The sequence below is a fragment of the Arachis stenosperma genome, chromosome 1 (genome assembly GCF_014773155.1).
Source record: "Arachis stenosperma cultivar V10309 chromosome 1, arast.V10309.gnm1.PFL2, whole genome shotgun sequence".
NCBI classification, from domain to species: Eukaryota; Viridiplantae; Streptophyta; class Magnoliopsida; order Fabales; family Fabaceae; genus Arachis; species Arachis stenosperma.
Window position 1 is genome coordinate 125,348,943 of NC_080377.1, and position 143,232 is coordinate 125,492,174.

General features: G+C 34.1%; 16 protein-coding genes and 1 non-coding gene across 28 annotated transcripts; 9 read left to right on the forward strand and 8 right to left on the reverse strand.

Annotated features, from left to right (window-relative positions):
• Positions 1–19,182: 19,182 nt before the first annotated feature.
• Positions 19,183–20,004, forward strand: LOC130934028 (uncharacterized). The gene has a single exon (XM_057863619.1). It carries the CDS (start codon positions 19,183–19,185, stop codon positions 20,002–20,004), a length of 822 nt encoding a protein of 273 aa, XP_057719602.1.
• Positions 20,005–23,244: 3,240 nt separating this feature from the next.
• On the forward strand, positions 23,245–28,532 carry LOC130970862 (arogenate dehydratase/prephenate dehydratase 1, chloroplastic). Its single transcript, XM_057897069.1, has 11 exons — positions 23,245–23,878; positions 24,956–25,023; positions 25,105–25,197; positions 25,305–25,505; positions 25,656–25,736; positions 25,819–25,914; positions 26,460–26,537; positions 26,610–26,699; positions 26,778–26,845; positions 27,220–27,301; positions 28,071–28,532. The coding sequence occupies exons 1-11, from the start codon at positions 23,584–23,586 to the stop codon at positions 28,125–28,127; spliced, it is 1,209 nt and encodes a 402-aa protein (XP_057753052.1). The 5' UTR covers positions 23,245–23,583; the 3' UTR covers positions 28,128–28,532.
• A 287-nt stretch (positions 28,533–28,819) lies between these two features.
• LOC130970874 (lactoylglutathione lyase GLX1-like) lies at positions 28,820–30,788 on the reverse strand. Its single transcript, XM_057897073.1, has 7 exons — positions 30,534–30,788; positions 30,328–30,452; positions 30,183–30,247; positions 29,881–30,093; positions 29,753–29,800; positions 29,256–29,516; positions 28,820–29,090 (listed from the first exon to the last, which is right to left on the reverse strand). The coding sequence occupies exons 1-7, from the start codon at positions 30,620–30,622 to the stop codon at positions 29,049–29,051; spliced, it is 843 nt and encodes a 280-aa protein (XP_057753056.1). The 5' UTR covers positions 30,623–30,788; the 3' UTR covers positions 28,820–29,048.
• A 1,353-nt stretch (positions 30,789–32,141) lies between these two features.
• On the forward strand, positions 32,142–34,523 carry LOC130970855 (5'-adenylylsulfate reductase 3, chloroplastic-like). The gene is made up of 5 exons (XM_057897058.1): positions 32,142–32,366; positions 32,452–32,610; positions 32,710–32,833; positions 33,014–33,815; positions 33,933–34,523. Exons 1-5 carry the CDS (start codon positions 32,285–32,287, stop codon positions 34,161–34,163), a joined length of 1,398 nt encoding a protein of 465 aa, XP_057753041.1. The 5' UTR covers positions 32,142–32,284; the 3' UTR covers positions 34,164–34,523.
• Positions 34,524–41,585: 7,062 nt separating this feature from the next.
• On the forward strand, positions 41,586–44,847 carry LOC130960946 (glucan endo-1,3-beta-glucosidase 1-like). Its single transcript, XM_057886504.1, has 4 exons — positions 41,586–41,977; positions 42,058–43,332; positions 44,040–44,067; positions 44,242–44,847. The coding sequence occupies exons 1-4, from the start codon at positions 41,887–41,889 to the stop codon at positions 44,414–44,416; spliced, it is 1,569 nt and encodes a 522-aa protein (XP_057742487.1). The 5' UTR covers positions 41,586–41,886; the 3' UTR covers positions 44,417–44,847.
• Positions 44,848–53,405: 8,558 nt separating this feature from the next.
• Positions 53,406–58,388, forward strand: LOC130934033 (uncharacterized). Its single transcript, XM_057863626.1, has one exon. It carries the CDS (start codon positions 53,406–53,408, stop codon positions 58,386–58,388), a length of 4,983 nt encoding a protein of 1,660 aa, XP_057719609.1.
• Positions 58,389–61,828: 3,440 nt separating this feature from the next.
• Positions 61,829–63,854, forward strand: LOC130944894 (uncharacterized). Its single transcript, XM_057873480.1, has 3 exons — positions 61,829–62,395; positions 62,513–62,623; positions 63,012–63,854. Exons 1-3 carry the CDS (start codon positions 61,829–61,831, stop codon positions 63,594–63,596), a joined length of 1,263 nt encoding a protein of 420 aa, XP_057729463.1. The 3' UTR covers positions 63,597–63,854.
• A 3,840-nt stretch (positions 63,855–67,694) lies between these two features.
• On the reverse strand, positions 67,695–67,767 carry TRNAF-GAA (transfer RNA phenylalanine (anticodon GAA)). The gene has a single exon. It is a non-coding gene; the product is annotated as a tRNA-Phe (tRNA).
• A 5,353-nt stretch (positions 67,768–73,120) lies between these two features.
• Positions 73,121–76,605, forward strand: LOC130970358 (L-ascorbate oxidase homolog). Its single transcript, XM_057896429.1, has 6 exons — positions 73,121–73,348; positions 73,423–73,532; positions 74,706–74,976; positions 75,056–75,504; positions 75,597–75,962; positions 76,049–76,605. Exons 1-6 carry the CDS (start codon positions 73,211–73,213, stop codon positions 76,338–76,340), a joined length of 1,626 nt encoding a protein of 541 aa, XP_057752412.1. The 5' UTR covers positions 73,121–73,210; the 3' UTR covers positions 76,341–76,605.
• A 661-nt stretch (positions 76,606–77,266) lies between these two features.
• On the forward strand, positions 77,267–80,286 carry LOC130970890 (uncharacterized). Its single transcript, XM_057897074.1, has 6 exons — positions 77,267–77,803; positions 78,008–78,664; positions 78,849–79,289; positions 79,408–79,580; positions 79,698–79,881; positions 79,966–80,286. Exons 1-6 carry the CDS (start codon positions 77,399–77,401, stop codon positions 80,059–80,061), a joined length of 1,956 nt encoding a protein of 651 aa, XP_057753057.1. The 5' UTR covers positions 77,267–77,398; the 3' UTR covers positions 80,062–80,286.
• A 153-nt stretch (positions 80,287–80,439) lies between these two features.
• Positions 80,440–82,516, reverse strand: LOC130970906 (uncharacterized). 2 transcript variants are annotated; one of them, XM_057897075.1, is made up of 6 exons: positions 82,260–82,516; positions 81,772–82,150; positions 81,538–81,696; positions 81,282–81,454; positions 81,046–81,151; positions 80,440–80,739 (listed from the first exon to the last, which is right to left on the reverse strand). In XM_057897075.1, the coding sequence occupies exons 2-6, from the start codon at positions 82,123–82,125 to the stop codon at positions 80,710–80,712; spliced, it is 822 nt and encodes a 273-aa protein (XP_057753058.1). In that variant the 5' UTR covers positions 82,126–82,150; positions 82,260–82,516; the 3' UTR covers positions 80,440–80,709. The 2 variants fall into 2 exon arrangements, with proteins under 2 accessions (XP_057753058.1, XP_057753059.1); XM_057897076.1 differs by lacking the exon at positions 82,260–82,516 and having other exon boundaries at positions 81,772–82,251.
• Positions 82,517–83,721: 1,205 nt separating this feature from the next.
• LOC130941542 (probable F-box protein At4g22030) lies at positions 83,722–85,204 on the reverse strand. The gene has a single exon (XM_057870097.1). It carries the CDS (start codon positions 85,166–85,168, stop codon positions 83,882–83,884), a length of 1,287 nt encoding a protein of 428 aa, XP_057726080.1. The 5' UTR covers positions 85,169–85,204; the 3' UTR covers positions 83,722–83,881.
• A 5,441-nt stretch (positions 85,205–90,645) lies between these two features.
• On the reverse strand, positions 90,646–92,074 carry LOC130943932 (probable F-box protein At4g22030). Its single transcript, XM_057872063.1, has one exon. It carries the CDS (start codon positions 92,065–92,067, stop codon positions 90,796–90,798), a length of 1,272 nt encoding a protein of 423 aa, XP_057728046.1. The 5' UTR covers positions 92,068–92,074; the 3' UTR covers positions 90,646–90,795.
• A 7,214-nt stretch (positions 92,075–99,288) lies between these two features.
• Positions 99,289–104,423, reverse strand: LOC130972575 (uncharacterized). Of its 9 annotated transcripts, none has more exons than XR_009083941.1 (7): positions 103,946–104,419; positions 103,534–103,576; positions 101,381–101,482; positions 100,656–101,246; positions 100,482–100,573; positions 99,763–99,846; positions 99,289–99,545 (listed from the first exon to the last, which is right to left on the reverse strand). XR_009083941.1 is itself a non-coding variant. In XM_057897187.1 (6 exons), exons 1-4 carry the CDS (start codon positions 104,012–104,014, stop codon positions 100,661–100,663), a joined length of 357 nt encoding a protein of 118 aa, XP_057753170.1. In that variant the 5' UTR covers positions 104,015–104,423; the 3' UTR covers positions 99,289–99,545; positions 100,482–100,573; positions 100,656–100,660. The 9 variants fall into 9 exon arrangements, 1 of the variants encoding a protein (XP_057753170.1); XR_009083940.1 differs by having other exon boundaries at positions 103,503–103,576; XR_009083939.1 differs by having other exon boundaries at positions 101,381–103,576; positions 103,946–104,423.
• Positions 104,424–113,757: 9,334 nt separating this feature from the next.
• Positions 113,758–114,936, reverse strand: LOC130934040 (uncharacterized). The gene has a single exon (XM_057863633.1). The coding sequence runs from the start codon at positions 114,934–114,936 to the stop codon at positions 113,758–113,760; it is 1,179 nt and encodes a 392-aa protein (XP_057719616.1).
• A 6,347-nt stretch (positions 114,937–121,283) lies between these two features.
• Positions 121,284–121,766, reverse strand: LOC130934046 (mitogen-activated protein kinase kinase kinase 17-like). The gene has a single exon (XM_057863638.1). The coding sequence runs from the start codon at positions 121,764–121,766 to the stop codon at positions 121,284–121,286; it is 483 nt and encodes a 160-aa protein (XP_057719621.1).
• A 13,768-nt stretch (positions 121,767–135,534) lies between these two features.
• On the forward strand, positions 135,535–136,798 carry LOC130936673 (uncharacterized). Of its 3 annotated transcripts, none has more exons than XM_057866798.1 (2): positions 135,535–136,057; positions 136,211–136,798. In XM_057866798.1, the coding sequence occupies exons 1-2, from the start codon at positions 135,748–135,750 to the stop codon at positions 136,534–136,536; spliced, it is 636 nt and encodes a 211-aa protein (XP_057722781.1). In that variant the 5' UTR covers positions 135,535–135,747; the 3' UTR covers positions 136,537–136,798. The 3 variants fall into 3 exon arrangements, with proteins under 3 accessions (XP_057722781.1, XP_057722790.1, XP_057722775.1); XM_057866807.1 differs by having other exon boundaries at positions 135,536–136,039; XM_057866792.1 differs by having other exon boundaries at positions 135,541–136,039; positions 136,190–136,798.
• Positions 136,799–143,232: the final 6,434 nt, after the last annotated feature.

The following is a 143,232-nucleotide window of genomic DNA, read 5'->3' on the forward strand; positions in this document are numbered from 1 at the left end:
TAGTAATGTTCAAAAGGGAGGGGTGTAGCATTTTAATATTGTTCAAACCCTCAAACGACGTCGTTTAGTTCCTTCTTTAGCGTTAAAACGTGTATGACGTCATTTTAATATGTCTAGCATGGCAAGGTTTGAGCCACGCCACTAACAGCGTTGAGTTCCAACAACTGAAAATACACGAGGGACTACATTAGTGTACTTTTTTTAATATGGGGGGGGGGGATCAAATTGTGGCAATTAGAAAGTCAAGGACTAAATCAGTGTAACTCGCAAATCTCAGCGATCAGAGTAGGGCTTAACTCTGGTCTCTCCAAATTTCCCAAATTCTCTCCTAGCCCCTTCCTCCCTCTCTCAAGCCACAATTTTCTCTCTCAAATCAAATGTTTCTTTTCTCTACTAAATGAAGAATCCATTGCTGGTTATCGCAGTTTTATAGCCAAGCTATATGTAAACTGCAGCACCCTCTAGTAAATTAGGGTAGCCGTTATTTCTACATAAACCACTAAACTCTATAGCCATATAGCGGTTTATGCATTGTGGAATTTCTTCAGAAATCGCAATACCTTTTTAGCATTTTTTATATGACACGAATTTTGATGTAATTCATGCTATCCTATAGTGGATTACGTGTAAACTACAAACTGCTACAACATAAAATTAAAACATGATAAAAATATAATATGATTCAAAAAGTTGTAATTACTAATATCCGAAATCAATTTAATTTATTTAGGTAACTTGTCCAAAAAAAATATATTATTTACTATATTTAAATTTTTATTGAATCTCGGATAAACCTGATCTCACCAACTCAATGAGCGATTGGACTGTTTCTTGTGTTATTTTAGAGCATGGAAATTTGGTCCAAAGCTAAGTTTGATGATCTCAATGCAAACATCACAACTTGCAATTTGCTTATTGTGTGTGCTTGAACTGAGAGAGTTTAATGAATGGGACCCTTCTCGATCCACATGTTTCCATTCCACCAAACACAGACGCCATTTCCCATTGCCTTTCGTCTCCAAGCTGCTGAAAGTGACTACGTAAAACCCTTTCATGGGTGGGTCGCTGGGTCCCAATGTTCCAAGCAATCATAATTATTATCACTCAAATTAGCCTTCTCTATTTTTGTATTGTAATTTAGGAGCTATCACGGACCATATATACTTTCAAGTAATGCTACGGTGTTTGAATGCTACAAGTGCAAGATGGTGCTAAAGAAACCGTTATATGCCACTGAATGAATGAAATATGTCTGTTACTTTCTTCCTTACTTTTATCCTTTGGGTAATTTAATGGGGTGGGGAAGAAAGAGATACAATAAAAGGCATGGGGATCAAAACATAAACTTTAATTGGGAGAGCTGTTGTTGAGTTATTTTTTGTTTTGTTTTCGTTACCTTTGGTGGCCAGGCTGACATGGTAAAAATGATCAAAGGGAAGAAAGGTTGTTGGGGAAGTGTGCTATTTCTAGCTCCCATAATCCCTGCTTTTTTTAAAGGTTGTTGGTGAAGAAAGGTTCCACTCACTCACAAGGCACACATTTTTTTTTTTACTGTTATCCATTCATGGCTAATTTTTTTAAATATAAAAAAGATTGTGTGTAATTTATTGTAACGGTTAATTGGTAGGTTTTTATATTGATACAATTTTTTTAAAATAACAAATCAAATTTTTATATTAAAAATAATAAATTTTATAGAAAAATTTGAGAGTCAAATTTCATAGAATACAATTTAAAAATTAGAGAGTCTGATTTATATATTTTAAAAAATATTAATACTAAAATACAAATCTAAAAATCATATTTAAAATACAAAAATAAATAAATCTTACCCTCAAATTTATAATTTCTACATAAAAAACACATCAAATTTCAACTTATTAAAATACACCTCTGAAAATACAACCCCAAAATTAAAAAGCGTCCATTCATCCATTGTCTCTATTACACGTGCATATACAAAATATTGAATAGTTTCATGTCCAAATTTTTATATTAAAATATACTTCTTTCTTTATTCTTTCTTGAATAACATATTTTTATACATAAAAAACCTACCTACGACCTAAATATTCTATTATTGTTACAATTCTTATCTCCATCTTAACCCAAAACATCATATAGACCCAGACACACCATTTTAAGGATATAATTTGGTCATAAAATATTTAAATAAGAGATGTATTGTATTTTACAATATAAATTAAAATTGTATAAAGAGAATATAAATTTTTTTTGTAATTAATTTTTATTATACAAAAAGTTTTTTTTCTAAAAATTAAACTTATTAATAATATTATTTAATTTCATAAAAAAATTATCTATAAACTTACATTTTTATTATATAATTTACCAAAATAAAATTGTATTTCCTAAATTCAATAAAAATTTAGTATAGATAATTTTCTGAATTTATAACAGATATACTATAAATACTAAGTGAAGTACTAATCTTATTAGTATGTTATCTATTCTAATTTTAACATCACTTAAATAATAATTAACTTGATCATTGAAGTCCTTTACAAGTCTCATTTTTTATTCGGTTTAAAAATTGCAGCTAATTAAAAGTCTTTGTTCATCCAAAATTCAACCCAAACAATTATTATTGAATAATTATATAATTGTTTTTCGAATAAATAATTAAATTTATTTTTAAAATATCATTCATTTTTTAAATTAATTCTTAAAAAATTAAATTAATCATATTAGTTCTTAAAAAATAAATCGTAAGTCAAATTAATCTTTTATCAAGTAAATAATAATATGCCACGTTAAATAACATGTGACAAGTTAATATCATATGTCCTAAGATGATTAGTTAGCTTTTATATTAATGACATGTATCATCTGACATGTCATACATTTATTTAGAATCAAAATAGTCTCTAAAAATATATATGTAAATTATTTTCATTTCAAAAATTTTAAAAATTGATCAAATTAACTTTTATATAAATTTCTCTTATTTTTTTCTAATATTAATTTTTTATTTTTTTAATACTAATAATTTTAATGATCCTGCTATGTATTCAAACTTTTTTGTCAACCAAACCTAATTAAATTGGCCAAAATTCAACAAAAACCACACATGCAACGTGGACATAAATCACATACTTCTTTTTCGTGTTCCTTCTATTTCCTTGTGCGCTTTCCCGTATCACCATTTTTTGTTGCTGCTTTTTTTATTTTTTATTTCTTCTCTTGTTGGTTATTGCATTACTTTTTTTATTTCATATTTTTTTAATTTGATTTTTTTTATTTTCATTATTGTTAAGAGAATGAAACAAGGAGAATTATGAATAGGTAAAACAAAAAAGATAAGATGAAGAAGAAGAAAAAAGAAGAAGACGAAAAAAAGGAATAAGAGGAGGAGAAGGATATAGAGTTTTTAATTGTGCAAAATTTATCCAGAAAAATAGCACTAAAATTTTTTAATTGTAACACCAAATTTTTTTTTTATTTTGACACTGAAATTTTTTAGCAATAACACATGTTTCTTATTAAGAGGGTGAATAAGAAGAATTTGAGAATGTGAAACAATAAGAAAAAGAGAAAAAAGGAAGAGGAGGTTTTAATTGTGTAAAATTTATTAGAAAAATAACATCGAAATTTTTTAAATGTGACACAGAAAATTTCTTTGACATCAAAATTGTATAACCGTAATATAGAATTTTTTTCGTCGTTGAATTAATTGAGTGGTATTTAACTCATATATAAAAAATTTAGTCATTTCTATATTATTTTTAACAAATTGTTGCATTGTTTTTTATTTCAAAACACATTTGAATGTATTTTTACTATTTTATTAATTGAGTGAGCTAAGATTTTGGATATGTGATTCTTTAAAGCAAAGTTGTCAGAACCAAGGTTCTGAAAACCGGTTCAGACCGACTGGTCGAACCGGTTGAACCGTGAACCGTGAAGACAGACGGTTCGAACAAATAACAAAACCGCAAATTTCAAAAACCGGAGTTGGCCCGTTGAACTGGCCGGAAATCGGTCGGTCGAACCGAACCGTGACCCGGCCAGTATTTTGAATGCGCGTCCAAACGCTGTCGTTTCAATCTCTCTCGACAACTCCATATGCCCAGAATCCCAGATCCAGCATCCAGTACTTTGCCCTAACTCCATCCTCCCAATCTCATCGTCCTTCACCTCCGTCCCTCACCTCCATTCAGCACTTCAGCCGCCGCCTTGTGCTGCCGCCGTCGCCGTCGCGACAGGGCTCGCTGTCGAAGCCACTATTGCGTCCGTCTGTCGAGCTCGGTGGCCGTCCGTCCGTGTAGCCACTGCCCCCAAGTCTCCAACTCCCCTGCTCTCTTCTTCCGCGAGCTCGCCCCATCCCCTACTCTTTGCATCTTCTTGCCATCGGCTTCATCTTCTTGCCGTTGTCTGGTCGGTGTCGTCCATCAATCAAGGGTTTGTCGGCGTCCTCTTCGAAGGTCAGTGAATTTCTTGCTCGCTTGTTCTTCAGTTGTTCAGTTGTTCTTCGTTCTTTTTCTACTTTTTTATGCTCTGTTTTTTGTGATTTGCTCTGGTTTTGTGTGTTGCGATTTTATTGATTAATGAATGTTTTGTGATTAGCTCAGGTTCTTTACTGATTATTGGTTTTTTACTGAGGTGATTAAACACCATGGCAGTTAGATTACCTCCAGAAACGGTGCCGAGAATTGGAAATCCCTAATATTATTTTTTATTTAGGATTTAGGATTCAATCAAGAATTTTTGATATTATTTAAGAGAAGATTGCTGTTTTTGGCACCTGGATCACTAGAAAATATTTAAAAAACAATCGTGTATGTGAAGCTGAAAGTGAGTGACATGTTGTTTTCATGGGTAATTCAGTTTGCTGCATTGCATTACTAAGTATCTTTGTTCTAATGAATAAGAAAAAAAATATAAATTGATATGAATCGAACAAGTTCTCCTCTTGTGAATAGGTTTTGCACTTGACTATAGAAATAGGTAACTGTTATTGTTGACATTATTGCTTAAAATGAATTTGTTATGCTGCTGCTACTATAAATTAATTTCTTTCTAGCCCTTGACCTCTAGTTAGGAAGTTTCACATGCCACATACTTAATTCTATGTTGTATGTATTGCAAAGGGTACAATGAAGGTAGGCCGGTTAGCAAAGGAATTAGCAGCCGATGTAAATATTAAACGCAAAGTCAAAGGACTGCTTCCTCATCCAGGGGTTACGTAACAATTAAGTGTCAATTTTAGTTGTGTAATTATTTGGCAAAAGAATTACTCTTATTGCTCAAAAGAATTCCTTTCCTTATCTAATATCTATACATGGAAAACATGATTTAAACTGTATGGGTAGTAATTCTGTACCTCTTTCTCTGTTGCAACATTCTTATAACTCCTAAATGATATAAATATAGTGAAACACATTGTTTGAGTGAAAGTTTGGATCAATAAATTACATAACCAAAATAATTTATCTGATTGCTGTGTATAATCTTTAGGCTATTTCTTGTGTTTTTCATTTTACAAAAATAAGTTTATTTTTCTTTATAAGTTTTACACTAGTTTTCACTCTTTAATACTTTTTTCAAATGAATATAACTAAGTTGAAATGAATTATTCACGTAACTGTATAAAGGTATAGTTAGATACCCTAATATTGGAAGGTCATCATTGATAAACCGTTTACTAAAGTGAAGAATGTGCCCTGCAGCCCCAGACCATGAGTTACCCGAATTGTTCATGTACTTGTATTCTGTTAAAGTTGAAACTAATGGCTTCTAATGTTGAGTACTTAACAAGTTTTTACGAATTTTGATGATTGATGACAAATTTTTATGTTGCCATTTAATATTTAGATATTTCTTTTTATTATTTACCTTTTGAGTTTATATTTTGATAAGATCATATCGTTTTGGTCGATGACATTTCATATAGTGTTTTAAATTTGGAAGATATTTTAAAATTTATATTAGATTATAATTATATTTTAGGATTTTATTTATAATTTATTTATTATTTTATTTAAAACGGTTTTTCCGGTTGAACCACGGTTGGACCGATTGGACCAATAAATCAGTGAACCAGTAACTAAAGCAGTTCGATGACCGGTTCGGTTCTCAGAACCTTGGTCAGAACCGAACCGGTGATCGAACCGGTCAGGCTACTGGATCACTGGGTCACTGGTTCAACCGATGAGTCATTAGTTGAACCGGTTAACCCGGTCCCTCATAAGTAAAATGTATAAAATAGCTAAAAATTAAAAAATTAACAGTTAAAAAATATATCTCCAATAACAGTTTAATAAACATTAAGTCTCAAATCCTAAAAATAAGTAGTAATACGAAAATAAACATAAAATTTAGTACTATTAGTCTATTACATGAACAACTCAATTTAACACAATGAAAATAACAATTCATGGATTATATCCAAGGAGTAACTTCAAAATCTGGATATCTTTCTTCATCTGACAAATCTAGAGCTACATCTTGATTGGTTTCATTCTGATTTGTATTTTTCACATAAGTATTATTAGCTTCACCATCATCTCGATCATCTTCCATATTCAATTCATCTAACATTTCAATAATGTTTCACAAATCATAATCAATAATAAGGCAAAATATTTGGTTAAAGCATTACAAAATTATCCCTAACAACAACATACCAAATCATCTAAAGCTGATTGAAGAGACATATTTGCAAGATCATTCCGTAAAGCATCAACTTTTTCAGGAGTTAAAAATGGTGGTGAATCTTCCATTATCCATTCCGAATGATCCTCAAATGCATCAAGACAAATTGGATCATAACTTTGCTTTCTCATTCAGTTCCTATGTTATCAATTAAGTTGATTATTCTTATTATGACTAAAAATTTTAAATAATGCCTTCAAGAAAGAATAATAAAAAGTACCCATGCAGGATCAGTTTTTCCTCTATTACTATTTTTTTGGGTTCCAATTGTTGGATCAGGAGTTGATCCTTGTTCCTGAGAAGTTGGTGTTGGTGTTTCTGATAGTGCATTTGATGAAGCCATCCTAAATTCCTAATCAACCAGGGTCCAGGACTAAATGACTAATCTCCAAGAATAATACACAATAACAATCCACTAACTACTAAGAATAACATCCAACAGCAACCAACAATGGATAATCAACAAACTGAAGTACTGAACAGAAACAAAAAATAAATCAAGAAACATGAGAGATCAAACAGAAAAACATGTGAAAGTGTTCATATTCTCATCTACTCGCATACCAAAATCAAACAGAAATCAAACATATGTGAAACCACCAATTAAAAAATTAACTTCAAACATATGTAAACTATCAAACACTTTCTCATCTGCCCGTATACCAAAACAGAAATCAAACTATCAAACATATAAAAAAACGTTCAAAAAACAGAAATCAAACTATCAAAAAATTAACTTCAAAATCAAACATATGTAAACTATCAAACATGCTCTCATCTGCCTGCGTACCATAATCATTAATCAATCTACAATAATCAATTAACTTCAAAAAATTAAAAAATTAAAAGTACTTACCTGCACGGCTGCACGGCTGGACCCTGGACCTGGAGGGATGGAGCGACGAGCGTCGAGCAGAGAAGAGGGAGACCTGGAGGGATGGAGTGACGAGCGTCGAGCAGAGAAGAGGGAGACCTGGAAGGAGACCTGGTGAGTGGCGCACTGCTCTGGATGCGGTGGTGAGGTGAGTGCCGCGTGGTTGAAGCTGAACAGGGCGACGAGGTGGCTGAAAGCCTGAAGCTGAAGCAGAGTAGGCGAGTAGCAGGGGAGGGAGTCATGGTGCCATGGTGATGGTGATGGTGGTCTCTCAACTCAAACCGTTTGGAAATGGGAAGGGAAAGTGGGAAACAGGGGAAGGGGATCTGGGGATGGAGGCTAGGGTTAACAGCGATGAAATGAAACGCAGGCGCAGCAGCAGAGCTGCTTTTGTTTCTTTTTTTTAAAGAAACGACGTCGTTTCCATAAAAAAAATTACGAACCGGTCCGGGTTAAACGAAATCCGTCGGTTCACCGGTTTTGATCAAGCCCGGCCGGTTCACTACGGGTCTCGCCAGTTCAACTCCTTGTTCGGTTCTATGTCTCACCTGGACCGGTTATGGCACCGGTTCGCCGATTTTTCGGTCCGACCGACCGGATCGGTTCGATTCTGCCAACTATGCTTTAAAGATGAACACTTTTAATATATAATTAATAATAATTTGATAAAATTATTTATATAAAAAAATTCACTACAAAAAAATTAAAATATAAAATAAAGATACAAATAAAAAATAACTTTGTGATAATTTGATTATTTTTATTATTTTATCTGAAAAAAATTTTATTTGTTAAAGTGTGAAAAATGAGATAAAATTAGTAGCATTAAAAAAATTAATATTATAAAAAAATAAGAGAAATTTATATAAATATTAATTTGATCAAATTTTTTTTAATTTTAGAAATAAAAAATAATTTAGTGTGTATATTTTCGTCGGATAACATGTGGATACGTGGTTCTTTAATGATGAACACTTTTAATATATAATTAATAATAATTTGATAAAATTATTTATATAAAAAAATTTACTTAAAAAACAAAAATTTTAAAATATAAAATAAAAATACAAATAAAAAAATAACTTTGTGATAATTTGATTATTTTTATTATTTTATCTGAAAAAAATTTTATTTGTTAAAATGTGAAAAATGAGATAAATTTAGTAGCATTAAAAAATAAAAAATTTAATATTATAAAAAAATAAGAGAAATTTATATAAGTATTAATTTAATTAATTTTTTAAATTTTATGAATAAAAAATAATTTAGTGTGTATATTTTTATCAGATAATATGTGGTATATATAATATATTATGCGTCATTGATCTAATACGTTAATCAATCATCTTGTGACAAGTGGTATTAACTTACTATGACATCATACTACATGATATTTAATATGATAATTATTTAACTAACAGAAGAATCTATTTAACTTATATTTATGTTTTAATTTAAAAAATAAAAGATCTTTTAACGATGACTTTGACTATTCACCGTGGTAAAAAGACTTTATTTTTTCCTATTGTAACGGGGCTAAAGCTCAAACTCTTTCCATATATATAAGATAGTTGATTAATAAACTAGTAACAACTATATTACTAAAAACAAAAAGAGTAGTAACAACTAAAAGTTGTTCCAAGGCCACAAAGAACAGTTTTTGGGCTCTAAAGCCTACAAGATCTTCAACAGATACAAACCCAGTACAATGTTGTCGAACATACATTGTGGGCCATTAAAAAGGTATGAGCTTGATGGCAGTTTGTAACATAGTACATGATTCAAGACGAAAAAAAAAGGGTGCATACTCGTCCCCAACTCCTGGTAATTTTTTCGAAGACTATGAGACCCTCAGCAAAAAAAATTTCCTGACCTGTGATCTTAAATTTCGTGAGATTGGTTATCTCCTCCATTAGCATGTCTATGTGACAAGTTAATCAATTTATATGTCTGTTAAATACTAACTAAGATTGACATTTTTTTTATTAAATGTCTCGTTGTCTTTATAAATAATTATCAAGGACTATTTATAATTTTTCTTTATTTTTTGTTAACTTTTTTATATACATTAGCTAAATTTATTAAGTAAGAATATACCAAAAAATATTTGTGAGTTTTTTTTAGGATAAAAAATCTTAATAAGCCAAATCAAGAATCATGTAATGTAAATACGCCAAAGTGAAAAGCAATAAGCCAAATCATATTTTTATATAATTCGAACCATGCTGGTTCGAATTTCATTTCTACATAATTCGAACCAACTTGGTTCGAATTATACACAAATACATGCATACACGTGGTTCGAATTATACACAAACACACGCACACACTAATTCGAACCAGCTTGGTTCGAATTACACACAGTAATTCATGGTATAATTCGAATTATGCTGTTAAAAAATTAATAATTTATTTAAAAAAATTTATTAAAAAAAATTAATAATTTAAAAATTAAAAAAATATATATTTTTATTTCATACGTTAAAAAAAGCTAACAAAATATTTAATTACGAGACTTTTTTAAAATATTAATGAGCTATCAATTCGAATTCCATACAATACTTTTCTGTCCATTTTTAATAGTTCATGAATATTTTTTAATAAATTTTTTTAAATTATAGTACAAAAAATATTTTATCCTATGCAAAACAATTTAAAAAAAATGGCTTAAAAAATGTTAGGAGTACTATAAAAATTTGTAATGTTATAATAACTTAGGTAAATACATGCGTGTACTCAAATTTTAAATAAAATACTCTACATAGTCAATAATAATTTAGAAATGAAAGAAAATATTTTATTCCATACAAAATAATTAAAAAATATATTTTATTCTATACAAAATAATTTTAAAAAATGGCTTAAAAGATATTATGAGTACTATAAAAGTTTGTAATATTCTAGTGATTTAGGTAAATACATGATAAAAATATTTTTTCTTTAATTTCTAAATTATTAGTGACTATGTGGAGTATTTCTTTAATGTCTTAAATCATTAGAACATTACAAATTTTTATAGTACTTCTAACATTTTTTAAGCTATTTTTTAAATTATTTTACATAGAATAAAATATTTTTTTATGATATAATTTAAATAAATTTATTTTACATAGAATAAAATATTTTTTAAATTATTTTGCATAGCGTCATACTCTCTTTTAGAATTCGGTCTTACCGTCTTACCATGTTTTGAGATTCAACCCAAAAACAAATGAGTTTAGTCATGGTTTCACTTTCATCCCTGGACTAGATGACGATATCTACAATATGATTAAGAGTGCACGTTCGTAATTTGGACCGCAGAATTAGACAATTAGTAGTTGTTGATACTTGATTACTTGGTTGGTAGGTATTTCCACATCCCTGACCAACTTATTTTCCAAGTGAAAGCAAGCAATTGAGAGTCAAAGCACCATAATTATTTAACATTATCTTAATTGCTAGATGCCATCTTATTATTTCTTTTTCTTTCAAGAGAAGTGAAAAACTTTGCTATGATCTGTGTCAAACAGATAAAAAATGAGAAATTAAAGTAGAATAAAAAACTAACAACATAATACCGATAATTATAGTAAAATAAAAAGTATACAGTAATTTTAAGGAAAAAAAAATTAACATACACGTTTTTATATTTATATAATATGATATGATATATGATTTGCATTAGCAGTTAGATAAAGTTGGCATCAATGTGACACCGACCCCATAAAATATACAAAATATATTATCTTAAATTTTATCCGCCAAAATAATCACAGATACAAACAGTGATATAATAGATAATATCAGTAAAATCTAAAAATACGTTCAAAATGGGGATTATCCACTCTGAAAAACATTATAAGTACACTATAAATTAAATACTAATTTAGTTATTATATATTTATATATTTGAGTAAATCATCAATCACGCATCCAAATTATCAGAACGTTTTTATTTTTATTAACAACAAAAGTATTTTTAAAATATTTTAAAATATAACAAAAATATCTAACATTAACTCGCTAAAAATATATTCTCAAAAAATATTTTAAAAATTATATTTTAATATAATTTTTAACAAGTTAATATACAGTCTGATTATACTCTAAAAGTATGATTGAGATTTATTATCTATTGCTTCTTCAACTAAATATTAATACTTCTGATTAAATTGTTTGGATGCTCATTCAATGTATGTCTTCCCTTTTATGGTTGTTTTATAAGCAACCCTTAAATCTACATCGAGTTTCACTCTTCTAAATTTTAGATCCCATGTTATTTATTTGAAAAATGTTAGGTAAACAATAATTATCTTGAACAATATGAACAACTACTAATTAAATAAAAATACATTATATCCTAATTTAAAATTATTAATTAAATTTAAGATTAATTTACTCTTTTAACTCTATTAATTCACATTATTCATGCATTGTTAAAAAATGTTATTAATTACTTATACTTTTCCTATTTTCAATACATAATAGATTCTCTATAATTTAGCGTGATAAGCAAAATAGAGCTCCAAGTTAACTCTAAATCTAGCAACCTATGCATCTCTCTAAATAATTTTTTTGGTGACTGAAATAAATTAAACAAAAAAAAAACAAAACAAACAAAACAAAGAACTGCTTAAATAGAGGGACAGTCTCGTTTAAAACTACTCTTAAACTCCTCTCAAGGTGAAAGAAGCTCCACATGCGAAAGTTGTAACTTTATCGCCATCTTTGCCATAGTATCTGCCACCGTGTTTGCATCTCTCGTAATCAAATGAAAGTCAACACGCCAATTATAATGCATGATATCTCTTATTTTGAGCACCAATGGATCAATAATATCTCGTTGACCCACATCCCAAGCTAAGAGATATCCTCTCCAAATAGCAAACAATTCTCCTTGAAAAATACTATTACTCTCAATCATTCCCAAATACCCCATTTGTCAGCTCTTATTACAATCTCTAATAACACAAGCAAAACCAACACTATCACCCGAACAAAAATAACTAGTATCACAATTAATCTTAAAAGTACCAATGGATGGAGATTCCAAAAACCATTTAGAGTAGAGGGAAGGGACATACGTTGTAATTTAAAAATATTCCTAAGCTCCTTTTCTGAAGTTAATGCCAGACAAATCACTTTTTTCCAGAGGCCAAGTTTCATGGGGATTAAATATGTCATTATTCCTTGCTTGTCATATTCACCAAAGTCCCGAAAAGAACTTAAACGGATGCTCTTTGCTATGATACAAGAACCAGTTCTTCAAATCCAAAGGATGACAAGAAATATCCAACCTATGCTAGACAAGCTGAGCTTTTGGACAATCCCTAATACAATGTAAAACTGATTCCTGGTTAGAAAGACATCTTGGACACCTATCCGATGACGACATTCCTCTTCTAAAGCGAAAACTTGCAATAGGAAGAGCCTCCTTAAGACACAACTAAGCCAAAAACTTATGCTCTTACAATCCAGATGAACGAGCAGGTCCGGAAGTGGATTGGTATTAGAATAGGTCCACTGCTAAAGTCTATAACTCACGCAATGGTTACTTGTAGTTGTGTAAGCAGCTGTTTGATTGGGAGGAGCGGGAGAATCTCTCTAAATGATTTATTGTCAGTTTGTTGCATCGTGCAATTTCAGAATTTCCATTAGATACATTATCGGAGATAAATTTTATCCAGCTTTTTTTACGGAAGATTCCAAGCAACTTCAATCTCCACTGTTATTCTTCTTTTGACAAAAAAAACTCATCTTTTTTGAAGGCTTCATCTATGGAATCAATCGTCTAAAAAATTGTTGCTGTAACATTAATCGACCGTTTGTAGGATGGTGAGAATATTTTGCAATTATACCACTTCCAAAACTACCAGCAGATAACTGAGAATTTTGTGATTTATGAAATTTGGTTATTATGTCCTAACTCTGATAATAAATTCTACCAGATTCAAATATGGAAGGGACTCTAGAAAAACTTTGAATGTTATAGAGATTAATTACGTAAGTCTATATGCGTGAATCAGTAAGACTGTCTCACAGGACATGATTTTGATCTTTAGTCAAATAATTACAGCAATGACAATCATTTTCCCTTCAAACAGTCTTCTTCTTCTAGCAGCTGTCACCAATTTTTTATGCAAAACTAGCCACATAAAGAGTATACAGTTAATTTTGAGAAACACAATTTTAAAACATTTATATATATATTTATATAATAATATGATATGATATATGATTTGCATTAGTAGCTAGATAAAGTTGGCATGAATGTGATACAGATTATTATCCTATAAAATATACAAAATATACTATCTTAAGTTTTATTCTCCAAAGTAATCACAGATGTAAAGAGTGACATCATAGATAATACTATTAAAGTCTAAAAATATGTTTAAAATAGGATTGTCTACTCCTAAAAACATTATAACTGCGCTAAAAATTAGACATTAATTTAGTTATTATATATTTATATATAATTTTGAGTAAACCACCCATTTCACATATGAATTATAAGAACGTTATTAAAAATAATTTTTACAGTTCTATTTTATTAATGACAAAAATATTCTTAAAATATTTTAAAACATAGTATATATTCTCAAAAAATACTTTAAAAATTATATTTTGATATAATTTTTTATATATATTATTAGTAAAATAAGATAATTTTATTTTTAAAATTTGATAATTTTATTCTAGTTTTTTTTTTATCATTGACTAAGAATATTTTTAAAAAATAAAAAAATTTTAAAAGTTGATTTTTATTTGATTTTTTATATATTCTTTTTAAATAGTTATTCAATTATTTTTATAAAAATATAGATCAAATGCATAAACGATTTATTGAATACAAAAATTATTTGTCACCTATAAAAAAAAGTAATATTAAAAAAATATAAGAATTATTTTTGTTGATATTTTCAAAAATCGAGTACATTTTTAGTAGTTTATCCTATTATTTTATTTACTTATATATTTTATAAAAATAATTAATTAATGACTAATTTTTTACGTATAAATAATAACAAATAATCAATTCTATAATCATTCTTCTACAAATGACACCATCTTCCTTTTCACGCTGTCCTTCTCATCCAACACCATAATACGAAGCCTAGCCTATCATGTGTAGTTATTCAACAAATATTTATATTACAGTTTTGTTATACATTTAAATTTTTTGACAACCAAGTTCAATTAAATTGGTTCAAACCTAGCAAAAATCACTTTTATTATATGCAGCATGTACAGACGCATGCTTTACTAATGCAAACGAAACATCTGCTTCACTGACATTGCTATCTTCGTGCATCTCTTTCTCTTTCTTCTATTGGTGCTGCTGTTATATTGCTGCATTTTATTTTTCTTTCTTTTTCTCCTCCTCTTTTTTATGTTATTGCAGTCGGTTATTCTTTTCTTTTTTTTTCTCTTTTACTTGATTTTATATCTCTCAAGAGAGTAAAACAAGAAGAATTATGAGAAGATGAAATAAAAAAAAGATGAAAAAAAATCAGAAGATGAGAAGGAGGAGGAAGAAGAGTTTTAAATTGTATAGAAAAGGTAAATACCAAATCAGTACCTGAAAAATTCTAACGCTGACAAAATGGTACCTGATCTTTGTTATTAACAAAATGATTCCCGAAAGATTTTAAAATTTGACAAAAGTAACCAAACTTCAATTGAGTTACCTGGAGCTAAAGTTTAAGAGTGACGTGTCAGTTAATAATTTTTATAATTACAAAATTTACTACTTTTGACTTTTATAATTTTAAAAATGCCCCAATTTTAATTTTTAAAAATCCCTAGTCCCCTTTCTTTGAAACTCTCGTCTCTTCTTCTAAATCATCATCATTTTCAAAAAAAAAATCCTAATATCTTTTCTTCTTCTCCTTTTTACCGGAGATATCTCAAGTAAGACAGCTAAGAAGAATACATCAAATATTTTAGGCAAGATGCTTATGAAAATTGGAATAGAGACAAGTTGACAGAAAAAATTTGATTTTTTTAGAGCAGATCAAGAGATTGAACGTGAGTTAAACGACGCTGTCAAAGCGTTAGTTTCCTTGGATGATAATGATAATGAAAATACAAACATTTTGAGTAAAAAATTGATGTTGTTTGGTTACTTTTGCTGCTACTAATTTTGCTAAAAATTTCTTACTGGACATATGTGAAACTGTCTTGATTGACAAAGAAGAAGAAGAAGCATTAAAGTGTGAGGGCTGAGTCTGAGAGAGATGCCACTTCTTGGACGGTGTTCTCTTCAGTCTTGGAAGTGGCGAAGCCACTGCTACTGTTGTTGTTTCTATAACCACCCATCATGAGCTCAACAGCCATTGTAACATCACAACCACTGGGTAAAAATAAAGAGAAATGAAAAAGGAGTTAAGTCTTGAAAAGAAGGAGTTGAGTCTCGAATAAGCATCTTTAATTAGAAGAGAGTAAAGAAGAAGGAAGGAGAAAGGTAGCGCTGTTGTAATAAGCCAGAGCCAGAGGTTGGTTGAAGGAAGGAGGAGGAAGGTAGAAGCGGTGATGAACGAAAATGAAAAGGAGTTTATTGGGAAAGAAGAAGAAAATTGGAGGAGGATGCAGAGGAAGAGGAAGGGACGAGGTTCCAGAAGAGAGGGGATTAGGATTTTAAAAAATTGAAATTGGGGTGTTTTTAAAATTATAAAAATTAAAAGTGGTAAATTTTATAATTATAAAAATTGTTAACTGCGCGTCACTCTTAAACCTTAACTCCAGGTAATTCAATTGAAAGTTGGTCACTTTTGTCAAATTTTAAAATCTTTCGGAGATCATTTTATCAATAACAAAGATCAGGTACCATTTTGTCAGCGTTAAAATCTTTCGGACACCAATTTGGTATTTACCTCTTGTATAGAATTTATCAGAAAGATAACACCAGAATTTCTTAACAATAACACATAAATGTATTAATTTTTATAATAAAATTTTTGCTACAAAACACAAAAATATCTTTTTTAACGCTGCATTTTTTCTTTTTTTAATTCTTCATTCTTTTTTTCTTTTTTGTGTTGTGCATACTTCTTCTTTTAGTAACATTACTTCTTATATTAGACTTGAATGAACATTTTTGTATTGTATTACAATCTTATTTAGTTGAATGAATGTAGATTCACACTTATTGGATTGAATTCTTAGCAAAAATAGACCGAAATTTATTCTTTTTTTTTCTCTTTTTCCTAGTTTTATTCATTTCAAGAAAGTAAAACAAGAATAATTATGAAAAAATAAAATAAGAAGGAGAAGATGAAAAAAATGAAAAAGAAGAAGACAAAGTAGAAGATGAGAAGGAGGAGGAAGAAGAGATTTACATTGTGTGCACTTTATTTAAATTTAGAATGCACCAAAATTTCTTAGTGATGACGAAACATAAACAAACTCAATTTAAAACAAGCTCAAAACAGAATGCGCCGAAATTAAACTCATAATGCACTTTATTTACAAATATGCTAGGTGTCCAAGTCTTTTAAGTAATCAAATTTAACCTAATTGTTAAAAATAAAAACTATTCACGCACCCGCCACTTTTTTTTTAACGATCATTGCTTCTTCTTCTTTTTCTTCTTGATGTTATTGTTGTTTAATTTTTTCTTCTTATTTTTTTTCTCTTCCTTCTTTATCATCATCATTGTCGTCTTCTTCTTCTATAAATATTTAGAAAACTAAAACACAAAAATTTTGTCGCACAACACATAAATTTTGGTGTAACAAAAATTTATGTACTATGTTTTAAAAATTTATGTACTATATAAAAAAATTGTATACTAAACCAATTAAATACGTGTAGTATACAAGATACTGAGATATATATATATATATATATATATATATATATATATATATATATATATATATATATATATATATATATATCACAATAAGTTACAAACTTAAAAATTCAAGAAATTTAAACCGGTTTCTTAGTTTCTTAGGTAGTTAAATTCTATTGAAGTTGTAGTTAGTTCTTTGACTTAATCTTAGATAAACTTGTATATATAAGTGTCCTTAGTTGTAGGGAATACGATAGTTTATTTTCATAACTCAATTTCATTTAATTTTTTTTAGTATAATCCTTCCCTGCATCTAGTGCACAATTTTATTTTCTTCTATAATCTAAATGCACTATTATTCATAGTACAAAATTTTGATTTGTACCTCAGAAATTTTTAGAAGATTATATAACTAGAATATTAACTCATTTAACTAATAAAATACATTTACAGTAAAAATTTGTGTGCTATATGCAAAAACCTATGTGCTATGTTTTGAAAATTTGTGTACTATGTGCAAAAATATTTATGCTATATCGATAAGTTTGTGTTATGTAAAAAATTTTATATGTTATGTTTCAAAAATTTGTGTGTTGTATCAATAAGTTCTTGTGCTATATAACAAAAATTTGTGTGCTGCAGAAAGTGCGAAAAAAAAAGGAGTAGTGATGTATAACATTTTTTTTGCTGGGCTTTACACCAACTTGGTTAAACTTGGTTACAAAAAGACTTGTATACATAGTATCATTCCCTTATTTAAATCTAAAATGCACCAAAATTACTTAATAATGATGACGCACAAGCAAATTCCTTCTCCTCCTCCTCCTTCTTCTTCTTCATCATTATCATCATCTTCTTTTTTGTTAATCTTCTCTTACTTGTTTTACATTCTCATGATTCTTGTTATTTTATTCCCTTAACAAGAATAAATACAAGAAAAAATCAAATAAAGAAGAAGAAGAAATATATAATGCTGCAAAATCACTATGAATCAGAGGAGAAAAAGAAAAAAATACATCAATGTTAGAATATATGATAAATATATTCTGACAGATTTTGTATATCATATTTATTAAGTGTATATTTAATTTTTTGATTTATAGCCTGATTAGGTTTCCTAATTATAGCCTAATTATACTCTTCTATTTGGTGTATATAAAGAGATTATTCTAATGAAATAGGCAAGGGATTAATCTCTTTCATGGTATCAGAGCCCTAGGAAAAGATCCTTACTTTTCTCTGTCTTCCGCAGCACAGCTTTGCTCCCTCCTCCTCCTCCTCCTCCTCCTCCTCCTCCTCCTCCTCCTCCTCCTTCTTCTTCATCTCCATCACCGTACCATGTTTGATTCAAAATCTTCTTTTCATCCTACTCTTGCTGTATCCAATATCAAGAATCATGTTCCTATCACTCTTGAGATGGAGAACATACAATATTCCACATGGGCAAACTCTTTAAGATTCACGCACGATCCGATAGAGTAATTGATCATATTATTCCTCTAAAGCAGGACAAAGAAAAGCTGCCTACAACAAAGGAGGAAAAAGAACTTTGGTCAACTCTTGACGCTATGGTTCTATATTAGATTTACGCCACTATATCTCATGATCTTTTTACATACAATTCTTGAACCCGACACTACGGTGATGGAAGCTTGGAATAGACTGCGTGACATGTTCCAGGATAACAAATTCTTCTTCTTCTTCTTCTTCTTCTTCTTCTTCTTCTTCTTCTTCCTCACTTCTCCATCACCATGTCTGATTCAAAATATTCTTTTCATTCTGCTCTTGCTGTATCCAACATCAAGAACCATGTTCCTATCACTCTTGAGATGAAGAACGTACAATATTCTACATGGACAGACTCTTTAAGATTCACGCACGATCCCATAGAGTAATTGATCATATTATTCCTCCAAAGCAAGACAAAGAAAAGATGCCTACAACAAAGGAGGAGAAAGAACTTTGGTCAACTCTTGACGCTATGGTTCTACAGTGGATTTACGCCACTATATCTCATGATCTTTTATATACAATTCTTGAACCCGACACCACGGCAATGGAAGCTTGGAATAAACTGCGTGACATATTTCAGGATAACAGACACTCTCGTGCCGTCACCCTTGAGTATGACTTTACTCATGTAGACATGGCAGATTTTTCAAATATCTCTGCTTATTGTCAACATCTCAAATCTCTATCGGACCAACTCAAGAATGTTGGCTCTCCCGTCAACAATAATAGACTTGTTCTTCAACTGGTCTTTGGCCTCACCGAGCCCTACAATAGTGTAGTCACTCTTATTAGTCAAAATGATCCTTTACCCCAGTTCTATCAAGCCCGTTCAATGCTCACTCTTGAAGAGGTCGACCTTGTTAAGAAGGTGGCACATAGCTCCTCATCAGGCATGGTTGCCCGTTATTCCAATGGGCCTCATGATATTTCTGATCATGCATCTTCCCACCGCAATAATACTGGTAGGAAGAGGAACCAAAACCGCAGTTATAATGGAAGAAAAAATCGCAGCAACAATGGTGGTTGTGGAGGCGAAAAGGGGAGTATACGCACAAGCAACAACCGTGGTATTGGGCAGCAGCCAACAGGTCAGCAACCTCCAATCAATATTCCATGGTATGGCGGGCAGCCATGGCCCTGGATGGCACCTTGGGCTCCTTGACCTATACCTCCTTGTCCATATCCTTCTAATGCATGGACCAATCCCACTCATGAATAGCAGCATCAACCACACCATGGTATACTTGGGACCAGACCCCAATAGGCCTACATGGCAGTCCAACTCCAACAGACATTGAAGCCGCAATGCATACTCTTGGTATCACTCCTCCAGATGCAAATTGGTACATGGACACCGGTGTCACTTCTCACATGACATCCGCACAAGGTAAGCTCACGTCTTATTTCAATCTGTGCAATAAACATGGTATCATTGTTGGTAATGGTCAATCAATTCCAATTCATGGCTACGGTCACACTAAATTGTCTTTCTCGTGTCCTCCTTTACAATTACATAATGTCCTTCATGCTCCTTATCTTGTTAAAAATTTGTTATCCGTAAAAAAATTTACAACTGACAACTCTGTCTCTATTGAATTTGATCTATTTGGGTTTTCTATGAAGGATCTTCAGACGGGAAGGCCGGTAATGCGGTGTGAAAGTCAAGGTGAACTTTATCCCATCACAAATTCAGTCCATTCTCAATCTACTTTTGCTGTTTTAGCACCATCTCTTTGGTATGACCGTTTGGGTCACCCGAAAGCATCTGTTTTGAGCTCTCTCAGAAAGAATAAATTTATTGAATGTCATCCAATTAAAGACACTCGTATTTGTCATTCTTGTCCTCTTGAAAAACATATTAAGTTGTCATTTTATGCTTCAAATTCTAGTACTATTATGCCATTTGATATTATACATAGTGACCTTTGGACGTCACCTATTTTGAATTCATCGGGTCATAGATATTATGTCCTGTTTGTGGATGATTATTCAAAATTTTTGTGGACATTTCTTTTATCGCAAAAATCACAAACTTTTTTCATATTTTTGAATTTCAAAACCTTTATTCGAACCTAATTTGAGCGGGACATAAAGAATATACAATGTGATAATGGAACAGAATTTGATAATGGCCCCTTTTGGGACTTTTGTAAAGTTTCGTCTTTCATGTCCTCATACATCCCCTCAAAATGAAAAAGCCGAAAGACAAATTCATACAATTAACAATATTGTTCGAACCTTATTGGCCCATGCTTCCCTTCCTCCTTCCTTTTGGCATCATGCTTTACAAATAGCAACTTATCTTTTCAATATTCTTCCTCATAAACTATTATACTATCAATCTTCTCTTCGCATTCTTTATCAAAAGGATGCGACTTATTTCCATATTCGGGTGTTTGGGTGTTTATGTTATCCTCTTAGTCCCTCTACAACCATAAATAAACTTCAACCACGGTCAACTCCTTGTATTTTTTTGGGGTATCTTTCACATCATTGTGGGTATAAATGCCTTGATTTGTCATCTAAAAATATCATCATTAGCCGTCACGTCTTATTTGATGAGACGCAATTTCCCTTTGCAAAGGTACATACTCCTCAAAATCATACTTATCGATTTTTGGACGATGGGCCATCTCCCTATGTGGTCCATCATCTCACTACTCCAACAAACTCCCCGGTCGCACCCCTTTTTACCTCTCCTGAGCCCATCTTACCGAGCCCAACTTCTACTCTCCCACCTATCTTTCTTCCTCGCCCAACTCCAATCTCTCAATCTAGTCTACTCACAGGACCTGTTACTAGGAGTCAACATGAGATTTCTAAGCCAAAAAAGTCTTTCAACCTTCTTGTATCAGTGTCTAAATCCTCTTTACCCCGTAATTCTGTGTCTGCTCTTCGTGACCCGAATTGAAAATTGGCTATGGATGATGAATATAATGCTCTTATTGAGAATAAGACGTGAAAATTAGTGCTCTGTCCTCCAAATGTTAATGTCATTCAGTTTATGTGGATTTTTGCTCATAAAGAAAAATCTGATGGTTCTTTTGAGAGGCATAAAGCTCATCTTGTAGGTGTCGGTAAAACTCAACAGGTGGGCGTGGATTGTGGTGAGACGTTTAGTCCGGTAGTCAAACCAGCGACTATTCGCACGGTTCTTAGTTTGTCTCTTTCTAAGACTTGGCCGATTCATCAATTTGATGTCAAAAAATACGCAATATTGATAATAATAATAACGGTGATGATGATGATGATGATGATGATGATGATGATGATGATAGACGAGGAGGATGAGGAGGAAGAGGAGGAATGGAAGGAGAAGAGAAAATTCAAATGAGAAAAGAAGGAGGAAGAGGAGAAGGAGGAGGTGGTGGTGGTGGTGGTGACGCGACGATAACGAAAACGAACACGAAAGATGACGAAGAAAGAGAAGGAGGAGAATGTGCGCGACATGGGTGAAGAAGAAGAAGAAGAAGAGGAGCGACATGGTGAAGAATGTGCGCGCGTGAATTTAAAATATTTTATTAGACTTAATTAAGTATTTTGTTTGGTTGTAAAATGTTATTATTTATATTATCTGAATAATTTTTTAATAAATTAAAAATGTGTAAAAAAATAAATTTGAATTTAGTCATGATGAGAATTTTCATACATTCTAAAAGAAAATTATTAAGTTCAAGTTTTACAAATAGTAAAATATATTTTTTTATGAATTATATGAGCATTCTAGGAGTAAAATCTGTATGTCAAACTCTTTTTTTAATCTCTACTATATGTAGTAAATATTATTATTGTTAGATGGCAGTCTAATCTTATATACATTTTTAAGTTTTTCAGTCATATATTCATTATTCTGTTTTCTTCTTAATTTTTGCATACTATAGTTACAGTTAAAATAGTATATAGTATCTAAGAAGAAAATTAAGCTAAAGCAAAATGTTATTTTGCCTCTACCTAATTTCAGTAATTTGACTCCCCTCTTGGATCCAAATACTACGTTATATACAATTATTATTGAATTGAAAATTTAAAGACAGTTATTATTATTATAATGAAGAGAAGAAAATCTTAAATAAAATTTCAATCTACGATATATTAATTCTTATTTGATCGGGATGAAAAATACAGTGAGAAACCAAAATGAAAAGAAATTATTATTCTAAGAATTTTGTTAACAAATATGTTAAGATACTAAAAACGAAAAAGCTGCTTTTATTGAAAAACTCAAAAACAATTTTATTATTGCCTAATTAAAAAGTATTCTTAAAAGTTAAAACACATTGTAGGAAAATCTAGTTAAGTATTGTTTATTTTTTGTTAACACAAAGGCTCAACAAATGGCAGACATGCGTTCCTGTTAATACAATCCTAAGACTTTACTAGAAAACGTGTGTGTGTGTAGGTGGTCACCGTTCAGCTCACCTACCTGTTTCAATTTCTTTCTCTTTGTAAATTCCTGTGTTTCTCAGACTCTACCATTCTTCATTGTTGAATTAACTAACATTCACATTCTTCAATCCACAGAACAGAACTTGTGATATCTCTTCATACATTGCCGGGTTGAGGTCATAGTTTTGTGTGGGGTCCAGAGGCGCCAACCATCATCAACAATGTATTTGTCTATTTGATGCTGTGAATCACCAAAACTCACCAACCCCCTAAACACACCATTCTGATTCTCATGGGTCCTCTTCCTCTCTCTATCTCTGTCTCCTGACCCTCCAAGCTTTCTTCTTTCATTTTGATGGCTCTTAAGGCCTCTGCTTCCATCTGTCCTTCTTCTTCTTCTTCTTATCCTCAATTGGGTTCTCATGATTCCAATTGTGGCCTTTTTGGGGGCCTGAATTTAAGGTATGACCTTGACAAGTGCTGCAATTGGAAATGTTGTTGTACTAGTTTGGGTCTTGTGGCTCAGAGAGCTCTAACTCCTGTTGAAGATGAGAAGCCAACTGTCCCCTTGGTTGACTCATCTCTTGCTGCTGATGCTTCTCACTACAATGACTCTAAGGCCTTTCACAAGGATGTAAACCTCCTTCCTAGTGAGTTTCAAGTTTTTAACTTTTTGTCTCCCTCTTTTTCAAGTTTGTCTTTTTGTCTTTTAATAGAATTCTTTTGTTCTGCCACCATTGAGTTGTAACTGTAATCAAATTGTGATTATTGGCTGCTATGTCTTAATTTGGGGTAATGGCTTGAAAGATTATTTTGTTTCTCATAGAATTGTCTTGCTTATTAACCACATGATACCAGCATTGAGCAAAGTTTTCTATTTTATGTTTATTATGATCACAAATTAGGCTCCAATATTTTATTTCAATATACTTGAGACCCCCAATTTATGTTGGATGCACAGTTGCACATGATTGTTGTAATGTCTCTTGTTTCTGTTAATGGATTTGGTGTTTCTTGAAGAGCTTATTGTAATTTCCTACTATGGTACTCGCAGTTGAATGATATTCATATGCTATTGAATTATTGTTTGCTAAAATTTGTAGAGAGCTTAAGAGGTATGGTAGGTAGAGGGGTAATTGGATAAGAGATGACATGCCATATTATGAACTTTTCAGTTTACTTTATCCCCCCAAGGCATCTCTCTCAGCTGCATTATTTCTGTTTTTGATGTTCTCTTCCCTTTAAACACATGGTGTTTTGGTGCAAGTCTGACATTTGTGATTGAACATTATGTACAAAAGGGATAAATTAAGTGTGTCATAGAATTCCAAAGTTTCTTAATGGTTAACCATGATCATTTCATGTAGTGTCATTTTGGTGAGTAATAGAGGACTTGTGCTGACAATCTAACATATTGACTCAGCATAATAGTATGAAGAATAAATATTTTTCATATGATATATAATAAATAGTTAAGTATAACTTTGATCTTGCTTTCTACAGTAGAGTAATTAAGCTTAAATTTGATGCTTTTAACTATAACATTGTATCCTATCCGTTAAAAAACACTTTAAACCATGCACTCATGGTTATATGCATATGCATGTACAGGTAAACACAACTTCATAGTATAATGGATGCAACTATTGTTTTTATCCTATCAGTAAAATCTTCTTTCCTGTCTTACTCTTACTTTCAGCATAGTTATATGACTTTCTTTATTGCAGGGCCATTGACAGCAATTGATGTTTCTTCTTCTCCAAGAGATGGATCAAAGGTGCGAGTGGCTTATCAGGTATAATTCTGTATAGCTTATTTTCAAGTAAAATGTTTATGGCAACATTAAATTTGTTAACCTGTTCATTGCTTGATACAGGGTCTTCCAGGAGCATATAGTGAGGATGCAGCATTGAAAGCATATCCAAAATGTGAGACTGTGCCATGTGACGAATTTGAAGCTGCATTCAAGGTTCTATTTCTTGTTTTATTATGTCTTCTCTCTCTAGCCCCACATTTGACACATTAACTTTTAACCGCTGCAAAGTTGCATTGATATATTTGTGTTCTTCTCTGTAGGCAGTTGAATTGTGGTTGGTGGATAAAGCCGTTCTACCCATCGAAAATTCTGTTGGTGGAAGCATCCACCGTAACTATGACCTACTTCTTCGTCATAGGCTGCATATTGTTGGGGAGGTGCAGTTGCAAGTTAGCCACTGCCTCTTAGGATTGCCCGGTGTAAGAAAGGAGGAGCTCAAAGCTGTTGTGAGTCATCCTCAGGTTGGCTATATTACATATGGTTCTTTTTTATGTTTAAGATCAATTGGAGTTTATGCACTAGGTCACCTATTCCGAGAACAGAATGGAGTACACATGGTCATGCTTTAAGCAGCCAAACAGTTTATCTTAGAGAAATAATTTTATGTGCAGGCTCTAGCACAATGTGAGAATATGCTTAATGATTTAGGTGTCGTTAAAATTGGTTCGCCTGATACTGCAGCTGCAGCTAAGGTATATTGTAAAATTTCCTTGGTCAGCATTGATCAGGATCATTTATAGTACCATGTCCTAACAAGTAGGATCTTGTGGACAGACAGTGGCCTTGGATTGTGTAAGAGATACTGGAGCTATTGCAAGTTGCCGAGCTGCAAAGATATATGGCCTTGATGTGCTTGCAGAAGGAATTCAGGTAGGACTTCGTGAAATATTTTAGCACAGAAAACATGAGGCCTCAGCTTTTTGCATTCTTAAATCACATGGTTCTTATTGCATGGAATTTGAGTCAAAGGTTATTTTCACTATGGTTAGGAGTAGCGTTTCCTATCTGAGCTGAGATTGGACAATGTTTATTTACTGTTTTATCAGTATTACTTTATCCTAATATTTAAAAATGACAGATAATCATTTCCCTTTGATTGATGTATAGGACTTGGGACCATTTTTTCCAATAATTGATAGTGTTCCAAGAATAAAATTAATAAGGCAGCAGTTTGCTTCGTGATAGCAGTTGAAGTGTTGACAAAAGGAACTATAACTCGTTCACAAAATTGCTTAATTATTACAGTGTTCATTAAGGATACTTTAAAATGATTTGTTATGGTCACTCCTTACTTTTTATCTCTTATTGCAAAGCATAGTTTGTTGTAACCACAAGAAAGGAGAAAAAAAAAATGTCTGTTGTTACTATCAAATGAAGAGTTTTAGGTTGAGCTGATTCATTTGCCATCTTGATAGGATGATGATGTAAATATTACTCGTTTCTTGATCCTTGCAAGGGATCCTATAATCCCAGGAACTGACAGGCCCTACAAGGTAAAAATAGTTTATCTTTTTATAGTTATTTAGTTATAAATTTTGCTGATATATTCGTGAGTTTTGTCTCAGACTAGCATTGTGTTCAGTCTCGAAGAAGGCCCTGGTGTACTTTTCAAAGCCTTGGCAGTTTTTTCTATGAGGAATATTAATTTGTCAAAGGTGAACTATATTAACTGATTTTTGAAAATCTGAAATTAAGACACAGCCATTGCTCTTATTTCTCTGTTCCAAATTCAGATAGAGAGTCGCCCGCTAAAGCAGCGTCCACTTCGGGTTGTTGATGATTCAAATGAAGGGAGTGCTAAGTGAGTAGTGGATTTTGTTTCCTAACTGATGTTTGATGTAGTATAATTCAGTATGTAAACTTTTAAGTTTAGATGCAAATTGACCAGTAGTGCATACATATCTTGCCAACATTATGAAGATAGTGGGAGTATGTGAATGATATGCAAAAACCTCTTTGTCAGTCCAAATCACTAAATTATCAAATATGGTATAGCTTTATTCTGAAATGCCTATTTCCCTAGTCATTGATTAAAAAATTGAAAAGAAAATGTTTAGAGATTGGTGTTTAGTTATTTAGTTTTATTTTGTGGTTACAATATTATGATTCTGGTAATACAAATATCTTGTGAAACTAGGCCTAACAGTTTTTTTATTTTTACTTTTTTTACCCCAGGTACTTTGACTACCTCTTCTACATTGATTTTGAAGCCTCGATGGCAGACCCCCGATCACAATATGCCTTAGGACATTTGCAGGTATCTTAACAACTCAAGTTGTGTTCCTTGCCAAATTAATTTTCTCTCCAATTCTCAATAGGGGTATATATATATTCAATTATTGATAATGAATAAGTTAACAAGAAATGCAAATTTTGCAAAAAGTATATTGATTAGATGTCAAGTGAAAGAAAAGAAATAATAAATAAATGAATGTCACACTTCAGTAGTTAAGTAAAATAACTATGATAATTATTTGCTAACAAATTATCACTATCTATTACTCTTAGATATATGAATAGACATCTTTGTCATTTTTAATTGCAAATTCCCAAAAGAGTGATGTATATATCTCCTTAGGGAGCAATATGTAGTAGAAAAATCACCATCATATATCCTTCCACCGAAGAATCAATATCACACATCCGCGATTGGTCGTAGTTTATTAATTTCTTGACTTGCCTGATCCAACAGCAAATACTACAACGCTGCTACTTGCTAGTTGCTAGGAAAGCTCCATCTATTGGCCCTTTATTTTGGTTAGGTAGCATATCAGTTTGACAAATTTGCACTGCTAACTTCAACTCTCCTTCCACATCAAATTGCATGAATGATACATTGTTAAAATTCCTACTGTACACTGCATCCATGCTTGATTACAAAACTTGTATGTCCCACCTGTCCTCACTATGCCTTGGCAAAAGGTATAATATTGACATGTTTTCTGTGTTGACTTTATCTATCTTCAAAGGTAATTTTCAAAGGGAAACTCAAGTTATCAGTAACATCATCTTTTTTTTTTCCCCAGGAATTTGCAAGATTTCTTCGTGTTCTTGGTTGTTATCCAATGGATACAGTTTTATAGAATCATAAATGGCTTAAATAGGAGCAACTGTGCATGCTGTACATTTCAGAGTGTCATTGATCTTGGCATAAGCGGCTACTGGCAGAGTTAGTTTCATCTTGAATCAGAGAGACATGGGGAGAAAGTATCCATCATTTAAGAGCATTTCCTCTATCAAAATTCTTTTTTCATCTCCTAAGGAGGTGCTTTGGAGTATCATAAAGTGAGTTTTCAAGAGCAGATTGGATAAGGCATCTTGAAAGATCATAGTTTGTCACCTTTAACACCTAACTCCTCAAACCCTCTTTTTCATTTACATTTTTTTGGATCCCTTTAATATTATTTTATATTATATGATATTAATAGCGAACATCATGATGGCAAATAAATGAATGGCCAAGCCGCCCCCAAGATTTTCTTCTTCCTTTGCTTCTTTGGTTAGAGTTAAGCCTTGAACCGGCAATTATATATACATTTTATTTTATTGCTTACATGATGACAATAAAATTTTAACCTAAAATTCCATACTCGTTGACCATCTTGGAGTCAAAAGTTGAATAGTTTACTTAAAAAGAAAAACGCATCAGGTTAGTGGAACTCTTTCCAGCTTGATTGAGAGTTGATCTAAATCATGCTATGGAGAATCCCATTGAGAGCTATTTGGAATTTTCATTACCAATGTTTTACAAGTCTTGAACAGAAGCAAAGGATTTTGATTTTCATATCAGATTGGGACCATTTGATTATAATCATAAATAGCTTGGAAATATTGATAGCAATGTGCTTTTTGGGTCAATTATTACAGAACAGGCTAAATAGCAAGCATACTAAAGAGTGAAGACAAGACAAGTACACTGATACACACGATGTTCACTGATCAATACTAACAACTTATTCATAGAAAAAGCACAAGGAGTTCTCATTTGGACTAAAGCACGATCTTCAGTTCAGTTCCTTCAGGAAATCTTCATTGTCAACCAAGACCTACAAAATTTCATTCAAAATGAATCATAATGGAAGCAAATACAGAACAAGAAAATGTGGACAGCTAAGAAGAACCTCACTTCTTTGATCACATGTTAAGGAAGAGAGCATATTACAGCTGAACTCAATCTAAGGAAAATAAAAAAAAAAAGAACATGAACTTACAGTTTTCCATCCATCAGGATCCAAGAAAGAAGTAATTTTCGTGTTAATGCCGGGAATTGGACCCGGTGGCCGAGTAATCTTGCCTCCAAGCTCTTGTGCAATGGCGCTAACAACTTCTGCGCTCTTGTATACATCGTCGGTACCAATAGCAATCTGTGCATAAGCATTTCCCTTGGAGTATTCAGTGACACCATAGTTGTATGTCAACTCCAACACAGTTGTTTCGTGCTCCTCTCCATACCCAAGAAGTGCTGCAGTGTACTGTAGTGACATTACACAATACATCACTTAACTAGAGACTTTAAGTTGCTTAGACTTGAAGCTACGATGAATGTTATCTTCGTGTGAAGTTAATAGTTGATAACTATTATATAAGAATTTAGTCAAATATATCAAATCATATAACGATTCTTAATATCAATTTCACATGAAAACAACTATATGAATCTCCACTCATCATTGCTAATATCAATTCCAAGAACAAGAAGCGCCCTCACCTTGTACTCAGGCTTGTCAACCTTCCTCAACAACTTAAGACCCACAGCCTGCACCAATAATAAGCATTTTGGTTAATATTGAAGCATATTATTATTATTATTATCACATACAGCATTTTGACTAATACCTTTTCATAAAACTGAATTGAGCGCTCCAAGTCACCAACACGAAGCATTATTTGGCAAAAAGGGTCATGGATGGTAGGTCTTTGGATGAGACCAAAAGTGTAACCGTCAGGATCATTAACAAAGGCGATGACCGTGGTCCCTCCCTGAACCGGACCAGGCTCCCTTGTGATATTTCCACCCTTGGACCGGATGTGTTCAGCCAATTTGTATACCTACAAAATTGAACACAAATGTGGCAACGTGACTCGCTCTCTTCACATCACAATGAAGAAATCAGTTGAAGATTTGGCTGGTAACTCACATCTTGTGTTGCAATAGCAAAATGTCCAAAGCCATCTCCAATGTCATATGAACTCACTCCATAATCTGAGAATAAACGATTTTAAAACAAGGTTACATATAGTGAGAGAACACAAGCTAGAAAAGGAAAAGATAGATTAGCATACTATATGTTAACTCCACAACAAAATGAGATTCTTCAGGGCCAAATCCGAGAAAAGCATTGGCATATTTCTCCTCTGGAACATCCCTCTGCCTCAAAAGCTTCATTCCAAAGCATTCAGTATAAAACCTGAAAGACGGTGAAGAAATCTCATTCATCATTGTACTGTGACTAAGCAAGTTACATTACATATCAGAATAAAGAACCTACTTGATGGTGCGATCAAGATCACCAACACGGTAAACCACATGAAGTAAGCGGCGCTTATCTTGCTTCGGCCATTCCAACAAATCAGCCATATCAATTCAATTCAGCTTCTGTGCAGGACAAGCTAACCAGTAAGAGTGAGTGAGTAGTGAAACTACTATACTGGTCAATGGAAAGACCCTGCCGTTATTTATCTTCATAATTCACTGAATTAATGCCACGACACTTGGCAATCCATGATTTGCTAATTCGTATATACAATTCTAGCCAAGAATTCATCCGTTGAATGTTATGGACACATCGTGCCTGCCTCTCAACCCTTGGCCTTGCACATCCTTTTCAATCGCATTCAATTTTTTTGTACACGTGAATGACATGATGCTTATATATATATATTTTCTATACAATTAATATTGCTAGATTGAACTTAAAATTTTTTGAAAAGTTAGTTGTTAAGAATACATTAGATGCAAATTAAAAACTTATGAAACAAAATTAAAATAAAATATAATTTAAGAATATTTTAAAATTTTTGGCAAATTTTAAAAATAAAAAATATACTTTATTCAAAAAAATATTAGAGGAACAATATTTTTTAGCAATGTTAAATATAACTAGTTCAACACCTTATTTCATATTTATTTTCAGTAAATAGATTCAACCGTTTTAACATATGATGCGGGTTTAACAATGTATGAAATGAATAAAGACTTAGCTTTTTTTTTTCTTTTTCGGGTCATGAGGACTTAGCTTGTTATAATGATAAATTGATAACAGTATTGTAGGGTAGATCTCAAAAACTGAAAAACACTTTAGTTGGTGTATTGGTGACTTTGTGTAAAGAAAATAAAGTTGCCTTTGTATTGTAGGTCAAGTCGTCAGGGAATATTGTTGCTTTTTAATTTTTGTTGTTGCATTGTGTTTGGACTGAAGTGTCTCAGAATATAAAGCATTGCTGATGTTTCTAGTTTGGGCTACCTTTTATACATTTTAAGCCCATTTGATAGATGTGGGTAGGATTTACGAACTGGGCTGAACAACAGTCCGCATACAGCCCAATTGAGGAAATTCATTCCGTTGACCAAAAACTCTGGCGTTTTGTAAGTGGTAAGCACTCATGTCAGCACTCAGCACACCACACTAATATAATCAGTAGTTAATAATTAATTAAGGCCGGGTCCGCAACATTAATTTGAATTGCCGAAGCAACTTGCACGTATAATCCAATAGAAAGAAGCTTTTCTACAAAGGAAGAAAGAAAGAAACATCCGAAGACTTTGCTTTGACCTTCCATCCAACTTAGAATGTAATCATTTTCCCTTGGAAAGTGATTCACTTGAATAATAATATGGATTTTGCTAGAGTAGTTATTAAGAATATAATATTAAGATATTAAAATAGGAGTATGGAGTATCTATCAAACACAGAATAAATAAACAAAAGAAGATCCTTGCGGAAGCTGACGGAAGGGATGAGTCATGCAGCGCAATGGAGGGTGCATGACACGTGCGCAAAATTCCCAAAAAAGCGTCCAGGTTCAATGAACCTGAAAGGCCGCCACCCATTTCTAACATTGTTTCCATTCATTTATAAATACGGTAAAGACCAGCTAACGAACTTCCCAACACAACACAAAATTAAAACTAATCCAACGATTAAACGAAACCAATTGGATCAGAATAAGAGATTAAGATATATATATCACTAATTACATTGCATTACATTCCATTCTCTAATCTCTAATCTATAATCTAATGGCCCTCTCTCTTGCTGCTGCTCCTTCTTCTTCTTCCACTGCCATTTCTACTTCTTCCTTTCCACGCGCTGACTCCAAAGGTAATCCAATCTCTCAATTTAAATTTCTGTCTTTTTCCTTTGTTTTTTTCTTTTCAAATTAAATTGAATTGAATTGTAAATTCAGCTCCGCAAATCGGTTCGATTAGGATTTTGGAGAGGCCTCAACCACGCCCCAATGGAGTTCTTAATTTGTCCCAAAAACAGAGATTGCTGAAACCCCTCAACGCTGAACCTAATCGCAATGACTCTATTGTCCCTCTCGCTGCAACTATCGTTGATTCCGGTACCCGCCCTTGTTTCTAAATGCTAAATTAATTTTTGTTTTCAGCTCCCCACTTATCTTGTTTATCATTGAATTTTTGCTTCCCCGTGAACTTTGCAGAGGTTACCCACACTGAAGAGGAGGATTATGAACGATTGGCATTCGACCTTGAGAATGCTTCTCCTCTTGAAATAATGGATAAAGCCCTCCAAAGATTTGGCAATGATATTGCTATTGCCTTCAGGTAAGCACTTTTTGTTCCCACAAATTATTTATTCGAATGGTCTTGTTATTGAATATAGCTTAATTTGTGTTGGACTTTGAAGTTCTTGTTCCTGAAAGTTGTAAATTTGTAATGCATAGTTTTAGATTCAAATATAATGGTGCTATCTAGGATTTTAATTCTGCGGCTTTGATCTTGCAGTGGTGCTGAAGATGTTGCTTTGATTGAGTATGCGCATTTGACGGGTCGACCCTTTAGGGTGTTCAGTCTTGACACTGGTAGACTCAACCCAGAAACTTACAGATTATTTGATGCTGTTGAGAAGCATTACGGAATCCACATCGAGTACATGTTCCCGGATGCAGTTGAGGTTCAGGCCCTGGTGAGAAGCAAGGGGCTCTTCTCATTCTATGAGGATGGGCATCAAGAGTGCTGCAGAGTGAGGAAGGTGAGGCCCTTAAGGAGGGCTCTCAAGGGCCTTAAAGCATGGATAACTGGGCAGAGAAAAGATCAGTCACCCGGTACTCGGTCTGAAATACCTGTTGTTCAGGTTGATCCTGTTTTTGAGGGATTGGATGGTGGAATTGGCAGCCTTGTAAAGTGGAACCCTGTTGCAAATGTCAAAGGGCATGACATATGGAACTTCCTTAGGACCATGAATGTGCCTGTTAATTCCTTGCATTCACAAGGGTATATTTCCATTGGCTGTGAGCCGTGCACAAGGGCGGTTTTACCCGGACAGCATGAAAGGGAGGGGAGGTGGTGGTGGGAGGATGCCAAGGCTAAAGAGTGTGGTCTTCACAAAGGAAATTTGAAACAGGATGATGCTGCCCAGCTTAATGGAGTTGCCAATGCAAATGACACTTCCACTGTTGTTGACATTTTCAACACCCCAAATGTGATCAACTTGAGCAGGACTGGAATTGAGAATTTGGCAAAAATGGAGATCCGTAAAGAGCCGTGGCTTCTTGTGCTTTATGCGCCATGGTGCCCCTTCTGCCAGGTAATCAAGAATTCCTTATTGAATATTGAATACTGTTACTGAAGATTATTTCTGTTTTGGCTTCTTTGGCTTTAACTTTTCATTGTATAACGGGATGTTTCTACCAAATTGCAACAGGCTATGGAGGAGTCTTATATTGATTTGGCAGAGAAATTATCAGGATCAGGGGTGAAGGTTGGAAAATTCAATGCAGATGGAGACCAGAAAGCATTTGCAAAGCGTGAACTGCAGTTAGGAAGCTTCCCTACAATATTATTTTTCCCCAAGTATTCATCTCGGCCAATAAAGTATACCTCGGAGAAAAGAGATGTTGATTCGTTGATGGCATTCGTCAATGCCTTGCGATGAGTGTTCATCAAGAAATTATTATTTGTCTTGGTTGTAATTCAACTTAGTTGTATAGGTTCAAAGTTCCTTCCTGAAATAAGATTATCATTCATTCTAAGATTCAGGTAATTCGTTGGAGTTGGAATGGCAAGCTTTGACTCTAGTTTAGCAGAATAAGATCCCCTCAGTTTTGAAAGTGTGATGTATTTGAATAGTTTTAGTTCTCAGTCAAAGTAAGGTTGTAGCAATATAATAGTCTTTTGTAGTGGGAGTTGTTGATTACTGGCTTGTTTTAGGTAAAGTGATTTATAGGTATGCGTTGTACTCTCTAAACTAATGAAGTTTATTGAAATTTTGGATGGCACTATTATTTCTCTTAAATTTTTCGAAAGGTGTATATTATAATGAATATTTTATAATTATTTTTATATAAAAATATATTTTTTTTGACATTTAGATGATGGATTGAATGGTTAGATATTGATATTTATAAAAGTGTTGTCTTTATTTAAGGTGTGGCTAAATAAATAAGTTACATTTTTAAATAAAGTATCTTTATAAGAAAATATTTTTGTCATCTTCAGTTGACTAATTGTCTTTTCGAAATTATCTTTTATAACAGTAACTAAATAAGTAATTGACTCGAACCAATGTTTATGACATTGCTATTCTGATGTGGCTTTCAATTTCTTTTTACGCAATTCGAGGTAATAGTGTATTGAATTGGAAGTCCTTTTATAGCACAAGGTATTTCATTTCATTAGACAAAGATCAAGATAGAGGAGATAATAAGCCAACTTTACAGGGTCCATCGTCCACAACAACATATTAAGAAAACAAACCAATAGTATTTGATTATCGTGACCCAAAAAATGGTATTAGATTGTGGGTTAAAAGACTAGTTTGCCCGTATTATTTTATTTCTTGTGCTAGTTACTGACCAACATTGATTGTGAGAGGGAAAGTTGCAGTTCTTTTTATCAAAGCTTATAAACCCAAATATTTGGACTTGTAGTTACATAAGAGTCTCAACTTCTCTAGAAAGATGGCAACCTAAACTTGAAAAAAAATTGAGTTTTTTCCTAAATTTTCCCTAAATTTGGACCCTTTTTAGTTTTTACAGTGCCAGCTAGAAGATTGCATCTGGCATTTCAGCAGTTCATAGTTGGATGCACAAATAGCAGTGTGGTGTCAGAAATACCATATGCACATCCTGTGTATGATGTTTCACGGTTTTGCTCACTTTCTCCAACTAACACTTGTTACCCACAGCCATTATTAGTCTCCCTTTGCTGTTTTACATCCAATTAGGACAAATTTGCTGCTCCCAATTATAATGATTTAGATTTTATATAAGTTTGAATTTTATTTTAAAGAGTAAAATGTGATCTTCTATCTTTGAATAGTTTTTCTTTCATATTTATTTTTAGTCCCACTTATAAAATCAATGGTGAGAGATCATATTTTACTCTCTAAAGTGAAATTTAAACTTTAGAAAATCTAAATCTGACGATGAATTAGCAAGGACAAGAAAATAATGCAGAATATCAAAATAACCAATGTTTTGAGTCTTGGCATTTCATGTCACTTATGTAGCGGGACCCAGACCCAGATCAGTGTTGGGTAATATAAAATTGATCCGACAAAGTGCTGCATTATATTTAGTTATTTACTTATTTACATGCTGTATATGCTACTGGTTTTACACATTGCTAGTGGAATCCACTTCTTTTGGCTCCTAGGATCCCATTATTTCAGATTTTAATCGGAAACAGCTCATGACAATTTGTACTTCAATAGCAACCTTGACTTTCATCGTACTTAATGTAATTATTATGACATTCTAGCATTGTAACCTTTTTGGTAGATGATAGATTTGAGGTGACAGTAGTAAAAATATGGATTAATTATAATTTTGATCCTTATGAATTAGTCTAAATATTGAAACCGTTCTTAATATTATTTTCTTAAGTTCAAAATCGTTTTTAACATTTAATCTAATTTTAAAATTGTCTTTATTAGTCACAAATTTTTTAAAGACAATTTGCCTCTCTTTTCTCTTCTGCATTTTCCTTTCTTTCAACACCAACAACAATAATAGCAACAGCAGAATAAACATTTTTATCACAATCACCTCCTCCTTTTTTCTTTTTATTCTTTTTTTTGTTCATCTTTTTCTGTAATCACCCTTCTTTTTGTAAGCGCTCATTTGTAACCCCTCTTCTATCCCTGTTTTTCTTGTTTTTCATTATTGTTGCATTTAGGTCTGTGTATGGTGGGAGAGTTTTTTTGTTTAGGAATTTTTTTTACGCTTTCCGTTTCTGAAGTAATAATCGGTTTCATCTTTTGGCGTTTTTTTATTTTCAGGTAAGAGGAAAGGGAAGAATTTGGACATAATTGATAGAATCGAAACGGTGATTCAATGAGTCATGTTACTAGAGATTACTGAAATTATTAGTTTAATCGGTGGATTACTCGTTGAATAAGTTAATTCGACTTCATATAAATAAAAAATATAAAATAATTAAAAATTTAAAATACATATATTTACTAATATTTTAATAAAAATTATATTTTAAATTCTAAAAATATTTAGTACGAAAATAAACATAAAATTTGTCAATACAATTACGTTAATATCTTAATTTGACACAATAAAAATAATAATTCATGAATTATATTCAATGAGTAATTTCAAATTTTGGGTATGTTTCTTCATCTGAAAAATGTGGAGCTACATTCTGGTTAGTTTCATTCTGATTTGCATTTTTCACATAATTATTATTAGCTCAATTATCATCTCGATCATCTTTTAAATTCAATTGATCTAGCATTTGAATAATGTTTCACAAATCAAAGTCAAAGATAAGGTAAAACATTTTATAAAGCATACTAAAATCATCCCTAAAAAATATATCTAAATCATCTAAAAATAATTGAAAAGACATATTTGAAAGATCATTTCATAAAGTATCAACTTCTTTAAGAATTAAAAATGGTGGTGGATCTTTCAATATCCATTCCAAATAATCCTAAAATGCATCAAGACAAATTGAATTATCACTTTGCTTTCTCATTTGATTCCTATATTATCAATTTACTTGATTATTCTTATGATGACTAAAAATTTAAAATAATACTTTTAAGAAAGAAAATAAAAAAAATTCTTTGTTGTAATCTTAAGTTGTAATGAACATAAATAAGATCATTATATTCTTTATGCTCTAACAGATTTTTCTTCATTGAATGAATGTGTTAAAAAATATTTTAGTTAAGCTCACAATTTGAACAACAAATTTGACTCAAAACACCAATCGCTAACTTTTACAAATTTGATGCTCTACGTCCATAAGATTCCCACCATAATATATCACAATCAAAAAAATTAAACCATACTTATATCATAATCATAAAATATTAATTTTAATAAGAAATTTATCTAACATTATTTTGTTTTGTTCACATATTGCAGGCTATCTTTTAAAATCTTGTGTGAGCTTCTCTAAGTTACTATGTGAGATTGGGAGAAGGTCATCTCAAACTCTTAGGCATGATATTTTTTGGAAATAAAAACTTTGTTAGTCGTTTTAGATTTTTTTTTTTCTTTTTTTAGAAAGAAACAATGCCATTTTAGGTTAGAGGAAAAAAAAGAGCTCCAAACGGGTCCAAATATTTTAAAATTTGTTGGTTCATCAATTTGGGTTAAAATCGGTTAGTTTGCTAGGCTTTCGATCGAGATAGATGGGTCTGGTTTTGACAATTATGAATTTTGAATTTGGGGTGTTGAAAAATTTTGATTTTCTTCCTTTTATGTTTTGCTTCTCTTGGGTTGGACTGGGATGGGAAAAGGTGAAGGAAGAGGGAGTGACTGCGATTCCAAAGTTACGGCGTCATCGGTGGATGCTACTGTAACAACGCCAGTGGAGACTCCTACGAGAAGAAGCTCACCTGATAGTTCGATTCTGCGGCGTTGCCACAGAAAAAAATCGTAACAGCAATTGCATTCCTAGGTTTAGGTGCAGCAACAGAAGTAGATTGTGGCTCCAATAATAACGGCATAGTCATAGATTGTGAGACACTATCGATAATTGTATCCATATTTTTTTTATAAGAAAAGTACTCATCATTCTTCTTCTCGGGTTCAAAAATGAAAATGATATGTTTTTGTGAAAACAACGTTATTGAAAGCAATACACAAATATTTGTCCAAAAAATAATTTTAGTTAAAAAAAATTATTTTAAAATTAAATTAAATATTAGAAATAAATTTGAGCGCAAAATCATAAAAACCAACATGGCACTTAATTCTTAGAATATTAAAGTCACTTCTACATTTGCCTATTTTATTCCTTTCATCGAGATAAACTAATTGCTATACATTAGAAATTTTGCGAGGCACAATTACAGTATGTATTGTAGACTGTCTTCCAAAATCTTGTGTGAATCTCTCTAAGTTACTGTGTGAGATTATCAGAGAGTCAAATCTCAGACTCTTAAGCGAGATAGATTTGGGAATTGGGACTTTGTTAGCTATTTTAGAATTTCTTTCTTTTTTTTAAGAGAGAAACAATGCCATTTTAGGTTGAAGGCAAAAAAATAAGTTCCAAATTGGTCCGAATTTTTTAAAATTTGTCGGTTCACCAATTTAGGTTAAAATTGGTCGGTTTGAACCGAATTTCATCGATTTGTTTTCTTGTGTGGTCATATAGCTTATTCGGACCAATTTTGTGATTGGTTTGCTGGTTTTTTCGATTCGACAAGGAGGTGGGTCAGTCTCATTCTGACAATTATGAATTTGGGATTTGGGGTGTTGAAAAAATTTGATTTTCTTCCTTTTATGTTTTGCTTTTCTTGAATTCTGACTGTGGTGGGAGAAGGTGAAGAAGGAGGGAGTGACTGCGGTTCCAAAGTTGCGATGTTATCGGTGGATACTACTGTAACAACGCCAGTAGAAGCTTTTATGGGAAGAAGCTCATCTGGTAGTTCGATTCTATTGTATTGTCACAGAGAAAAATTGCAACATCTATTGCACTCCCAAATTTAGGTCCAGCAACAGAAGTAGATTATAGCTCTAATAATAATGGTACAGTTGTAAATTGTGAGACACCATCGATAATTATATTCATATAATTCTTTGATAAAAAAATCTCATATTATTTTTTTTTTAGGTTTAAAAATGAGAATGATATATTTTTGTAGGAACAATGGTGTTCATACCCTGGCCCAATAATAAAGGCTCAGGTCCAAACGAAAGGCCTAGTCCAGAGGATTGAGCCTTGCTGAACACCGACCTTCGTACTAAGAAGTCGGTTTTGACTACAATTTGCTCTAAAGAAGTCGGGACGGAGAATAGTTGGCAGATTAACATCAATCCAAATGAGTAACTGCCCCTAAAATCTCTCTAACCACTTCCGGGAGCCATATCTTAACCTCCCTAAGATAAAGGGACGGTTATCACCCTAAAAGGGTGGCACTACTGCAGCGGTGGTTATGGGCTCACCACTATAAATACACTAACGCTCTTCAGGTATCTCTAAGCCCAATACATTCTAAACCTGCTCACACCCTTGCTAACTTAGGCATAGGAGTGTCTTTGCAGGTACCACCCCCCATTCTCATTCACGTACACAAGTCGGAAGGAGGTTCCAGCATGCAAACCTGCTCGGAGGCTACCATCCACAGACGATTGGGTCGGCCAAATACGATCCAGTTTATTAATCTCCGGTTACCCACCATAACAAATGGTATTAAGAATAATATACAGATATTTTTATCCAAAAATATAGTTAAAAAAATAATTTTAAAATTAAATTATACATTAAAAATAAATTTAAACACAAAATCATAAAAATCAAAATCGTACTTAATTTTTAGAATATTAAAACCATTTGTCTATTTTGTTCCTTTCATGAGATAAACTAATTACTATATATTGGAGATTTTGCGAGGGAGAAAGTCTAGGGGATCAGCAGATTTTGAGGTTTTTAGCCATCAATTAGCCATCAATGATGTTTTTAATGGTGTGAGATTGCATCTAATGGTGGAGAATCATTCAATTTTCCTTTGATGGTTAAGTGCTGGCCCCCTAGCACTCCTCTTTGCGAGGTGCGATTACAGTACATATACCAACGTGTGCAGTATGCTTGATAGAATTGTATACTTTTATACTATCCTTAGGCATTTACCTATTTAGGCATCATTACAGGTGTGGTTAGGGATGTTCAAAAACAGTTTAGAACGATCCGAATTGAATATTCACTAAACTAGTCTAAATAAACCAACTTTTTCAAGTAAAGAACCAAATCAAAATCACAGTTTTTCACTTGTACAAACCAATTTATTAAAAATTAGTTTTTGTACACTAAATTATTTAGACTTTTAAATATGGTGTCCTCGACATATACTAGGTGGACAATACCAGCAAAACTAGTTTGAACTAATTATTAGTATATAAAATAGTTAAAATCAGTTTTTATATGCTAAAAATTGGTCTTTTGACTTTTCTATATAAAACAGTTTAAACCGATTTTATTTTTTCAAATGATTTAATATGATACATTTAATTGTAAACTAGTTAACAATTAATTTGTGAAAAAATTACAGCAAGATGTGGTCCACCATATCATTCCCTAGCAGCATACAACATCCGAATTCAAACTAGATATTGCAATACACCTTATCAAGCTAAATGCCTAAATCTAGTAGGGTGGGTTATCCTCCTAACCTCCAAGGCTCCAATCCATGCACCTTCCATAATCCATACCCATCTGCTAAAAAGTTTTGGACAACTTTGCCTATTTTGATTTTTGATATTTCCTCGCTTTTGCGAGAAGTGCCTAAACCCTACCCTTTTCCAAATCGAACCCCGTGAGTAATTTTATTTTGTGTTTTTGGTGTTTCTTTTCAGCTTTGTCTACGGCTACGCCATAAAAAACACAGAAAAACAAAAGATAAAATTAAAAAAAAAAAAGGAAGAAAGGAAGTGTTAAACTGTTAAGTAAGATGATGGAGACGGACAATCAATTAAAAGTAACAACCACTACTATTAAATATTTAAATGTTAGCTATTATTTAGATCATCAATTAATGTTTTTTTTTTCATCAAAACATACAGAACTCAAATTTTTAATATATTTATTAACGGTAAAACTAAAAAAAAAATCAATCCAAATAATCTAAATTTATTTTATTTAATATTTATTTATTACAGACTGCATTAAATAAAACTAAAAATAATACATTTTAGTAATTTTTAACCTAATTTTTTTTGTTTGAGGAGATTTTTCAATTTATTAAAATAAAAAATTTAGCTAAATCGAATTTTTATAACTGGAACTCAAAGTTACTATGCCCAACATTTACCCTGGAGTCAATAAATATTAACCAGAGTGAAATATATATTCTTTTTTGTTGTAGTGTCGGCTTCACCGCCACCGGTAAGGTTACCTACTTAATACAGATAGAGGGAATAGAGTGGGTAGATGAGAAATGTGGTGGACCAGTGAATATGAAGGAGCACTGGAGTGGCAGTACGCTCCTCCACAGAGAAGATTGAAGACCTGAGTGAGTGAGTGAGTTGCAGCACCCAATTCCCATTTTCTCATCTTCTTCCCCTTCTCTTCCGTCACCCAACCAAAGAAATTCCCACCTACCATCCATCATTACTATTATTATTAGATAATGCAAGGATTTGGAGGAGCTGAAGAAGCAGTAGAGCACGAGGGAGTGAAGTTGCCATCACTCCATGGCAATTTCTAAGCTCACTCGCACTAACACCCTTCTTTTCTTTTTCTTCTTCTTCCTTTTCTGCACTGAACTACCAACACCATCACTAGGTGGGTACGCTAACTCAAACAAAACACAACTACCTTTGAAGTTTGAACAACTGACACTAACCACTTTCTTGATTTTGCAGCGCAGGAAAACCAAAGCGACCAGCCATACGTGGGAGTCAACATTGGCACGGACGTCTCCAACCTTCTACCGCCATCGCAACTGGTTGCGTTTCTTCAGCTTCAGAAGATAACGCACATAAGAATCTACGATGCAAACCCAGACATACTCAAAGCACTCTCACGCACCAAGATTCGCGTCATCATCAGCGTCCCCAACAACCAGCTCCTCGCCATTGGCTCCTCCAACACCACCGCCGCCTCATGGATCGACCGGAACGTCGTCTCTTTCTACCCGGACACACTCATCACCGCCATTTCCGTCGGCGACGAAGTTCTAACCACCGTCCCCTCCTCCGCCCCTCTCATCCTCCCCGCCATTCAGTCCCTCTACAGCGCCCTCGTCGCCTCCAACCTCCACCAGCACATCAAGATTTCAACCCCTCACGCTGCTTCCATTATCCTCGACCCTTTTCCTCCTTCTCAGGCTTTCTTCAACCAGAGCTTCTCCTCTGTCATCGTCCCTCTCCTTCAGTTTCTCTCCAGAACCGGCTCCCCCTTGATGATGAACCTTTACCCTTACTACGTCTTCATGCAGAACAAGGGTGTGGTTCCAATCGACAATGCTCTTTTCAAACCCTTGACTCCTTCTAAGGAAATGGTTGACCCCAACACCTTGCTTCACTACACCAATGTCCTTGATGCCATGGTCGATGCTGCTTATTTCTCAATGAAGAACCTTAACATCACTGATGTCATGGTCCTTGTTACCGAAACAGGGTGGCCTTCAAAGGGTGATTCCAAAGAACCTTATGCTACCAAGGACAATGCAGACACCTACAATTCAAACTTGATTAGCCATATTTTGGGTCACGGCGGAACCCCTCTACATCCGGAAACAACTTCCAGTGTGTATATCTACGAGCTGTTCAATGAGGACCTGAGGTCGCCGCCGGTCTCGGAGGCGAATTGGGGACTCTTCTATGGAAACATCACGCCGGCGTATCTGCTTCATGTCTCCGGGATTGGCACCTTTATGGCCAATGATACTACCAATCAGACATACTGCATTGCCATGGATGGTTTTGATACCAAGACTTTGCAGGCTGCACTTGATTGGGCTTGTGGGCCGGGCCGGGCTAATTGCTCCGAGATTCAGCCCGGTGAGAGTTGTTATCAGCCTAACAATGTGAAGAGCCATGCTTCTTATGCCTTTGATAGCTATTTCCAGAAGGAAGGGAAGGCTCCTGGGACTTGTGATTTCAAAGGTGTAGCTATGATCACTACAACAGATCCCAGTAAGTGCCTAATTATGTATTCATTGCATTGTTCTTTAATTTCTCACCATATTCACATTCAGTTCATTTGTCTTGGTGTTGTTTTTTGTTCATATTTTAAGCTGGCTATTATGGGTTTACACTTAACAATACAAACAGTCCTTCTTGATTTGCCTAATTTAGTTACTTTATGGTAATATTAGCAGAATGAATCAGTGAAATGTTGAGTCTCGTGACTAATGTAAGGAACTTTATTAGTGATGATAATTGGGGACAGGGAAATGATTAGAACTTTGAATTGGGGTTGTGGTAATGATTCATAGAAATGAAGGTGCATTCGAGTGTGGCACCCACACAAACTGCAAAGCTGAAATGAAATAGAGTGAACTGGTTGGTAATAGCATTGAGGGCAGTGCGAAACAAACAAAAACCACTCCATGCCCCCATGGCATGTCCCTAGTTGAATTCTTGTTTATCTGAGAGCATCCTGTTCCCTCTGACAATTGCAAAGATTCTGGACCGTGTTTCTAGATTACATTCACTTAAACGTAGTAATTTGTCATGTTTCCAAGTTTTTTTTTTTACGGTGCAATATCTTACTGTTACATGAATCATCAAAGTACTTAATTTAAGTATGCAAATGGGGTCCATGGTTTACTATTATTATTATGTTATAAGAAAAGAGATTAGTGGGATTCTTACTTTTTGTTGTGGGGAATACCTTGCAGGTCACGGGAGCTGTATATTTCCAGGAAGGTAAGAAACAAAAGTCTGCCTAGCTGCCTCCTCTTTGTTTTTTAGTCATCATGCATGCTTCCCTCACGAGAATCGTTCTTTTCTTTTATTATTTTAATTTACCCTCAAATTTTGAACCCAATAATTTTTAATATTATCGTTTCTAAATCGTGATCCTCATTTGGTTTGATGCAGCAAGAAAGTGAGCAACAAGACAAAGGATGTGGTGAACTCTACTCAATCAAGTAGTGCTGGGGAGAAGTTATTGAGGTGCAGAACATTCAGCTTCCTCAAAATAAGTGCTTTTAGCAACATTTTGCACATTTTCTTAGCTGCATATTTCCCCATTTTTTTGTTAGTCCTTTTGTGAGGTGCAAATAACTCAATTATTTTTTGGAAATTTTGAAATTCCTTAGAGTAATGGATGAAGTCATAAGAGAAAAGGTATTGTGGATGATTTTCAGAGCTAAATGCTTAAGGATAGATGTTTCTTCGTTGAAAAAAGTAGGGTTAATAATTTTGGTGGAATTCTTGTAATTAACGTATGTGTTTCTTCAAATTATATTTGTTAATTAATTTGTCTAGAATATGTATCCATAATCGTCATTGATTTTGGCCTACTTCGCTTTTCTTATGTTTTTTATGTTTTCATTTCAAGGTTCTAACCAGTGCAGCGACCCGTTCTTTGCAGAAAATCTATAAAGCACGGACACTTTGCCGAGTTATCGTGTCCGCGTGTCAGACACATTTCGAATACGACATTCACGGACACTCGTCCGACACGCGTGTCTGCCGTGTCTAACCGTGTCTTAATAAAAAATAAAAAAAATTCTCTGGACACGCTTGGACACATCTAAATACCATCATGTGTCAGTGTGTCCAGTCTTATTCTTAACATATATTTTTAAAATAAATTTAGATATAATATATATTATTAATTATTAAAACAAAAAATATTTTAAATACTTAATATAATTAAAATAAGACATTAAAAATAATTAAAAAATTTAATTTATATTTTAATATCAATAAAATATCAAAATATCATTTCGATTTATCTTAAAAATATTTTATATTTTATATGTATGTGTGTTCCGTGTCATGTAAAATTTTAAAATTCTTGTGTCGGTGTGTCTCGTGTCGTGTCGTGTCCCGTGTCCGTGTCAGTGTCCATGCATCATAGCAGAAAATAAAAAATATAAACGCAAGAGACTAACGGTTTATTTGGGTGATTTTTTTACGGAAAATTAATTTTTTAAAAAAAATTTAAAAAAATAAAAATAATTTTATATTTAGATATTTTATATAAAAGTATTTATTTATTTAATAATTATGTTTGGTTATAATAATATAAAAATATTTATTTATTTATTTTTCAATAAAAAAATTCTCTTAAAAAATATAAATTATAATTTTTAAAAAATATATTTTAAATTTTCTAATGTTTTCTTTTTATTATTAAAAGTTTGTCAAATTTTATTATTAAAATTTTGTCTAACATATTAAAAAATAAAAAATTGTAATAATTAAATGGTATCTAAACAAACTCTAATTTTAATATGCCTTAATTATAAAATTTAAAGGAATATATAGTGTGTTAAAATATACTATTGAATGATAATTTAAAGAAATTATACAAGTAATATCTTAAAATTAAATTCTTAATAAGAAACGTAGTAAGTCATTTAAAAAAAAAAAAAAAACTAAAAAGGTGAAGAGTACGATATCATGACTTTGGACACATACCAACACTAGTACACTACTGTCTTGATATTTGAACTTTTTCAACTTTTTTAGTTAAAATCAAGTCAACTTATTAATATTTAACAAGGGAAATTAAGAAAATTAACTTTTTGAGTTAATCTTTAATATTTAACAAGAAAATTAAGAATACAAGAGAAATAAAGTTTTGGATGATAGAATACTTTATTACTTAAGCATTTGTTACAAAATGTCTCACACACTCAAATTTTAACTTTCACCCTTAGTTATAGTCATCCACCTCCTTAATGGATGGTTAGGATTAAATCTAATCAACCGTTCAAATTAATCATCCAGAACCTTTACTATGAATATCTATCCTATTATATTTCTTTAAATACTTTTAGATTATTTTATACTATTCTTCATACATCTATATTCTTCTAAAATACTCTATAACCTTCTAAAGTCTTCTAAAATCTTCTAGGGCATTCTAAAACGTTCTGGAACTATCTAAAGCATTCTCAAACATTCCAAAAAATTATAAACACCGTTAAATTTAGCCTTCTAAAATTTACTGTAACATTCTCCTCCACCTATTGCACAGACATTCTCGTCGCGTTCTGTTCATGATAGCGCTCTAGGTATTTTTGGAATTGACACAAATCTTCGCGAACTTTCCAACTAGCTTCACTTATCAGGAGTCCTTTCCACTTGATCAAGTATTGGATACTTGGTGGTACTCCTCTGCGTCTTATAATTTGATTAGCTAAGATCTTTTCGATTTTCTTATCAAAGGATTTAATCACCACCGGTAGAGTACGATTCGAGTTACCTCTACTTGATTCTTCTCAGTCTCCATGATATGATTTAAGCATACTCACAAGGAAGATGGGATGGATCTTCATAGAGGGAGAGAGTTGTACTTTGTAAGCAGCCTCAAAAAAGCGCCTAATAGTCTCAAATGGCTCTTCATATTTGTGGATCAAGCCTTTATGAACCTTGCGAAAGGCTTTAAATTGCTGTGGAAGAAGTTTAATCATTACCTTATCTCCAATTTGATAGCTTGCAGGCCTCCTCTTCTTATCTGCCCATTTCTTCATCCTCTTTGCAACTTTGTCGAGGTAAGAACGAGTGACATCTGCTTATTCTTTCCAAGACTTAATCATATGATAAGTTCCAAGGGTCTTCTTTGAGTAAAAGGGAGAAAGAGAGTGTGGTGTAAGTAGGGATGGCAATACCACCCGAACCCGCGGGTACCCACCCCGCCCCTACCCGCTTGGGACGGGTAATTACCCGCCCCGCACTGGGACGGGTTTTTAGCGGGGCGGTTTCTTGGGAGGGGCGGGGCGGGGTCGGGTTTAGTTAATACCCGCCCCGCTATATATATTATTTTAATATATAATATGTATAAGATATGTAAAATAATTAGTAAATGATTGATAATATTGTATCATATTTAAATTTTTACTTTAATTTATGTTATGTATGTGATGATGGTTATAAAATTTTGAAATTTAATTTTATTTATTGGATTTTAATAATTATAGGGGCGGGGCGGGTATCCGCAGGGGCGGGTTAGGGTTCAGCGTTTTACTAGCCGCGGGTAGAAGAGGGGCGGGTTCTATGCGGGTTGGTGTACGGCGGGGCGGGGTCGGGTAGAGCAAAAACCCGCCCCGTTGCCACCCCTAGGTGTAAGCAGTTATTGTTCGCATAGGAAAATTCAATAAGTGTCAAGGTCCTTCGCTGACCTTGGTGACAAGCCTACTTGGTGTCATAGCATTCTCTCACCAACTTTTTTCTTAGATTTTGCCACTTAGGGATGTATAGTCTTCTCTCTTTTGTGTAGAGAATATCGTCTTCTAGCCAAAATTTTTTGGTCTTACCTTTTCTAGCCAACTCCACCAACTTCTTGGCTAATGGATCATGATGCTACCTTTTCTTGATGGTATGCACAATATCTCCTTTGACCATGAAAATTGTTGCCAACTCAGCCTTGCGGCTCAATGCATCTACTATCACATTAGCCTTGCCTGACTTGTATTCAAATTCAAAATCAAACTCAACTAAGAAATCTTGCCACAAAACTTGTTTGGGACTAAACTTCTTCTGAGTTTGGAAATAACTTGTAGCCACATTATCTGTCTTAACGATGAAGTATGAACCAAACAAGTAGTGACGCCAAGTTCTCAAACAATGCACCACCGTGGTCATCTCTTTCTCTTGGATGGTGCATCGCCTCTCTGTATCATTCAACTTACGACTTTCAAAGGCAATAGGATATCCTTCTTGCACCAGAACCCGTCTAATAGCGTAGTCAGAAACATCAGTGTGGACTTCAAATACCTTTGAGTAGTCGAGTAGTACTAGTATTGGTCCTTCTATTATAGTAGTATTCAACTCATCAAAGGACTTTTAACACTACTTTGACCAATCCCAAGAGTGATTATTCTTGAGAAGATCAATTAATGGTACAATCTTGATGGAGTATCCCTCGATAAATCTCTGATAGTAATTAGCCAACCTAAAGAATGACCTCAATTCAGATATCTTGTTTGGCGACTCTCCCTCCTTGATAGCCTTCATTTTTTCTTGATCCATGCAGAGAGTTCCATCTTTAATTATGTGTCCCAAGACGTGAACTTCGTCCCTTGTAAAAGAACACTTTTTCTTTTGATGGTTATCAGTGGCTAAGAGAAAGGGGGTTGAATCTTAGCCTCATTTTTCTTTAACTTTAAACCTTGAGTTCAGTAGAGAAACTTTGAGTAGAAAACAGGATAGATTATGATTTTGTCTCTTAATGTCGTAGTAGATACTTCTGTTTTATCTCTTATAGTGCAGAACCAGAAACAGAGAAGAGAATAGAAAATGACACACAGGTGTATCCTGGTTCGGCTACCCAATGCAATATAGCCTACATCCAGTCTCCATCACAATAGTGACAGAATTTCACTATCTTGGAACAGAATTACATTCACCAATTTTCCCAAGGATCTACCCAATCCTATCTGGGACAAGTCCAAATTATAACTCAACCTGAACTTGACTATGACCCACCCTAGCTTTCAACAGCAAAGTGCTAATCCAACTTGCAAGGAAATCTCCTCAAGATCATGACAACAAAACAGAAATACATACAAAGAATTTTTGAGATAATTATGGCTTTTTCTTCAAGTTTAATTCTCTGTCTTTTTCCACTCATTGATTTTTTTCTTACAAAACTCACCATTTTGCCTTTTACCAATAAAAAACAGGAAGACTATACTGAGAAAAAGAAATACTCAATGAAAACCATGAAGGAGAAGAATAAACAGCTCAGAGAGCTATGAGAACCCAAACGTGTTCTCTCACTCCTTGCTCCAATCCTTGGCCGTTCACCCCTATTATAGAGGAGTGAAGCTTCTAAGGTTTGAAATCTTCTTCAGCACATGTTGGTTCTCTTCTCCCAATATACAGATGCAGCAGCGACAGTCACAGAGGAGAGGGAGGATAGAAGCAGTGACATGCAAACTTATCTTCAGTCTTCTCTTTCAACCTTTTTCTTTATGCATCTTTAATCTGAGTCGTGCGTTCTTGCTTTGTCCCCAAGCTTGTTTCTTGACCGTATATTCCAAGCAGAGCACCATTGACTTCACCTTCTTCATATTTTTTAGAATGGTACTTGTGACCCAGTTGATTTCTTCAATAATCCTTGATGAAGCATAAATGGAGAAATCTCCTTTTTGCTATAGCCCCTTTGACCTTCTTGAAATTGGAAGCTTCTTTTTGTTTTTTACTTTGCCCTAACTCCATAACTTTTCTTTTCTTTCTTCTTACTTCAGAATGATGTGACGTTAAAGAAAGAGAAGAGAGAGAAGAAAGAATTTCGGTTCGGTGGGTGAAGTGAATGGTTCAAATGAAATAGAATTTAAATCACTTAGTTACCGTCTAAGTGAATGAAAGATTTGAATGTTGACCATCGTTGGGCTTTGGTTTGATTATGGGCTTGCTTTCTATCTTTCATTATTTGGCTAGAGGCTTGTTTGTTTCAGCCAAGAATTATTTATGATGGTAATAATTATATATCCTTGGACTGTTGTGTGTGCATTTGGACTTGAGCATTTGTTTCTTGGACCAATTGCTTTCTTTTCCTTTTTTTTTGTTTTTGCTTTTGTTTTTTATAGAAAAAATTTGTGATGGAGCAAATAATCCTTGGGCCATGATTGTGTGTAAGGGGCCATATGTCATTTAATTTTTGCGCACTAAACAAAACACATCACACAAATAATTTGACAATAATTCAATAATGTTTAGTCATCATCTTAATTATAGTTTAGTTTTCTAAATTCAACAATTTCCTCCTTGATGACAAATATTATTAAATGAATTGAAATGGAATTAGAGGAGTTTTTAGAAACTTCCCTTTGAAGTTTTCTTTGGTTTGAAGCTCCCCCTTTCTTTTGATCTCTAAGTTTCCCCTGAATATTTACTTTTCATAACCTGATACCAACAAGTTTTTCGCATAAATAATGCCAAACATCCAATAATTTTCAAACAATTTTGTATCTTAAGGAACCTGTTTGATCATATGTTAAAGTTTGTAAGGCTATTATCAATTGACAAATATTATCAGCCAATCTTGAAACAAGCATGAATCAGAACTAATTCAAATATTAATTAAAAACTATTTATTCAAAAGCTCAGATGCTAAGCTATAAACAATATTCACAACTAGATCAAGTTGCTAATTTTTAAACACAAATTCAAAATGTCTTATCTTTTAGATGTTGTCTCCTCTTGTAATAGAGCCAAATATTAATCTCTCCCTTCTTGAACCCTTTCTTGAGTTGCATAGTAGAGAACATCAGTAGTCCTCCAATTTTAGAGACTGTATGAACTATGCATGGAGACCTTTTTCCCCATGACGCATACTATGTCATACTATGACATAGGTATTATATTTGCATTCCTTTGCAAGTCAAGCCCGATGACTATCTTGAAAATATCTATGGGTGCTATTGAGAAATCTACAAGGTCCTTTCAAGAATCAAGAGTCATCTCAACCCCTATTTGCTACTCCTTTAAGAGGTTCGCTATTAGTATTCACGGGTTTAAACTAGCCATTCTTTTCGGTGATCTTCAACTTAAGCCTTTTGCTTTATCCGGTGTGATGAAGTTATGTGTAGCACCGTATCGATCATAGCCATGACGATTTTTTCATTGATAAAGGCTTTAACATACATCAAGCCTTTTTTTTTCTGAAGTGCATGCCTTTTTGTCCTTCACAGCATTCATGAGTTTGACATATCCAATACACTAAATTATTTGCAATTGAGCCTCTCGTTCCTCGACGACAGATGCAAGAGTCCCTAACTTGGGACAGTCCTTCATTTAGTGAGATCCCTTGCACACGTATCCTCCTTTGGGCATAAAAGCTTTCTTCTTTTTCTCGTACTCTTTCTTTGAAAAGTACTTCCCTTTCTTATTGGTTGAAAAACTCTTCTCCTTGTCTCTCCCACCTTTAGTAGAACTAGATTTGGAGAAAGATTTGGGTTTAGAGTCTCCCCGATGATACTCAGTGAGTGAATCGGCCACCACAATGGCCTTGTTGACATCCTTAACATTTCTTCTCTGTAATTCTTACTTTGCCCAAAGTTGGAGTTAATCAATGAATAAGAACAACTTATCCTCTGATGCTAAGTTGGGATTTGAAGCGTAATAGTAGTGAACTCCTTTACGTAGTCGTTAATCGTACTCTTATGCTTCAACTTCCTCAACTTCTTCCTTACTTCATAGACCAAATTCTCAGAAAAGAATTGTCTTTTTAACTCTCTTTTAAAATCTTTTCATGTGGCTATGTTGCAAGCACGCTTCTTCATATCTATGCATTTTTCTCCTCCGCCACAAAGTAGCATTATCAGAAGGTAGAGAACTGTAGTGCGTACCTTTATTGCTTCTTCAACCACCCCTTGATCTTCAAAGTATCTCTCAATTTGTCATAGGAATTTCTTCATCTCTCGAGCGTCCCTCACTCCCTTGAACTCTTTTGGCTTTGAGAGATCAATATTTATCGTCTCCCTTATAATGTTTGGTCGGGATCTCGCCTCCTCAAACAAAACTCAAAACTCCTCAAATAGTTTCAAAGAATACTCAAACTTCTCTTCTATTTGGAGCTTGCTTTCTCTAAAAGTATCTAGTTCTCCTAACACATGAGTCTCGATGGTCTCCTTGTCGTATTCTATTCTTTGGAAGCGCTCATCCATAGAGGAAAGAACAATCTCCTACATAAAAACTCTCTTTTCTAAGAAGTTAGAGTCTTCACCTCTAGGCTTACTTGAAGAACGGACCTTCTTGTCTCCCAATTGAAAAGGAATAGCATCCCTTCCCTTTTGAGACTCAACATGCTCCATGGTTACACTAGAAGTCATACCCACAAACCACTTGTACTCCCTCTCGAACCTTATTCTGATACCAAATTGTCATGGTCTTGGACACACTCTAATACTACTGTGCCGGCACTCAGACTTACTCAACCTCTTGAGTTAAGACCAAGTCAGCTTAACCATCAATACTTAGCAAGAAAGCTAAGAACACAAGGAAAAAAAAGTTTTGGTGGACAAAATATTTTATTACTCATGTGTCTATTACAAAATGACCACTACACTCAAACTCTAACTCTTACTTCTATTTATAGTCATTCACCTCTTTAATGGATAGTTAGGATTAAATCTAATCAATGGTCCATATTGATCATCTGGAACTTTCACTACAAATATCTATCATATCACATTTTTTTAAATACTTTTAGATTATTTCATACCACTCTTTATATATCTACATTTTTCTAAAATACTATATGACCTTCCAAAATCTTTTAAAATTTTTTAAAATATTCTAAAATTTTTTAAAACATTCTAAAACGTTTTGAAATTATTTAAAATATTTTTAAAGACTCAAAAAATTATATAAATACTATTAAATTTAGCATTCTAAAATTAGATAGAAGTTTTTAATTGTAACTGATACGTTACCTGTATCCTCGGCCGCCCGGCATACTCGGCAAACAAACATTTCGAGGCCGACGTTGCACCAACCGCCCGATAAGCTCGGCAGGTACGCAGATAAGCTCGGCCTCACCCAACCAAATAAAAAGACACGTGCATCACAAGGCTCAGTCCCCGTATCAACCATCCGAAAATCCCGGCCCATGATCCGGACCGAACAGCATTTCCCAACTAAAGATAAGAAACGTGGTCAGATGATTCACAGCACCAAAACAGAACAAATCTTAACTAATCTATAAACTAGGACTCACCCACTAACGGGTAGAAACTAACTCCTATAAAGCATAGCTTACACTAGACTAAGTCTCAGGTTCTATCACACTCAGTCTCTTACTCTTTACTCTAAACTCATTTACTCTCTCTCTCTCTTCTGAGATTATTACTGACTTGAGCGTCGGAGTATCTTGTGCAGGTATTCCCGCCGCGGTGTTTGATTCCGGCCGACGTCAAGCTCTTCCCTTTTACCGGCGGCCAGTTTGGAAGTGCTTAAGCTCGGCCTCCCTGGTGTTCGGACGAATCACTTGGCGCCCACTGTGGGGCCCGGAGTACATCTAACCCCATTTTTTCCTTTGTCTAGTATTCTACTTTATTTTGCAGGATTCCCGATCCTCGGACATGGCTGACAAGGAAAATCCACAACTATCACAGGATGACCTCCTGGCTCAGATCGCTGAGCTTCAGGCCGAGGTACGGAGGATAGCCGAGCTCTCAACGCAAAACAATGGAGAGAACTCCAAAGGCTCGGCTCATAACGCCACAGACCCCTTGAACATCACCCCGCCAAAGGAGAAGCTCACCCTCGACAACCCCTTCTCCGAGGAGATCACAAATTATCAGATGCCAAAGAACTTTACTCTTCCGACTGCACTGGAACCGTACAAAGGATTCGGAGACCCCCGAGCCCACATAAAGAAGTTCCAGTCAATGATGTTTTTCAACGGCCCCAAGAACGAGCCTGTCCTTTGCCGAGCATTCCCAACCTACCTCGACGGCGCGGCATTACTCTGGTTCTCCAAACTCCCTGAGGGATCAATTTCCTCTTTCGAGGACCTCGCCAGATCATTCATCGATTACTTTGCCGCGTCAAGAATCTATGTACATGGATCGGACTATCTCGGCACCATCAAACAAGGCCAGCATGAGAGCCTTAAAGATTACATGACCCGATTCGCTGACGCTACCATGGAGATCCAAGACTTGGACCCAGCCGTTCACCTGCACGCCCTCAAAGCCGGCCTCAGGCCCGGCAAATTTCGGGAGACTATTGCCATAACGAAGCCAAAAACCCTAGAGGAGTTCCGAGAAAGGGCGGCAGGTCAAATGGAAATCGAAGAACTTCGAGAAGCTCAGAAATCAGACAAACGACCACACAGGAAAGATGAGGAAAGGACCTTCAGATCTCCAGGCAATAGAGACACAAAGAAACCCTCTAAACCAGCATCAAAGTACAACACCTACACCAGATTCAACACCAGAAGAGAAAACATCATCAGAGAAATCCTCAACGCCAAAATCATTAAACCACCAGCCCGAGCAGGGAACTACCAGGATCAACGATTCGTGGACAAGACAAAACATTGCGCCTTCCACCGGAAGTTCGGTCATACAACAGATGACTGCATCGTCGCAAAGGACCTCCTGGAAAGACTAGCACGCCAAGGTCTCCTGGACAAGTACATCGAGACCCGGAAGGGCAAGGGAGGAAACTCGGACAGGATAGAGCATAAGCAAGCAACGGCTGACGACAAAAAAGAAAGGATCACTCCTGACCCGCCAAGAGGAGTTATTAACCACATATCGGGAGGATTCGCAGGCGGAGGAGAAACAAGCTCGGCCAGAAAGCGGAGCTACAGAGCAATGCTGGCAATCGAAGGAACCATACAACCAAAGAAGGACAAAGGACCAGACGTCACAATATCATTCAACCAAACAGACTTCAAATCGGCAAGCCCTAACCTCGACGACCCCGTGGTAATTTCAATCCAGGTTGGAGATCTGTTGGTAAGAAAAACATTGTTAGACCCAGGTAGTAGTGCTGATGTTTTGTTTTATTCTACTTTTACAAAAATGAAATTATCTGAAAAATTGATACAACCTTCCTCTGGAGAGCTAATTGGGTTCTCCGGAGAGAGAGTCCCCATCATGGGACACATATGGCTAAAGACCACAATGGGAGAGATCCCTATGGCAAAATCAATTGATATTCAATATCTAATAGTAGACTGTTACAGCCCTTATAATATTATACTTGGGAGACCCGCTCTGAACACATTCAGGGCAGTGGTGTCCACATTACATCTCTGTGTCAAGTTTCCAGTGCAGGAAAACAAGATCGCTACAGTGTATGCCGACCATCAAGAAGCTCGGCAATGCTACAACGCTGGTCTAAAACCAGTACAAACAAAACAGGAAGCTCGGCCCCAGGTCCAAGCCATCCAAATGTCTGCCAACACAGCGACACTGGCCGATCTTGACCCTAGGGAAGACCTCGGCGAAAGACCTCGGCCAATGGACAATCTTCAACAAGTAACACTAACAGCAGACGACAACCAATACACATATGTTGGAGAAGCATTAGAAGGGGCAGAACGAGCAAGACTCATTCAAATACTGCGAAGGAACGCTGACCTTTTCGCATGGACACCAGATGACATGCCCGGGATAAACCCCGAGGTCATCTGCCACAAGCTGGCAATCGACAAAACAGTCCGACCAGTCGCACAGAAGAAGAGGAACCTCGGAGACGAAAAAAGACAAGCAGCACTTGAAGAAACCCGAAAGCTCCTCAATGCAGGTTTCATAAGAGAGATTCGCTTCACCACATGGTTGTCCAACGTGGTAATGGTAAGGAAGAGTTCAGGTAAATGGCGCATGTGCGTCGACTTTACAAATTTAAATAAAGCCTGTCCTAAAGATGCATACCCATTGCCTTACATTGATAAATTAGTTGACAACGCCTCTGGTTTCAAAGCTTTGAGTTTTATGGATGCATACTCTGGCTATAACCAGATTCTGATGCATCCAGAAGACCAAAGCAAGACGGCTTTTATAACAGAACATGGAAATTTTTGTTACAAGGTAATGCCCTTTGGCCTAAAGAATGCAGGTGCGACGTATCAGAGGTTAATGGACAAGGTATTCCAACATCAGATAGGCCGCAATATGGAGGTCTATGTAGATGACATGGTAGCCAAAACACCCATGCAGGGGTCACATTGTGATGACTTATCAGAAATCTTCAAACAACTCCGAGCATACAACATGAGACTCAATCCAGACAAATGTGCTTTTGGAGTCCAAGGAGGGAAGTTCCTCGGATTCATGTTAACATCTCGAGGCATCGAGGCCAACCCAGAAAAGTGTAAGGCCGTGCTAAACATGACAAGCCCAAGAACAGTAAAAGAAGTCCAGCAACTTGCAGGACGAATAGCCGCCTTGTCACGTTTCCTACCTGCAGTGGCAAACCGATCTTATCACTTTTTCCAGACATTCTCTAAAGGCAAGAAGTTCAAATGGACAGACGAATGTGAAAATGCCTTCACCGAACTTAAACAACACTTGACATCGCCACCAATCCTCCAGAAACCCGAGACAGGTAACCCATTATATTTATATTTATCAGTATCTAACCATGCTATAAGCTCGGTTTTGGTGACAGAAACAGGGAAAAAGCAGAACCCAGTATATTTCATCAGTAGGGTACTGCAACCAGCAGAAACAAGGTACCCGAAGATAGAACAATTGGTGCTGGCACTAATCACAACAGCAAGAAGACTGCGGCACTATTTCCAGAGCCACACAATCATAGTACGAACGGACCAACCATTAAGGCAGATACTAACCAGACCCGAGCTCGCCGGCAGATTAATAAAATGGTCGGTCGAGCTCTCCGAGTTCGATATTCGGTATGAATCAAGGAAAACACTAAAGTCACAGGTTCTGGCCGACTTTATATCAGAGATGACAAATGACACATACAACACAGACGTGAGATGGACCATACATGTCGATGGAGCATCAAACAAAGAAGGCAGTGGGGCTGGGATACTACTCAAAGAAGGAGACAAAGTGGTGGCCGAGCAGTCACTACAGTTCCGCTTCAACGCAAGCAACAATCAATCGGAATATGAGGCCCTACTCGCTGGACTAAAGCTCGCCCTACAACTGCAAATACCTCGAATAACAGCCTACTGCGACTCCTCGTTAGTGGTACATCAAATAAAGGGCGAATTTCAGGTAAAAGATCCTTTGTTAGAGAAATATTGGCTCATAACAAAGGATCTAATTTCAAAATTTAAAGAATTTGATATTATTCATGTAAACCGAGAACACAATACCAGGGCCGACGTGTTATCTAAACTAGCCACAACTCGGCAAACCGAGAACACGTCGGCACTGTCCCAGCTAACGCTTGACAAACCAAGTTTTGAGCAGGATACAATTCTGAGTATTACACAGGCCCCAGATTGGCGAACACCTTTTTTCAATTACATCAACACAGGCACTATACCAAACGACGAGCCGAACTTGCCACTCTTCCGACGAAGAGCAAGCTATTATACAGTACTCGGAAACACTTTGTACAGACGAGGGCATTCACAACCACTACTTAAGTGCATTAGCAACGAGGAGGCCGAGGAGGTCATGGCCGAAACACACGAAGGAGTCTGCGGCAACCATATCGGCGGCCGAGCATTAGCAGCAAAGATCCTGCGAACAGGATATTATTGGCCGACGATAAAACAGGACTGCAGCTCCAAAGTTAAGGCATGTGATAATTGTCAAAAGCATGCCACCCTCTTCGAGACCCCAGCCGAAGAGCTCCACACCATAGAGGTAAGCTGGCCTTTCGATAGGTGGGGATTAGATATCCTCGGACCTTTCCCGAAAGCGCCAGGCCAGGTAAAGTTCCTCTTGGTTTCAATAGATTATTTCTCTAAGTGGATAGAGGCACAACCGCTAGCACACATAACGGCAGAAAAAGTGCGATCTTTTTTATGGAAAAATATCATATGTAGATATGGTATACCAAGAGAGATAATCTCGGATAATGGGAGACAATTCACAGATCATAAGCTCGCCGCTTTTCTAACAAACTTTAACATCAAACATCATTTCAGCTCAGTAGAGCACCCGCAAACTAACGGACAAGTTGAATCAGCTAACAGAATTATCTTGCAGGGATTAAAGAAAAAACTCGGCGACGCTAAGGGAGAATGGGCAGATCTCATTCCAGAAGTTCTATGGAGTTACAACACTAGCATTCAATCTGCCACAGGGGAGACCCCCTTCAAACTGGTATATGGCGCAGAAGCACTTATCCCAGTAGAGGTCAGCGTCCCAACATTAAGGACCGAGCTCTATGATCAAACGAGCAACCTACAAGCTCGGACAGCCGAACTAGACCTCATCGAAGAAGAAAGAGACATCTCCGCCAAAAAGCGAGCCAGAAAACAATACCTAGAGCAAAGACACAACAGGAAAGTTTCCAGATCTTCAACAATGGAGATCTCGTGCTTAGGCGAAGAGGAGCCCGGAAACCTCCAGGACATGGCAAATGGCGGCAAACTGGGAAGGACCTTTTCGAGTACTTCATAATCTCGGAAAGGGGGCTTACAAGCTCGAAACTCTTCAAGGAGATCAACTTCCAGGAACATGGAACATTTCCTCCTTAAGAAAATATCAGTCATGATGTAACATATAATTTGCGAATGATGGTACTCTTTTTCCCTCCGAAGGTTTTTTCCCAAAATACATGGGTTTTACTCGGAAAGGGTTTTAACGAGGCCGGACGCAGCAAACCATTGTACTCGTACGAACTATTGAACAACGGTTCACATTTTGACAGTTAAAACGTATATTCCAAAAAATTCGAGCATAATCCTCGGAACCTTACCATCACTAACCGAGCTTAATTCTCGGAAAATCCCAACCACAAAAGCAACTCAAAATTTGAGTAACATACTAATCCGAGCTTCATACTCGGAACTCAACATGCGCATGCCGAGCATAATACTCGGACAAGTACATTATCGTCATCCAAAACTAACCCGAGCCTCATCATACTCGGAGCACAATCCTCACGTTCCGAAAGTAATACTCTCGGAGAAACGCGTGCAAATATAAACAAGCACAAACAATAACTAAGCTATTTGATCGAAATCTCAAAGGCTCGTTTAAACAGAAGCCCTTTACTTAGAACCTCAACTCTCCTCATTAATGATTTGATCAAATGATGGCTGCTACCACCTTTCATGCACATACGCAATCATTTCTCAAATAAGGACATACTGGTACGCTTTATCGAAGTACCAGACTTCATTTTCAAATAACATAAGTTATGATCAAGCCGAGCCATACACTCGGAACACAAAATATAACTACCAAGATCAATTCTCAAATTTGTTCAACAAAACAAAAACAGTCACAAAACCAAAAAGTTATTACACCTTGTACAAAATAAAAAACTAAAGCCTATTCTGCCTTATCCCCAATGCTAGATTCCCCGCTATCAGCAGCGTCATCATCCACAAGCCGCCCGTTCACAACCACCTTAGTTGCATCAAGCATGTCCGCATCTGACCCAGGAAACAACACCCGAACTTGAGACACAGCGCACTCAAACCCTTGAGCATATGATTCATAAACCTCAGTCTGCAACTCCTTCACCCTAGACCCCAAGCGATCATTGTCAGCCTTAACAGTTTTCATCTCCTCCTCATAGGAAAGGTGAAGACGTTCTTTCTCAGCAAGCTCGGACTCCTTCAATTCCAACGAAGAGGACAACTCCCTAATAGTCTTCTCCTTTTTCTCCAAAGCCGAAGACAACTCGGCAACATCCACAGCAGACTTGTTCTCTCTCTCAAAAACTAGCTCTTGAGCACGGCCAACAGCTACCATACGTGCACCAATCACCTACAACAATAGCAAAGCACAATCCTTTAGGCCCCAACTTTTCAAACAAAAATTCCATAACAAGCTGATCATCATCCGACCTATCATCCACATCTAGAGACTGCATGGGCTCAGAACACCAAAATAAAGGGAATCTCTCAACAAGGTATTCACTCAAGTAGAAGGGAAACTCTTCAGACACACTCCTCACTTTAACATACATAGTCTTAAAGTCCTTAAAAGAGGATTTGTAAAGGCCAAATATCGCACGACGTGGATAACTACTTAAGTTAACCCAACAACCCCGATCAACCCCTTTTGCCTGAAATAAAGAAAAGAACAACCGAAGAGAAGGCGGTTGCTCAAGAAAACTCATCAGCACTTCAAACGCTCTCACGAACCCCCAAGAATTCGGGTGAAGTTGACTGGGAGCACAATTTAACCAGTAAAGAACGCCGCACTCAAACTCGGTGAACGGAACCCTAACCCCCAACTCAGTAAATAAACAACTATACATATAAAAATAAGCCCAATCATCGCGACGATGGTAAACCCGGTCACTAGCCTCGCAGGGAAGAACCTCTATTCTTATACCACTACCACTCCTAACCCATACATTCGACCCCAATATGTCAACCGATTCCTTATCACAAAATAGAGACACATACTCCTTAACCCTTGAATCAATCCAACCATACAAACCACTCTTACTCGTACCAGAATCTTCCTCCTCCATAGAACAAAATAGAAGAAGACTGAAAGTAAAGATAGGAGGCACAGTTTCAAAACTAAAATCAACACTCACCTTTCTGGCTTATTATTTCCCCAAACGCCGAAGTTTCCAAGACAAAAGGCTCAGAGGAAAAAGCCTTGATTCTTACAGAATAGGTAGCAGTTAGAAATGAAACGTTACCCTTTAATCAAAGCCATCAAAAAACCCACGATCAACACTCCGCAGATCAGACGGTCAAGGATTCCTTGGAACGCGCAGCACAATCAAATCAGTCATTCATGAGGGCGCGAAAACCGAATAAGCATTTAATGCTACAAAAAACGTTTCAAAACCAACACACCCCACTAAGACGAGCTTGGGGGCTACAAGGACCATGCGCGATAGACAAAATCGGCGACCGAGGATCCAGTGACCTTGGTCTGAAAGCTCGCCTTAGTCCTGTCCACACCAAGGCAAGCTTGGGGGCTATGATACGTTACCTGTATCCTCGGCCGCCCGGCATACTCGGCAAACAAACATTTCGAGGCCGACGTTGCACCAACCGCCCGATAAGCTCGGCAGGTACGCAGATAAGCTCGGCCTCACCCAACCAAATAAAAAGACACGTGCATCACAAGGCTCAGTCCCCGTATCAACCATCCGAAAATCCCGGCCCATGATCCGGACCGAACAGCATTTCCCAACTAAAGATAAGAAACGTGGTCAGATGATTCACAGCACCAAAACAGAACAAATCTTAACTAATCTATAAACTAGGACTCACCCACTAACGGGTAGAAACTAACTCCTATAAAGCATAGCTTACACTAGACTAAGTCTCAGGTTCTATCACACTCAGTCCTTACTCTTTACTCTAACTCATTTACTCTCTCTCTCTCTCGAATTATTACTGACTTGAGCGTCGGAGTATCTTGTGCAGGTATTCCCGCCGCGGTGTTTGATTCCGGCCGACGTCAAGCTCTTCCCTTTTACCGGCGGCCAGTTTGGAAGTGCTTAAGCTCGGCCTCCCTGGTGTTCGGACGAATCAGTAACTATGTAACTCGGAGAGTTGGAGACTTTAACAAACTTTTTAACAAGAGCATCTTCGCTTTTTATTTCATTGCACATATTATTTTTGTATATATTTATTTTGGTCTTAAATGTCCCTAAAAGGACTTAAAGAATGGTCATTTATAATATTGAAGGAGTGCCGTTTTGAACAAACATTCCCTCCGAGTTTGTCGTTTCAATTGCATTGCAAAAAGCGGTTTTAAATTTCAAAATTGAAATGAAACGAGTACCACTGCTGCACTGCATCTCCTGTTTTTCATCATTATCATCGTCGTTAATCTCTGTGAGGTTTCTTCTCTTGAACCCTAGAACTCCGAAACAATCCCTAATCCCTGTATTTTACAATTCCATTCCAATCAAAATGTCTTGGGCATGCAAAAAATGCACCTTTGTAAACCCTCCTTCCCAAAAATCCCAATGCGAAATCTGCTCCTCTTCGTCCTCCCCGCCCCCTCTTCCGTGTTCCTCTTCTTCTTCGCCCCCAAAGTGGTCGTGCAAGGCTTGCACTTTTCTCAACCCTTTCAAAAACTCTGCTTGCGAAGTTTGCGACACTCGCTGCCACGTTCTCTCCCTTTCCAACGTCGACGATTTGAACGACACACTTCAAGACGCTGAGAACGACGCTTCTGTGGGCTCTGTCTTCTTCCCTCTTCAACACTGTAAGAGGAAGGCCACCTATGACGACGATTCTGCCGAGCCAGCGTCATTTCGAGACGTAAAGACCAAAGCCTCCAATGACTCCATCCATCTCAGTAGTGATGATGAGCTTGTTCCTGAGGGAAAAAATGCTGCTTCGGGCAAAGATTTCACTACATTGAAGATATTAAGCTACAATGTATGGTTTAGGGAGGATTTGGAGTTGAACAAGAGGATGAAAGCAATTGGTGACCTTGTTCAGCTGCATTCCCCTGATTTTATCTGCTTCCAGGTTTCACTTTCTTATTCTTTAGTTCTTTACTTCTATTGTCTTCTAATGTGTGTGTGTGTGTTAAATGCACTTTAAGTTTATTAGGGTTCGTCTTATTTTGACCCAATTGTGCTTCAGGAGGTTACTCCAAATATATTTGACATTTTCAAGCAATCCAGCTGGTGGAATGCGTATCGTTGTTCGGTTTCTTCTGACAAGGCTTATTCAAGACCATATTTTTGTATGCTGGTATAAAGTTCCTGACTTTTTAACTACATTTTTGTCAAGTTCATACTTTTTACTACATTTTTATCTGATTATGTTGTGATATATATATTAATCTGCCTGATTTGTCCTAATGCCCCATTTGTAGTTTAGTTCTACCTTTGATCACATGCTGCATTGATTATGTTGTGATATATATTAATCTGCATGTCATATTTTTCTGTTATTGTGCATTTTAAGGGGATTCTTCAGGTAATAGAACCAAACATTTTTATGTGCATTTTATTGTTTACACACACACACACACATTATTTTATAGTTTAGCCTGTGAATGTAGTATTCTTGTTTTCGTATTTAGCGCTTTTAAAGGAGTTATTATGCCTCAGTAACATACTCGTCAAATTAATTGTAGTTAAGCAAGCTGCCAGTAAAATCTTTCAGCAGCAAACCCTTTAGCAATTCTATAATGGGAAGAGAAGTGTGCATTGCTGAGGTCGAAGTTGCAGGTGGCAAGTCGTTGGTTGTTGCTACTAGCCATCTTGAAAGCCCCTGCCCGGCTCCACCAAAATGGGATCAAATGTACAGCAAGGAACGAGTGCAGCAGGCCAATGAGGCTCTGAGCCTTCTCAAGAAGTACCCAAATGTTATCTTTGGGGGTGACATGAACTGGGACGATAAATTGGATGGTGAATATCCTTTACAAAATGAGTGGATTGATGCCTGGTCCGAGCTGAGGCCAAAGGAAATTGGTTGGACATATGATACCAAATCGAACCAGATGTTATCGGGTAACCGTACTCTCCAGAAGCGGTTAGATCGGTTTATATGCCGTTTCCATGATCTTATGATAACTAGTATTGACATGATTGGGAAGGATGCAATACCCGGTGTGATATACACCAAAGAGAAGAAAGTTAGAAAAGAGATAAAACAACTGGTACTCCCTGTTTTGCCTAGTGATCATTATGGCCTGCTCTTGACAATTTCAAACAAGTAATGCGCTCTGAAGAATCCGGCCAATGGAACCATTAATCTCACTCAATGGCATGTTTTGCATGCAGTTTTTGTATAGACTAAAGGAGAGGTAGTTGACATTCTAGGTGGGTACAGACTGCAGAATGCTGCCTTCGTTTTGGTTTTATATTTTCAACGAATTGCGTGTCTTGCTCTCTATTCTCTAGTTCCTATGCTTATCACATCACTGGTAGAATACACATTCATGAATGATTCGTATATTGAAAATGCCAGCATATATACAGTCGTGAACTGTCCCCACTTTTATCACTAGAAAATAAAAATACCAATGCCATGTTTGAACTTCGAATTGATGTAAAATCCAGGAGTGGAGTGGAATCGAGTCAAATGAGTGGAATAATATGTTTCTTCTATTGTTTGGATAAATGGATTGCACTCTACACCTCAAAATTAGGAGGAATGAAATTTGGAGGCTTTTAGTAAAGGGAGATTCTACGGTGCTGATGCATATTATCAGCATGGGATGATGATAATGCGTGGCGGCTTGGGAGTTTGACAGTTAATAGCTCTTCTTTTCATTGATGTTTATTTTCCGTTCTCATTACTTTGTTTAGTTATGATTAATGATATTCCTAAGTATTTTTGGTTTGTGGGCTGTTAATAGATCATAGTAGATAATACTTCATATCATTTCCAATAAAAAAAAATATTATCCCAATAAAAAACATAAATTATTTTTATTTGTTTAATAATTAAAATTCGGTAAAGAATAGAATTTTCTTTTTTTACTTTGAAATACATAAAATAGATGATTTTATTTTATTTAAGAATTTCAATTCACTTGTCTTTATCTTTTTAAAGGTATAAAATGTCAAAAATATTTTTTTTTTTATAAATAAGTCTCTAGTAAATTTTTTTTTATCAAAGATAGAGTTATTTACAAATCAAATGAGAATTTAACATATTTAACAATAATTTCAATCCAAAAAATAGAATTCAATTTTACTTATATATATATATTAAAATCATTTCAAATAAAAAAATTAAATTTTAAATAAAAATAGTTTTTTTTATAGAATGCAATCCTTATCTCATATTAAAAAAAAATTTTCAAACACACTCTTTGAAAATACAAAATTATCAACACACCAAATTAAAGATATAATCTACAAATATGGGTTGTTTTATTAAATTGAATATTAATTTTAAAAATATAATTAATTGATTTGGGTCTGTCTTTAATAAATGCGAGTCTTTTGAAATTTTTTTATGTGCACAATAAATTATTTATAAATATGATCCATTAAAAATTTAATAATAATTATCAATATTTTATATTTATTCTAAATATTTTTTAAATTCATAAGGATAACCCTATTTTTTTTACTTGTATCCATTGAATCACCACAACCTACTTAGTGGATAAAAAGGCAATGAAGTTGCTGATAAAAATAATTAAGATTATCCCTTATGAATTTAATAAATATTTAGGGTAAATATAAAATAATAATAATTATTATTAAATTTCTAATGGGTCATATTTATAAATAATTTATTGTACACATCAAAAAAATTTAAAAGACTTGAACTTACTAAAGACAGACCCAAATCAACTAATCATATTTTTAAAATTAATATTCAATTAACTAACTTGGGTTGGTCGAGTGGTTAGCTCACTTGTCCGCTTAAGTAAGTGTCGGGAGTTCGAACCCCGCCTTGTGCATGTAGCAACTCATTGGTCAGTGACAGATCCTTAAATGGAGCTCAGATCTGCGATGGATTAACTAACTTGGGTTGGGGAATATCGTTTGGGTAAACAAAAAAAAATTAATATTCAATTTAAATATATTAAATTCTCATTTAATTTGTAAATAATTCTATCTTTGATAAAACTACTTTTGCTAGACACTTATTTATAAAAAAAAAAGATATTTTTGACATTTTATACATTTAAAAAGATAAGGACAAGTTAATTGAAATTCTTAAATGAAATAAAATCATCTATTTTATGTATTTCAAAGTTAAAAAAAAACTCTATTATTTAGCGAATTTTAATTATTAAACAAATAAAAAATTTATGTTTTTTAGTTGGGATAATGTTTTCTTTTTTTATTGGGAATCGTATGAAGTATTATTCACTATAGTCCATTATCAGCCCACAAACCAAAAATACTTTGCAGTTTCATTAATTATAACTAAGAAAAGTGATGGAACGGGAAATAAACAATATTAACAAAAAAAAGAAGTATTAACCAAGTGTCACACTCTCAAACCGCCGCGCATTATCATCATCCCATGCTGATAATATGGATCAGCACCGTAGAATTTTCCTTTAGTAAAAATGAATGGAATTCACTTAATCTGAAATTATTTCACTCAGTTCACTTAATCCCAAAATATTTCATTCAATCATAAAATTACAAATGGAAGCAATTCGACTTCTTCCATCATAAACCACCCATACATGGTCTAATTTGCCACTAAATGTAAATGATAGAAACAAAATTTTAGCTATTGATAACCTGTGAAAGTGGGTGGTGGAAACCCGAAACAAAAGTTGAGGATCCCCCACTGGGCTTTTTTTATTTAAATAATATAAGAAAATGATTAATTCCCAAAATTTACATGGATGGAAAATTAGAATAAATTACACATGGTCATCTCAGGACAGCACGAAATGGAATTGCACTCAATTCCAAGAAAGGCGCACACGAAATGAAGCCTTCAATTCACCAATATCACCCACGAAATGGAGCTTCCAACATAGACAGGGCCACACAAAATCACCATTTCGTGTCCAGCATCCCCAGCTTGGAAGGAGAATTGACACGCTCCATTTCGTGTCTGCCCTGCCTGCGTTGGAAGTTACCATTTCGTCTCCAGCACCCCCAGCTTGGAAGGAGAACTGACACGCTCCATTTCACGTCTGCCCTGCCTACTTTAGAAGCTCCATTTCGTGGGTGATGTAGGTGAATTGGAGGCTCCATTTCGTGTGCGACTTTCTTGGAATGGAGTGCAATTCCATTTCGTGTGTGTTGCCCTTGAGATGGCCATGCATAATTTGTTCTAATTTTCCATCCATGGCATTTTGAGAATTAATCATTTTCTTATACTTATTTAAATAAAAAAGCGATCCCCATTCCCCCAGACAATAGAGGAGCTAATGATGCTATTAATTTAGATAAACTAAACCATAAATTCATGTAAAATCCATGGAAGCTGAATGAATTAGGAGATGTGAGTGCCTGTATGCATGAGGAAGCTCTACATAAACTATTCTCTCGTGTGTTTGCCTCAAGCATAAGCATAGATTGAGTGGACCCATCAGTTCTCTTCATATTTCAGACAGCATTAAGGTTGCTATTATATGGCTGACCCCGCAATCCTGTGAAGTTGGAAGTCACAGTAATGATCCTGATGCATAGTTTTCAATGCAAGATTATACTATTGGCGTACGTAGCATAGTACAGTAATGTTCTTGCCGACAACATCTACCGTTGCCCTTTTGTACGAACTGTAATATGAACAATCACCAAGCTAAGACCGCGTATGTAGTTGGACCACAATAACAATTAAATGATGATTTTGTATAGTACTAGTATTCCATTTTGCGAGCATCTTCCGGGATAATTGAATTGATTTTTCTTATGACTGAACTACTAATTCAAACATGAACGAGCTAAATGCTAATGTATATAATAATCGCCGGCATAATGCGGTCAATCATTTAGTGTAGCATCTTTTAACCAACAATTAAATAAATGGATATAGTTTATTCCACCCTTAGCTTATGCAGAAGAATGATGAATACCTAGATTGGAACAACACCCCACCGATGGCATATTGCATACATACTTAGCATGAAATATCCGTCATTGATCTCATTGTTTAAGGAACGTAACCTTAATTTATGATCACTAGGGATGACCCGGACGAGAATCTTCGTCGGGTCCGGGCCCCTATCCATGCTTGTAAGTTGTAACCCTACCAGGCAGCTTTTGTTTCCCATTCATCACGTGAACAATTGCAGCAATACAATTACTTTTGTTGCTGGCACTCATCACCTATGCTACCACCGACTATGGAACCATGAAACTAAACAAAACAGCAATATACAAAATGCGGTGAGCGTGGATCGAACACACGACCTTCAGATCTTCAGTCTGACGCTCTCCCAACTGAGCTATCCCCGCAATTTGTTTTCTATTTTATTTAGCATATTGTTAACCTTGTTAGATGCGACCAATTTTGTTATCCATGGTAATTTTTTCTCAGTTAAACTTTTTAATAACAGCATGAAGCCACCAAGTGTAAACTAATAAGTTTTTTGTGATTATTTATTTTTTTTAACAGAAATGTTTAGTAAAAAATATACAACCCTACAATAATAATTTCCATTCAATTTTTTTATTCAACAAATTGATAAATTTGTCTTGCAACGTTATCTAAAGAATTTTTTATCTTTAATAAATTATACAATAAGATGAACAAATAAAAAGGGTTTATATAAAATAATGAAAACATTTTTCAACCAATCAAAATACCTAACCAATTTGTTATAACTTATTTTATATTTATGTACGGAAATTTTTTATACTTTAACTATTTTTTTTTCTTTTCTTTTTCTTTTTTTTATTATTATTCTAGTTGTGACCACTACTCTTTTTTTTAATTTAATTATTTTATTTTTTTTCTCTTCTTCCTACTTCATCATTATCATCATCACCATTACTATTATCATTATTTTTTTTAGTTAAATTTCAGACAATTAATTTAATGACTCAATTTATTATAAAATGACACTCTTAAGAAATTTCGATTCAAAATTAAAAAATTTTGTGTCATAATTAAAACTCTTATTCCTCCTCTTCCTCTTCTTTTTCATCATTAAGATTATCTTCGTCATCTTTCTTCTTTTTCTTTCACATTTTTATAATTCTTATTTTACCTTCTTAACAAGAATTTGTGTCTTGATTAAAAATTTTGTGTCAAAATTACAAAAATTTTTGTGTCACGGTTTAAAATTTTTGATACTATTTTTTGTTAAATTCTGTATAACTCAAAACTCTTCCTCCTCATCCTCATCTTCAATTTAATACCACACAATCAATTAAGTGATAATAAAATACATCATTTTGTTAAAAATGACATAAAATTTTTTTTATAAAAGACACAAAAAAATCTTTAAAAAATCACAAGTCCAAAACCTTAACTCACTGAACCAACAAAATACATTCAAATATATTTTAGAATAAAAAATACATCAATTTGTTGTAAATGACACAGAAATGACTAAACCTCTTATATATGAATTCAATACTAACCAACTAGTTAAATAGTAAGAAAAGTATATCATTTAGTTAAAAATAATATGGTTAAAAATTTTTTATGTTACGATTAAAAAAATTCAATATCAAAATTAAGGTGTTATTTTTTTCTGATAAATGTTTCACAATTCAAAACTACTTCCTCCTCCCTCCTTCTCCGCTTTTTGGCCGTGATCGTCATTATCATCATTTTCTTTTTCTTCTCACATTCTCATAATTCTTATTCATCATCTTAACAAGAACTTATATCATGATTAAAAAGTTTTGGTGTCAAAATTAAAAATATTCTCTATCACGATTAAATTTTTTTGTGCTATTTTCTAATAAGTTTTGCATAACTTAAAACTCAATCTCATCATCGTCGTCATCGTCATAATCATTATAATTATCTTCTTCTTCTTCTTTTCGTAATTTTTGTTTCACCCTCTTAACAAAAATCTGTGTTATCATTAAAAAATTTCGATACTAAAATTAAGAAACTTTTTAAAATTAAAAATTTTGATGTTATTTTCTAATAAATTATGTGTAACTCAAAGATTCTCCTATTTTTCTTCATATCGTCATCTTTTTTTTGTTATTCATTTTTTACTTTTATTATTTTTCTTAATTTTTTGTTTTATCATCTTAACAAAAATAAAAATAAAAAAATTAGAAAAATCAAATAAAAAAACACATAATATTACATAATCATCGGAAAGAATAAGAAAAAAAAAAGAAAAAAATGAGTAAAAACAATAACAATAAAAAAATGACGATAAAAAAAAATAGGCAAAGAAAAAGAATAAATACAAAAAATAAATGACCATTTATATCTATAAAAGATAAAAATATTGACATATGTATCTATACTAGATCAAAACTAAACTTGTATTTACGTAAGATGTCTTTTGTGTGACAAAAATACCTTACGTGGTACTCCAACACTCCAAAGATAAGGTATTTTTGTCACGGAAAATATCTTGTGAAAGGTATAAATTTAGTTTCGATTTAGCATGGATATATATACGTCAGCGTTTTCATCTTTTATGAATACTCATTTATATTAGTGTGGAGTTAGATACGCTCTCATTTTCTCATTAATCAAATTAATTTTTGTTAGATTTAGACCAATTTAATTAAATTTAATTACTAAAAAAATTTAAATTTATAGTGAACATGATAAAACAATAAGAATAAGTTTGTCCTTTACTGGTTATATTTTATGTTAGACGAGGGAATCCAAATTGACAGTCCAGAAGAGTACAGACGCATGTGAATTCATCAAACCTCGATGTTGAGTGAGTATAAAAATTGGATGAAATGAAATACTATATGAGCTGTGCTGTGCTCTGTAGGCTTGCACCTTCCAGCCTTCCAGGGTGCTCAAAGTATAAAATGGATTTAGATTAGATTAATGGGCACCACTTTGGGAAACATGTGATCTGATCCAGACGGTCCATTATTAAGACTCTGCAACCCCCGTGCTCACAAGTCACAACTCAATCCCATTTCTTATTTTCATCTTCGCTTCCGAACAAAATAACCCAGGACCCGCTTCTCCTCTTCTCACTTGTCGCGCTGCCCTTAACACAAATAGTATAGTTTTACTTTACTTTTATGAAATTTATTTTTTTATAACACAACTAAAGTTTATAAATATTAAATTGACGAAACTCAACTTAATAATTTAGACAATAATAAAAATAATGTGATTAAATAACAAAGATTATATTTTATAAAAATATATAAAAAAATTTATAATACTCTTTTATATATTATAAAAATTTATTCAAAAAATTATTCATATAAGAGATTTTACTTATTTTCTTTCATATTTTTTAATCATTAATTCTATGCAAAATTTAGTATACATTAACAAATGTCTAAATTATTTATATAAAATTTGTTAAAATTAGTGATATGAAAAATAAACAAATTACTACTTGTTTAATATGTCTTTATATCAAGTTAATAAATATCAATATAATTTTATCAACTTATTAAATTATATGATAAGTTCATAAATATCAAGTTAATTTTATTATTAGGTATAAGGATTATTCTCCACGTACAAGTACTATTTCATATAAGTCATACAAGTCATTTATATTTACGATATTTTTACGTTTTTTTTTTTTGTCTTTTTTTCTTCTTCTTTTTCCGTGGTTCCTCTTCCTCTTCCTCTTCCTCTTCTTCTTCTTCTTTTTCGCAATTTTTCTCTCTCGTTATCGTCGTCATCAACACCACCTCTTCCTCCTTCTTTTTTTATTGAAATTTCTTCTCCCCTTTTCGTTTTCTCTTTCTCTTTCGTTAAAATCACCAGAAAAAACGAAGAAACATTATTCAAGGTATTGTTTTACTGGTTTTTCTGTATTTTTTTTAGATTGTCTCTGCCATGTGCCTCATCTTTAACTAGCAAAACATTAAAATATTTTAAGAAGAAATATACTGTCTTTCTCCTATATTGGGTGTATTTTTTAAATTCTTTAGGTGTATTTCTGTAATCCATTTGGTGTATTTCTATAATCGTTTGGTTTATTTCTGTAACTGTTTGGATGTATTTCTGTAATCCTTTGGATGTATTTCTGTAATCGTTTGGGTGTATTTTTGTAATCGTTCGGGTGTATTTCTGAAGTTCCATCATCTTCAAAAAAATTTCAAAACTTGATTTCAGAAATCATGAAAATCGAAAAAAAAAAAACAGAAGGAGATCGAAGGCAAAGAGAGAACGCACGAAGGAAATCGAATAAATTTGACAAGAAACTCGAAAAAAGAAACAAAAATGAAACACGGAAAGATGGTTCAGTGACGCGCATGTTAGATTTGGCCAACTTATAAGATTTGTAAGCCAAAATGACTTATATGTGTAGCACTCCTCTATGTATAATTTGTTTTTAATACATGATTAAGTAGCAACTTGTTCATTGATTAAGTAAAAAATTACAATTAAGGTAGCTTATTTAATTTTGACCAAGTCAAAAATCGCAACCTAGTTAGTTTGATTATCCAAATTACTACTTTATCAATTTGTTTTTCTAAACTTATCAAGTTATATATTAGTAATTATGGTTAATTAAGTTGAAACTTTCATATGTCATTATTTGGTATTACTTTAACCATTAGCTATAAATTTTGACTTTAAAATTAAAAGAAGAATTTTGCTTCTTTCAACAATAATTATAAATTATTAAATAATTTAATATATTTAACTAAATAGTTATATAATAATTTTTAATTATAAATTTTATGAAAATATAAATATATGTGAGTTTTATTTTTTTAATTATTCGTAGATTTTTCTCAATTTTTATGAAACTTTATTATCACAAAAACAGATAGAATAACAAGAATAGATACTAATATTAAAAATTACATAATTAAAAAATGGCATTATCACACTCTTACTTTTATCCATGAAGATATAAATCATATAGCACCAACTTAAAAAAAATGTGGCCTTAAATAAAAAAGCGACGGCTCAAAATATTGAATGCAATATAATTTCCTTCATTAGATTAAAGTTAAATCAATCTCTAAAAAATGTCTAATTTTTAAATTTCTCTTTAAAATATTTTATTATTAAATTAGTTATTCAAAAATTATAAATTAATTATTTTTATTTTTTAATTACTTAATTAGCATTTTTTATCAACAATTAATGATATGATATGTTAACTCATATGATACATTATACTTAGTATATTCAATTAGATGTTAAACAAATATATTTATGAAAATTTATCAATTTAATATCATTAAGTTATATTAGGATTATGATTTATATAATTAAAAAAATAGACTAAATTAATAAATTTTTATAAATATATATAATTAGTGTCTAATTGAATATACTAAATATTATGTATGTTGTTAGTTAATATATAATAACATTAATTATTAACAAAAATTATTAATTAAGTGAAAAAAAAACAAAAATAATGATTTAATTTTTTAAAAATTAATTTAATTAATAATTTTTTTTAAAAACAAATTTAAAAAATAATTAATTTTTTGGAGACTAATTTGTACATAAACTCTTCCTTCATTAGTTGAATGGGATGCAGTGCACTGGCCAAAAGAGAGAATCACATTAATTTGCTCTGGTTGTCTTCGTAGAATTGCGCTAAATTGCGAATACTATTAGTCTATTACTAGTTGTAGATGTAATAACCTACGCCTAGTGAGTCTGTGAGTGTGTTGTGTTGTCAATTATTAATAACATAAATAAATAATAGAACGCCTTCGGTATACATAACAACTGACAGATCTACGCTTTCCAAATCTCAAGCAAACAACACTCTTCCTTTCCAGTTGAGTGTGTGTGCAAAAAATGAGGCCATGCATTCTTCTCTTTTCTTCTCTCATTCTTCTTCTTCTATCCTCTTCTGTAAACTCTGAAGACCCCTACAGGTTCTTCACTTGGAAGGTCACCTATGGTGACATCTACCCCCTTGGTGTTAAACAACAGGTACTCCTCCATCCCTTTTTCTTTCCTTAACAACTTACTAACTAAATAACCGCTTTTCAATTCCGTTCTTGCAGGGGATCTTGATTAACGGCCAGTTCCCGGGTCCTCATATTGACGCCGTTACTAATGACAACTTGGTTATCAGTGTCTATAACTACCTCAGAGAACCCTTCCTCATTTCATGGTACACTTCTTCTTCTTCTTTGTCTAAGTCTTAACATTCTTGCGTGTTATCTTCATAGTTGTTTTTATTTATTTTTTGTTTCTCATTAAAAGTAAGATGCAGGGGAATGTATGCTACTACATCTATTATTCAGAATATTTAAAGGTTCTTCCCTTTTAGTTCAGACACCCCATGTTTTTCGCTTTCACTTTACTGGTTGTTCACGTGCATTATCTTCTCTTGGATTGGATATATAGGGAACTTATTTTTCAAAGCGTCATTTTTTTCCCTATACAAACTTGCATATTTGATCTTTTTGGGTCGTTTGTTTGACAAAGTGCTAACTAAAAAAAGATGTCTAATAATATTAGCTCGCGAAGGGATTTATTATTATTTAATTTAAAAATTTCTTAGAAATGAGATGAGAGCATAGAGGCTTAGCCTGTCTTTTTGGGAACTTTATCAAATTTCTCTTTTAATTGTAAACCCCTTTCAAACAAACAGCCAATTAGAAATTAGAATCCATTATCGGTGGTGATTTGTATTTTGTAGTCAAATTAAATCACATTCCAATATTAATTAACATATAAACATGAATTTTATGGGTCTATTTGGAGTAGCTGTCAACTGAGGGAATATATAGATGGATCCACAAGTAGATAAAAAAAAAAATAAAAAATACACGGAGTAGCTGGCAATTTAAGAATTTTGGCTGTATTGACAGCATCTTTTGGTGTAATTGATTATTCTTTACTTTGGGACCAAATTGGTTATTGAGCAGTCAAAATTGTAACAGAATAGAAGTATTCCCGAAATAGGATCCTCTGTTGCAGATTTCTTAAGGGGAAGTGCTAGTGTAGATAATCTACCTTGACTCATTTTTATAGTTTACATATCTTTGTACCAGCTCTTTTTACTGTTGTATTTATGTTAATTTACTTTCCAATGATACGTAAGAAAGGCATCTCTGGTTCTTGATTGAGAAATGGATTCAAAATAATTCTAATCAATCATTTTTAATTTTGAAAAGAACAAAAGTATTTCAATTGCTACAAATATGGATTATTAAAAAAAAATAAGACATGAATTTGGATATTTCCCTTCGACTTAAGACCTAACAAAATTAGCATTTTATTTGACATATATGCATAGTTGATAGTTGATAATGTGGAGTGATGCTGAGTTGTGGTGCAGGAATGGGTTACAACACAGAAGGAATTCATGGCAGGATGGAGTGTCTGGCACAAACTGTCCAATCCCACCTGGCAGGAACTTCACTTACAATATCCAAGTCAAAGATCAGATTGGCAGCTTCTTCTACTTCCCTTCTCTTGGAATGCACAAAGCTGCTGGAGCATTTGGCGCCATCAGAATCTGGAGCCGCCCTAAGATTCCCGTCCCTTTTCCTCCTCCTGCTGGTGACTTTTACATTCTTGCTGGAGACTGGTTCAAGCTAGATCACCATGTAAGCCCGGTTCCCCCTTCTCTATACATTCATCTCAAATACACTTTCTTCTTCTTTATGTAATTCTTGATATTTATAGAGACTGAGACGCCTCCTGGAGAATGGGCATAACCTTCCATTCCCTGATGGGCTTCTTATCAACGGACGCGGTTGGAATGGAAACACATTCACAGTAGATCAAGGTAAGACTTACAGATTCAGAATATCAAACGTGGGGCTCACAACATCCATCAACTTCAGAATCCAAGGCCACAAGATGAAACTTGTGGAGGTCGAAGGATCTCATACTCTTCAGAACACCTACTCCTCCCTTGACATCCATCTTGGACAGTCCTATTCCGTGCTCGTCACTGCCGATCAGCCTCCCAAGGATTACTACATTGCTGTATCTACGCGTTTTACCAGACGGGTCCTCACAACTACGTCTGTTCTTCACTACAGCAATTCTCACACCGGGGTATCGGGTCCTGTTCCTGGAGGCCCTACCACTGATATCGTTTCATCTGTTTTTCAGGCCAGAAGCATCCGGTATACACACGTTATTGCGATAGTCCTTTCTTGAATTACAAGCAATTTGATCAAATTAACTAATAACTAACATGCTTCCATGTTCAAACCAGGTGGAACCTGACAGCAAGTGGACCAAGACCAAATCCTCAAGGATCTTACCACTATGGAATGATCATACCCACTCGAACCATCATGCTCGCAAACTCTGCTCCCTATATCAATGGCAAGCAGAGGTTTGCTGTAAACAGTGTGTCTTATGTTCAGCCGGATACACCATTGAAACTCGCGGACTACTTCAACATTGGTGGAGTCTACTGGGTGGGAAGCATGCCTACCAACCCCACCGGGGGCAACGGTTATCTCCAAACTGCAGTGATGGGGGCAAACTTCCATGAATTTGTGGAGATTGTGTTCCAAAACTGGGAGGATACTGTGCAGTCATGGCATATTGATGGCTATTCGTTCTTTGTTGTAGGGTAAGCTTATCATACAGTACACTTGCATTATATAATTTGTTATTACAAAAAGTAAGAATTTGTGTGGATTGAATTGAATTGAATAGGTTTGGGAGTGGGCAGTGGACGGTTAATAGTAGAGGAAGCTACAATTTGAGAGACACAGTAGCAAGATGCACAACACAGGTATATCCAAGGTCATGGACTGCAATATACATGCCATTGGACAACGTGGGAATGTGGAACATAAGGTCTGAGAACTGGGCAAGGCAATACTTGGGACAACAATTTTATCTCAGAGTATACACACCTTCAGGATCATGGAGGGACGAATATCCGGTGCCAAAGAATGCACTTCTCTGTGGCAGGGCAACTGGTCGTCGCACTAGGCCTTTCTGATTTTATTCTAGCTACTTACATTTCTATCGTGTCACGACAGGGTGACACCATTCATGTCCATTTAATTCTATTAATTTATGCTTACCATATTTGCGGGGATTTTAGTTTTACTATCGACAACTCATCTTCAGCTGCTCATTTTTTTAACGGATGGTGCACAATTTGTGATCTATGCTTGTAATGTTGCTTGGCCAACAAAATTCAACCACAATCGAATAATTCTCCTTTTTTTTTAAATAATATTTGCAGTTTGCTGCCAAATGTTGTACGCATTAAGTTCTTTTAATCCTTATTGAAATATTACATCATTGTGCCTAATAGAAATTAATCAAAGCTAGATAGAGATACGAATTTATATTTCAATTGACAAAAGGTCCTAATTTCGAAAATTCTAATTCTAATATGGTAATTCAACAAGCGAAGAGTCAAGTTGGTATATTAATATATACACATATATATAACAATTAACAAAATGTTCTATGTATATTAAAAATAGTTACTAAATTAGTTGTTATATATTTATATATATTAATTTATAATTTTTTTCCAATCAAATAATCAACTAAAATAATCCTAAAATAATCAAACTTGTGGCAGACGAATAATTAAAATTGTTTATAATAGTATAATAATTTTTTATGAGATATCAAAAATTTATTTTTTAAAGCCAATAATTGATTAGGGGCTAATTTTTAGGAACATAATTTAACCATTAATTATCTTCATGAATTTTTAGTGGCACAGCCACCTGGGGATACACATGAAGTGTATGAGGCACAGGCACCACCAAACCACACAAAATATCTAGAAATTTTTTCTTTTTATTTGGGCCATGTTTATAAAAATTCTAATAGGCCAATTTCATTTTTTTAGGCTATAATCTACCAACTAATCTAGTGAAGCTGAAATATACGCCCACAAAGCCCAATCCAACTAAAACCCTTCTTCAACCTCATCAACGAAGCACAGCATCATTCGCGCCTTCGCGGTGGACGGTGGTCTTCCTCCATTCATCAGAACGGAGTCGCACACAATTTGTCCCATACGAAGCAGGAGCCATGGCGGACGTAGTGCAGTACAGAATGGAAAGCATGCTCGATGAGCTCGACGACCTCGAGCAGCGCGGCCTCTTCAGCCGCCTCGAGATCGCCGAGATCGTGAAACAGCGCCGCAAATTCGAGTACAGGCTGAAGCGGCCGTGTCCTCTCAAGCAGGACTTCCTTGCCTACGTGGACTATGAGACTCAGCTCGACGCCCTCAGCGCCCTCCGCAAGAAGTCGGTTGCTCGCGAGCTCAAGAAGCAGGGTAACAAGAAGCTCAGGAAGTCCAAGTCCGATGCCGCTGGTATGCGCAGAATCGTGGAGATTTATGAGCTAGCTTTGAAGCGTTACAAGGGCGACATTGATCTCTGGTTTCGCTACCTTGAGTTCTGCAGGCAGAGGAAAAACGGTAGAATGAAGAAGGTAGCTTCCTGTTAATCATTTCATCTTAACCTAAAATTATAGATATACCTGATTGTTTAAGACATATATAATAACTTTTTAATTTGGTGTGCACATTACACAGGATTATTAAAGGACGAATTTATGAATTGTGATTTGTTTTAAGAGTTTAATTTTGTTTATGCTTAGGTGGTATGAGCATTTTGGCCTTTTGAAATTTTGTAGGCACTGGCAAAGGTTATTAGGTTTCATCCCAAGGTACCTGGAGTTTGGATTTACACTGCGGCTTGGGAATTTGATAATAACTTGAATGTAGCAGCTGCTCGTGCTTTGATGCAGGAAGGTCTCAGAGTTTGTCCAACATCAGAAGACCTTTGGGTAGAGTACCTTCGGATGGAACTTGTATACCTAAATAAGTTGAAAGCGCGCAAGGTTGCTTTGGGCGAGGATGAGGGGACTCTCACTCGTGATCCTAGAACTGCTGATGAGAAGCAGTGGAGAGATGAGAACAAAGAGTTGTTTATGACCCTTGATGAAAAAGATAATAGTGATGAGCAGAATGTTGAGGGTGGTGAGTTGAGGCAGAAACAAGAATTATTTGAAGAGCATGGTATGAACATCTATCGAACTGTCTACGAAGGAGCACTTGAAGCTGTTCCTTCAAGTCTCAGTCTTAGGAAGCGCTTTTTTGAGATATTGGAGGGTACAAATTTAGCGCATTATGAAGATTTAAGAAAGGATATATTGCATGATATGAAGAGGGATTTTTCAACAAAACCAGAATTCTGGAACTGGCTTGCAAGGCAAGAATGTGACATTGAAAATATGCTGGTGGATATTAGCGAAGAAGTCCTAGATCCCCGGGTGCAAAAAGCAGTTCAGGTATGTTCCTGTAAGCACTGAACTGGATGAGCAATAGTAATTTGAATTAAGTGACTGAGATTTGTCAATGCCTTGAACTTAACAATATCGACAAGGAAGGATGTTCTAAGGAAAATATTGATTGGATCATTGTCTTGTATGCCATATTGATGTATTGAACTTTGGGCTGTTTTTGATTTTGCAGGTTTATGAGGAGGCTTTAAAATCTGTTCCTTCAGGTGTCATGTTTAGCATGTATGCAGAATTTCTAATGGGTATTGTAGCTCCTAAAGGAGAAAATAGGTTATCATCTGGTCTTTCAGTAAAATATACATCCCATTTACTTGAAGTGTATGAAAGGGCTGAAAGCATGGAGTGCATTACTGAATATCTTGCTTGCAAACACGTGTCCTTGTATTTGCAGTTGAGACAATTGGATAAGGCAAGGAAACTAGCTAGAAAACTTAGCAGTGGAAAACTTGCTGAATCAGTTCAGTTATGGGAATTAAGGATCACTATAGAAATTAGATGTATCACAATGAATTCGACATTGCCAAGTGATGCTGATCTGCAATCCCTCTTTGAACTCCTTAGGCAAATTCTGACAAAAGTTAGTGCTTCCAAGTCAGAGAATTTGTGGGTACAGGTATGCTGTCACAACCAGTTTCTCACTTCCCTTCAATCAGTCTTGTCGCATATAAAGTCAGCTTCAATCATATTACCTCACTTTATGGTATCTATATTGTTCTGTCACTCAAATGCAGGGACTTAAATTCTATGCAAATCAAAGAGAGTATTTTGATAAACTAGTGGAGATATCGGTTGTAATTTTGACCAGAGATGGTGGCAGTGAAAATGGGTTTTCCCTTTCAGCTGCCATTGTGAACTTTATACTTCAAAAGGATGGAATTCAGCAGGCCAGACATATATATAAGCGGTATGTGCTGTGTGGCATTAGTTCAGCGCAATGTTTTACTTATAACTAAACATGCTTCATTTCTGGGAGATTCTCTTTCTTGTTTCCTTTGATTCCTGAATTGGTTTCTTATTGCAGATATGTAGCATTACCACGTCCCGGGCTTGCTTTATATAAAAGCTGCATTGACTTGGAAGCAAACTATGCATCATTAGGTGATAAAGATGGTCTCGTAAATGCCAGGAAATTATATGAATCTGCACTTGCAACTTATGACCAAAATGTCAGCTTGTGGCAAAATTACTACCGAATGGAGACCAAGGTAAAGTTCTTCTGCTTGGGATGGTTATCAATCAAACTGAATAGTGAAGTATATGACTTTTTTTGGGGGGGGTTTATTTTGCAGATGGGAACATCAGAAAAGGCTACTGCAATCTATTGGCGCGCAAGGAAAATACTCAAAGATGCTGGTGAATTTATTGCATCCACGGATTTGTCATGATAATTTACAAATTTCAATTAAGATCCTGGCTTATTGCAGTCCAATTTTGACCACTTTTTTTCCTTGATAAATTTGTTGTTATTGACGAGGCTATACTTAAATTTGGTATTTCATCTCGAGAGGGTGACATGGAACTTTCTCCTTCTTGGTTGTCATTGTAACTCCCTCCACCCCAATATGTCTGTTGGGTATTGCTAATGAGATGTTTCACGCATTATAATATCATGTATAGTCTTATACCAAAGTGGCAAGACTGCTTTCATTTACGTTATGCGGGATTTTCAATTGCAGGAAGAAAAATGATTAGAAAGAGAATCGCATAACGTAAAACCGAAACGTAATGTAGAAAATATTTAGCATTAAACTAAAATTAGATAGTGGGAAAAATAATATACTTTTTGTTGTAGAGGTTGATAATTAACTTTTTCACCAGCTTCGTGTCATGCACGAGGCTAGCACATAGAAGGCATTATATATCATATATTAGTCTATTAAATGTACAAAGTAAAGCACATTCCACCTAGGTGGACTACAGGAGATTTTTTTTTTCTTTACTATATACTCTTTTTTGGGAAGAAGAAGGTGGGTGGGTGGTGGGAACTGAGGAGGGTAAGTTGCTGGGATACCAGTTGAGTTTTTTTGGCGCTTTTATACTTTTGGCCACTGTGGACTCACTACCTGCAACAACCAGTTGACCATATGTGTAAGTAATAATGAACAAGGTTAACCAAAACACACAAGAATAATCGTCTCTAAAACATACATATCATTCTCTGTTCACGAATCTCATTTCTTCCTTTTTTTTGAGAGAATTAGGAGAGGCGAAAAAAGCTAAGTAAAGAAACCATTACTAATAGGCTATATTAAGTACTGATCAATCAATAGTCAATATGCAGAACGGTTAAACACATTACAGTCCCTACTTGGCTACTCCCTTCCCTCTCAAGACAATTGATCGCCAAATGTAAAATGTAAATTGCTAACCTCAAGTGTGCTAAAGACTAATCTCATCCGGCTAGCAACAACCGATGGTTCCTCAGCTTGACCCATCACAGCTGTTTGTTCAAGTTGAAGAGTCTTTACCGGAAGCCTTCAATAAAAACAATGTAAGCAATATTGTGAACATCCAACATGCTTTTTTCTCACTTGTAAAGGTTACTACTCAATTAACTACACTCAGATAAGGAAAGATAACAAGTGTTTGCAAGAAAGAGTCTCACCAAGCCATTCCCTTCATATAATATGCATTCGCTATAAGAGCACAGAAGCCTTTCCACTGGAGTCTCACTTCATCTGACACTGGAGGCGTCGACGACCATCTAACAATAGTTGGTTGTGGTGTACACAAGATTGTGATGAATATAATGCTTAACCAAAAAATGCACTCATCAACCTGCATGAACATTAAGACAACTATAGATCTAGGACCAGCACAACTCATGAACCATCTAGTTAAAATTCAAAGCAGAAAACTACCTCCTCTGAGATGATCTTAGATTTCAAGCTGGTGCTTCCACCGTAACTTGACATTGCTTCAATTTCAGTGCCAGAGTCCTTTATATCAGTAAGCTCTTTCCTCAATCCTTCATCAGTGCATCCAAGTGCATACGCATTTACCCCCGCAGTGATGAACTCCTAAGAATTAAGACAAATAAATCGGTTACTTGAATATAGAGAAGCAAGTTAATTAGGTTATGGCAGTGGACATACTTTTAGATTGTCACCTCCACCACGATCAATGAAGTTCCGGTAACGCCTAAACAAGCTGATCGCTATGTTGCGCGAGGATCGATATTCATCCTCCGATGAGATGGAATCGTGCAACCCGCAGTGCCATAGATGAAGGCTCTTGTGGTGCTTATCGCACTTGCCGGAGAAGGAGGAACTATGAAATATATTGCCACAGGGAGTAGCAGAAGGTGGTTTAGGAAAAGCAGAATTGCAATTTATTATAAAATTAACATTATTTGTTTTATAATAATTATAAGTTTGGTGCAGTGATGGTGCTGAATCTTGATGTGAATGGCACTTTAGAATAGCTCTGGGAGCATTCACCGTTAGCATGGTTGAACCATGATACTGTTCCCTTCTACAATAATCAACAATAGAAAAGCTTAAGCAGAAAAAAGAAGAGAGTTTGCGTTTTATTTGGTTAATAATATTATGGATAAATGAGAAATGGAGTGAAGAATGGATACCTGGTGAGGGAGTAATGAACTTAGGCGAAAATAGAGATTTGGGGAAAAGTAGATGAAATTAAGGAATGTGAGGCGAGGGGCATGGCATAATCGGAACCACGAATTCTACGAATGGCTTCGGGCTTCTGAGGATCGCTTTCATCTCTCAATCAAAATATCCCGGATTTCTTGGCTCTCTCTCAGTAATCGTTACGTGTATTCTTTCACCGACTAAACATTGCTATTTGCTACCACAGCCTTCTCTTCTCCGACCACGGCATCCATCTTTTCCCGTTGACCGTTAAAATGAGAGTATTTATTTATTTATTTAGCAAAGATAGGAGACTCGAATCCACAACTTCTTAATTGAGTATGTATGGAGAGAGTATGCCATTTGAGCTATTATTCATTGGCAATTAGTGTATTTATTAATTAATTCTCTTTTTTCTTTATACATAAAATAGATATGTATTTTTTTGGTGACATAAATTATATATGTATAATAGTTATAAATATAAGGTTAGTAAAAATGATAAATGCCTAATATTCTAATTAAGAATTTTTTAATTTAAATATTTGAAATAAAAATATACTTTTTATAAGTTATAAATGATGAAGAATATCTTAAGAAGAATTTTAGTATAAAATACTTTTATATAAATAATTAATTGTGTATTGTCAAATTAATAAAAGAAATTAATTGAAAATTCAATTCTTTCAAAAGAAAATGTACTAAACTCTTCTTATATCTCATTGTAATAAGATAATAGATAAAATAAAATGCTTTTGTTGTTTTATTTATGTAGTTCATTTTATTAGAAACCTTTTATAGAAAATATAACAAGAAGTTTTTGTTTTATATCTTTTTCATAAATTATTGTTGAAACAAATCTGAATTGCCATCTCCTAGAGAGTTAGGTAGGTCTTTAAAGATGTCTAAACGAGAGAATTTTTAAAATTGAACAAATTAGATTTAGAAATTGATATATTCAAATTTTAAAGAGATTAGAAATTTAAATATATTTTTAAATTTTTAAAAAATTTAAATATTGTAAACTAAAATATCAAAGATAAATTTATTTTTTTTCTAAATTTAATTTTATAATTATTTTTTTATGTACACCTCACGTCTTTGTTGCTTGGGAGTATATAGGATGTATGCTTTCATAATTACCAAATCATCTTGGATCGTTACAATATAGTGATAACAAATAAAGGGAATTTAAAGATACTTATAATTTGGTGTCTAATTTTTGTTTAATTTATTTTTTATTATAAAATTTAAATATTTAATAATTATTTATTATTATACTTTTAAAATTAAATATTAATTTTTAATTTTTTTAATAAATTAAACAAACATTTTAACAATCACCAATAAATAAAATAAATTTCAACGAACACAAGAATGTTGCTATATGACTTTCGAATCCATTTTGATTTTCAGCTTCAAATGTCAACACGTACGGTACGATTGTCAATTTTTGACGAACAATAATGAAATTATTAAAAATTATAATAACAGCAGGCATTGCAAGAATATCCCAAAAGTACTAACACTTTCCATTTCCAGGTTAGGATTACTATGTATATACAAAAAATAATTAATCAAGATATAGTTAATTTGCCTAATAATAATGTAATTAGAAGATCTTGCTAGCAAATTCATCAATGGGAGTTCCCTCTATACGAGAATAAGCCGACTTTGCAGCAAGATCTCTCAACTGTGACAAACTCCTTCCCAATTTCAAAGCCAGCTTCATCTCAAACAACTCCCCATCCTCTCTTTCCTCAATCTCTTCTTCAATGGTTTCTTGGATCCAATCTTGTGTCTGCCTGAAGAACCCTGCGGTGCTCCTATACATCTCAGCCACCATCCCAACCTGTCCACCATGCTCGAATGCATTCACCGCCGTGGCCAATGCCCCCGCCACGAGAGGAACAACACTTGCCCATGAACCTTGCCTCACGAAACAAGACCCAACCGCCGCAATTCCAGTGAGTAAAGGACCTGCAATGGCGAGAGTCTTGTTGATTTTCAACACCAAATTCCCTAATCTCTCATAGTCCTCCACGTCCTTCTTCTTCATCACTTCAACCACCTCTCTCATTTCCATTTCCAGACCCTTATCCCATCCATTATTATTTATCTCTCCCTTTTTTTCGTTGAATCGGATGGTTCTTCTCTTTGAAGAAGGCCACCAAACAGCGGGTTCGAATTTCTGAGGGAACTTTTCAAGCATGGCTCCAAGCAAGGGAAGAGGGTAAGCTTTGTCAAGTGCCAACACCTTCTTCATTGAACGCTTCACGTCTTCCTTGCTGGGATTTCCAAGAGCGATTATGGTTTCGATTTCGGCCTCAAGCTGTTTGAACAGCCTCGTGGCATTGCGTTGCTCCTCTGCAAGCTGTGACGGCTGGATCTTGTTCATGATGACCACCATTCCCGTGGCTGCAGAAAACAGAAGCGCAGAGGATAGTTTCAGAGCCAAAACTGGAGCACCGGCCGCGGCGCCACTTGCGGCTGCCATGCCGCACATGACGGTGGCGGTGAGAGTGATCATGTTTATGGAGTTGAGAAGGAGGGTGTTCCAGTTGTTACGCTGCTCCCCCACGTTGTGATGCATTTCCACCCTGTCTGACACTGCTTCTAGAATCGCATAGAGCTGATGCATGGTAGCTTTTGATTTTGATGAACAAGTGCAGTTAACATTGTTGCTTGAATCATTGTTATCTTGCAGTACTGGTAAAATTGATGATGAGTGAGTGAAGCCATTGTTGAGTTCCTGAAAGAGAGTATTGGTGGTTGGTAACGATGGTAGTTTTGGAGCTCTGGGGAAGTTAGGGACATGAATAGCGGCTTTGGCTTGTAACATTGCTTGTTTTTGTGAAGAAGATGAAGTAATCAAAGACGAAACCTGTAAAGAAGCCATATAACATAAGGATTTAATTAATTTGTGAGTTGCATTGGATGAATGAAACTTAGGTAGTGTCCCAAATTATATATAATGAGTGTGAAAATGAGAGGCAGGGGTCAGATATAGAAACTAAATGTTGACTGGCTGTTGGGGTTTGACATAAACCTAAACAATTACAAAAACTTTGACAAATTCTAAATAGTTACTCGGTTACTACTACCACCAATCCTATTCCATGCCCTCGGTTTCAAACTACATACTCACCTAAACTATAGAGACTTTTATTTATTTATTTATTTGTGGTCGTTAATTAATTAATTAATTGATTATATATAGATACTTGCTCCTTAATTATCTTCGGTATTTATTTATCAACTATATTAGATATATATAAAAAACCAATCATCAAATTATTCGTCCATATAAATATATATTAAAATATCATATACATATTAAAAATAAATTAACAATACATATATTTATATAAAAATTAATTATTTTAATTTGTTGACTAATTTATTTTTAATATACAAATAATATTATTTTATGCTTCGTGCACACTGCATACCCAAAAACTGAGATTTACAATAGAATCGAATAAGAATAAACATAAGCATTAGTCCATCTAAAAACATTAGTACAGTTATCAATGAGGAAATATGGTCGTTAGAGTATTATAATGCTTTAGAAATACATTTTAAAAAATTAAATCTACGCTCAATATTAAAAAAGCAAGGATTTATGAATTATATATATATGTATTCTAACATGTAAAATTTCTTTTGTTATGTCAAGATTGTATTTAGTATTAATAAGTAGGATGTGCATTTTGGCGAACAAGTGTAAATGTAGACACGACATTTCATATAGTACTCACTATTGGAACCTCACAAGAGAGCATATCTACTCATCCTGCGATGCACATCTTTCTTCTTGGTCAGATGACTATATATTATATTATATTATAAATGAAAGAATAAAAGAATTGAATAATAGGAAATAGTCAACCATAGAATGAAAAGGCACATGCTGATGTTGCAATGTATTTGAACCCGGGGTTTTCGATAAGATATGGTGGCTAATGCAGTCATGCTTAAGCATTTGTTGTTATATTATCCGTTATGGAGATCAGTTTAGGATCGGATCACCTATGTGATAATGTGAACATAAATTTACAGGATCAGAATACTGAGTTGAAGATTTTCTTACTCCAGATTAGCGTTTTTCTTCTTTGCAATATAAAGATTATACATAGATAACATACTTTAAAATATATTAAACTCTTTATTTATACTATTTGTAAAAAAAAAATCGAGTTAATATTTAAAATAGCCTTTAAAATTTGTCTTTTAATTAAATTTGACTCTGTAATTTTTAATTGATCCAATTTATACATTAAAATTTAATTTATTATTTTTTCAATTTGTGAATTCAATTTATATACAGATATGATAGCACTCTTTACGCCATTGAGACCCGCCCGTAATAATGCTGGATTACGGGAATCATATCTCAACTTTAGCACCATCTCTCTCACATCTTCCAACTCATTTACAAAATATCTCCAATTTTCGAGCATATTAGACTAATGATTATATAAAATATGATTTATTTGATTCATCTACTTGAACTTGTTGAATATGTTAAATCCAGCTTCGACAATAAAATTTCATTGCTCTTTGTTGATCTTTATTAGTATGAACCTCCAAAGATCTTCACTTGAATACACTTTTTTTTATTATATTTTAATCAAATTCATAAATCAATCAACAATAAGATTAACAAAAATAACATCCATGAATCAACTATTAAAAATTAATATAGAATATTAGAATAACTAAAAATAACTTACTTGTTGATTATTGTTGCAGCGGCATAATCGAGTAGTGTAGCTAGTAACACCCACGGACGACGAACAACAACAACCACGCACAACTCAAGCACTCATTACTGGTAGAGGGAGTAGCAGCGAGAGACCTGAGCAGCTGAGGTGAGTAAAGAAGGACGACAGAGGCAATTTTCGTGAGCAAACGAGGCCGATGAGTTTGAAAAATTCTAAATTAATTTGATGATAATCAAACCTTATTAAAATAATTAATTACAAAATTATTAATTTGATTTTTAGTTCACATTTATTAATTAATAATTTTGTTGCTTGCAGATTTTGTTATTGAGCATAAAAAAAACTTAAAGTCCAAAATGATTGGCAAAAATAATCAGTCTTGTGCAAAAATATTTTAAAATATGTGGCTGAATTATTACTACGATAGTTGGGCCAGATTTTGTTGAACAAGCCCAAATTAAATCTTTGGTGAAAGACCAACAAGCTTGGTCCGAATTGAAAAGAAAGAATGAAGGAACTTTGCATGTTTAGTTTGGTTACTTTCTTATCTCCAAAGAATGGAATTCAAAATCAATTAACTTGAGGTAATGCCTTGGTAAATGGAAAGAGAAAAAATGAAATTGATTTGATGGCATTAAATGAGTTTTACACTTTATTAGGCAAAAAGCATGGGAAGTTGGTTTTAATTGATTTCACACGTTACTTCCAAAATTTTTCTTTTCTCTTTTCTCTCTTCTCTCTTTTCAATTTCGGTCACATCCATCAGAGAAAGATGGAAAGAAGAACAAGCTATCAGATGAAGGAAGAAGGAGCTAGAAGCAAGAAAAGGGCTAAGGTAATGATATCCTTAGCAAAAAGAAGATCTACAATATGGTGTGGCTGAGATCTTTACCACATATGGTAAGATGTGGTGAAGAAGTCTCAAGATCACCATGCTTAAAAATGGTGGAAGATCCAATTCGGTCAGAGAAGAAGATCCTGGAGTATGGTTCGTCTCTACTTTTGTTCATCCATCACAGAAGGTAACTACTGTAGCTACGTGGAAAAGAAGCAGAAGATAGAGCAAATGGAGCTGTCAAGGATCAAGGGTTCATCAAGGGTCAGAAATCCTTCTTGGGGATCAAGTCAAGATGGAAGGCTCAAATTGATGAAGCTTGATGAGTTGGGATGAGAGTAAGGTAATTGCATGTTGGTTTTTGCATACGATTTTCTCTCTCCTCTCTCTGTCCGAACCGGTTTGATGATTGAAGAAGAAGAAGTTGGCTTAGTTTTCAACCGTTTCAATCTTGGAGGCTTCCCCTTCTATAAGGGTGAACAGCTAAGGCTTGAAGTAAGGAGAAAAGAGGGAAAGCACAGAGTTCTCATAGCTACCCAAGCTAACAGAAGTTATTCTCCTTCAATGTGTTTCATATTGTATTTTTCTGTTTAGTTTTGTCTGTCTTGAGTCTCATGAAAAAAGACAAACAGTGAGGTTTGTATGAAAAAGCCATAGAGTGGAAAAAGGCAGAGTATACAAAATTAAAAAAAAGTCATAGATGTCCTAGAGGTCCTTTGTACATCTGTGTTGTGTTTCATGATTTTGTGAGAATCCCCTTGCAAGTTGGGTTAGCACTTAGCAGTTGAAAACTTGGTAGGTGACCAAGTCAAGTTCAGGATTGGGGATAGATTCTGGACTTGTCTCGGATAGGAAGGGTAGTTCCTAGGGAGAATTGGTGTCTGTAATCTGTTTGATTATAGTGAAATTCCATCATTGTTGTGATGGAGACTGGATGTAGGCTGCACTACACTTAACAGCTGAACCAAGATACTTTTAAGTGTGATTCTCTCTTTCTATTCTACTCAATATCTGATTCTGTTCGTAGGAGACAAAATTGAAAAATATCTCCTCACTGGTTACGAGACAAAAAGAAAAAGTCTCTTGACTAGTGACGAGACAAAAAAAGCAGAAATATCTCCTAAAGCAATTTAACAGGGCAGCAAGAGTTACTCAGCAAAAAAGGGTTAAGATTCAACCCCCCTTCTCTTAGCCATTGATAACCATCAGAGGTGTTAGGTTGGGTGCAGTGATGACAGACGACGACAACACATTGCAGAAACTAGGTAGCACAACTCAAAGCCTCGAGCACTCCCCAGTAAAGGCACGATGAGACGCAAGCAGTCGAGCACAGATGAAGAAGAGTGGCGACATGAGAACTCATGATACGAGGATCCGACGAGAGGCGTGATGACAGCGGTGACTGTGCGTTGGCGGTGAACGGAAGTGGACTCAGCTACTGAGGTGAGCTGTGATGGTGTGGTTGGTGTTTCAGGATGAGTAATGAGCTTTCAGCTGTTTGTAAGAGAGATTAAAATGTAGAGGTGTGCTTTAAAACTAGTGAGAGATTGAGTCAGATGTCAACTAAACTAAATTTGCCATATCATTTTTTCGGTGACGGAAATGGATGGAAGGCCAACTTGAGTTATATCTTAAAGTTTTAGGGTACAAATTAAGTTGATTGGAAATTAGGGGACCAAATTGAATTCAATGTCAAAATATTTCAGGAATTATTTTTAGTATTAACTCAAAAATTATAAAATAAATTTAATAAATTTGTGTAAAATGTAGGTAAACATTTATCTGAATATGATTTAAAATATATTTTTATGAGCTAGCTTAGGATAAAAATGTTGGGACTAACTAGATCTTATAAATAGTATCATATTAATAATAGAAAAATTTAATAGTACAGTGCCTAGAAAATTTGTGTTTAACTTATCTTTAAGCTAAGGTGAAAGGTGAAAGAGTGGATTCTATAATTTATATGTGTCAAGCAATTGTAAAATTAAGCATGTAAAACGACATCTTAATAATATATTAAATGATGATATCCTACCCGCAAAAGGAATAATAATATCCAGAGCTAGACTACAAAAACCGTTGGCAAGTGGATGAAGGCTTTGGATGTGTTCGTTTGAACGGTTAAACACATGCAGAGCATGCATTTAATTATATAAATTAAAGTACTGCTATACTTATTAATATCAGTTATACATTAAATTTATTAATAGTAGTGTATTTGTTTCAAAATAAATGCGTTAGCAAGTTGGTGAATAAATATCTGGTAGGCATGAAGTCCTGATGTAAAACCCCTTCCTACTTTCTAATGAATTCCAACTGTTTAAAGATAAAAAGTATGCCAGGTCTTCTTTTTCGTTAATATCATTCATCTGAATGGATTCTCCTCAGTAGTTCTCTACTCCAAAGTAAAATTTGTTGACGCCAAATGAATTCATAGAGCTTAACATATATATATATATATATATATAAGCATTAATTATAAGTCGGCTTTAATTTATGATAATAACTGCTTGTCAAGTCAAATGTATAATATTATATCATAAAACAAATTAAAATAAAAGCTGTCAGAGACAGAAATTCTTAAATTACGAAAGAAAAAATATAAATAAATATTTTTTAATCAATTAATTTTAAATAATTATAATTAATAATAATTAATTTTATATTTTTTAAAAAATAAAATTTAAATCATAATTAATTAATATAAAATATAATTTAAAAATATTTGTTGATTTATTGTTGATTATATTTTTGTTAATTACCTGTCGTAATTGACTATGAAATCAAATAGCCTAGGGGACCAAATGTAAGTTGCGAAAAAGAATACGTATTATTGATCTAAGACTGCTTTGTTTACAAAATTTAAAGCAAAAATCTAAAATGGACACACAGAATGAATGAACGAACATATATGTACATTTATAATTCTAATTAAGAAATATAGATATAGTTAATAAATGATTAGAACATCTTGCTTGCAAATTCATCAATGGATATCCCTTCGACTCGACAAGAAGCTGATTTAGAAGCGAGTTCTCTGAGCTGAGACACACTTCTTCCCAATTGCAAAGCCACCTTCAATTCAAACACTTGTCCATTCTCTCTCTTGTCAAAATCATTCTCTTCAAGCGTGGCTTCAACTGTTTCTTCTAATTGCTTGAAGAACCCACCGCAGTTTCTGTACATCTCAAACACCATCCCTACCTGCCCGCCATGCTCAAAAGCGTTGACTACAGCTGCCATTGACCCAGCCATGGCAGAAACCACACCTGCACCGTTATTCCCCGTCACAAACACAGATCCCAAGGCTGCAATGGCAGTGAGCAAGGGGCCTGCAATGGCCAGAGTCTTGTTTGCTTTCAGTGCCTTGTTTCCAAGCCTCTCATAATCTTCAACATCTTTTCTCTTCACAACTTCAATAACCTCCCTCAGCTCCATTTCTAGTTCTTCACTCCACCCGTTCATATTCATCAGAGCCTTTCCTTCTTGATGATCACTTTTGGTCTTGTTGTTCCTTCTTGGCCACCAAACAGCAGGTTCGAATTTCGCAGGAAACTTTTCAAGCATAGCCCCGCCCAACAATGGAAGCGGATAAGCTTTCTCGATGGCCAAAACCTTTGCTACTGAGGACTTGACATCTTCTTCGGTTGGAACTCCAAGAGCGAGTGTGGTTTCGATTTGAGTCTGAAGCTGCTTAAAAGACCTAGTTGCTTTGCGTTGTTCTTCAGCGAGTTGCGAGGGCTGGATCTTGTTCATCACAAGAAGCATTCCAGTTGCTGCAGAAAACAATAGGGTGGAAGATAGGTTAAGTGCTGAAATGGATGATGCCCCGCCGCCGCCGTGACTGTCAGCAACCGCAACCATTGTTGCTGCAGCAAGTGTAATCATGTTGATGCTGTTGAGAAGGAGCTTGTTCCAATTATCACGTTGTTCCCCAACGTTTTTGTGAATCTCAGCTCTCTCAGCTACGGCCTCCAAGATTGATAAGAGCTCAAGGGTCTTAATGTTATGATTGTGCTGTAACATTTTTGAGTGTGTGGTGCTCATCACATAATCTTGAACGAGATCTCTTGAAGAAGAAGGTATCTTTGGCATCGAGAGATTATTATTGAAAGGTCTGCTATTTAGCTTTGGAATACGGATTGCTGCATTTATTAGTCTCTTTGAGGAGATGGAACGAGAAGAAAGCAGAGTTGAGGGGTGTATGGAAATGGTGGAAATGAAAGCCATCATTGAAGGAGAGATTATTAGACCAAAGAAGCTAATACTATTAATCTATTTATATTGAAGGGAAATGACACAAGGAGGATCGGAAGAGGTCAAATCAATTAATCAAATCAAAGAATATAATCTAAGCCAAGGAAATTGAATAATTAAATTAAACTTAAGTCTTGTTGACTGAACAAATAAATTAGATAGGTCTTGATGAATTGGTCGCTTCAAAATTTCCAGCCATTGGCTCAATTGCGGTCTATATATCTCACTCATCACCTTGCCATCCAAGAAATAATACAAATTTATTGATAATATTAAAAAAACAAAAGAAAATTAATTTTTTTTGTTTAATATTTATTAAAATAAATTCTGACTGATTTTGTGGTTAAATTATATATATATATATATATATATATGTATATGTATATTATATGTGCAGTATGCAGTGTCGTAATGTTTCACTTACGTGGGTAACTTTTACTTCTTCAATGTAGTGGCTAATTGACTATATATATATACCTTCATTATTCGTTTTATTGTGTTGAATGCTTGAATTCCAAGCTAAGTAACTGTCTTTGCCCAAACTAATGTTGTGCACTCAGATAGATAATTTTGAGAATTAAGATTTCGTTAGACTAAATCTCTTGCAGACTTAATCAGCATATATATCAATATTCAAGAACTAGTCTATTGAGGGTATGTATGTGTGTTTGGTGTTTTCATAATACGATTGATTTATTTATTTATGAGCAAGGCTATGAATCAAAAGAATATTAGCAAAAAATCAGCCAAAGTACTTGAGTGAATTTAAAATCTCTACGAGTTAATATATATGGATGTTTCTTCTACGTATCAAAATGTTTTTTTTTTCATACTAAATGAATGTTCTTTTATATATTTTTCGAATTTTTTTGTATTACAAATGTGAATGTCTCTATTTTTTTAAAAATTTCATATTTTTTTAAATTTTATAAATATTTAATTATTTTTGCTAAAATATAATTGGATGTTTCTTTTGTTAAGTATTAAGATTTTTTTCATATTAAATGAATGTTTTTTTATAATTAATACTGACAAATAGTAATTCTTCTCCAAGTTCATTCTTCCAAGATGTAACCTGACCTCCTTATACCCGTAATAGGTATTGATATTTATCCAGATTTTATTTTCTCATTCTCGGTTGACAAGGTTGAAGCCATTCTATCAAATTTTTTCTAAATTTTTTTAATGAAAATTAATACAACCCCCCAAAAAAAGAGAAATAAACCACATAACAAAATTGGAATTAATTATATGTAAATATGTTTGTTGTTTGTGAGAACCCCTTAAATCATTACATTACTACTTGATTTAAAGGGTTCTCGACAATTCCATTTTTTCTTTATTCTTTCTATATTCATATCAAATATATTATATATAAATAGAATATCGAATATATACTAAAATTTCTTATATATTTTATATATTAGTATATTAGATATGTATATATACTTATCCGTACAAATATACCTGCATCATTATCAAGATCTATATTGTATTATATTAAGAAAAACACACATAATGCATGTGAGAATGGATTGGATTGATGAGAATGAATGATGACCTCCGCGGAGAAGCCACGAATTTCTCTGAGAACGATTTTCTCGAGGTCATTAACGCCAAGCGTGGACATGAAATTTACCACGCGCCGCGCATGGTCTATAGCTTTCTAGCACGTTAGGATGTTTAAGACGGGATAGAAGGTGGTCGTACTGGGGTGGCAGCCTCCGGCGTCGGTGCGCTTGTTGAGGGCGTCGCGGAGAATATGGAAGTCGCCGGCGCTTCCAGCAGCATTGGTGAGAGAGAGAGGAATGTTGGAGGTAGATAGGTTAATGTGAGAGAGAAGATGAACGTTTTTATAGGTTTTAATTAGGTTTACTTAATTAATTTTAAATTTTTTAAATTTTGAATTTAAAAAATTTAAAATTAATTATTGATATAAATTAATATGATTTTGTTTAGTTTTTGGCTAATAACCTCTTGGTTCTATATACTTTTTCTTTATTTATTTATGACATTGATTCTTGATTTTGATTTTACCAGAAGAACTGCCATTAAATAAAGAATTTAACTAAAAATTCAAAATTTTCAGTTAATTTTTTTAAATTCTAAAAATTAAACCCTAATTCTTAATCATAAATCCTACCTATTAAGGAAGAAACTCTCAAAAATACCCTCAACACATTTTTAGATACCCACAAAAATATTCTTGAAAGATTAAAATAATAAAAATATCCTAAAAAAAACAACTAAGAAGAATATTAATAAGTGATAAACATTTCTTTTCTTGCATTATCATATATTTGTGCACTAGCTAACTTTTTTTTCCACTAAAAATGTTGATAATTATTTGTTTGTTATTTATGTAAAGAAAAATAAATTTTTTTATTATTTTTGTTATATGTTTAAATTTTTAAAAATGTTTTTATTATGTTGATTTTTAAAATAAGAAATATTTTTTTTAATATTTAAATTTTTTTTGGTAATTAGTATTTAAATCTTTTGAATACATCTCAGTAGTTTGCTCACTAATTTTTTTTTGGTTAACTATAAAAAAGAAACAAAAAAAACAACAAGGAAGAAAGACTAAGTACTATTGTTTATTAGTCTAAAATTTTACTAATTATGGCCTTTTTGTTTATGCTATTTATTTATTTTGTGTATATGTCAATATATGTTTATGTTTTTAGGACGAAGAAAATAATATTTATTTAAATAAATATTTAATTTATTTTTGAAATAATTAATCAAGCTTTTAATTCATTTTTCTTATGATTACTTAGTTATTAAATTATGAAATTTTTTATTTTAATTAGCTTAATAACAATAATTTTTTAGAAAATTTAAAATAAATAAATATATAAAAAATATTTTATCATGACCAACCCATTAATTCATAAAAAAACCATAAAATTTTTATATTATGATTGGAACAATCTATTTTATTTATTGATAAATTTTTATTAGACAAGAGAAAATCAAAATAGACATACCTATTTTTCATGTAAATTATTATTACTATTGTTATTGGTGAGTTTTATGGTGTCTTTTATTATAGTGCTTAAATTGCCTAACTTGCTTTTAAAAGTAAAAAATAAAATGTTTAAAATAAAAAGTAAAATATTTAAAATTTATTAAATATTATGTATTTGTCTTTTTTAGTAAGTTAGGCACAATATCAAAGGCACCATAGCAGAAATTATTTTTAATATAGAAATAGAGATGATGTTTTGGTTGAATATTGATATTTGAAATGTATTACGTGTTGCACCACGCCCCCACGTGTTGGCCAATACGCTGCCATGTGTCCAACACGCTCTCCATGTATTGATTTTTCACCTACAAAATTCACCCATCTATAATTATACCAAATAATCTCATTTCCCAAAAAACACAAATATTTTTTTCATATAAAAAAAAATCAGCCGCACCATAGCATTCACCATTGTTATTATTATTTCAACCAACAGCACACAGTCAAACAATGTTATCTATATCGAGTATGAAAAGTGTTTTTCTAACACAGTTAAAAAAAAATTTAAATGTGATGTGTGTGTGACCTGGGAGAAATTTATGGCCTCAAATAAGAAAGCTTTTATTTATTTAAAAATGTGAATGTTAATTATAATGCAGAAGAGTACACGTGGTGGAAAATTTGGTCAAAATAAAAGAAGAAATGATTTTGGAATGTTATATTTGACAGCTCTTCCTAACCGCGGCGGTTGGTCTCAATAACATAAAACATCACGTGAGCAAGTGAACACAATGAATAGTAAACCTCCTTCTTTAAGTGACTAGTACCTACCAAATGTGTGTTTTAGTTAATTATATGGTTAAGTGTGATTTCGGTCTTAGCGTAAATGTCAAAAATTTATTTTGTTTTGAATCTTTTTTTTTACAAAATAATTTCAAAAGTTTAACTTAATTTTAAAATTATCATTTTTACCAAATTTTTTATTTTTATTACTAAATTATCCCTAACTAAAAAATATAAAATAAAATAAAATAAAATAAAGAAAACGGGAAAAGGAGGAAGGGAAGGTGGAGAATCTCCACGGGACGCCGCTGCTGCTGCTCCTTTCTTCCTGAGCACACACTCACACTAACTGCAAGAAAGGAGAGAGCAAAGGGAGAGAGAAAGAGAAGAGAGGAAGGAAGCTCTTCTTGTCGCCACACCTCTGCTCTCGTCGTAATTCGCAGTTCCGTTGACCACCACAGCTCTCTCCTCGTCGTGATTTGCATCCTGCCACCACCGCATCGCCGTTCTTGTTGCAATTCGCGGCGTCACCACCACTGTCGTAGCCCTTTCCACGTGATCCGCCACCACCACTGCAGCTCTCCTCCCCTCGCGATTTGCAATTAACCTCCGCAACCTCTCCCCCCTCACCACCGCCTCGAGGTCCCTACAGTGCTGTTTCAATTTTTTTATTATTTTCTTTTTTAATTTTTCAAATTTAAAGGAAGGTGTTTTGCTTTTGTTTATTTCATTGTTGTTGTTGTTGATACTTCTGGTTGCTTCTGCTTCTATTTTTGCTTTTGGTTCTGTTTTTGTTGTTGTTCTGATTCTATTATCTATTCTTATTATTGTTGTTATTTTTCTAGTTGTTGTTTGATTTTTGTTATTCTGCTTCTACTTTTTGCTTCTGCCTGCTTCTGTTTCTATGTTTGCTTATGCCTCTGCGCTTCTGCTTCTGGATGATTTTGGGGAAGAATAGGGGAGGGATATTTTTTGTCCAAAGAACGATTTTAAAACTAAATTAAACTTTCGGGACCATATTGTAGCGAAAAAAAGGCCGAGGACAAAATAAATTTTTGACCTCTACGTTAGAAACCAAAATCGTACTTAACCCTTAATTATATCATCTCTTCTGTAGTAGATAGGTTGTCATTAGAAAATTAAAAGCTACTTATTAAATATGTTTAATACTAATTAATTACTATATATACTGAGCATAGTTAGTAACTCTTTTTCAATTTGGACAAAGCGAAGACATAGATTCATTTAACATTTTAAAGAAGAATAAATCTAACTTCAATTTGGGCAATGTACTCCATTCCCATTCTACTGTGTATTGCTACCTTATTATATACAAAAAATTTATATATCTCAATTTCAAATTGGTCAATACATTATTAATAAAGACACAAACAAATATAGATAGGCACATAGAACATGGCAAACCTTTTAGTTTCAAACAAAATCTGTCGTTTCTGCTATATTGGTAAGACAAGAACAACTATCTTGGCTCCTTGGGAATGGTACGTAAGTCCAAATAATATTTGTGAGTGAAATACCCCACTAGAGCTTTACATAAGCCAGTTGTGTGCCTCTGAATTGCATAATATTTTTCTAACGAGAGTACTCCATGAAAAATTTGTAAAGGAACGTACTATTTTCTAGCGTGATGTCATAGTTTTATAGGTGACGATTTGAGGACATATGAGAGTGAAGAGAATCTAATGACGATTTGGGTTGGCACGTATGCGACTGTGGTCTGTGTACGCGACATTGCAAAAAATTGGACTTATGCGTACACGGAAGGCATGCATACGCATAGCCATCCAATTTTGCAGAAAATGTATTTTTTCTTTTTAACCATTTTTCGAGCTTTCTAAACCTCTATGAATCCTGTTATAAGTCTAGAGTTGGTATAATAGAAGTTAGAGGAGTTAAGAACGAAACCAAGTGAGTTGAGAGAGTGAATTGTGGGAAGATGGGTTAAATGTAATGAGAGTTATGATGGGGATGAGTATGATAGTGAGAAATGAGAATGGTTGATGATGACTAAGTATGGTGAGAATGATTACGATAGTGAGAGATGATGAATGATTAATTATGATATGATGAGGATGGTTATGATATTGTTGAAAGAGTGTGATGAATGAATTTGATTAAGATATGATGAGAATGATTATGATATTAAGAGGTGATGAATGATTGATTATGATTGAGATATGAAGAGAATGACTATGAAAATGAAAGTGAGTTTGATTGAAATGTACCTGCTTGAAAAATGCAGTGGAGTGATTTTACTTGCCGTGAAAGAGTGATTCTACTTGCTCTTAGATGTGATTGAAATGTAGTGGAGTGATTCCACTTGCCGTAGTAGAGTGATTCTACTTGCTTCCAGATGTGATTACACTTGCCAAATATACCTGTCTGGGTAGACACAGTGGAGTGATTCCACTTGCTCCAGACATGTTGGGTTTGGCTGTATAACTGACAGATAAGACTCATCGGCCATAGGACAGGCATATATAATTTTCATTTGTTTTGATTTGTTTGGGTTTGCTATTTGTCTTGACTTGCTTAACTGTACATATTAAATGATTATGTGCTAATTGCTTTACCTGAATTTACTTGTGTATTATTTGTTTGTCTTGCTTGTGTTTGCATAACTGAGAGGTCCCTCATGCTGGTGTCGGTTGATGCTAGGGCTGCCCTTGATGAGATGAAATGATGAAATGATTGAATAATAAATATGAATATTGAATGAGATTATTTGAGCTCCTTAGGTAGATGCAATGGTTCGTCCCACTTGCTCTGGGTGGAAGTATGATGAGTTGATTTTTAATCGTTGAATTTGAACTATCTAAGGGCTATTCTGTTTGAAATTTGGAGAGTTATGGAGAAAATGATAAAAAATGAATTAGAGTAGAATTTTCTAGGACATTTGCCTAATCATGGATTAATGAGAATCTAGGATGGAAAGACCATTGTGTGGAAGCATAAGATTGCTTAGTGAGTTTCCTATTACCTTATATTGTATTTATTTGACATTTTTACTGTTCTAAAAACTCATGGGTTGGGGGTTCTGATTCTGTATATATTCTTTGTTTTTCAAATGCAAGTCCTAGTGCTCCATAGTGAGCTGGAGTTCGTCTGGAAGACGGCGAAGTCTACTTTGAGTTTTGTTCTGTATTTTATATATACTACAAGAGACACGCCGAATAGCGGCGGTTCTTTTAGGGATTTGCGGCGGTTAAAAACTGCCGCGAAACATAATTCCAGCGGTTCGTTAAGCGTCGCCTATTAGGGGTGGTAATATGATTTTGTGGCGGTTCTAACTAACCGCTGGCATAACCGCCGCAAATCAAATAATTGATTTTGCGGCGGTTACAGAACCGCTGCTATTTCAATAGTGGATTTTTAAAAAAATCTGCGACGGTTTTTAAAACCGCCACAAATTTATGTGGGTTTTTTTTAAAAAATGCGACAGTTTTAAACCGCCGCAAGTTCATACAAGAGCTTAAAAAAGCTAATTAACTACTCAAATGGTTTATACCATTTCTCTTTACTATAACATATTTTCTTTACATCATATTTATCATACTTGAGATATTAACATAAAGAAACACTAAATAAACAATAGATAGATTATACCAGTCCAATCCCATCCCCTACCCTTGATTCCTTCAAAGCTCCAGTTAGCATATACTGCAAGAGCAGTTGTCACCTATCAATTACATAAAAATTTTTAGTTACAGTAGAAGAAAATCAAGCCAACACATATCATTAATTTCAAAAACATGAATTTGGTTACTATTTATCATCACTCCCCACAAATACTAATTCAAAATAACATCAATTTATGTTTTCAAGTCTTCCTAAAATTATCCTAGTTCTCTATAGAACAAGAAAAGTAAGAAACTTGTAGTAAAATAACAACATACCCTTAACTGAGCTACATTTTAGTAAAGCATCAATTATTGCAGTGTAAGGAGTTTTGAAGTCAGATCCTTTGCCTCTCTAAAACCCTGTATTTTATATAGAGAAACTGAGAAAGTTGCTGCTAAAGAACCATCTCAAACCAATAGAAAAATTTAAGATAGTGTTGTAAATATTTTTGTTCTGTTATGACCAATATTTGCAATCCCTATAACTGCTAAACAATTATCACAATGAAACTTTCGATCTTACAAGATCATGGATCAGAGCAAAACCTTCATTAGTAAGTTATATAATGAGACAAATGTATATATTTTAAAGATAGAAATTTTCCCAAACTAAATAAAACATAAAATGTAATGGCAAACTGCAGAAATTGATATGTAGTTACTTAATAAACAATTCCAGCAGGTACTAAACCTAAATAGAATTGAATTAATACCACTGACAAGAGTGTGTAACAATGTTTTCTACGTAAAATAGCATAAGAACTTCATGGGCACACAAGACAAAACAATTATAACAGTGACCACACAGTACACATATGAACATATGAATAAAGCAGAATGTTTAACTCAACATTTTTCCATAAATTTGAGAACCAACATAAAACTAATTTTCACTTCTTAACTTGACATGCCAATGCTACAGCCAAATTAATGATCATTAAATCATCATCTAAGTCCAGTGGTCATAGAGGAGAAAATGCTAAGGCTGGCCTTACCTCCAAAAAATTATCTTGTCTAAAGTATTTACATGTCACAGCTTTAACAAGCAAGCTTTTGTTCCAACGGCTCTCTTTACCATCCAATATCCCTGCATCCATTGAAAACAGCTAGCTGCTCAACACTACCAAGCATCAAACAGGGTATATAACATTTTACAATGAACCACGCACCTCAACTATGCTTGGAATAAGTTTGAATCCTGAGTCGAAAATGCATCACTTCCATTTACAAACTTAGCCAATAGAGAATCTTTATTCATAGGTCTGTCAGCCGCAAAATATAGAAACAGACTATAGTTCAGTTTAGCAGGAACCTGATGTCGATGAAAGCAAAAGAAATCTTCTTGAGAAACTGATTTATAAGCATACACAAATTTATGATTCCAATCGAACACCATTTCAGAAAAATCAAGCACTACATTAATGCTTCCTGAGTTATTCAACAGGAAAGCCAGTGAAGGCATCAAACATATTCCACTATAAACACCATACTTTTAAAGTTAATCAATTTTACATTCAATGATATTGGCTTAAAATTATGGATTAACAGCTATAGATACTTTCATGGTACGTATAGCTGGGGATGTGGGAGATTCACAATAGGCATATAGTTTCATGGTACCTAATAATGGCTTTTTTTAACACTCTTTCTTGAACACTTCTGCATCAAATGGATTTCACTTTGCAATAAAAAAGGAAAAATAATATCCATACCAAAAGATTAATGACAAAGATAAATGGAAGCTTTTTCCCAGCTTCCGACTGCAATTCAAAAGGAGGAACATATGAAAATAAGTTAATTGATAGTTTAGTATCTTAGCAGAAAGATTTATCAGCATGTCCAAACAAATCAAACATCTCTTCTCCATCTCTACTTAATAAAAACTTCGTTTTACCTGAACCAGACATCTAGGATGCAGAGCAATTTTGTCTACAGATTGTTCGACTGTGAACCAATCAACTGCTATGAGCCTCAAAAGCGGATCTCCTCCAACTACCTGCGTCATAAATTTCCATGTCCATAATATTCAGCCAAAACCAAAAAATATACAACAAAACTATGCACAAGCAGATAAAGATATATTTTAAAATATGTATAGTTCTTAAGTTGAAAGATATATTTGAATTCACATAATTGATTAGAGTTTACATGATCAATATAAGGAATGGGTCCTAACACATGAATTAGTTAACATGATAACGAAGTGGGATTGAAAGAATTGCTTTTCGTAAACATAAGACTAAACCGTTGAATAATAACAAAGCACCTAATAAAAAAATAATCCACACAAACAGGCTCCTATAAAAAAATTACCTACTAATTAAATACTAACCTTCAAAGTAAGCTTCATAAGGTGTTAGTTAATGATAATTTAGAACATTACTAAGTAATCAAGTGGAAGACTTGGTTCATGAAATTAATAAATAAACACAAGTGAAGATGACAGCTGAAACAAGATTAACCATCAAAATCAAGGAATTCAGTCATTTATACCACAAATCTCAAATCTCAAAGTGAAATTGATTCAATAACATTGCAAAGTGATCAGATAATGTTTGGTTTCAGCAGTGCACTAAATAAAAGTACATTGATTATTCTGCTCAGGTATTCAAGCTTTTCTTGCACAATGTTGTGTATATGGATTATGGACCCATCTAGCAAGATATATACTCACATTAATAATCGAGGAATTAATGCCTTTGAACTAATTTTGATTAGCGTCCAATCTTAAAAGACAATATCAAAACTAATACAATAATTTATATAAGGTGAGCTGGATATACATCTATGTTTAAAGTCATTATATACTACAAGTAGTAGTGATTTGGATTAAAATCTGGACATTAAAATTATATATAACACCCAGTCATAGCAGTCCAATTACTACCTAAATCTTGCTCCTATATTTTACCACAGCCTTGGGAGCCGCACAATAAAAAAAAATTAATTAGCCCAATTTTATACCACACTAATTGGTGTATTAACCATATTACTGGTTTCTATTGACTAGTTTGATTATTATTGATTAATTTTCAGAGATTCAAATCACAGCACGAACTACTTATAGTTTCACACTTCATTGATCATAGGAGAAAATTCTTTTCAAACATAAACTAGTAATACACTAAAATCTCTAACCATCTAAGTAAATACCACCTATTGGGCTATAATCACTGACGTAGCTTCAAATAATGGAGTGGGATTTCATCAAAAAATGAGACATGAGTAATTAGAAAAACCAGAAAATTCGTTATCATGATAGGACTTGGATAAAATTTCTCATCTCTTTAAATATTACCAAATTTGATCCAAAGACAGAGGAGCATCTTACAATTATCGAAACATGCACAACCTTCATATGCAGTAAGAACACCAATCAAAGACACATTATACCATCTTTATTGCAATACCTATCCGTTGCTAAGCATTTTTTACTTCTTTGACTTTTTTTGGTACTCTTTTTGCTGCTTTTTTCCATTTACATTTCTCTAATTTCATGCAATTTTTGTGCTTGAAGCATTCATACTTAGCTTAAAGAACAAATTAATATTTTGACTTATGAAGTTTGATTCCTGATAGAAATCATCAGCAAATTATATGCAGAGACATACATTGTCTTTCTAAAATATTAAAATATGAATCACTTGAAATAAAAAAAATATATGCTCCAGAGGGTGGCTTTAGAAAATGAACACATCTAATTTACTTTCTAATTCTAATCACTTTCAAAACACATTCATGTAGCTGACTTTAATAATGAAAAGAGGCATAGTTGGCACTGAAAATTTACTATCTAGACAGTTCTTCCTAGAGGATGTGGGTATCCATCAATTAGAAAAAAATAAATAAAAATAAAATGCTTTTGCAGGATTAAGTATGGTAGAAGTTCATGCCATTGGAGCATAAGGCCAGTTAAAGCAGAACATACTACACAATTAAAAAATTTTATACTTAATATCATTTATGATGATCACATAAGAAGTAGATCATAATGAACCAAAAGGGGGAAAATATACCTTCTGAGATGATTTAGATTCTGAGACTTACTTTCAAATGAAGATAATTCGGATTTTGGTTTCACTTCTGTAAACTGCAAACACTTGGCATATTGTCAAACATTTGGCATGCAATAGCATACACAACACAAAATAGCACTAAAAAGTATTCTTTGCAACACCAATTCAAAATTCAGCACCAATGACATGAAAAATCAGCATCATTTCATAGTGACTCAGTAAAGTATCAGTCAATCGATCCAAACAAATTGAAATTCAAACTCAAGAAGCTTTTAACAGCATGTTTAACTATGTATAAATTAACACTAATTCTAATCAGAAAATCCAAATTCTAACCTAAACTCAACTAACAATGGCAAATAATCTTAACCAAATCAAATTAACACTAGGATCAACATATAACTAATCCTAAATTAACTAAAACATAGAAGAAATCTGAGAACCTGAGTCGAAGAATAGAGCAAGAGCATAGAAGAGATGGATGCAGTGGCAGTGACCAGCCGCTGCTGCATCTGAACACGCTGGAACTGGAGTGGCCCTGTTCTGATTCTGCGGCTGGAAATGAGGGAGGTAGGGGCGGACTACAGAGCCACAATGCGAGGTTGTAAGGAGGAGAAGAAGATGGTCGCGGCGGCGCAGGATGGTAGCCGACGGCGAGACAAAGAAGGCAGGAGACAGGGGAAGAGAAAGAGAAAAAGGATTTTCGCGGGGGTTGTTCGGCGAAGGTGGAAGAAGAAGAAGAACATGACAGTGGTGGTTCTATGGTTCTGACGGAGACGCTGGGGGTGATGATCAATGGTAGCGCTGCGTTGGTGGTCGAGGAGAAGTTAGGGTTGGAGAAGGGGAGTCATTCAGACTTCAGAGCTCTGAACTTGGTCAAGTGAGTGTGAGGCACTGAGGGCTTTTGGCTCTCTTTTTTATTTGATTTCCAGCAGTTGGGAAGATAATGGCCACTATCTTGGTTTCTTTTGTAGCTGAAGCACAAACCGCTGTCATAACTGCACCTATCTAACCAATTTTGTGGCGGTTTGATAAACAACCGTCAATCAATGGCCGCTATCCTCCGCATTTGTTGTAGTGTATTTAGATTTCTCTCCCTTTTATTTTGGAAAAATTAATGATGTATACGTATATATAATTCTTTTGGAAACTTTGCCTATAGAGACATTGATGTATATTTGGGAGAGATAGAAATTGTTATCAACTGTTTTTACTACTATAACCTTAGCCGACCTAAACTTTGCATGTCATGACTAGTAGCTATTATACATATATATATATATATATATATATATATATATATATTCCGTCTTTAATCTATTCTACCTTTAAGTTCTATTTTACCAAGTTCTTTCCGAATGCGATGCTTTTCGTTACGCATGTGTTTTTGATTGCGATTTTCTTTTACTCCTTTTTCAGGCTTCTCGTTTAATAATTTATTCCAATTATATATGTATTATAATTTCTCTCTGATTCGTACCACCTTATTATCATTGACTTATGATTCGAGCATAAGGATTTGAATACTAGGGTGTTACATGTCTTATCTTGAATTGCTCAAAGTTACGTAGGTCCACTGGAGTTGAGAGTTATGGCTATGGAGACAGTGGTGGTGGAGGCCCAAGTTGTGGTGTATATATATATATATATAAGTAATAAAAAATGGTTGTAGATTGTAACATCAAAGTTTGGTCGTAATAAATATGTTATTGAAAAGCTGTTATTTTTCTTATAATTTTTCGTGCATTAATGTATCCAATTCAGTTGTAATGTATCAAGTTGAAAATCATGCCTCCAAAGGGAGATGGTGCATATCCATCACCTCAACTATTGTGTGTGAACTGGATTGCTACCATTGAAATGAAAGCTAAAGGTATCAGGCCAGAGCTAATAATGGTAAAAATCATCGAATCCACTTGATCTTTTCATGGCAGATAATTGTCTTCATCTAACTTCATTGCTATAGGGCTTAAAAAAGCTTGCGCTATTTGTGCCAAGGTCAAATTTGCAGAAGTCATGACTGAACTTAAAGCTCTGATACCATAAAGGTATCAGGCCAGAGTTCATAATAATGATCAGAGAAGAAGAGAAAGAGAGAAATTGATAGAGAGTGAAAATGAATGAAGTTGGATATAAGTTTCAGCTATTACAAGAGTTTATATACTCAACTACCTTGCTGGCTGGTATAACTAACAACTAACTCTTACTCATTTTGTAAAAAAATTGTAACAACTTATGCCGACTCATCTAAAGCTAACTAACTCTTATCTCTTTCATACCCTCTCAAACAAAGAGTGAATTTCTCTGCAACTCTGAGGTTGTTTCATAACTCATTGAACAAAGAAGAGGAGATGGGTTTTGTGAAGATGTCTACAATCTGTTGAGCAGTAGGAATATGCATCACCTTGACATGTCCTTTGACAACATGATCCCTTGCAAAATGGATGTCCGGTTCAACATGCTTTGATTTGGAGTAGAAAATAGGAGTGGCTGCCAACACTCAAATTGTCACAAAGAATCACTAGGGGATAGGTAACAGGAGCATGAATAACATTCAACAAATTTCTAATGAAGATGGTCTCAACAATGGCATCAACAATGCCTTGATACTCAGCCTTGGTGCTCGAGTAAGACACGAGTTGCTGCTTGCGAGAGGACCATGATATTAAGTTTGACCCCATGTAAACACAGTAACCATTTGTAGACTTACGATCATCGGGATCAGACCCCTAATAAAAATAAGTGTATACAGTAAGATTGAGATCATTAGAAGGCCGAAATTGAAGACCATAGTTTGCAGTACCACTAATATACTTAAGGATTCTCTTTATCACTTTCTAATGAGCCTCAAGTGATCTTTGCATAAATTGACAGACACGATTGGTGCAGTAAGCTAGCTCTGGCCTGGTTATTATTAGATACTGAAAACTGCCAACAATAGATCGATATAGCGTAGGGTCAGAAAATAGTGCACCACCAATTTTACTCATCTTGAGAGAAGAGGGAATGGGGGTGGCATAGGAGTTACATCCTATCATCTTAGCTTTCTTCAATATATCAGCTATATACTTGGCTTGAGATAGTACCAATCCTCCATCAGCAGTGTGGGTGACTTCTAACCCAAGAAAATAATGGAATTTTCCTAAATTCTTCAAAGTAAATTTGGAACTGAGCTACCTGATTACTTCACTAATGCATTTGTCTGAATTTTGTCACAATTATATCTTCCACATAGAGAAGTGGATATGTTACACAATTATTAATGGATTTAGTGAATAATGATGAGTCAATCTTGGTTGTAGTGAAGCCAAGATGCTGCAAAACACCAAAAATCCTGTCATACCAAGCCCGTGGGGCTTGTTTTATCTCATACAATGACTTTAACAACTTACAAATCATGTTAGGATCACCCCCTATACCCCGATGGTTAGATCATATAGACTTCCTCATGAAGATTTTCATTGAGAAAAGCATTGTGATCAAGTTGATAAATATTCCAACCATGTGACACTACGAGAGAGAAGACTAACCGAATTGAAGTGGGACAAATTAATGGGCTAGAAGTTTCTTTAAAATTAACTCCTGGTCATTGGCTAAACCTCTAGGAAACAAGGCGAGCTTTGTACTTCTGTAATGAGCCATATGAGTTATATTTGACTAAAAAAACCCAATGGTAGCAAATGGGAACTCTCCCTTCTGGTAGTGGCACTAAACTCCATGTCCTAGTTCTCATCAATGCAGTATATTCATCTTCCATGGCTTGCTTCTAATGTGGGATACTAGGATCTTCTTTGTAGTTCTTTGGTTCAAGAGTGATAGTGACCTAGGCCTGAAAAACTTGGATTTGAAAATTCCATTTTTAGAATGTATAATCATTGGGTGTTGAGATTGATTTTATGGTAAGGTAGCTCATGGAAGAGGTTTAAGATTAATTGTTGAGGCTTTCGGTACTAAGTTTTATGAAGTGAGGTTTATGGAAGAAAAAGAAGGTACATCAGAGGGTGCTAGTGAGTGAAATCGATTTGAATAATTAATGGAAGGTTGGGTTATTAAAGGTTCAGATAGTGAAGTGGCAGGTTCAGGTAATCAGAAAGAATTTCTAGTTGAGGTCTAGAAGGTGGAGAATTGGTTGTGAATACATCAGGGGAAGCAAAGCCAAAATTGAATGGAAAATATGTTTCATCAAAGATCACGTGAGTGGCGACTATGATTCTACTAGCTGCAAAGCATTTATACCCCTTTTGCTGCAAATCGTAACCCAAAAATACAAAAGGTTCAGACCTATCATCAATATTGTGAGAATTTTAAGGCCTTAAGTATGGGTAGCACAAGAAACCAAAGGTTTTTAATGACAAGTAATCAGGCTTAACAATTGAACAATTTCTCATAAAGAGTCGAATTGTCTAGAACTGGTGTAAGAAAAGAGTTGATTGACCTTACAGCAATCATGAAATCATATCCCCAAAATCTCTTTGGCATTGAGGCTACTGCTAGTAGTGTCGAACCGGTTTCAACAATGTGTTTATGCTTGCATTCAGCTGTACCATTTTTTTATGCTTGTAGGGACGAGAAAATCTCCAAACTATACTTGTTCTCTACAAAGACTTAGCCAAATTGATAAACTTCTTTGTATTATCACTTTGTACAGTTTTGATCTTAGTGTCAAGTTGTAATTCAACCATAGATTTAAAATTTTCAAATGCAGATTTAACTTGAGACTTTGATGCAATCAAATATATCCATGTAATTCTAGAAAATGCATCAATAAAGTGAACATAATACTTTGAATTATTTGTGGAAGTGATTAGGGCACAACCCCATACATCAGTGTATATTAGCTCTAAAGGTTTGGTATATACAGATGAGGAAGATTTAGGAAACGAAAGCTGATGTGCTTTGCCAATGCAGCAAGCAGCACAGACAAAGCTTGTTGAATTCAAAGAAATGTTACAGGACTTGACAACTTTATTCATCATTGGTGTTGATGGATGCCCAAGACGAGCATTCCACAACAATGCATCTTTAGGACCCAGAATAGAAGCAAGAAGTGCAACAACAGTATTATTTGACTTTGGATGAAAATCGGAGAATTTGTATAACTCTCGATCAACCATTTCTTGGAGTATGACCTCTTTGGAGACCTTGAATTTAACAACACAATGATCATTGTGAGATTCAAAGAAAACTTTATTGTCTTTTACAAATTGATAGACACTTAAGAGATTGTTTGAAATTTGAGGAACTAACAGTAATTGTTTAAGCAAGAAATGTGCATCTTGAAGTGTTGAAGGAGTTGCAAATTTAGTTTTATTGTGCATCATTGCATTTGCGTATGATAGATTTGCTCCTAGACCATGAGAGAGTGAACTTGAGGCAGCAACATCAGATCTTGAATTTCCATAATCAACATCATACCTATACCAACAATTAACAGTTGTGTGGTCAAGTTTATTACGAACTTGACACTGTAAGGGTCTTTGTCCACCTCTTCCATGTTAGGAATAAATAGTATGACCACAATCCAATCAATCATGTGTCAAATAATTTGTTATTGTTATTATATTAAAATGTTAATATAATAAGGTCCTTAATTAAATTTAGAGATTTTTTACTGTGATAGTGATCATAATATTGAGAGATAAATTTTTTATAATTTAGTCTAAATTATTCTTGGTCATAGGATTATTAAAAGGGCATTGAACTGAATCACTTTGAGAAATCTTAATGGTTATAATTACCGCATATTTGTCAATAGGATATTCTCAAGATGAACATGGTAATAGAGTTTTCTTTGACCTGTGACTGTCATAGTAATTAAAAATGTATTTATTATACTTTGATTCCGGACACCTAATACTCTAGGGTGCTAGTTGAACGGATATTGGGTATGATTTAAATACTTGTAGAATTAATAATTAGTCAATAAGGAATCTGTCAACTCTCGGTAAAGAGTTTGAACTCTATGATTATAATGACTGAGATAAATAAAACCTTGGTCATGAGAATTGAATGAATAAAGAAATGAGTTTCTTAAGTCATTCACAGTTCATTATAATAATGGTAACAAGCTAGAGTTTTGACAATTAAACCATACTCTAAAGGTTAACCAAGAGTTAGAAAGATGGAAGGAACTATACTTTGTTCTTCTCAGGTTCTTAGTAAAAATATATTACTTCATACTATCGAGTCGTTGAGGAGTGTTGCTGGACGCCAACCTTGATTAATAAATTTAGTATGACTAATTTACTACCGGCTTAGTATTGAACCTATGGGGTCACACAGTAATGAGTGTTCTAATCTTTGCTGTAGAATTATTTAATTATTATTTTAATTGATCAAATAAATAATTATATTAATTCAAATGAAATATTATTGTATTTTTTGCTAGCACCAAGAATATAATAATAATATGATCATTGAGAATATTAAATGAGATTTGAGAATAATTAGTTATTATTCATGAAACCCACCTCTGGACTGATGGTACATAGGTTGAGTGTGAGCCAAGTGTGCTTGCACAAAATTTTCAGGTTTCTTATACTTCTCTAATAGTTCTTCGTACGCCATTAACAAAGCCTCAAATTTTCCTACCAAAACTAGTTTAGACCTTGTGATTGTGGTGATAAAGGAGGTGTATTTTTCTGAAAAATCGTTTAGAATAACTTCAACATTATCTAAGTCATTGATCGCAACACCAATGCACACTAACGAGTCTACAACTTTCTTCACTTCAAGCAAGTAATATGAAACTAATCCTTCTTTTTTCATGTTTTCCAATTTATTTTTGAGTTGCCTAATCTATGCTGTTATTTGTGACGCAAAAAATATTTTTAACCTTTTTCCAGATTTGATGTGAGAACACGCATCTTACCATTCTTGTTAATCTTTTCATCATCAAAGCTAGAAGCCACGTTTTCAAGAGCGCATCTTGTTTCTTTCACTTCATGTACAGAGGATTAATCACGTTTGTTGCTGCATCTTTGTTTGAAAGGTGCTTCTTTGAAATTGATTCTCGAATGATGTGATCAAGTAATTCGTGTCTTTCAATTATTGATTCCACTTGCTCCTTCCATGGCAGATAATTGTCTTCATCTAACTTCATTGCTATAGGACTTGAAAAAGCTTGCGTTATTTTTTTCAAAGTCAAATTTGCAGAAGTCATGGCTGAACTCAAAGCTCTGATACCATAAAGGTATCATACTAGAGCTAATAATAGTGAACAGAGAAATAGAGAAAGAGAGAAATTGATAGAAAGTGAAAATGAATGAAGTTGGTTGCAAGTTCGGCTATTACAAGAGTTTATATACTTAATTACTTTGTTGATTGGTATAATTAACAACTAACTTTTACTCACTTTGTAACAGAATTGTAACAATTTATGTTGACTCACCTAAAACTAACTAACTCTTATCTCCTTCAAAAGCCATAACACTAATTTGAGTTCCCTAAAATGTTAATTATGGTCTATTTGGAATAGTTGATGGATTCAATTAGAACAACTTGATTCCGCAACCATCTTTGATGTTTTTATGCTTATAGTTGTTCTCACTAAACACAATCTATCAATGGTGATCATGTGATGGAAGATCGCACTCCTAAAATTTTACCATAAAAAGATAACTTTCTCCTTCAAAACATAGATTCCTAAATCCTACCTATTAGAAAAAAAAGTCTCAAAAGATCTTTTCCTAGTTTTCTATTTTTATTTTTAAAAAATATTTTTATTTTCAACTTTTTCATATTTTATGAAATAAAAAATAATAAAAATATGTTACACTTGATTCATTTTTAAAATATATTTTTAATAGGACAATTTACGCAAATAAAACAATTAGAAAGAAAGCTTACGCAAATACAACTTTACAAAACAGCAGACACAATTACAACTTTTCAATTTGAATGTAAACCGCAACGCCTTGTTGCAGATTCTACCCGCTGCACCTTGTTGTGGTTTACGTCCAGAAATACCAAGAGTATAAACCGCTACACTTTATGAAGGGATAAATGTACAGGGTAATCCGTGATACCTTGTAGCAGATTATGAAGGAGTTGACTCGCTATATAGAGATTGTAGCAGATTTCATTTGTGAAAATTGTAAATAAAATAGAGAGAGAGAAGTTAAAGAAAAAAGATTGGATTTTGTTTGAGTTTCTCAGAACAATCTCTCTAAGTGAAACCATGGATAGATAGGTTTATATAAAATAATATTTGAGAAAGTTTAGGGGGCAGCAAATTTTGTATTATTTAGCCATCAATTAGCCATCAATGATGTTTTTAATAGTGTGAGATTGCATCTAATAGTGTAAAATTATTCAATTTCCTTTCGATGATTAAGTGCTGGCCAAAATTTAACAAAAGTGCTGGCCCTAGCACTCCTCAGAATATTTAATAAAATATCTTTCACTAAATATCTTTTTAATAACATTTAGTCATTTTATATTATATAAAATATTTTTTATATAATGATTTTTTTATACAATCAAACCACAGAATAAAAATAAAAAAATAATCTTTTATTATATATAATAAAAAAATATTTGCAATATGATTTTAATCGACATGGATCATGTTGATTTTGTTTTTATATTAATTATTTTAATTTAATCTATTTAAAATTTTTAAATTATTAAATAAAAATAATTCAATTTACAAACTTTTAAAATTTTAAATAAAAATAAAAGTAATATTATCATTTCTCAAATTTAAATGAATAGTTTTCATATGTATTCATATAGCTATGAATAGTTTTCACATGTACTTTTTAAAAATTATTATTTAAGTTTTTGAAAATTATTATATAATACTAAATGACTAAATATTATTAAAACAATAATGCTAGGGAACCAACTCTTTATAAGCCAAGAATCAGCCAAATGCCTTTAGATAAATCTAAAACCTCTACGTAGATGGTACTTATGCTAGGCATTAAGATGTTTCTTCTACTAAGTATTAGAATGTTTCTTTTTCATACTAAACAGATGTTCTTTTATATATTTTTAAATGATTTACTGTAGCCGTGGAGAGGAAGTGAAATCCGTAGAGATTTCACCGTGATTCTAGCCAAAAATACCTCAACGTATCTCTTCACACTTGAATTTGGCATTAAAATTAATTAATAACAAATATTTTAATATATAAATAAATAAAATTAATTAAAATCATTATAAATAAGTAAGTTGTTTAATTTTTAGCTGATCACCTCTTAGTTCCATATACTTTTCCTTATTAAAAAGATATTTAGTAAAAGATATTTTACTAAATGTTATTTTATATAAACCTATTTATCCATGGTTTTGCTTGTAGATATTGTTCTAAAAAATTCAAACAAAACACCATTTTTGCTCTCTACTTTCCCTCTACTTTCTCTTTCTAATGCTACAATTATTGCAGGTTATTCTATACATTTAGCCCTTTATAAATCGCTACAGGGTGTAATAGTTTATATTCTTGGTGTTTCTGAACGTAAACAGCGACAGAGTGTAGCGATTTAAGTGTTAATGAAATTCGCGACAGCGTGTAGCGATTTACATACAACTTAAAAAGTTACAATTGCGTCTACTATTTTGTAAAGTTGTATTTGTGTAAGTTTTCTTTCCAATTATTTTATTTACGTAAATTATTTAAAATAATAAAATTATATTTTTATTAAATGTACAATTTTAGTTATTTAATATTTTATTAAGTTAATAATTAGCTTTTATATAATATTAATATAAAATAAATTACTATCTTATTATACTATTTTAAAAAATTTAGTACTTTTTAATATATATATATATATATATATATATATATATATATATATATATATATATAGTTGGTTTTATATTTTTTATGGTACTATATAATAATAAAAAATATCAATTAAAACAAATAATAAAATCGTAATCAAAATTAATTCTATTCTACTTATTTTGTTATTGATTCTTTAGATTTACCCTACAAGAATCAATTAATTACTATTAAATTTGATTGATGTACACATATTTTTTTTCTAACAAATAATTTATTAATAAAATAATGAATAATAAATATTAAAATTAAAAAATAAAAATTTAAAATAAAAACTAGCTTTCTTGTTAATATTTTTAAGTTTTTATTTATTCTTTTAATTTTTATTATCGATATTTTTATAATTGATTGTCGATTTTAAAAGTTATTTTCATAATTATTTCTTTAAATTGGATTTTTTTTTGTGACTTAAAAGAAAATAAACAAAAACTAAGAACGAGAAAAAAAAAAACAAGAAACTGCTTAAGAAAGGCAGTCTCGCTGAATACTACTCTCAAATTCTTTCCAAGGCAACGGAAGCTCCACTTGGGGAGAAAGGGTCCTCATTGCGGTCTTTGTCATGATGTCTGCTACTGTATTTGCATCTCTCAAGATCAACCGAAGATGCCATTTCCAAGACATGATATCTTGAATTTTTAACACCAAAGGATCAATAAACCCAGAGCAATCTTGTAAATTATTGACAATAGTAAAAGCCTCCACACAATCTGTCTCACATATAATGTCTCTTTGTCCCGAGTCCCATGCTAAAAAAAAGCCTCTCCAAATAGCAAACAACTCTCCTTGCAAAATGCTACGACTCTCAATTGTTCCCAGACAGCCTCGTTGCCACCTTCCCTTCCAATCTCTGCTAACACAAGCAAAACCAACTCGAGCACCACTGCCAGGATAGCTAGCATCACAATTAATCTTAAAGGTACCCACTGAGGGGGGAATCCAAGAGCCACTAATGGTTGAGGGGATAGACAGTCGTTGCAACTCAAAAATATTTCGGAGCTCCTTTTCCAAGGACAAAGCCATACCAATCACCTTGTCTGTGATCCAATGGTCGTGAGGATGAAAGATCTCGTTATTCCTCGAACGCCAAATCCACCAGAGACCAGAAAAGAATCTAAAGGGGTGCTGTTTGCTATTATGTAAGAACCAACTCATCAAATCCATTGGTTGATCGGAGATCCCTAAAGCTTGCCAAACAAGTTGGGCTTTTGGACAATTCCGAATACAATGTAATACCGATTCCTGACCTGAGAAACATCGTGGACAGCTATCCGTGTGCAAAATGCCCCTCTTAAAACGAAATGCAGCAGTAGGAAGAGCCTCCCGAAGACATAGCCAGGCCAAAAATTTGTGCTTTTCCGGAACATGTTGACGCCAAAGCCAAAGCCAATTACCCCTATCCTTCCAACTAAACATCTTCTTACTGAGCCACAAATAACCACTATGAGCATCATAAACCTTTGAAACCGCATCAGTCCAACACCAACCGACCTCTGAACCAGCTTGAACATCTGGGTTGTAAGAGTTAATGTTGCTCTGAAGAGACTGATTCAGAGGAGAATAGATATTCTCAAGGTTCCACTGTCCAGATGACCAAAGGTCCAAGATCCTGAGATCCGAATCAGAAATGTGAACATAATCCATCTCCTGACACAGTCGCCCCTCTCTTCTCCATTTAGAAAACCAAAAGTTCTGTTCCAAATCCCCAATGCACCAAATAAAACCTTCCTTCAGGATATCCCAAGCTCGACATATACTCTTCCAAACATAAGATCCCCTTTCTCAAGACCGACTAAGACAATCATCCTTAGAAGAATGGTATTTTTCCGTCAACAGTTGAACCCATAGCTTATCGGGATGGTGAAAAAGTTGCCAAACTAGTTTTCCAAGAAGAGCAATATTGGCACAAAAAGGATCTCTAATTCCCAGACCTCCAAACTTCTTAGGGGTGACCAACACTTTCCAGTTAACTAGATTCAGGCCTCTACCATCAGCTTGACCCTTCCATAGAAAGTTTCGCATCATGGATTCTATCTTATTAGTTACCCATTTAGGGAAGAGAGATACTTGCATACGATAAGTAGGAATCGCAGTCACTACCGAGTTGAGCAAACAGAGTCTACCTGCCTTATTAAGCAATCTCCCTTTTCAGCTGGCTAGCCTTCCCCGAATCTTGTCCAGAATATCATTGAAAGTTGCGTGTGTCACCCGAGAGTGATTAAGGTTCACCCCTAAATACTTGCCCAAGTTCTGGACAAATCTGATGGAGGAGACTCCAGTGAAAATCTCTTTTCTTGTTGCTGAAACATTCCTAGAGCATAGCGCTTTAGATTTCTCCACATTAACCTTCATTCCAGAGGCTCTGCAGAAATTTTTCAAAGCTACCATTACAGTTTGAACTTGCTGTTTTTCAGATTTACAGAAAAGAAGCAAATCATCGGCAAACATCAAATGAGAAATTCTTGGACCCCCTCTAGAAACCGCAACAGGCTTCCACAAGCCCTTTTCAACTTGCTGATTAATAGAACATGACAATCTCTCCATACACAACACAAACAGATACGGTGATATAGGATCTCCTTGCCTAAGACCCCTGCTCGGAGTGAAGCTATTTAATCTATCCCCATTCCAGAGGATAGACAGTGAGGAAGCAGTGACACAACGCATAATCAGATTGACTGTCGGAGGAGGAAAGCCAAAACTCACCAGGGTTTATTTCAGGAATCCCCAATCCACTCTATCGTACGCTTTCTCCAGATCAATCTTAAAGGCCAAGGTGCCTTTCTTTGACTTTGTCTTCTTCATGAAATGGAGAACCTCTTGTGCTACAATGATGTTGTCTGGGGTTCCTCTCCCCGGGATAAACCCTCCTTGAAGGGGCCCAATAATCTCTTTGAGATGGGGACGAAGTCTATTGACCAGGACCTTCATTATAACTTTGTAAACCACATTACAGAGACTAATTGGTCAGAAATCCTTCATGAAAATTGGGTTTTCTACATTCGGAATAAGAACCACAAGAGTTTCCATCATCCTTGGATCCATATCCAAACTAGATAACGCATGACGAACCATAGTCCAAACATCAAAACCAACAATCTCCCAGTATTCTTTAAAGAATAAAGCTTGAAACCCATCAGGGCCCGACGCCTTAAAAGAATGCATACTGAAAACAGCCGACTTAACTTCTTCCAAAGTAACTGGCGCTGTAAGGCTACAACAAGCTTCATCATTCAGGGAAGGTAGCGGCACATCACCAAGACAACCTAAGTCTACATCCTCCGACTGGAAGAATAGGTGTTTATAAAAGGATTCAGCTTCCCTTCTAAGGACATCCGGGTCCGTTTCCTATACCCCATCTTGAAGAAAGAGACCATGAATCTTATTATGTTTTCTCCGCACAAGAGTCTGGACATGAAAGAATTTGGTATTTCTATCCCCAAATTTTACCCACTGCTCTCTAGATTTTTGAAACCATAGAAGTTCCTCCTGCACAAGCGTGTTATTAAATTCCTCAATCAGTTGTTTTTCTTTTTGCCGCATAGACAAATCCTCCATTACTTCAAGTCGCTTCTGAAGGAAATTAATCTGTCTCTCCAATTTGCATTTCCTAACGAAAATGTTGCCGAACACTTTAGAATTAAACTCCAAAGAGTTCTTCTGCACTTCTGAAAGCTTGCCATGCATCTCTCTGTAGCCAGCCTGCCATGACTGGTTCACAATATTTCTGTACTCCGGATGAGTTGCCCAAGCCGCAATAAACCGAAAAGGTCTATTCTTTTTCGGTTGGGGACAACCTGCACAGCGCACTAGGATAGGACAATGATCAGACTGAAGCCTATTTAAAATTTCTGCATAAGCCTCTGGAAAGAGAGATAGCCAGCCACTATTGATACAGACCCAGTCAAGTTTTTTCGCCACCTCAACACCATTTTTAACCCTTCTGTACCAAGAAAACTGTCTTCCAATAGTCTTCAAGTCAAACAGATTACTATCCCCTAAAGATGTAGCAAGTCGATCTGCATGACGACTCAAGAAGAGGCAACCCTTAGATTCATGAGGGAATAGTACTTCATTAAAATCACCAAGAACAATCCATGGCCCGCAGAAAGACGAAGACTGAGTAACAAGATAATCCCATAGCAGAACTCTGGTATTAAATTGAGGACTACCATAGATACCACTGCACTTCCAAATCACATTATTTACCTGAACCTCAACTGTAACACACTGATCGAAAGCATCAACCCATTTGCAGTGAACACCCTGCATTGCAGGAAGGAACCAGATACCCCCCTTATGTCCTGACGCCTCCACTATACCAATAGGGTGATAACCAAGTCTTTCCCAAAACAGTTTCAAGTGTTGAAAAGGACAATGAGTTTCAACCACAATAAAAATTACAGGTTTAAATTTCCTAACCAGCTCTTTACAATTTACCCGGGCTAACTTATTAGAAGCACCCCTAATATTCCAAACTATTATATTTAAGCTATCCATAATATAAAATATAAAATTATAAAACAAGGAAATCAAAGTGTTTCACCAACCTCAAACCGAGGCTTGCCCAGCAGAAGTGACTCCCGTGACTTTCAGGTTTTCCGGATCTCCATGGAATGTCTCCTTATTCTCGCATACCGACGCAATAACAGCCAGCAACGCGCCTTCCTTCACCAATGGAACCGCCACGGTAACATCCTCCTTCACGGTTTCAGGAAGACATGACGATGCTTCCACCACCGTGCCTCCATTCTTCTCAACTGGCGAGCTCTGTAGGGACCCCGGCCTTGGTCGTTTTCGGAGAGAGGACCCGCAAGGCACTGGGGTGTGTCGGGTTGAGGAGATCGACGTCTCACCAACACGGAAAGTGCTGTGTCCGACCTTGACTCGTGACCCGACCCTGGCGCGATAAGAGCTGGATTCACTCGTGTGAGAGAAGTGGATGGTGGGCCTGATTACTCTATCCGAATCGATTCTGGATTGAGTGCCTCTTTGGACCTTGTTAGATTGCTTCTGGCCCAGCTTGGTTTTACCTTTCCTCACAACTTGCTCCCAGCCTGGTTCATCATGCATGCAAGCCTCCTCAACATTATTTTCTTCCAAATTATTAGCCTTTAAATCCTTTTGTAAACTCGGTGCAGGATTCTCGCCAGTAACGCCACCTACCACATCAGGTTCTACTTCATTTGAATTGTGAATTTTGGTCTCAGGATGTGGCACTGCCTTTGTACCGTCTCGTGGCTTGGTGGCATCGGAATCAGCACTCTTTCCTTCCCTAGAGTCTCTACCCAAGCACTGTGCCATATCGTGACCATAACGTGCACAAGAGTTACAAATTAAATTTAAACTTTCATACTCCACTACATGAGTTACGCCTTCCACAATGATATGCTTGATCACTGGCAGTCCTAAATTTATTTGAACACATACTCGGGCATATCGTCCTCTCTCAGCCAACTTAGTGGCTAAGTCCACTTTGATGGGAACTCCTATTGCAGAAGCAATACGCATCATGGCTTGTTCCTGATAGCACCAGATTGGGAGCCCCGAAATCCGAACCCATACAAGTGTAGACCCGAAGGATTCCTCACATGGCCAAAAATCTATATTCCACGGTTTTACAGCAACATAGTGTCCCTCAATCAACGACGGGCCACCAAGCATGACCTTCTCACGATCTTCACCTGCATCGAATTTTACCATGAAGTACCCAAACCCCACATCAAGCAGATCAAAGCCACCTTTGATGCGCCAAACCATCCGAAACTTGTGTGAAAGAGCTGTGTAACTATAATTTTTTATCAAGAACCTTTATCACCAAAACTTCTCTAAGGCTCTGCCAAACAAAGCTTAACTTCTTCAGTAAAGTTTACACATGGAGGTTGGGGATCACACTGCTTGCCCACCACTGTTGCTATACTATCCCCAGATAGAGATCCTACAAGTGCAAAGGCTTTCGATTTCTTTAAAGTAGATGGTCTTTGTTTCTGCGAAATAAATACAGTAAAAAATAAAAAAATTCAATAAATATATGTTAATTTGAAGAGTACGTATTAAATATAGCTAAAAGATACAAAATGAATACATACTAATAAAAGAACTCAATAAATACTGTATTTAACCTTACTTCAGTTTTTCTTACTTGCTTTATCTATATAGCTAAAAGATGCAAAAATCAAATCCAAAATAAAAAATAAAAAGATTATTATTATTATTATTATTATTATTATTATTATTATTATTATTATTATTGGACAAGAAAAAATGAGAATATATATACCTATTTATTGAGGGTACGTATTTAGTTTTAAATAAAATAAAGAGAAAATTTTATTCTCCTGAGAGATATTAAAATGACATTTTTTTCCCCTCTATTTGTAAAATTTATATTTTTTTCTTTTATAATTTTTTAAAATCTCTTCTTTAATTCCTCTTGAATTTTTTGTGTTAACTAATGTTAACTTTATTTATTTTTCAAGAAAAAATAAATTATTTTTTTCAAAAGCACTTTTTAGAAAAAAAATTATTTTTTGTCATTAAATTTTGCTTACCAAAATATCCTTTAATAATTTTTTTAGTAATTAAATTGTATTTTTACCAAAATATTTTTTAAAAAATTAAATAATTAAATTTTTTTAAGATACTCTTTAATAATTATTTAATTATTAAATTATGATTTTACCAAAACTTTTGCTAACAATTTTTTTTTATATTTTACTATTAATTTTTTGACATCAATATACATTATTTTAATATTAAATAAAAAAATATCTTATCACTGTTAATATGTATAACAATTAATATATATTGTTATCTAAAAATAATCTTACCAAAATTTTTTTATTTAATGTTAGAATAATATATGTTAATATTAGAAATTAATAGTAAAATATAACTATAACTGTTATTGAAAATTTTAGTAAAATTATAATTTAATAATTAAAAAATAATTGGAGGGTATCTTAGAAAAAAATAATTTAATTATTAATTTTTTTAAAAAATATTTTGATAAAAATATAATTTAATTAATAAAAAATAATTTATTAAAGAGTATTTTGGTAAGCAAAATTTAATGACAACAGAATAAAATTTTTGCTAAAAAATATTTTTGTAAAAAATAATTTATTTTTTCTTAAAAATGGATAAAATTAATGTTAGTTAACATAAAAAATTTAAAATGGATTAAGGATGAAGTTTTCTAAAAGTTATAAGAGCGAGGAATGTATATTTTATAAATAGAGGGTGAAAAAAGTGTCATTTTAGTATCTCTTAGAGGAAGGAAAGTGGAATTTTCTCTAAAGTAAAAGAACTTACTAAATACATATGAGTTAATAATAAAATTAGTCCTTAAAAAATAAGGTATTTTTTAAATTCGTCTCAAAAAGATTTTTTTAATTAAATTAGTTCATAAGTCACTCCATTAATAATTTTCGTCAATAAATAATGTTGTAAAATATTAATTGACAACATACATGATACTTTACATGTATGTCTAGTTGAACATTGATCAAATATATTTATAAAAATATATTAATTTATTTATTTTCTCAAATTACATAAACCATATTCCCAGTATAATTTATCGACTAAATTGATAGATTTTCAAAATATATTTAGTCAGCGTCCAATTGAATATATTAGGCATCATTTATGCTATTAATTAATATTTCTATTAATTAAGTAATTGAATATTAATTCGTAATCTTTGAAAAAATAATTTGGTTGATAAAATTTTGTAAAGACAAATTAAAAAAATCTCATTTTTTAAAAATTAAATTAACTATTAACCCAAATATATATTTATTGGAAAATTTTTATTGGACAAGAGAAACCACGATAGCATAACTATTTTCACGTTTAATTAGTATATGTCACTCAATTTTATGACATTTTTTCTTGGCCTTCACTTATCACTTTTGCAAGTATCAGTGAGTATCAGTGAGGTATCAGCAATCATTACTTCTCACAGGGATCCACCCATCATCGCATTCTCAGGCATCAAACATTTCTGTATCTACTATACACAACCCACTAATCCTGCCTCTAGGATTAATAATAGGACTCCTCAAACGATAAGGACAACAATTAGATGCTGTCTGTATATTGTCCTGCTCCATTTCCAACACACTCATAGGAGTATGCAAATTAGAGTTATGCAACTCAAACTCATAATCAATATGCTCGTTAAAGGTATTAACAAATTCATGCTCAAGAAGTTGCTCGACCAATTGCCTCTCATGAGGGTCCCTCTTAAAACATTTCGTCAGAAAATCCTTCCCTTCCTCTGAAATATGGCTTGGAATTTCTGGCACTTCATCCCAAAAACCGATTCGATAAAGCACCATAACAGGGTCATCATCATACAGATAGTGCCAGGGTGGCTTTCCTGTTATCATCTCCAACACTGTACCCCCAAGTGCCCACACATCAGCAGGAAATCCCTGCTCCTCCCCACGGGCCACCTCAGGTGCCATGTACGCGGGTGTCCCTGCAATCACACCATCACCATCAACCACCCTACGAGCACAATCGAAATCAGCTATCTTGGTTTTTTGTGCTGCCCCTTCACATAATTCCTTGGGAATGAAGGTACGCTAGCCCAAGTAATATTTGGTGCGTGAAACGGGTCACTAAAGCCTCAGGTAAGCCACTCGTGTTCCTTCTAACTGCGTCAGCTATGGTTCCCAAAGGAGCATACTCCATAAAAACATTGTAGAAAGACGTGCCGTTCTCTAATGTGACATCCCAGCCTTTGTAGGTCACAATTTGAGGACAGTTGAGTGTAGAGAGAATCTGCTATTCTGTCTTGAGCTGCTTGGAACGATGTAAGTCCGCTGACTTGACAGCAAAAATTTGATCACAGTTCAGAGTAGTAGCTATAGAAACGATGTTGGTGGAGCCCTGAGCTATTGTATTTTTTCTTCTCCACTACATAAGGTATATATATCTCACTTTGTATAATTGGTTTGGTGGAAGCAATAAAAAATTGTGACCCTCGTGAATTGAAATCATAGTTACAAGTAACAGGCAAAGGAATTGAAATCGTATATATAAGTAACAAGCAAAGAAGGTTGCAGATGCAGCATCGGAATTTGGTTGTAATGAATATTTGATTGGAAAAATTGTTGTTTTGCTCCATTAATATATTCAACTCGGTGGTAATACTAATCTAATTATAATTTTGGATAAATTTATGGCTACAAATAAAAAAAATTATTTATTTATATAGAAATGTGAATGTTAATGATAATGCGGAGGAGTACACGGTGGTAGAAAATTTGGTAAAAAAAAAATCAATTTTAAAATGTTATATTTGACAACTCTTTAAAGCAGTGATCATACATGAAACATTGTACTCAATCCACGTAATCAAGTGAATACAATGAACAATAAACCTCTTTGTTTAATTGATAAGTTGATTTTAAATGTGTCTTAGTTATTATATCATCCTTCTATGATAGGTAAGTGGCCATCAAAAAATTAGAAGTTGTTTATTACATTCAACCCGAAGTTTAATATGCTTAATACTAATTAATTATTATATATATTGAGTATGCTAAATAACTCTTTCTTGATTTGGTTGGACGTATCAGAGACATGAAAGTCAGCGTAGGAGGGTGAAAACATAGGTTCATTTCACGGAAGAAGAATAAATTCAACTTCAATTTGGACAATATACTCCATTCTCATTCTACTTAGTATACTACTTATTATATATACAAAACTCATATATCTCACTTTTAAATTGGTCTACACATACCAATGAGTTATACTCAAGAATGTTTTGAAGAAGTAAGTCCAGGTGACTCAAGTCAGAGGCTTGGTGGAAGAGTTAGAACTTTGTCTAAATAATCCATTGCCTCTTTTGATATGATGGATTGCTAAGCTTCATTTGATTATGGAGGTTGTAACAAGTAGAATAGAGATGCACAAGAATGTTAGAGAACAGCTCAATAACTAGAACCACCTTTTTCTTTCATCATTTAATATGACGACTCTTTCTGCTGCTGCATGGCTGCTCTTGCGGCTTCTAGTTCAAGCATGGCTCCTGTTGTCCTCCACCATTCTTTACATGGAAACTACTGGTTTGCTCACCGTGATGAACTACATCCAGCCATCACAGCTTGAAGAATAGTAAAATGCAGCAAGGCTTTTCAAGAAGCTACAAGGAGAACTCAAGACAAAGCTTGCTATTGGAAACCCACTACAAGCGATGTTGAAGATGAAATAGAGAAGCTTATGGCTTTGGATAAGGCTTTTCCACTTCCTCTGTTGGGAGCAATGCTAGAAAAGTTTCCTCAACGTATAGAATCAGCAGTGTGGTGGCCTCCAAAGAAAAAAAACCCATTATGTAAGAAGAAATAAAAGGTTGATAAAAGAAAATGATGATGATGATGATGATGGGATGGAAGGGGAAATGAGAGAGGTTGGCTGATTATTTGAGGTTGGGTAAAAAGGTGTTAAGGTTGAAGAAATGGTTGGCAGTGTTAACAGGGCTTGTAGTTTTGGGATCAGCTTGTTTTTCATTAGTAAAAAATGGAGAATTGACGTTTGGTGTGATTTGTAGAGTATTGGCAAGTGTTTTAAATACACTGGAGCATGGTGGTCAAGTTGGTATGGTGTTTGAGTTGTATAATGAAATCGTTGGTTTCTTTAAGCCCATGGAGGAGAGTATAGAGGTGAATGTGAATGAGAGAGACTCTGTTTTGAGAGAAAATGGAGAATTGTTTAAAATTAAAGTGGCTCTACAGCTTGGTCGAACCACCTTCTTTGAATTAAGGCAATTTGTAAATTGCTATGAATGTGATGGTGATGACGAGGGATTTGCTAGCAAGCCTTTCTAGTCTATATATTCTTTTTTACTATTCATTTGTACCGACTATACTGCAATAAATAATATAACGTGAAAAAAATTCTCTAGTTGTAAAGATATAAAAACGTTATCAGTGCAACTAGGAGTTAATTCCCACTTTGGTCTTTAAGATTGACGAGCTGCATTGATTTCGTCCTTAATTTTTCAATTGTTACAATTTGATCTTCAAATTCAGAAAAGTAAACCAATATAGTCTCTCCTTGATACCATTAGTGAGATAACTTAAGTTTTGTCATGTTAAACATGGTACATTTTTTTAAATTTCGAGGACCAAATTGTGACAATTGAGAAGTCAAAGATTAAATCAGTGCAACTCTGAAATTTCAAAAATCAAAATGGGTTTAACTCGGCTACTAGGTATTCTTTAAAGATTGACCTTTATTTAGTCTTCAGAAGAGAGAGAAAATAAAAAATAAGTAACTTTCTTGATTTTTGACCAAATAATACATAAGAGTAGACATTTTAATTAAGAGTAATGTTAGGGAACCAAATCTACGAGTTAATAGCACCAAAAAAAAATCTACGAGTTAATATATATGGATGTTTCTTCTGCTAAGTATTATAATGTTTCTTTTTCATATTAAATGGATGTTCTTTTATGTATTTTTTGAATTTTTTTGTATTACAAATGTGAATGTCTCTATTTCTTTAAGAATTTCATAATTTTTTTAAATTTTATAGATATTTAATTATTTTTGCTAAAATATAACTGATATTTCTTTTGTTAAGTATTATGATGTTTTTTTTATATTAAATGAATATTTTTTTATATTTCTGTAATTGTTCAAAAAATCTTTTTGGCTAGGATCAAGTGTGTAGTTTGCCGTTTTTTTAATCATCAAAACGGCACCTAATATCCCAAAATGTAGATAGCAACATCGTGACGAACTGCGACTCAAAATACTCAGAATTGAGGATGGAAGTTTTTGAAGAGTGGCGGTGAGTATAAGGCGCACTGAGTTAATGGAAATAATAATGAGGTTCTTGCGCAGAGACAAAATAAAATAAAAAAATATGGAGAACAAATTGGTGCAATGGCTAGAGAGGAGTGGCACGAAATAGAGGCATTAGGAAAGCCGTTAGGTAGGAAAAGCGATGAGCAACTTTTTCCACCATGAAGAACTGAAGCGGAGGACTGCAGAGGAAGATTAGGAAGGAGATCCTTGGCGTTCTGAGCTCAAAGACGACACCACTTGTGGCGAATCCGATGGGGAGGTGGAGAGGACCTGACGGTGAGAAAGAGGATCTGTGTGTGATTGTTAGAGGTGAGTAGGTTAATGTGAGAAAAAAAGAAAATATTTTTATAGGTTTTAATTAGGATTACTAATTTTAAATTTTTAAAATTTTGAATTTAAAAAATTTAAAATTAATTAATTATTAATATAAATTAATGTGGTTTTGTTTAAGTTTTGCCTAATAATTTTTTGATTCCACATACTTTTTCTTTAATTAAATAATAATAAATTCTTAAAAAGACCGAATAAAAACGAAAAGTCAAAGGACAATTAGCATTTTTTTATTATAAATTGAAAATAAATATTAAGAAGTGACTTTTTTTAAATGTGTAAAATTGATGTTTTTTCCCTTTTATTTTGGTCAGGTGTAGAATTGATTTAAGTTCAAAGATTAACTTTGTATATTATTCATCAAAATCATATTTTTCTAATATGAGGTGAAAAACTGTAACACACACCAATGTATGGTCATGAAGAGTCAAAAAATCAAGGGCCAACTCAAGAAATAGGGCATGGACAATTATTTCTCAGATTTTTACCAAAAACAAAAAAATAGATATATATCTTGACACAAACAAAAACACAGACAAAAAACATTAGGTCACATAGTATGTGATGATGTGTCCGTGAGCGAGTGGGATGTGACCCCAATAAAACTTAGGGACAAAGAAGAATCAGGAGGGATGATTGCGGTGCTGTTCCTCCTCATATTCTGGAAGATTGCAATTCTCCTATTCAAGATCCCATTCGATCGCCTCCAGCGTGCCTGTGGGCCCCTCGTCCTCAACACTGCCGCCGCCTCCCTTGTAGTCCTCCTTCTTTCCAGCGTCTGCGGAATAATCAACATTTAGAAGCGACAACTTCATGACGATGGCCATGTTTATCTCAATCCCACCGATCAGTTTTTTATGGCTAATCACCTCTTCCAAACTACTCCCATTGCTATCAGCTTAAATAAAAATCAGATCAGTTTTAGAATAATAATTATATTTTTATTAAATATACTATTTTAATTATTTAATTTTTTATTAAATTAATAATTAATTTTTATATAATATTAATATAAAATAGATTACTATCTTATTATGTTATTTTAAAAATTTTATTGTCTTTTACTTTATATATATATATATATATATATATATATATATATATATAGTTTTATATTTTTTATGTCATTATATAATAATAAAAAATATCAGTTAAAAAAATTGTAATAAAAATTAATTCTATTTTACTTTTTTTTGTTATTGATTCTTTGGATCTATACTAAAAGAATCAATTAATTACTATTAAAATTTATTAATGTACACATTTTAAAAAAAAATTATTAATAAAATAATAAATAAATAAATATTGAAGTAAAAAAACAAAATAAAAAAATTAACTTTTTTTGTTAATATTTTTTAAGTTTTTATTTATTTTTTAATTTTTATTATCGGTATTTTTATAATTGTTTGTCGATTTTAAAAATTATTGTTCTAATTATTATTTTTTAAATTAGATGATTTTTGTCTCTGAAAAAATAAAAGTCAAAAATAAAAAAATTTAATAAATATATATTAATTCAAAGAGTACGTATTAAATAAAGTAAAACAACTCAATAAATACGTATTTAATTCTATTTCACTTTTTCTTAACTGTTTTATCTGTATAGTTAAAAGATAAAAAATAAAAGATATACTTATTTATAGAGGGTATATATTTAGTTTAAATAAAAGAAAATAGTAAATATAAATCAATTAATAATAATATTAGTTCCTAAATGATAAGATATTTTTTAAATTCGTCCTCCTTTTTTTCAATCAAATTAGTATATCAGTCACTCTATTAATAATTTCTGTCAACAAATAATATTGTAAAACGTTAATTGACAACATACATAATATCTCATATGTCTAATCCAATATTGACCAAATATATTTCTGAAAATATATTAATTTAGTTATTTTCTCCAATTGCATAAATCTTCTTTTCAATATGATCTATCAACTAAATTGATAAATTTTTAAAACATATTTGGTTAATATCCAATTAGATATGTTAGGCATCATTTATACTATCAATTAATATTTCACATTATCAATTGTTGGTAGAAATTGTTAATTAAATAACTGAAGATTAATTCGTAATCTAAAAAAACAATTTGATTGATAAAATTTTTTAAAGATAAATAAAAAAATCTTTATTTTCTGTGACTAAATTAACTATTAACCCAAATATATATTTATTGACAAATTTTTATTGGACAAGAGCAAAACAAAAATAGCATACTTATTTTTACTTTAAATTAGTATATGTTACTCAATTTTATGAATCTTTTTCTTTCACTTTTTCTTAACTTTTAGTTTTTAAGATTAGTGCTATTAAGTATTAATGGATAAAAAATTTACTTTTATGAGTATCAGTGAGTATTAGTAAGTATCAGTACTAGTGAGGGAGCATAGGTAAAAACAGAAAACAAAACAAACTAAAATGTATTTTTAGAGAATCAATTTCTATAGTGTATAATAATAATTCTTTATTGCAATAATTATTACTTTTCGCAATGATCCATCATCATCGCTTTTTTAAGTATCAAACATCTCTGTATCTACTCCACACAACTCACTAATCCTGCCTTTAAGATTAACAGAACTTTCCAAAACATGACGATAACAATCTAATGTCGCTGTCTTTATCGTCCTGCTCGTCTCCAATACATTCATGGAAGTATGCAAATCAGTGCCACCCAACTCAAGTTCATAATCAATATTCTCAATAAACGCATGAACAAATTCATGCTCAAGAAATTTCTCAACTAACCACCTCTTACGAGATTTCGTCTTAAAAAATTTTTCTAAAAAATTCTTCCCTTTCTTTGAGACATGGCTTAGAATTTCTGGTACCTCATTCTAGAAATCGATCTTATAAAATACAGTAACAGGTCATTATCATGCAGATAGTGTCAGAGTGGCTCCCCTATTATCATCTCTAACATTGTACATCCAAGTGCCCACATATCAGCAAGAAATCCCTGCTCCTCTCCACGTCCCACCTCAGGTGCTATGTACGCCGACGTCTCTATAATCACACCCTCAACATCAACCATAACCCTACGAGCAATCGAAGTCAGCTATCTTAACTCCTTATATCGTCACCAAGACGTTCTGTCCTTTCACATCGCCATTCACTATTTCTTGAGAGTGAAGGTATGTAAATCCAAGTAATATTTGGTGCGTGAAATGAGCCACTACAGCCTCAGGTAAGCTAGCTGTGTGCCTTCTAACTGCGTTAACGATGGTATTTTGAGGAGCGTACTCTATGAAGATGTTGTAAAAGGATTTACCGTTCTCTAGCATGACATCACAGTCTTTATAGGCCACAATTTGAGGACAGTTGAGTGCAGAGAGAATTTTCTGTTCTGTCTTAAACTGCTTGGAGCGATGTAAGTTGCTGACTTAATAGTAAATCTGACTAGAGTTGAAAATAGTGACTATGGAGACAAGGCTGGTAGAGACCGAGCTATGGTGTTTCTCCTTCTCCACTCCATAATGTATATATGTCTCACTGTTGGTGGGTCCCTAACCAATTGGGGCCCACAACTTTAAAACAAACAAAAAAAGAAATAAGGTGGCTATTAGCCACGGAAGCACGGGAGAGAGAAGAGCTTTTCATTCTTTGTTTTTGAATGAAAAGGAATGAAATAGGTTACAGCGCCGAAGAGGAGAAGAATTTGGGGGAAAAGGGCAAGCCAACTTTGATCTTATTAAATTGGTAAACTTGCTCCATTTCTTATGAAATTTTAGTATGTTTCCTGGTGTAGAGATAACATTAGGATATAACTTATTTGTTGTATTGCCTTCTCTTTTGCTTGATTGAGATACCCACTTTTGGGGAGGGTTTATGTTGATTCATCAGTTTTGATGATGTATTTTGTTGATTGTTGAGATGCCCTAGTGTTACTAGGAAGACTGTTTGTGTACCCATTATTCTGATAGTGGAAGATTTTTCTGGACCAGTCCCGTGGTTTTTGTCCCTCTTTTGGGGATTTTCCCACGTTAAAATTCTGGTGTCTGGTTATTTAATTTCTGCCATTATTTGTTGCTTGGAGTATCTTTGGTGTTGCCCATTTAATTGCACAGTTGTGGGAATTATTTTTGGTGCTTCCGCTGTTAGACAGGTTCTTGATTTAAACCTGTGTTGAGTTTTTCCAACAAAGTGGTATCCAGAGCTTTGGTTGTTTATTTCTGTGCTGATTAAATGGAGGAAAATACTCATGGACCGAATATGGTCAAACTGAATTCTCAATTATTCAATTGGAAGACCCTCATGGAAGATATGTATAGCAAGGACTTGTATGATCCTGTGGAAGGGGAAAATCCAAAGGTACTAAATCTGATGCTGAATAGAAGAAGCTGAATCGGAAGGCAGTTGCTTTGATTGGCAATGGCTTGATCTTAGTGTGTATCCACATGTTGACACGAAACGAATGCTGAGAAGATGTGGAACAAATTGAAGGAGTTATATGAGAAAGAATGTGCAAAACAAAGCATTCTTGATTAGGAAGCTTGTCAATATGAAGTATGTTGAAGGTAAATCAATGCCGGAGCACTTGAGCATTTTTCAGGAGACGGTGAACCAACTGACAAATAATGAAATCACTTTGAATGATGAGTTGCAAGCCCTGTTGTTGTTGAGCTCTTTGCCTGATAGTTGGGAAGTTCTGGTTGTGACACTGACTAACTCAGCTCCAAATGGGAAGTTGACGTTAGCAATGGTTAAAGAGAGCATGTTGAATGAAGAAGCCAGAAGAAGAGAGCAAGGTTTGACTAATGCCTCCTCACAATCAGAAGCACTTGTTTCAGAGTCACGGGGGAGAAGTCAAAGTAGAAAACCTCATAGTTCTGACAGGTCAGAGAATCGAAGCAAGTCAAGAGGAAAGTACAAGCCAAGAAAGGAGTTCATTTGTCACCATTGTGGCAAGCCGGGGCATATCAAGAGGTATTGTAGGTTCTTGAAAAGAGAACATCAAGGGGAAGAAAGAAACAGGTAAAGATAGTGATAAAGAAACTGCTGCTATTGTTTATGAAGATGTTCTTATCACATATGATGAAAATTATGTGAATCTTGTCTGTGATGATTCCACTTGGATTATGGACTCTGGTGCCTCATGTCATGTCACTCCGAGACGTGAATTTTTCACTTCCTATACTGCCGGAAATTTTGGCAAGATCAAATTGGGAGATAAAGGAGTGTGTGATATCATTGGTATGGGTGATATGTGGCTTGAAACTAATATGGGATGCAAGTTGCAGTTGAAGAATGTTAGGCATGTGCCAGATATGCGGTTCAATCTCATTTCAGTGAAAGCATTGGATCAAGAGGGATACTGCACTTCCTTTGGTAGTGGAAAATGTAAGATTACCAAAGGGGCTCTCATTGTTGCTAGAGAAGACAATAGTCTCACTACTCTCTACCGGTTGCAAGCAAAGTTGTGCAAAGAAGATGTGAATGTAGCTGATGATTCCTCTTCTGATTTGTGGCATATACGTCTTGGTCACTTGAGTGAGAAAGGACTAAGCGTATTGGCCAAGAAGCACTCACTTCCCGTGAAAGGTACAACTTTAAATACTTGCACTCATTGTTTTGTTGGAAAGCATGCTAGAGTATCATTTCATAATTCTGGACCTCATAGGAGATCACATGTTCTAGATTTAGTTCACACTGATGTTTGCACTATGGATGCTAAGACACTAGGTGGTGCATCATATTTTGTTACTTTTATTGATGATTATTCTCGAAAAGTGTGGGCTTTTGTTTTGAAATCTAAAGACCAGGTGCTCGGTATCTTCAAACACTTTCATGCAAGTGTTGAAAGAGAAACAGGAAGGAAATTAAAATGTGTTCGAGCAGATAATGGTGGTGAATACAGGGGTCCGTTTGAAGAGTATTGTAAAGGACATGGGATCAAGCTTGAGAAGACGGTTCCTAAGACTCCTCAACATAATGGAGTTGCAGAGAGAATGAATCGCACTATCAATGATAGAGTCAGGTGTATGCTCTCTCATGCAAAGTTGCCTAAATCCTTTTGGGGTGAAGCGATGAGGACTGCAGTAGATTTGATCAACCTTTCTCCTTCTGTTCCACTTAATAGTGATGTTCCAGAGAAAGTTTGGAGAGGGAAAGATGTCTCCTATAGTCACTTGAGAGTGTTTGGCTGCAGAGCTTTTGTTCACATTCCAAGAGATGAAAGGTCTAAACTTGATGGGAAGTCAAAGCAGTGTATCTTCATGGGTTATGGTCACGAAGACTTTGGTTACAGATTATGGGATCCGGTGAGCAAGAAGATAATTAGAAGCCGAGATGTGATTTTTCTTGAAGACCAAACTATTGAAGATCTTGAGAAGACAGATAAGCCAACAGTAACTGTTAGACGTTCTGTTGATGATGAACCTGGTCCTTCCACTAGACCTCCTATTGATGGAGGAGATGTACAAGTTGATAATGATGGTGATGATTTGCATGATGAACCTACACCTCAACCTGAGGTGCCAGATGTTGAAGTTCCACCTGAACCACCAGTTGAGCCTGAATTGAGAAGATCTACTAGAGAGCGTCATCCTTCTCATAAATACTCTCCTCATGAGTATGTGATGAACACTGAGACTGGAGAGCCAGAGAGCTACCAGGAAGCTATGTCTGATGAGCATAAGGAAGATTGGTTGAAGGCCATGCAAGAAGAAATGAAATCCTTGCATGAGAATCATACTTTTGAATTGGTGAAGTTGCCGAAGGGTAAAAGAGCATTCAAGAATAAATGGGTGTTCAAATTGAAAGCGGATGAAAGTGTCTCACGACCAAGGTACAAAGCTCGATTGGTTGTGAAAGGCTTTGAGCAAAAGAAAGGTATTGATTTTGAGGAGATTTTCTCTCCAGTTGTGAAGATGTCCTCTATTCGAGTTGTGCTTGGATTGGCGGCTAGCTTGAATTTAGAAGTTGAGCAGCTTGATGTGAAGACTGCATTCCTTCACGGTGACATAGATAAAGAAATCTATATGGAGCAACCAGAGGGTTTCGAGGTTAAAGGAAAGGAGCATCTTGTATGCAAGTTGAAGAAGAGCTTATATGGGCTGAAGCAAGCGCCAAGGCAGTGGTACATGAAGTTTGATTCCTTCATGGAAGGTCATGGGTACAGTAAGACTTCTTCTGATCATTGTGTATATGTTAAGAAATTCTCTGATGGTGATTTTATAATTCTCTTGCTTTATGTTGATGACATGTTGATTGTTGGTCATGACACTAAGAAGATTGAAAGTCTTAAGAAAGACTTGAACAGATCCTTTGCTATGAAGGATTTGGGTCCTGCAAAGAAAATCCTTGGCATGAGTATCACTCGTGACAGGAAGAATGGGAAACTGTGGTTGTCACAACAGAAGTACATTGAGAAGGTTTTAGAGAGGTTTAGCATGAGTAATTCCAAACCTGTTAGTACTCCACTTGCTAGTCATTTCAAGCTGAGTTCGCAGCAATGTCCTACAAATGAGAAAGAGAAAGCGGAAATGAAGAAGATTCCATATGCATCTGCAGTTGGCAGTTTGATGTATGCTATGGTTTGCACCAGGCCAGATATTGCTCATGCAGTTGGAGTTGTTAGTCGGATTCTCTCTAATCCTGGCAAGGAACACTGGCAAGCAGTGAAGTGGATTCTCAGATACCTTAATGGTACTTCCAGAGTTTGTTTATGCTTTGGGAGTGGCCAACCTGTGTTGGATGGTTACACAGATGCGGATATGGCTGGGGATCTTGATTCAAGGGGAGCTGTATCGTGGCAATCTCGACTTCAGAAATGTGTTGCTTTGTCTACTACAGAGGCAGAATACATTGCTGTTGTTGAAGCTTCTAAGAAACTCTTGTGGATGAAGAAATTCCTACAAGAGTTAGGCATCAATCAAGAGAAGTTTGTGTTATTTTGTGACAGTCAGAGTGCTATCCATCTCAGCAAGAATCCGACGTTTCATTCTAGATCGAAGCATATAGAGGTGAGGTATCATTGGATACGTCAAGCGCTTGAGATGAAGTCATATGCACTAGAGAAGATCCATACTGATGATAATGGTTCAGATATGATGACTAAGAGTTTACCTGCAATGAAGTTTGATTCCTGCAAAGAGAAGGCGGGCTTGGTGGAGCAGCCTATCCCCACTTGAGTTGGTGAGGGGGAGATTTGTTGGTGGGTCCCCAACCAAGTGGGGCCCACAACTTTAAAACAAAAAAAAAAAGAAATAAGGTGGCTATTAGCCACGGAAGCACGGGAGAGAGAAGAGCTTTTCATTCTTTGTTTTTGAATGAAAAGGAATGAAATAGGTTACAGCGCCGAAGAGGAGAAGAATTTGGGGGAAAAGGGCAAGCCAACTTTGATCTTATTAAATTGGTAAACTTGCTCCATTTCTTATGAAATTTTAGTATGTTATTCCTGGTGTAGAGATGAACATTAGGATATAACTTATTTGTTGTATTGCCTTCTCTTTTGCTTGATTTGAGATACCCACTTTTGTGGAGGGTTTATGTTGATTCCATCAGTTTTGATGATGTATTTTGTTGATTGTTGAGATGCCCTAGTGTTACTAGGAAGACTATTTGTGTACCCATTATTCTGATAGTGGAAGATTTTTCTGGACCAGGTCCCGTGGGTTTTTTGTCCCTCTTTTGGGGGGTTTTCCCACGTTAAAATTCTGGTGTCTGGTTATTTAATTTCTGCCATTATATTTGTTGTTTGGAGTATCTTTGGTGTTGCCCATTTAATTGCACAGGTTGTGGGAAAATTATTTTTGGTGCTTCCGCTGTTAGACAGGTTCTTGATTTAAACCTGTGTTGAGTTTTCCCAACACTCACTTTGTATGATTGGTTTGGTGGAAATAATAAGAAAATGCGACCTTCATGAATTGAAATTATATATGTACAGAGAGAAGTAACACGGCTTGTAGCTTTGGGATCAGCTTGTTCTTCATTAGTGAACAATGGAGGATTGATGATTAGTGTGATTTGTGGAGCATTGGCAAGTGTTTTAAACACATTGGAACATGGTAGTCAAGTTAGCATGGTGTTTAAGTTGTATGGAGAAACTGCTGTTTTTTTTAAGTTCAAGGAAGCGAGTATAGAGTTGAGTGTGAATGAGAGAGACCCTGTTTTGAGAGAAAATAGAGACTCATTTGAAATCAAAATGGCTCTACAATTTGGTAGGACCCGCTTTGAACAAACACAATTTGCAGATTGTTATGAATGTGATGGTGATAATGAGGTGTTTGCTAGCAAGCTTTTTTAGTCTATATATTCTTTTTTACCATTCATTTGTATAGTGCAATAAATAATATAAGGTGAAAAAAATTCTGTAGTTGTAAAAATATAGAGGGAACTACTAATTCGGCCCCTGTCAATTTCTCATAATGACAATGCGACCTCTCAAGAAAAAAATGATCCACTTCGGTTCTTGTCCTTTATTTCGTAACACAACGCGGTCTCTGTAACTCCTTCTTCTCCGTTAATTCTGAACGGAAAATGCTGACGTGTTAGGTTCAAAAATGGATAGGAATTTAATTGTCTCTAAATTTAAATTAGTTAAAGATTTATTTGTCCTTATCTTTTAAACGATATCTTTTTCAAATTATTTTTTATTCATTATATTAATATTATTTTTAAATGAATTTGAAAAAAATATCGTTTAAAATATAAAGACAAATAAACCCTTAACAAATTTAAATCTATAGATAATTAGGTCCCTGTCCATTTTTGAATCTGATACGTTAGCATTTTTCGTTCAGAGTTGACGGAGAAACAGTCACAAAAACCGCATTGTGTCACGAAATAAAAGATAGGGACCAAATTGGATCATTTTTTTCTTGAGGGATCGCGTTGTCATTTTAAAAAATAGACAGGGGCTGGATTGGTAATTTATTCAAAAATATAAAATCGTTATTATAAATTGAAAATAAATATTAAGAAGCAGCGAGTTTTTTTTTTTACTTTTTAATGTGTAGAATTGAATTTTTTTGTTTGTTTTGGTATTTGAGCCCAAGGATTAACTTTGATAATCGATATTATTCATCAAAACCATATTTCTCTAATATGAGGTGGAAAACTGCAACACATGCCGATGTATGGTTACTAAGAGTAAAAAAATCAAGGCCCAACTCAAGAAATAGGGCATGAACAATCATCTCAAAGTGTTGACCAAAAATCAGAGATAGATCTTGATTCAAACAAAAGAACATTAGGTCACATAGTATGTGATGATGATGTGTCCGTGAGTGAGTGGGATGTGATCCCAATGAAACTTGCGATCTGAGACACAAAGAAGAATCAGGAGTGATGATTGAGGTGTTGTTCCTCCTCATATTTTGGGAGGCGGTTGTGATTGTAATTCTTCTATTCAAGACCCCATTTAGAAAGCTTCTCATCCTCACCCTTGACCGCCTCAAGCGTGCCCGCGGGCCCCTCGTCCTCAACACTGCCGCCGCCTCCCTTGTAGCCCTCCTTCTTTCCGGCGTCTACGGAATAATCAACATTCAGAAGCGACAAATCCATGATGATGGCCATGTTCATCTCAATCCCACCGATCAGCTTCTCATGGCCAATCATCTCCTTCAAAATACTCTCATTGGTATCTTTGCTATTTTTGGTATATGGTTTTTCAACATCGCACTTGGTTCACAAGGACATTAGTACCATAATTATGTTGTGTTTAGTATCCTTTAATCTTCTGAATTTCAAAGGGATTATTTGTCATTCAGTTTTGGCAAATAATTTGCAGGTGCCGTCCTTTTTCTTGCAGTTATAATAGATAGATTACATCACTGCATGAGAGAACTCCGAATTAGAAGAAAGAATCTTGTGGTAATGAAAAGATTGGAGGCAACTAAAGCATTGGAAGAAGAAAGAGACAAATTGAAAGTGGAGCTTATACAGTTAGAATCTGATCTCAACTCTAAAGCTAAAGACGTTGATGTTGCAGAAGCCAATGTAACTGCTTTGAGAAAACAATTTCAGGGTTTTCTTCTTGAGTACCAGCGTGTACTTGAGGAGAATCACAACCTCCGCAAGAAGCTACAAGTCTTGGATAGGAGATTGTCACACTCAGTCTCCAAGAAGAATATGTAAGAAAATACAGCAAGAACAACAGGGCAAAATCTAGTCCTGTTGAAGTGAATACTTTTATGTGATGACAGAAATATAGTGCTGATTTGTTTTTTAGGCGTCACCACTTAAGATTTGACTGACCACAAAGAAATGCATGAAGATGGTGTTTGATGTAACTTTAGTTATCTTGGTCGCCTAATTTGCTAGAATTTGTTATTGTATTGATGTATTGTACCTTAGACGCCTTAATTAATAATGTCTGCAGATTGCTCCATAATTGAAATTTCACTTCCATTTTTCACTTGTGTATGCTTTATCATGCAGTAGTATCTCAATTTTCAGGACAGTTATCACCATCCACTTAGCATGGTTACTTTTATATACAATTTAAATTAGTCCTTTAAAATGAGTCATTTTTAAATTATTTTTTAAAAGATTTTATTAATAAATTAAGGAAAAACAACTATTTGTACCCATGAACTTTACGAACGCTGACAAAAGTACTCATTAAAGAAGGAAACTAATGTTGTATCCATCAAAGATGGATTCCGTACGACATAAGTATCCAAATCCTAAATTTATGTTGACTTTTTAATAAAATTTCAGAATTACCCCACCATTATCTTCAACCCTTCTTCTCTTCTTTCCCAAATCTCAAATACCTCCATTGTCTAAAAACCTTAATTTTAATACTTAAAAATCTCAAATTACCATTTTTTTAACCCTAATCTCAATACCCCTTTAAGCAAATTTCAATCCGTGAAGGAAGCATAAGTAAAAGCAGAATTAATAGGACTTTTCAAAGGATGACAACAAGAATCGGATGTTGTTGTCTATGTATAGTCCTATTCCGTCTCTAACACACCCATGGAAGTATATAAATGCTCAAAACTACCCAACTCGAGCTCCTAATCAATATGCTCATTAAAGGCATGAACAAATCCATGCCCAAGAAGTTCCTTAACCAACCCCCTCTCACTAGGGTCTCTCTTGAAACATTTCGCCAAAAAATCCTTCCTTCTTCTGAGACATGGCTTGGAATTTCTGGCACCTCATCCCAAAAACTAATCCGATAAAGTACTTTAACAGTGTCATTATCATGTAGATAGTGCCAAAGTGGCTCTTCTGTTATCATTTCCAACACTACACATCCAAGTGCCCACACATCAGCAGAAAATTTCTACTTCTCTCCACGTGCCTTGTACGCCGGCGTCCTGCAATCACACCCTCACCATCGGCCACCACCTTAAGAATGCACTTCACATCGCTATGCATTATTCCTTGGGAGTGAAGATAAGTCCAAGTAATATTTGGCGGGTGAAACGGACCACTACAACATCAGGTAAGCCACTCGTGTTCCTTCTAACTGTGTCAGTGATGGTTAACGTACTCCATGAAAATATTGTTAAAAGACGTGCCATTTTCTAATGTGACATCACAGTCTTTATAGGTCATAATTTGAGGACAATTGAGCGTAGAGAGAATCACTTGTTCTGTCTTGAGTTGCTTGTAGCGATGTAAGTCCGCTAACAGCAAAAGGCTGACTAAAGTTGAAAGTAGTGACTATGGAGATGGAGCTCTGAGCTATGGTGTTTCCCCTTCTACACTCCATATGATATATATGACTCACTTTGTATGATTGGGTTGGTGAAAACAATAAAAAAGTACGGGTGAATTCTACTCAATCCCCTCTAAAATAACATATAAGTTACCCTTCATGACGTGTCACACTTTAATTGGTCATTATCTTAACTATAGTTGGGTTATTTTGTAATTTATTATTTTAGATGGGTAATTGTATAATTTTTTAAAATATTAAAATTCTACCCCGTTAATTGAAGCACGTTCTCACGCAATCTCTTTCTATAGTGCATCATTCATTAACGGGTGATTGAATTCTCATGGCTCGTAACTTCTCCATTCTTTCCAGTATAGTCAGCGTCGACTTCATTTCTATCTCTTGTCCTCTCACTCAATCCTTTTTTTGGCCATGACCCATGAATCACTCCTTACCAACATCAGCATCATTAATGGTTAGTTCAGTTATTAAATTTTTTTTATTAAAAAAATATATATTTATTTAATTACATGATGGAATATATATTCATATGTAAAATATAATATAATAAAATAAATCTATTCAAAATATTTAAAAGTATAATTAAAATCAGGAATATATAAATATAATAATAAAATTTATACTCTAAACAAATAAATATATCTTTTATCATACATAAATTATTTAAAAATATATAAATTATTAAAATTAATAACACAAATTTAAAATGATAAAATTCAACTTTCTTACAAGTATTTTTTATAGTATTTTTATTCTTTTAATTTTTAAGTTATTAATTATTTTATTATTTAATTAATGATTAAACAAATTATTTTCATGAGAAATATTTTTTGTATAATCTTAAATAAGAGACCAATATAACAGTTTAAAAATTAATGTAAAAATGATATTTAAAAAAAATAGTTAATATTAAAATTTTTAAATACAAAAACAAATTGTATAAATATTCAAGATATAAATATGAAATATGTTTAAAATAAATAAAGAAGATAAAAATAATTATTATTTCTCATGAGTACTCCATTTTATCTATTTTATTTATTTTATGCATATATTTATATTTATCTTTAAATATTTATATAAATTATTTTTGTATTAAAAATTTTAATATTAAATATTTTTATTTAAAATTTTATTTTACGTTATTTTTAACTATTATATGGTCTCTTCTCTAAGATAATAAAAAAATAATTTTTTATAAAAATAATTTGTTTAATCATTAATTAAATAATAAAGTACTAATAAATTATAAATTAAAAAAATAAAAATATTATAAAAAATACAGTAAAAAAATTAGATTTTATTATTTTAATTTGTATTATTAATTCTAATATATATTTATTTTTTAAATAATTTATGTATGATAAAAAATATGTTTACTTAGTTAGAGTACAAATTTTATTATTATATTTATATATTCATGATTTTAAATATACTTTTAAGTATTTTGAATAGATTTATTTTATTATATTATATTTTACATATGAATATATATTCCATCGTGTAATTAAATAAATATATATTTTTTAATGAAAAAAATTTAATAACTGAACTAACCATTAATGATGTTAATGTTGGTAAGGAGTGATTCATGGGTCATGGCCAAAAAAGGAATTGAGTGAGAGGACAAGAGATAGAAATGAAGTCGACGCTGGCTATACTGGGAAAAACGGGAAAGTTACGAGCCATGAGAATTCAATGCCCCGTTAATGAATGATGCACTGTAAAAAGAGATTGGGTGAGAACGTGCTTCAATTAACGGGGTAGAATTTTAATATTTTAAAAAATTATACAATTACCCATTTAAAATAATAAATTACAAAATAACTCAACTATAGTTAAGATAATGGCCAATTAAAGTATGACACATCATAAAGGATAACTTACATGTTATTTTAGAGGGGGTTGGATAGAATTCACCTCTATATATATATATATATATATATAGTAACAAGTTAAGGTTAAAAGCAGAAAATAAAGTAAGTTAAAATTTGATTTTAGGGAATTAATTTTCATACCATTTCACAGTAATCCACGCATCATAGCATTTTCAAAGATCAAATATCATTGTATTTGCTCCACACAACCCACAAATCCTGTCTCTAGATGGAAGTAATACAAAAAAAAGAAAAAATAACAATAACAATTCATCGAATAAAATAAATTTGAAATGTATCAGTTTAGTCTATTTTTCTAATTACATAAACCTTAACCCAATATAACTTAGCGACTAAATTGATAGATTTTTTTAAACATTTATTTTTAGACATGTTAAGTATCATGTATGTTATCAATTAACATTCCATATTATCAATTATTGACAAAAATTATTAAAAGAGTGATCGAAAGACAAATTTGATTAATTTGTAATATTTAGAAGAGTGATTTGATTGATAAAATGTTTTAAAAACTAATTTAGAAAACACTTATCTTTCCGTAATTAATTTAACTATTAATCCTGTTTATAAATCTAAATCAATTCGGATGTACTGGTTGGATTAATTAGTATAACATCACTCTATTTTATGAAATTTTTTTCTTGGCATTATCTTAGTTTTTAGTTTTCAAAGTTTGTGTTATTAAGTGTTAATCAATAAAAAATTCACTTTTGTGAGTATCAGGAAGCATAGATAAAAGCAGAATTTATTGGACTTTTTGAATGATGACAACAATCACATATGGCTGTCTATGTATAGTCCTGTTCCATCCCCAACACACCTATGGGAGTGTGTAAATTAGAGGCTCAGAGCTATCCAACTTGAGCTCATAATCAATATGCTCATTAAAGGCATGAACAAATCCATGCCCAAAAAGTTCCTCAACCAACCCCTCTCTCACGAGGTCTCTCTTGAAACATTTTGCCATGAAATCCTTTTCTTATTCCGAGACATGGCGTGAAATTTCTGGTACTTCATTCCAGAAACTAGTCCGATAAAGTACCGTAACAGGGTCATTATCATGTAGATAGTGCCAGAGTGGCTCGCCTGCTATTATCTCCAACACTGCACATCCAAGTGTCTACACATCAGCAAAAAATTCCAGCTTCTCTGCACATGCCTTGTGTGTCCGCGTCCTGCAATAACACTCTCACATCAGCCACCACCCTAATAATACAATCAAAATCAGCTATCTTGCCTCGTTGTGTTGTCACCAAGTCGTTCTGCTCCTTCACATCGCCATACGCTATTCCTTGTCAGTGAAGGTAAGTAAGTCCAAGTAATACTTGGCTGGTGAAATGGGCCACTACAGCTTCAAGTAAGCCACCCGTGTGCCTTCTAATGGCATAAGCCATGGTTAGCGTACTCCATGAAAATGTTGTTAAAAGATGTACCGTTTTCCGTTATCTAGCGTGGCAGTCCTTATTGGCTACAATTTGAGGATAGTTGAGTTCGGAGAGAATCTCCTGTTCTGTCTTGAGCTGCTTGTCGATGTAAGTTCCCCCTATAGTCTGACTAGAGTTGAGAGTAGTGGCTATGGAGACGATGGTGGTGGAGGTCCGAATTATGGTGTTTTTCCTTCTACACTCCATAAAGTATATATGGCTCACTTTGTATGATTGGGTTGGTGGAAGCAATAAAAAAGTGCAGCCTTCATGAATTGAAATCATATATATACAGAGAAAAATAATAAGCGAAGGTTAAAAGTAGAAAGCAAAGCAAGCTAAAACTTGTTTTTAGGGAATCAATCTTCATAGCATCTCACACAGTGATCCACTCATCATCGCATTCCTAAAAATTAAATATCATTGTATTTGTTCCTCACAACCTATAAATCCTATCTCTAGAGGGAAGAAGTACAAAAAAAAATCAAAAATTAAAAAAAATAACAAAAACAATTCATCGAATAAAATAATTTTAGAATGTATAGCAACTAAATTGATAGATTTTCTTAAACGATTATTCTTAGACATGTTAAGTGTCATGTATTCTAGCAATTAACAGTTCATCTCATCAATTGTTGACGAAATTAGTTAATAGAGTGGTCCAAAGACAAAAAATGATTAATTTGTAATCTTTGAAAGAGTAGTTTAATTGATAAAATCTTTCAAAAACAAATTTAAAAAACAACTCACTTTTCAGTAACTAATTTGACTATTAATCCTGTTCATAAATCCAATGATCAACTCGGATGTACTGCTCGGATTAATTAGTATATACCACTCTATTTTATGAAAATTTTTTCTTCACATTATCTTAGTTTTAGTTTTCAAGGTTGGTGCTATTAAGTATTAATCCATAAAAAATTCACCTTTTTTAGTACCGGTGAGTATCAGTGAAGGAAGCATAGATAAAAGTAGAATTAACTGGACTTTTCGAACAATGACAACAATCGGATGTTGCTGTATGTGTATAGTCCTGCTCCGTCTCCAACACACCCATGGGAGTATGTAAATCAGAGGCTCAAAGCTACCCAACTCGAGCTTATAATCAGTATGCTCATTAAAGGCATGAACAAATCCATGCACAAGAAGTTCCTCAACCAACCCCCTCTCACTAGGGTCTCTCTTGTAATATTTCGCCAAGAAATCTTTTTCTTCCTCTAAGACATGGTTTGGAATTTTCGGCACCTCATCCCAGAAACGAATCCGATAAAGTACCGTAACAAGGTCATTATCATGTAGATAGTGCTATAGTGGCATTATCATTTTCAACACTGCACACCCAAGTGTCCACACATAAGTAGAAAATTCCTACTTCACTCCGCGTGCCTTGTACGCCCGTGTCCTGCAATTACACCCTCACCATCAGCCACCACTTAAGAGCGCAACCGAAATCAGCTATCTTGGCTCCTTGTGCTATCACCAAGTCATTCTGCCCCTTCACATTGCCATGCATTATTCCTTGGGAGTGAAGGTAAGTCCAAGTAATATTTGGTGGGTGAAATGGGCCACTACAGCCTCAAGTAAGCACCCGTATTTCTTCTAATTGCGTCAGTGATAGTTAGGGTACTCCATGAAAACGTTGTTAAAAGACGTACCATTCTCTTTCGTGACATCACAGCTTTTATAGGCCACAATTTGAGGACTGATGAGTGTGAAGAGAATTTTCTGTGTTGTCTTGAGTTGCTTGTAGTGATGTAAGTCCGCTGACTTGACAGCAAAAGTCTGACTAGAGTTGAGAGTAGTGGCTATGGAGATG

Excerpts from the sequence above, each read along its gene's own strand:
- LOC130934028 (XM_057863619.1), top strand. The coding sequence starts at position 19,183 with ATGGACAGACTCTTTAAGATTCACGCACGATCCCATAGAGTAATTGAT.
- LOC130970862 (XM_057897069.1), top strand. The coding sequence starts at position 23,584 with ATGGCTCTTAAGGCCTCTGCTTCCATCTGTCCTTCTTCTTCTTCTTCT. Across the intron at positions 26,538-26,609 it reads GAACTGACAGGCCCTACAAG|ACTAGCATTGTGTTCAGTCT; the intron begins GTAAAAATAGTT and ends GTTTTGTCTCAG. Across the intron at positions 27,302-28,070 it reads ATGCCTTAGGACATTTGCAG|GAATTTGCAAGATTTCTTCG; the intron begins GTATCTTAACAA and ends TTTTTTCCCCAG.
- LOC130970874 (XM_057897073.1), bottom strand. The coding sequence starts at position 30,622 with ATGGCTGATTTGTTGGAATGGCCGAAGCAAGATAAGCGCCGCTTACTT. Across the intron at positions 29,517-29,752 it reads TTGACAAGCCTGAGTACAAG|TACACTGCAGCACTTCTTGG; the intron begins GTGAGGGCGCTT and ends ATGTCACTACAG. Across the intron at positions 29,091-29,255 it reads ATCCTGATGGATGGAAAACT|GTCTTGGTTGACAATGAAGA; the intron begins GTAAGTTCATGT and ends GAAATTTTGTAG.
- LOC130970855 (XM_057897058.1), top strand. The coding sequence starts at position 32,285 with ATGGCCCTCTCTCTTGCTGCTGCTCCTTCTTCTTCTTCCACTGCCATT. Across the intron at positions 32,611-32,709 it reads TGCAACTATCGTTGATTCCG|AGGTTACCCACACTGAAGAG; the intron begins GTACCCGCCCTT and ends TGAACTTTGCAG. Across the intron at positions 33,816-33,932 it reads CATGGTGCCCCTTCTGCCAG|GCTATGGAGGAGTCTTATAT; the intron begins GTAATCAAGAAT and ends AAATTGCAACAG.
- LOC130960946 (XM_057886504.1), top strand. The coding sequence starts at position 41,887 with ATGGCAATTTCTAAGCTCACTCGCACTAACACCCTTCTTTTCTTTTTC. Across the intron at positions 43,333-44,039 it reads GATCACTACAACAGATCCCA|GTCACGGGAGCTGTATATTT; the intron begins GTAAGTGCCTAA and ends AATACCTTGCAG. Across the intron at positions 44,068-44,241 it reads AGCTGTATATTTCCAGGAAG|CAAGAAAGTGAGCAACAAGA; the intron begins GTAAGAAACAAA and ends GGTTTGATGCAG.
- LOC130934033 (XM_057863626.1), top strand. The coding sequence starts at position 53,406 with ATGGCTGACAAGGAAAATCCACAACTATCACAGGATGACCTCCTGGCT.
- LOC130944894 (XM_057873480.1), top strand. The coding sequence starts at position 61,829 with ATGTCTTGGGCATGCAAAAAATGCACCTTTGTAAACCCTCCTTCCCAA. Across the intron at positions 62,396-62,512 it reads CTGATTTTATCTGCTTCCAG|GAGGTTACTCCAAATATATT; the intron begins GTTTCACTTTCT and ends ATTGTGCTTCAG. Across the intron at positions 62,624-63,011 it reads GACCATATTTTTGTATGCTG|TTAAGCAAGCTGCCAGTAAA; the intron begins GTATAAAGTTCC and ends AATTAATTGTAG.
- LOC130970358 (XM_057896429.1), top strand. The coding sequence starts at position 73,211 with ATGAGGCCATGCATTCTTCTCTTTTCTTCTCTCATTCTTCTTCTTCTA. Across the intron at positions 73,533-74,705 it reads GAACCCTTCCTCATTTCATG|GAATGGGTTACAACACAGAA; the intron begins GTACACTTCTTC and ends GTTGTGGTGCAG. Across the intron at positions 75,963-76,048 it reads TATTCGTTCTTTGTTGTAGG|GTTTGGGAGTGGGCAGTGGA; the intron begins GTAAGCTTATCA and ends TGAATTGAATAG.
- LOC130970890 (XM_057897074.1), top strand. The coding sequence starts at position 77,399 with ATGGCGGACGTAGTGCAGTACAGAATGGAAAGCATGCTCGATGAGCTC. Across the intron at positions 77,804-78,007 it reads AAAACGGTAGAATGAAGAAG|GCACTGGCAAAGGTTATTAG; the intron begins GTAGCTTCCTGT and ends GAAATTTTGTAG. Across the intron at positions 78,665-78,848 it reads GGGTGCAAAAAGCAGTTCAG|GTTTATGAGGAGGCTTTAAA; the intron begins GTATGTTCCTGT and ends TTGATTTTGCAG.
- LOC130970906 (XM_057897075.1), bottom strand. The coding sequence starts at position 82,125 with ATGCTAACGGTGAATGCTCCCAGAGCTATTCTAAAGTGCCATTCACAT. Across the intron at positions 81,455-81,537 it reads CTAAGATCATCTCAGAGGAG|GTTGATGAGTGCATTTTTTG; the intron begins GTAGTTTTCTGC and ends ATGTTCATGCAG. Across the intron at positions 80,740-81,045 it reads TAGTCTTTAGCACACTTGAG|GTAGTGAGTCCACAGTGGCC; the intron begins GTTAGCAATTTA and ends TGGTTGTTGCAG.
- LOC130941542 (XM_057870097.1), bottom strand. The coding sequence starts at position 85,168 with ATGGCTTCTTTACAGGTTTCGTCTTTGATTACTTCATCTTCTTCACAA.
- LOC130943932 (XM_057872063.1), bottom strand. The coding sequence starts at position 92,067 with ATGATGGCTTTCATTTCCACCATTTCCATACACCCCTCAACTCTGCTT.
- LOC130972575 (XM_057897187.1), bottom strand. The coding sequence starts at position 104,014 with ATGCAGCAGCGGCTGGTCACTGCCACTGCATCCATCTCTTCTATGCTC. Across the intron at positions 101,247-101,380 it reads ATCCTAGATGTCTGGTTCAG|TCGGAAGCTGGGAAAAAGCT; the intron begins GTAAAACGAAGT and ends TTTGAATTGCAG. Across the intron at positions 100,799-101,198 it reads TCTTTGTCATTAATCTTTTG|GTTCCTGCTAAACTGAACTA; the intron begins GTATGGATATTA and ends CATCGACATCAG.
- LOC130934040 (XM_057863633.1), bottom strand. The coding sequence starts at position 114,936 with ATGGATTATGTTCACATTTCTGATTCGGATCTCAGGATCTTGGACCTT.
- LOC130934046 (XM_057863638.1), bottom strand. The coding sequence starts at position 121,766 with ATGGCACCTGAGGTGGCCCGTGGGGAGGAGCAGGGATTTCCTGCTGAT.
- LOC130936673 (XM_057866792.1), top strand. The coding sequence starts at position 135,748 with ATGATTGAGGTGTTGTTCCTCCTCATATTTTGGGAGGCGGTTGTGATT. Across the intron at positions 136,040-136,189 it reads CCTTCAAAATACTCTCATTG|GTGCCGTCCTTTTTCTTGCA; the intron begins GTATCTTTGCTA and ends AATAATTTGCAG.